At 43.6% G+C, this 144,179-nt stretch overlaps 4 protein-coding genes and 1 pseudogene across 6 annotated transcripts; 3 read left to right on the top strand and 2 right to left on the bottom strand.

Annotated features, from left to right (window-relative positions):
- Positions 1–4,507: 4,507 nt before the first annotated feature.
- ostm1 (osteoclastogenesis associated transmembrane protein 1) lies at positions 4,508–8,238 on the bottom strand. 3 transcript variants are annotated; one of them, XM_082976061.1, is made up of 6 exons: positions 8,136–8,238; positions 7,181–7,295; positions 6,820–6,917; positions 6,561–6,671; positions 5,156–5,321; positions 4,508–4,707 (listed from the first exon to the last, which is right to left on the bottom strand). In XM_082976061.1, the coding sequence occupies exons 1-6, from the start codon at positions 8,148–8,150 to the stop codon at positions 4,652–4,654; spliced, it is 561 nt and encodes a 186-aa protein (XP_082832187.1). In that variant the 5' UTR covers positions 8,151–8,238; the 3' UTR covers positions 4,508–4,651. The 3 variants fall into 3 exon arrangements, with proteins under 3 accessions (XP_082832187.1, XP_082832186.1, NP_001239288.1); XM_082976060.1 differs by having other exon boundaries at positions 6,561–6,674; positions 7,767–8,227; NM_001252359.1 differs by having other exon boundaries at positions 4,517–4,707; positions 7,767–8,209.
- A 26,912-nt stretch (positions 8,239–35,150) lies between these two features.
- LOC106607971 (nuclear receptor subfamily 2 group E member 1) lies at positions 35,151–45,970 on the top strand. The gene is made up of 9 exons (XM_014205507.3): positions 35,151–35,904; positions 38,374–38,519; positions 40,594–40,681; positions 40,949–41,184; positions 41,585–41,731; positions 41,963–42,059; positions 42,230–42,379; positions 42,845–42,953; positions 45,298–45,970. Exons 1-9 carry the CDS (start codon positions 35,847–35,849, stop codon positions 45,458–45,460), a joined length of 1,194 nt encoding a protein of 397 aa, XP_014060982.1. The 5' UTR covers positions 35,151–35,846; the 3' UTR covers positions 45,461–45,970.
- Positions 45,971–48,541: 2,571 nt separating this feature from the next.
- On the bottom strand, positions 48,542–69,011 carry LOC106607970 (sorting nexin-3). Its single transcript, XM_014205506.3, has 4 exons — positions 68,775–69,011; positions 51,721–51,816; positions 51,456–51,580; positions 48,542–49,720 (listed from the first exon to the last, which is right to left on the bottom strand). Exons 1-4 carry the CDS (start codon positions 68,934–68,936, stop codon positions 49,615–49,617), a joined length of 489 nt encoding a protein of 162 aa, XP_014060981.1. The 5' UTR covers positions 68,937–69,011; the 3' UTR covers positions 48,542–49,614.
- Positions 69,012–69,939: 928 nt separating this feature from the next.
- afg1lb (AFG1 like ATPase b) lies at positions 69,940–102,208 on the top strand. The gene is made up of 13 exons (XM_014205505.3): positions 69,940–70,236; positions 70,584–70,912; positions 74,056–74,113; positions 74,730–74,831; positions 75,099–75,226; positions 78,269–78,368; positions 83,657–83,715; positions 89,162–89,244; positions 90,987–91,057; positions 91,352–91,452; positions 98,928–99,068; positions 99,500–99,607; positions 100,765–102,208. Exons 1-13 carry the CDS (start codon positions 70,134–70,136, stop codon positions 100,915–100,917), a joined length of 1,536 nt encoding a protein of 511 aa, XP_014060980.1. The 5' UTR covers positions 69,940–70,133; the 3' UTR covers positions 100,918–102,208.
- An 18,571-nt stretch (positions 102,209–120,779) lies between these two features.
- LOC145879881 (forkhead box protein O3 pseudogene) lies at positions 120,780–122,576 on the top strand (annotated as a pseudogene).
- Positions 122,577–144,179: the final 21,603 nt, after the last annotated feature.

Genomic DNA, 144,179 nt, shown 5'->3' with positions numbered 1-144,179 from the left:
TACAGTCAATAATACAGTAGAAAAATAAGTCTATATACATTGTGAGCAAATGAGGTGAGATAAGGGAGGTAAAGGCAAAAAAGGCCATGGTGGCAAAGTAAATACAATATAGCAAGTAAAACACTGGAATGGTACTATGTATGTATTTATCAGTCGTATTGCTTGAGGATAGAAGCTGTTCAAGAGCCTGCAGAAGAGAAAATAGTCTATGGCTTGTGTGGTTGGAGCCTTTAACGATTTTCCAGGCCTTCTTTTCTCACCACCTGATATAGAGGTCCTGGATGGCAGGGAGCTCGGCCCAGTGAGGTACAGGGCTGTCCGCACATCCCTCTGTGGCGCCATGCGATCGAGGGTAGTGCTACTGCCATACCAAACAGTGATGCAGTCAGTCAATATGCTCTCAATGATGTAGAACCTTTTGAGGATTTGGGCTTTATTACAGAGAGAAATACACCTCAGTTTCATCAGCTGTCCAGGTTGCTGGTCTCAGACAATCCCGCAGGTGAAGAAGCCGGATGTGGAGGTCCTGGGCTGGCATGGTTACACGTGGTCTGAGGTTGTGAGGCTGGTTGGACATACTGCCAAATTCTCTAAAATGGCGATGGAGGCAGTTTACGGTAAAGAAATTAGCATTACATTGTCTGGCAACAGCTCTGGAGGTCATTCCTGTAGTCAGCATGCCAATTTCACACTCCCTCAAAACTTGAGATATCTGTGGCATTGTGTGACAAAACTGCACATTTTAGGGCCTTTTATTGTCCCCAGCACAAGGTGCACCTGTGTAAAAAATCCTGCTGTTTAATCAGTTTACTGATATACCACACCTGTCAGGTGGATGGATTATCTTGGCAAAGGAGAAATGCTCACTAACAGGGATGTGAACAAATTTCTTCACGAAATTTGAGATAAATAAGCTTTTTGTGTGTGTGGAAAATTTCTGGGATCTTTTATTTCAGCTCATGAAACATGGGACCAACACTTTACATGTTGGGTTTATATATTTGTTCACGCATCTACACCCGATACCCAATGAGAAAGTGAAAATGTTTTTAGCAATTTTTGCTAAAGTATTAAATTAAATACAGAAATGTCTACTTCACATAAGTATTCACACTCATGAGTCAATACTTGTTAGAATCACATTTAGCAGCGATTACAGCAGTGAGTCTTTCTGAGTCTAAGAGCTTTGCACACCTGATTTTAAATTTGCCCATTATTATTTTCAAAATTCTTCAAGCTCTGTCAAATTGTTTTGTGATCATTGCTAGACAACCATTTAAGACTTGCCATATATTTTAAACAGATTTAAGTCAAAAGTCTTCTCGGTAAGCAACTCCAGTATAGATTTGGCCTTGTGTTTTAGGTTATTGTTATTTCAGCTTTTCCATCGTTTTCTCCATCACGTGGCGGCCTCCGGTTCACTTGCTTTCTCCATAACGACTCAGGAGTTCCATGACTTTCAGCCCCGCTTAATGAAGAACCCGGTGTGCCTAAGAAAAGCCACGGGGCTTAACGGAATCAAAGCTGACATTCTCGAGCTCCGGGCCCCGCCAGAGCCGCTCACCGCGTTGTCCAGTTCCGAGAGCGCGAGTGAAAGGCCACGTTTCAGCTGTTCTGCAGGCGCAATGCGATCATATGATTCAGCATATTCAGGGGCTGAACAGTAATGCTATTAGAACCAGTGTGATAGGCAGTGGTGGCTGCACTCCATAAGACCAAAAAGCCAAGGGAGTTTAAACGGATGTGTTGCTGCGATTATTCGGCCAAATAGGCCTATCTTTATCCCACATCTAGATAAGCTGCTAATGACGGAGGTAAAGCGATCTCGTTGCAATCCAACGAAAAGGCCACGCAACCCTAAAAACAAGGGGCCTGCCTTGTGAGAAGAAATAGCTTTTTATCCAGAACAAGAAATAGGCATAGTGAAACAGCAGATCAAAAATCAACAGAGCACCGTGCCAGGAATGCCCATAGTTGAAAAACAGTGACTAGTCTACAAATCGCAAATTTAGGCTATTCAGTGAGGAAAACGTTTTGTTACAAAAACGAACATAATTTAAGACATGGTGTTTGAGTCTAAGGGGCTGAGCTTCTAAGCTAACATATGGAATTGACAATATGGTCATACCAAAAATCATTAAGCTATTGGATTTTGAATTTTAGGCCCCCTTTAAGTATAACAAATAAAAATATTTGATGCAAGATTGAATTAGGCTTTACTGCCATTAGTCCATAGAAACACATTGAATAACAGATTAATGCATGGCAAAACAGATAGTAAAAAATAATCAAAAGGAAGTATGTTTTGAAGTGTCTGTTCTATATCTGAGACAAGAAAGCTCAGGATGACCCATATACCTTTGACGTGGAAATGCCCCATACACTTCCATACATTTTTCGGCCCGGTAATGGGTTGGTTACCTCCAGACAAGTCCCCAGACACGTGTGGGTCGTAGAGCAAAACGGAAAACACCATCTTGTTTGTGAGAGTCTCATTTTTCCAGAGGGGTCATATTAATTTGTAGCCCAAACCGTTCCGACAAACACCGCTCTAGCTCTCCCATCGCAAATGCCGAAGTCAGACATCCGCCGATGCTGCCTTGTAAAAAAATATATATCTAATTTAACAAGCCAAATAGAAAAGTAACATATCTAGGGTTTTGCGTGACGTATTAATTGTATCTGGCAGCGGTTCTGCAAAGCAGGCCTAAAGCATGCTGTACAATTTTTGACAAGTGCTACAAGAGAGGGATTTTACACCTGTAGTTATTATTAACACATAAAAAAAAAACTAGCAAAAGTAGTTGGCACAGTTTTTGGTCAGTAAAACCCCTATTACAGCTGAAATAGGCCTAGTTTGTTAAATGTATCTTTAAGCAAAAGAGAAGCCACTTCTATGAGGCAAATATACAGATACATAATTACAACAAATTGCAAAAACACAAATATAACACAAAAAACAAGTCCAGCATGTGATAACCAGTGGAAAAGGACAAAGACATTAACAGCTCTGTGCAACAAAAAAATAAATAATTGGATTGAAAGAGCTGGCTCACTTTCGCTTCTGTGATATCATGGAGTGCTTTCACCTTGCTGTTTAAAAAAAACATTACTTTAAAAATGTCTCTCCATCTCAGCTGTCATCCACTTTTACACGGCAGGCATGTCACAACTAATAGACATCAAGTGCTTTCTGCCTATCTAGTCACACAAACAAAATAATAATGCACACAAAAATATACTTCAACTACCCATTACTGATAAATCAGTACTCATCATGGTGCATCTCCAGACTGTCTTTCATTGTAGAAGCAATGGGTGAGGTGGAGCTAGGTGGTTCAAATTTCATGTCAGTAAAAATAAAATAAATATATTTTAAAAAAGGATTGGTATCCTCTCCCACAGGGGGTGCTCATTACGTGAATTCTGTTGCAAAACGTTTTGTCTGTTGCAAAATGTTTTGCAAAAGAAACCGTTTACGCCAAACGGAAAACATTTTGCAATGAAAACAAAGACTTTATATTGGACAAATTCAGGTAGGTCCCTCCCAGTTCCATTCAATTTGCTCCTGTTTGGTTCTTAAATGGTTTCTGTTGAAAGACGTAATGAATACACCCCTGGCTGAAACCACAGCCAAAGATGAAATGACATGTTACCTTTGCAGCCAGGTGCGGTTTTGGACAAACCAAAGGAACAGGGGTAAGGACGACAAAGATTCCTCCTCTTTGTCTGGTATGGAAAATGTAATTTTCCGCTCCTGAGTGGCGGAGCGGTCTAAGGCACTGCATCTCAGTGCAAGAGGCATCACTACAGTCCCTGGTTCGAATCCAGTCTGTATCACATCCGGTCGTGATTAGGTGTCCCATAGGGCAGCTCACAATTGGCCCAGCGTCGTCCGGGTTTGACCGGGGTAGGCAGTCATTGTAAATAAGAATTTGTCCTTAACTGACTTGCCTAGTTAAATAAAAGTTCAATTTAAATGAAATTGTAAAAAATGATGTCTAACAGAGAAATTGTAAGCTCTGCTAGTAAGGCGCAATAGTTGAAGCAGACAGGTCTGGAGGTCATTTATGATATAAGAGCCCTCAAAACCCCACAAGGTACTGATGGACTCCAGACATCCTCTTTATCAGGAATTTTAGCTACTCTGCTCGAGAAGACGTTACAGGAAACCAAAGGAATAGAGCCAAATTATCCTTTGTCCAAGCGGTAGTAAGACTCCTGAATGTTTAAACCACATGTAGTAGCAGCGGGCTGGCCTATCAGTGGAGGCTGCTGAGGGGAGGACGGCTCATAATAGTGGCTGGAACGGAGTCAATGGAATGGCATCAAACACATGGAAACCATGTTTGATACCATTCCACCTATTCCGCTCCAGCCATTAACACGAGCCTGTCCTCCCCAATTAAGGTGCCACCAACCTCCTGTGTGGCCTATATCTAACATTGTAGTTGACAGTGTGTTCTGTTGTCTATAGTGTATGGATGATCATTGATCACTCATGAACTGTACTTTTCTACCTGTATTTATTGTCTGTATACTGTACGTCCTTTGTCTATTGTTGATTATATGTTTATGTATGCACAGAGCGACAACCAACATTTCCCCACAGGGATAATAAAGTCATTATCTGATCTATTTCTCCCTCTCCTCAGCTGAACTTGTCCTGGATGTTAATGAAGCTGGGGTTGGACTTGGCTCGTTTGGCTGGAGAGGAAAAAGAGTAACTGTTAGCCACCACACAACATTTAGTCTACAACCGTTGCTTCACCATTATGCCACGCGTCAAATAAACAACATAATGTATTGCGTTTCGACTCCCCGGCCTAGATCATTAGTAGGCCTAAACCCACTATTTACAAGGGCACCATTAAACCTCCCTCCTCCCCCACTCCTAACCCTTAAGAAGAACAACCTCACCCCTCCTTTACAAGTCCACATTATTTGGGACACTCCTACCTCCCCTATGATACAATCTCTATAAACCAGGAGCCTATAATTCAGGAGACACCCTGGCTTCCATACATACTTCACTTGAAAAATCTGTGACCACCCCTCCCCAGCATACATCCTCCCACCCCCACACACCCCCCTCCAACCAACCCGTCAAAGAATCTCTCCGCGCAACAATGGGTGAATTAAGCTGGTTACTCACGGTGTATGAGCTTGCGTTTCTTTTGTTCCGAGTGAAGGAAGCTGCTCAAGTAGAAGATGATGGGCAGAAAGAGCATGAAGCTGGACACGGCGATGACAGGAACAGTCTCCGCCCGGGGGAAAGAACAATTGAAATTCTTGCTCCACAGTATGCGGGTCATATTCATCTGAAACAAGACAAGATCCCCCCCACAATCAACACAACAACACAGGAGCTTAAATAAATACAAAAGGAGACAGTCTCTCTCGTCTATTTGAGTCCCTCTCTCTTTTCTATCCATCTGACTCCCTTCTGTCCCTAGTGCCCTTCTAGTTTCTACGTCACCTCCTTTGAAACTCACTGGCACTACCAGAACTGGGGTACGTCCCAATAATCTCGCCTTGTGCACCCATTCACTACTCCCCACAAGTTTAAAAGCATTGGATTGATGTTGGCATGGGCAAGATGGGAGTTTCCATACCAGTCATTTCCTTTCAAATCCATGTAGGGAAGTGAACAAGTGCACACTTCGGGAGAAAGAGAGAATTGGGATGCAACCCTGGTGACATCTCTCTCCAGTTCTTTCTCAATGGCTGCGTTTACACAGGCAGCCCAATTCTGATCTTTTGCTCAATTATTGGCAAAAGATCTGATTAGTCAAAAGACTAACTAGTGGCAGAAAAAATCTGAATTGGGCTGCCTGGGTAAATGCAGCATAAGAGTCCCCTAGGGGGTGCTGTTTCACATCTTCCACATTTCTATTAGTAGTGCTCTCACTGAGGTGGGGAGCATTGCTAAACTCTACATTCTCAAATGTATTCTGCACTAGTGCGCAAACAGATTTCTACCAGTGGTCCTCTGTAGCTCAGTTGGTAGAGCATGGCACTTGCAACACCAGGATAGTGGGTTCACTTCCCAGGACCACGCATACGTAAAATGTATGCACGCGTGCCTTTTAAATCGCTTTTTTTTTTTTACTCTGCAAAATGGCATTTATTATAATATTACCACAAATTGCATGAAAAGCTTTGTGTGACACAGGTTCATATTAATCTGAAAACAAGACAAGGTCCCCCCCAACCATCAACACAAGCGAGGCATTTCCTTGTTTTGTCCCTGTCTCTTTTCCTACCATGTCTGACAAAGTTTGAGTACCATATGCGTCAAAAGTTCTGCATCTTATGCATATGGCCTTGTTGCAAGTCCGACATATTTTTTTTGTGACAAACTCTGTTTGGCACTCCACCCATGCAAAAGTTGAATGGCAACATGTCAGTAGTTTCCATCTAGACTATCATACCCCACCCCTTTTCATCGTCTTTCTGAGGAGAACTTTACCAGGCACATGGGAAGCCTGGGCTTCCAAGGCTAACATGAATGAAAAAGCGGAAGTTGTAACGACAACCTGTGGCTGAGAAATACATACCGAGTCCTCGATGTCGATGCAGAGGGTGTGATTCTTCTCCATGCGGCTGTACAGCTCATTCAGTTCTCTGTATGTGGCCTTACATTCCGTACAAAGCTCTGAGTGGTTACCCTGCTAAATCACACAAAGTGGAAACAGTTCAGTTATAAACTGAATATCAGAACTTAGCTTTATACTCCCCTCTCCCTCCCTATTGGCTTTAGATGGGTTTTAGTACCGACTAGATTCAAAATCTCTTTGACCTACAATAGGGACCCACCTTCTGGTACTTCTCAAAGCAGCTGAGGGACTGGTTCAGAGTTTCCATGAAGTAAAGGGTGTCATTGGTCAGGCTGTGGTGTCTCTGGCTTACACAACCTTAGAGACAGGGAGTCATATATCATTCAGAAATTATCAACCATGGAAGGGTTAAAGATCAAACTTGTATATTCTGCCTCCTGGCTTTCACATAGCAATTATTTTCATAGCATCGATCACAAAGGAAAGGAGTCAAGGAGAGGAAGTAAAAAACGTATTGAGCCATAGCAAATAGCAAAGCTAATGATATATACAGGAGTACATGGAGCATCAGCATATAACAAATAGCTTAATGTGTTGATAATACTAAGCAGTCCACCTACGGTTACATTCTGAAGCGGTCCAGATGTCCTCCAGGTTACTGTAGAGCAGGAACACCAGCATCAGCCTATCAGAACGCAGTAGGCTGTCTCTGCAGCTCACATTCCCTGGGCCCGTCTGGAAACAGACACAAGCAGTCTCACTGATGGTGTTCAAGATCCCACGTGTTTAGGCCTACTGGTTAGAATATATCTTACACTGAGGATTCCGTGGAAACAGCTTGAAGTGCTGAGAAACTGAAATAGGTGGCAAAACAGTGCCATTTGGCCAAAGCACACAGAGATTATTTGATCTCAATTATGGCAGCAGTAAGGCATGGCTTGTGTCCTCCTAGTCACTGAGCATGTTTATTTGTCATTAGTTTCCGATTCATTGTTTCCTGAATAACTAGTCTTGTGATTTTCAATTTCCCCTACTATCCACTGGCGTAGGCTACTAGCAACAGTCACAAGACATGAAGCATATGACCATGGCACACCAATTAGCCCGCAGCACAGGGCAAAAACATGGCGATGCATACTCTAAATAAAAACTGAATGACAAACTCAGAGAGAAAACCACGGAAAAACACAAATGTTTTCACGCTACCTGGTCTGATATGTTTCTGTAGATTTCCATAAGGTTGCCGTAGGTGCCATAACAGTTTTGGCACACTTTGACAGGACGCGCCGCGGACACCAAACAATTCACATACGTTGAATATCGCTGCCCAAAGATAGCCAGCAGCGCGACGCAGTAATCGCTGACCTCCAGATCTTCTGGAAACGCCGACAACAGGTTGAGAGAGAACTGTGAACGGAGACTGGGGTGAAACACGGGCGACTGAGGCACAACTGCCGCGGCGAGTTGCCTCAAGCCGCTTGCGCTCAGCTCTGAACCCGGGATGGTGGTGTTTACAGCGACAACAGACGTTTGAGCATTGGCGTAATATATCAACGCTATTAATAACGCACCCACCTGAACAATAAACATGTTTGGGAAGTTTTAAGAAGCACCTTCCAAAGCTCACACTTCATGATAGTCCATCACTTCCTGTTCCTGTCTGCTTACTACTGTGGTCATGTGATAATGAGGATCTCGAGAGAACTGGGTGGGAGCAAGCGCTTTACTGTGCTGATTCAGAATGTTATTCCGAAACCAGTTATTTTTACAACATACTCGATTAAGCAATGCCAACTGATTGTAGAACTGTAATTGTATCATTTTGCAGTGAACACATGCATGTGTTATACTGTAGCGAACTTTGTAACCCTCTCTCTGACTCTCAGATTAGTTTCTCTGCTGTGCTAAATAAGGTCAATGTCAAGGTGGCTATTTAGAGATCAGAGAAGATATGATCACCTTTAGTGGCCCCTTACTGGATTGGAGAAGGATTCTGCTCCTCTCAAAACACCAACACAACACACACTTACACACAAAATGCACCTGCATCCAGCAAGTCCTCATATTGGGACATTTGGCCAATTGGGTCTTTGATTGCTTATTTTATGCTTCAAATTAGTGAAATATTATAATGTTCATTTAGACAAAATAAATAACTAATATATATAGTATATAGTATATGCAGAAAAAGTGTGTGTGTGTGTGTGTGTGTGTGTGGGAGAGAGAGAGAGAGAGAGAGAGAGAGAGAGAGAGAGAGAGAGAGAGAGAGAGAGGAAGCCAGTTAATGACGGAGTGTGTGAAGATGAGTGTGACCCTGCGTGTTGAAGAGGAGAGCGGCAATATGGAGATATGTGCACCTCCTGATCCCGTATCGCTCGCCTCCTCATTATTTAGGCCTACAGCCGCCGCGCGTTTTGACACCATGCAATTTTCAAATGTGCGCATGGCACGACGCAAATAATCACGGAGTCAAGGTAAATTATCTGGGCTCAAATTCTGATTGTGATAATTGTCAAAAAACACTCGAATCAAGCCACTGCAGTCAATGGTCTTTAATGTGAAATTAGTGGCTCTTGATAACTTGCAGTCCGCAGCAATTTCGCAGTCATCAGAGCCTAATGGAAATAAGGGGGAGAGAATGCGTGGCATTAGGGCCTATTCTAATGCCTGCTGAGAAGTCTGGCGATAATATGCCGATTTTAAATGGATTCTGGCCTCCGGAGCACCTTCTGCTCATCATAAACCGTGTTGATTTAATTGTTCAGATGTTCATCCCTTTAGTGATTTTGAAAAGAAAGTGACTTGAATAGTTTATCATGTGTAGGCTAGTAGATAGTAATCTCACCCCACAAAATCCTGAACAATATTTGCAATGGCTCTGCAACGCCTGGATGCTACACTGCAACGATAATAATAATATACATGTATTTGCCATTCACTATAAACCCATTGTGCATCAAAAGTAGCCAACGCTTTCCAGTCTTTTTCTGAGCATTTATTTTTTCATTGTCATATTCAGGAAAGGACCTCAACTAAAATCGGAATACCATTAGCCTAAGAGTTGAGTAGTCTAATGTCTAAATCTCCCCGAATCCCCCTCCCCTAATTAGCCTACTATAGTAGGTATGTAATATCTTCATGCAATATACAGCCAAAATATTAGGCCTAACTGGCAGTAGTAGGCTACATGATCTGTGTCAGTGTGCGTGAGTGTGTCTTTCTGTTTCCTTCTTACCTTGACTGCACCACAGCAAATGATCTGTCAGGTTCATGGGCCGTTGGCAGTATACATAATTGCTATATACTGTATATGTAATTATCACTTTTTGTTGTACATTTCCAACAGCCCATCCTAATTAAAGATGTTCTGGCTCTTCTGGCATTTGCCAGAATTGCCAGAAGGCCAATCCGTCCATGGCAGCAGCTCTGTGGAGATGAGATGACTCAAGTGATGATAAAGTGAAGTCATGTGAATAAATGATGGTTAATAAGCAGTAATGGACAGTCAATACCACCATGGGACTTGTATTAATTGTTTTATTCTGTGTTGTTACAGCATTCAACCCACATAATGCACAGTGCATTTCATGTTTTTAAAAAATAAACGAAAACCGTGATTCTTTTTTTTAATAATAAACCGACATGATCCGACCTAAAAAGCACTAATCGCTCAGCACTTTACACACAGACAAAAATCGCTTGGACCTTGCAGGGGCCTGCGAAACTATGCTATGCCACTGGTCTGTGCGTGTGTGCGCGCATGCGTGTGTCTGTTTGTGTGCCTGCATTTCACTGCTGAAGGAAATGCATTATTTAGTGTTGGCAGGTATTATAAAGCTGGTTAGGCTTCAGACACACCTTCTGTCTCATATTGTTTGTGAACTTGACCACAAAATCTATATTAATGAATGGAAATGAGTCAATGATCACAGTTCTGTTGTGTTGTTATTGGCCTTAAACCGTTAGGATAGGCCTAACTGAAGAATGTTATTGATATGTTTTTGTGACGGAAAATGATATACTTAAGCTAAGCATAACGATAACTGCTATCATGATTAAGCTATATCTGCTTTAGGATCATAGCCTGTTCAACAATTACACATTTCTCATAACTGTGCTTATTGTGCACTAAACGACCCCCCTCCCCTCTCATGCTAATGATTATCGTTTATACTTAGGACTTTATTTGTGGTCTTTAAGATCATAGCCGTGTCAACAATTCCATATTTTTCAATATTGTGCTTATTGTGCACCAAATGGCCCCCCTCCTGTCCCTTCCCTATACTAGGGACATGGCACCTTATTCCCTATATAGTGCACTACTTTCGACCAAAACCCTATGGGTCCTGGTCAAAAGTATTGCACTAAATAGAGAATAGGGTCCCATGTTGGACGCATATTGGACTGACGGCCCGGAGGCACTAACCACATGAAGAACCTGTTCAGGGAAACCAAATGATTCTATCACTCCAATGTTTAATTGCTATATTGTAATTATTTCGCCACTATGGCCTTTTTATTTCCTTACCTCCCTTATCCTACCTCATTTGCACACACTGTATATATACTTTTTCTATTGTATTTGCGTATTATTGACTGTATGTTTGTTTTACTCCATGTGTAACTCTGTGTTGTTGTTTGTGTCGCACCTCTTTGCTTTATCTTGGCCAGGTCGCAGTTGTAAATGAGAACTTGTTCTCAACTAGCCTACCTGGTTAAATAAAGGTGAAATAAATAAAATAAAATAAATAAACTCACTCGCTGGGCTAAAGAGGCTGAGATTCAGAAGCGAATAAACATAGATGAAACAACTAAAATACACAGTCCTCGAATGTACATTTATTGTAATACATGATGACTTGTGTTTAGTAAAAAAGCACTGTATAAAGATCTAGGAGATGACTATTGCCTTATGTGTTATTAAAGCCAATCTAGGAACTTGTTAGGCTGTCTTGCATGACTCTCCGTTAATTCCGTAGTGAATTGAAAGGATGGAACCACTGAAGGGGTTCATTAGCATGTGATAGATACCGAATCCGGCTCCACGAGCACAAAAATCCCTAATTAGGCTCGCAGTGTCTCCCATCGCCTCAAGGGCTCATCAGTAAGGTGATGAGGCAGGAGGAGAACCGCCTCGTGATTCCACGTTCGATAAGAAAACATTAGTAAGCCTATAAGACCACGACAGTATCATCTTATTCTTAAACGGATAAAAATGTATATAGCGTAGGCCAGTTAATTGATTAACCTTAATATCCTTAATATAAATGACAGAAAATACACACAAGCTAAGAGGACTGCATGCATAAATGTAATTTATATTTTTGAAATGTATTACGCTACATAGCCTTTAGCGCTATTTTTTCCCTTCTAAACTTCAGGAACATTTTCTAAACTCAATTTTTTTTCAAATCTTTCAAGGAATTTTGGGGATTATAATTGTTGGCTGGTGATGGGGAGTAGTGAATTACATGTAGCCCTGTTCAACTAGTAATATAATTACATGTTGCTGTAGCTTGGTGGTAGATGAACTTAATTCAAATCTTGGTCGTGTTTTTAGCAGTTAATTACGTTTTTGCATATAATGGCGTACAGCAAATAATGGGTAAAGTAGACAATATTTGCTATCTTTTTCGGCATCAGACCTGCCTAATTTTTACTTGAAACATATTTGTAGTGTTTAATAGGTTAAATTACACATTATGTTAACATCTGACACCAGAGTGATATGTTGTTGCAATGTGTGGTCTATGACATTTTAGATTTAGGTATGATAATTTTTCACGAAGTAGTTTGCATGTAGTGAGCTACTTTTTCAAAGTAACTTTAGTTATATAAATGACATGTTTCTTACGGGTAGCTTTATTGTATCTTACCTATCTTAACTGTATCTTAATTGGTAGCTTGGTAAACAATATTTTCAGAGTAGCTTCCCCAACACCGTTTGTAACTGATAACAATAGGCCTATCAAATATCCTACACGGTATGCGGTTGGTATGAATTTAACAGTATTTTACAGACAGGTCGGTGGCTAGTAAAATTCTGTATTTCATTTTACAATACATGTACTGTAATATAAATACGGTATCAAAGCAAGTACTGTGTAATGACACACAGTACAATACCACAAATTGTACTGTATTATACTGTAAAAAAATAATTAAAAAAATAAAGAAAAGTAAATACTACCATAATCAGAATGAATTAATGAAATTCTTTGGGGGGAGGGGTTTGTATTTTACTATAATTACAAGGGATTGGTGCAAGCAGCTTAATACAGTATATTAATGAAAATAAATGTTTTTATATCACTTGCACTTCTAGAGGCCTTCACAAAGGCTTCCAAACTGGCAGCAACCAAAGCAGATCCAAAGGACATGGCAAAATGCTCAACCATTTAAGGTTTAAGACTTGTTGCCACTCCAATCTGTCACCATATAAATTGATGGGACACTATAACCACATAGGAGTTAAATTGATACAGCATTCTTCCTCACTGGGGCAACAAATATAGCCTTTTACAAGGCACGCCTCAAAATATGTTAATGACCCAGAAACAACAATAACATGCACCCACTAGTGGTCAAAAGGTTTGTGGCACAGTATGGTATTGTATTCTGTGGGGTGAAAGGTACCATTTGAAATACAGCAATTTTCCCTCAACGCACCATAATTTACAGTATGCTGCAGTAACACATTTTTTTTACTGTTGATAATACCTCAAATTATCGTATACAGTTTTCCGTTACAGTTTAGGCCTACTTATAGGCATGTGATATTAGTCATAATAACTACTTATTCATGTCGAGTTATAAATAGAAAGCTAGGCCAATATGATATAAGACAGATATTTTGAAAGCACTTAGGCTAGATCTGATGAAGAAGTTTATGAAAAATGATCGCGTAAAAAATGTAAGATTTTTGGATAAACCAACATGAATTTGTTGCAAGGAAATCTGGGAGAGTGGATGCAATAAGGGGTTAAACTTAAACCGGTTTAGCAGTAAACTTGGCTCTTGCAAGCAAGGGGAGAAAATAGCTGTAAAGTTATGCAGAAGTTATTCTTCATCCTTCGGGCCGTCCCTAATCCTCCAAAACCCCATTCTTTCATTGGAGAACTGTGCCTCTTTTCTTGTTTGTCGCTCTCTATACAACATAAAGTCAGTCTGCATTTAATGGTTATGTCGGGATGTGAGAGGGATTTTGCAAATGCGAGGCCCCCTTTCACCGAAATATTGCCCTCTTCATCGTGTGAGTCTACCAACCCAGCGCGACCCCATATTCTTCCCTGGGCGTCTGACTCGACTCACAAACTAGCCTGATTTTCACTAGATCGCTGGGAAATGCAGGGAGTTGATAATAGAGATTTCGCTTTCATTTTTTACGCTTGACTTGGTTATTGTTGCTTTTCTCTTTCCCCGTGATTCCCTTTCCAGGGATTAGCCCTGACTTCGCCCACTGGCGGCCAAAGTGTCCCGAAACCCGCGATGACAATTGATGCTGATCAAGGCGAGGCTATTCGGCGCTATTCTGCGCTCTAAAGAAGTGATCTGAGCGGGAGAGAGAACCATCAAGTTGGGGCTCAATGAAGGCGTTCAGAGGACTGACGTGCACTTTCACTTTCTGGAGAAAAAGACGGATGCTCCCAAACTGCTTCCCAAGACCGCAGGGACTGAACTGCCAACAGATTAATTGCCATTCACTGACTATTTCCAAAGTTAGAATAGACTGTGCCAAACCGATTAAGAGTTTTGGGTATGGTTATCTGAGTGGGTGCAGAATAAGCCTAGTTTCCTTTTAGCCCCAAAACTGCTGGCCAAGATCAATTTGATAAGGAGTGAAGTACAGCCAGTAGGCAGCCCTTATACCTCTACAGAGGCTGCTGCTGATATTAATATTATCCTCCTCATCATAATTGCAAAGCATCTCGATTGGTTTGGTCACTAATGATCAACAGGTGTAGACCTATATGCCTATACCCCAAACTGCCTTTCGGTAGGCCTAAATGTCACACTGCCTGTCAAAAATCCACTCCATGGTGATGGAAAAACTTCCTTCACCATGGAGTGGAGTTTAGTCCGCTAACTGCCTGTGTGTAAATAGGCAACATAAACAGGAAAATGTAGTTTGAATATTTTAGTCTATTGGTAGCAGTTCACACAAGATAGCTCTTTGTTTTGCGGTGTCTTCCCATTCAGACACCTCGGTGCATGGCTCTGAGAGATGTTAATCTTTGTTGACGTTGTGTTGTGCGCTCTTCCGTCGACTGGGTTGGTTGGCTCTCTCGGGGAGCCCAAGTTGTCTGAGCACATAGACGGGATAATTAACAAACATGCAGCCAGCAGAAGCGACACAAAAGCTGCTTTGACTTCCTCACTGCTGGTCGCCTCTAGGGATGGGCCTGGCGCGGAGAGCGCTCTGCTCCCACAGCTCGCCGCGACCACTTCTCATCGCTCCCGCGAACTGGGAGGCAGAGACGTCTTGTTTCATAACAAGACACGAAGCTGACTTCTTTCAGCTTCAGTGAACTGAACATAAACCCCGGCTGACAACCTCCAGTGCCCAAACAGAAGGAAGGGCGAGCGGGCGAGGGAGAGAGAGAGAGAGAGAGAGAGGGAGAGAGGTTGGTGGGTATGGAGGCGCACCAGTAATAAAGTTGTTATGCCCTGAAGTATAGGCCTATTGGCCCCAGTCTGTAATTTTACAGGTGGTCATTTCGTCATATTATAAAGAGAAAAATAATGCCTTAACTAATCCCTAAAACCATTGAGATACATTTAAAGAGTAAATTCCCCCATCTGTTTTTTGCCCGTAACTTATTTTCTCACCAGTTGTTTACGCACGGCCTGTTCAACTAAAACATTTAGGGCCAAACACTGCGGTTAATGGTTTTCTAGCTTTTGGCCGGAACAGTGTAACTTGGTATCACTTAAAAAGAGAGCCCCTCTATACCACCTTGTTAGTGACTAACTCTGAACTTTTTTCACTGTGAAGAGGAGTTTTGTGCGAGTCTCTTCTCATTCACTGCGCGCTGTTCTTTGTGGGCCGCCTCCCCCGCCTCTCAGCGCTCACTCGGTTACACCAATTAAAGTACGACGTGCTGTAAATGTAATGGCCCAAGGAGTGATTGTTTTTGACAAGCAACAAAACACATAGGCCTAGATCCTCCCCTCCGATTAGTCCATGGGTGGGGGTGGGGTGAGGGGTTCACGTCACTCCGACCCCTGCGAGACGGCGGGAGAGGGTGGAGGAACTATCCTCATCATGGTTAAACGGGATGTGTGGAGTTCAGTGATAGAGAGGAGTTGTTGACTTTGCTGACTTGGTGTTCAGCTCAGGTTCATGACCTGATAAAACCATACACATATCATCATCCTCATCACCATCTTCATTGCATGGCTCAAACTAAGTCTGTCTGTCCTGAATGTGTGTATGATTTCACATGTTGCTCCTGACAAGATGCAAAGCAGGCAATGTAACCCAACTGGTTGAAATATCATGTGTTATGGAATAGGCAGCCTGCAATCTGAACTGTTAAATGGTCAAATTGTGTGGAAATGTTCCACATTCAGGTTGCTCTGAAAAATACAAAATCACAAATATTTTGATAGTGTAGAGAAGGATGTGAACTAGCTAGTGTGGAGGATGTGAACTAGCTAGTGTGGAGGATGTGAACTAGATAGTGTGGAAGATGTGAACTAGCTGGTGTGGAGAATGGGAACTAGCTAGTGTGGAGGATGTGGAGGATGTGAACTAGCTAGATAGTGTGAAGGATGTGAACTAGATGGTGTGGAGGATGTGAACTAGATAGTCTGGAGGATGTGAACTAGATAGTGGGGAGAATGTGAACTAGCAAGTGTAGAGGATGTGAACTAGATGGTGTGGAGGATGTGAACTAGCTAGTGTAGAGGATGTGAACTAGTTAGTGGGGAGAATGTGAACTAGCAAGTGTAGAGGATGTGAACTAGCTAGTGTGGAGGATGTGAACTAGCTAGTGTAGAGGATGTGAACTAGCTAGTGTGGAGGATGTGAACTAGCTAGTGTAGAGGATGTGAACTAGATAGTGTGGAGGATGTGAACTAGCTAGTGTGGAGGATGTGGAGGATGTGAACTAGCTAGTGTGGAGGATGTGAACTAGCTAGTGTAGAGGATGTGGAAAATGTGAACTAGCTAAATATTGTGAAGGATGTGAACTAGATGGTGTGGAGGATGTGAACTAGATAGTGTGGAGGATGTGAACTAGATAGTGTGGAGGATGTGAACTAGCTTGTGTGGAGGATGTGCACTAGCTAGTGTAGAGGATGTGAACTAGATAGTGTGGAAGATGTGAACTAGATAGTGTGGAAGATGTGAACTAGCTGGTGTGGAGGATGGGAACTAGCTAGTGTGGAGGATGTGAACTAGATAGTGTGGAATATGTGAACTAGCTGGTGTAGAGGATGGGAACTAGCTAGTGTGGATGTGAAGGATGTGAACTAGCTAGTGTGGAGGATGTGAACTAGCTAGTGTGGAGGATGTGAACTAGCTAGTGTGGAGGATGTGAACTAGATAGTGTGGAAGATGTGACCTAGCTGGTGTGGAGGATGGGAACTAGCTAGTGTGGAAGATGTGAACTAGCTGGTGTGGAGAATGGGAACTAGCTAGTGTGGAGGATGTGGAGGATGTGAACTAGCTAGATAGTGTGAAGGATGTGAACTAGATGGTGTGGAGGATGTGAACTAGATAGTCTGGAGGATGTGAACTAGTTAGTGGGGAGAATGTGAACTAGCAAGTGTAGAGGATGTGAACTAGATGGTGTGGAGGATGTGAACTAGCTAGTGTAGAGGATGTGAACTAGTTAGTGGGGAGAATGTGAACTAGCAAGTGTAGAGGATGTGAACTAGCTAGTGTGGAGGATGTGAACTAGCTAGTGTAGAGGATGTGAACTAGCTAGTGTGGAGGATGTGAACTAGCTAGTGTAGAGGATGTGAACTAGATAGTGTGGAGGATGTGAACTAGCTAGTGTGGAGGATGTGGAGGATGTGAACTAGCTAGTGTGGAGGATGTGAACTAGCTAGTGTAGAGGATGTGGAAAATGTGAACTAGCTAAATATTGTGAAGGATGTGAACTAGATGGTGTGGAGGATGTGAACTAGATAGTGTGGAGGATGTGAACTAGATAGTGTGGAGGATGTGAACTAGCTTGTGTGGAGGATGTGAACTAGCTAGTGTAGAGGATGTGAACTAGATAGTGTGGAAGATGTGAACTAGATAGTGTGGAAGATGTGAACTAGCTGGTGTGGAGGATGGGAACTAGCTAGTGTGGAGGATGTGAACTAGATAGTGTGGAATATGTGAACTAGCTGGTGTGGAGGATGGGAACTAGCTAGTGTGGATGTGAAGGATGTGAACTAGCTAGTGTGGAGAAGGATGTGAACTAGCTAGTGTGGAGGATGTGAACTAGCTAGTGTGGAGGATGTGAACTAGATAGTGTGGAAGATGTGAACTAGCTGGTGTGGAGGATGGGAACTAGCTAGTGTGGAGGATGTGGAGGATGGGAACTAGCTAGATAGTGTGAAGGATGTGAACTAGTTAGTGGGGAGGATGTGAACTAGCTAGTGTAGAGGATGTGGAGGATGTGAACTAGCTAGTGTGGAGGATGTGAACTACCTAGTGTGGAGGATGTGGAAGATGTGAACTAGATGGTTTGGAGGATGTGAACTAGCTACTGTGGAGGATGTGAACTAGCTTGTGTGGAGGATGTGAACTAGCTAGTGTAGAGGATGTGAACTAGTTAGTGTGGAGGATGTGAACTAGCAAGTGTAGAGGATGTGAACTAGCTAGTGTGGAGGATGTGAACTAGCTAGTGTGGAGGATGTGAACTAGTTAGTGTGGAGGATGTGAACTAGCAAGTGAAGAGGATGTGAACTAGCTTGTGTGGAGGATGTGAACTAGCTAGTGTGGAGGATGTTAACTAGCTAGTGTGGAGGATGTGAACTAGATGGTGTGGAGGATGTGAACTAGCTAGTGTGGAGGATGTGGAGGATGTGAACTAGCTAGTGTAGAAGATGTGAACTAGCTAGTGTAGAGGATGTGAACTAGCTAGTGTGGAGGATGTGAACTAGCTAGTGTGGAGGATGTGAACTAGCTAGAGTGGAGGAAATGAACTAGCTAGTGTGGAGGATGTGAACTAGTTAGTGGGGAGGATGTGAACTAGCAAGTGTGGAGGTTGTGAACTCGCTAGTGTGGAGGATGTGAACTAGTTAGTGGGGAGGATGTGAACTAGCTAGTGTGGAGGTTGTGAACTCGCTAGTGTGGAGGATGTGAACTAGCTAGTGTGGAGGATGTGAACTAGATGGTGTGGAGGATGTGAACTAGCTAGTGTGGAGGATGTGGAGGATGTGAACTAGCTAGTGTAGAAGATGTGAACTAGCTAGTGTAGAGGATGTGAACTAGCTATTGTGGAGGATGTGAACTAGCTAGTGTGGAGGATGAGAACTAGCTAGAGTGGAGGAAATGAACTAGCTAGTGTGGAGGATGTGAACTAGTTAGTGGGGAGGATGTGAACTAGCAAGTGTAGAGGATGTGAACTAGCTAGTGTGGAGGATGTGAACTAGCTAGTGTAGAGGATGTGGAGGATGTGAACTAGCTAGTGTGGAGGATGTGAACTAGCTAGTGTAGAGGATGTGAACTAGATAGTGTGGAGGATGTGAACTAGCTAGTGTGGAGGATGTGGAGGATGTGAACTTGCTAGTGTGGAGGATGTGAACTACCTAGTGTGGAGGATGTGGAAGATGTGAACTAGCTAGATATTGTGAAGGATGTGAACTAGATGGTGTGGAGGATGTGAACTAGATAGTGTGGAGGATGTGAACTGGCTACTGTGGAGGATGTGAACTAGCTTGTGTGGAGGATGTGAACTAGCTAGTGTAGAGGATGTGAACTAGTTAGTGTGGAGGATGTGTACTAGCAAGTGTAGAGAATGTGAACTAGCTAGTGTGGAGGATGTGAACTAGCTAGTGTGGAGGATGTGAACTAGCTAGTGTGGAGGATGTGAACTAGCTAGTGTGGAGGATGTGAACTAGACAGTGTGGAGGATGTGAACTAGCTAGTGTGGAGGATGTGAACTAGCTAGTGTGGAGGATGTGAACTAGCTAGTGTGGAGGATGTGGAAGATGTGAACTAGCTAGATATTGTGAAGGATGTGAACTAGATGGTGTGGAGGATGTGAACTAGCTAGTGTAGAGGATGTGAACTAGCTAGTGTGGAGGATGTGAACTAGCTAGTGTAGAGAATGTGAACTAGCTAGTGTGGAGGATGTGAACTAGCTAGTGTGGAGGATGTGAACTAGCTAGTGTGTAGGATGTGAACTAGCTAGTGTGGAGGATGAGAACTAGCTAGAGTGGAGGAAATGAACTAGCTAGTGTGGAGGATGTGAACTAGTTAGTGGGGAGGATGTGAACTAGCAAGTGTAGAGGATGTGAACTAGCTAGTGTGGAGGATGTGAACTAGCTAGTGTAGAGGATGTGGAGGATGTGAACTAGCTAGTGTGGAGGATGTGAACTAGCTAGTGTAGAGGATGTGGAGGAGGCTGTAGGGGAGGGGGGGGGCTGAGTGTGGAGGATGTGAACTACCTAGTGTGGAGGATGTGGAAGATGTGAACTAGCTAGATATTGTGAAGGATGTGAACTAGATGGTGTGGAGGATGTGAACTAGATAGTGTGGAGGATGTGAACTGGCTACTGTGGAGGATGTGAACTAGCTTGTGTGGAGGATGTGAACTAGCTAGTGTAGAGGATGTGAACTAGTTAGTGTGGAGGATGTGTACTAGCAAGTGTAGAGAATGTGAACTAGCTAGTGTGGAGGATGTGAACTAGCTAGTGTGGAGGATGTGAACTAGCTAGTGTGGAGGATGTGAACTAGCTAGTGTGGAGGATGTGAACTAGCTAGTGTGGAGGATGTGAACTAGACAGTGTGGAGGATGTGAACTAGCTAGTGTGGAGGATGTGAACTAGCTAGTGTGGAGGATGTGAACTAGCTAGTGTGGAGGATGTGGAAGATGTGAACTAGCTAGATATTGTGAAGGATGTGAACTAGATGGTGTGGAGGATGTGAACTAGCTAGTGTAGAGGATGTGAACTAGCTAGTGTGGAGGATGTGAACTAGCTAGTGTAGAGAATGTGAACTAGCTAGTGTGGAGGATGTGAACTAGCTAGTGTGGAGGATGTGAACTAGCTAGTGTGTAGGATGTGGAGGATGTGAACTAGCTAGTGTAGAAGATGTGAACTAGATAGTGTAGAGGATGTGAACTAGCTAGTGTGGAGGATGTGAACTAGCTAGTGTGGAGGATGTGAACTAGCTAGTGTGGAGGATGTGAACAAACTAGTGTGGAGGATGCGAACTAGCTAGTGTGGAGGATGTGAACTAGCTAGAGTGGAGGAAATGAACTAGCTGATGTGGAGGATGTGAACAAGCTAGTGTGGAGGATGTGAACTAGCTAGTGTGGAGGATGTGAACTAGCTAGTGTGGAGGATGTGAAATAGCTAGTGTGGAGGATGTGGAGGATGTGAACTAGCTAGTTTAGAAGATGTGAACTAGCTAGTGTAGAGGATGTGAACTAGCTAGTGTGGAGGATGTGAACTAGCCAGTGTGGAGGATGTGAACTAGCTAGAGTGGAAATGAACTAGCTGATGTGGAGGATGTGAACTAGCTAGTGTGGAGGATGTGAACTAGCTAGTGTGGAGGATGTGAACTAGACAGTGTGGAGGATGTGAACTAGATAGTGTAGAGGATATGAACTAGCTAGTGTGGAGGGTGTGAACTAGCTAGTGTGGAGAATGTGAACTAGCTAGTGTGGAAGATGTGAACTAGCCAGTGTGGAGGATGTGAACTAGCTAGTGTGGAGGATGTGAACTAGATAGTGTAGAGGATATGAACTAGATAGTGTGGAGGGTGTGAACTAGCTAGTGTGGAGAATGTGAACTTGCTAGTGTGGAGGATGTGAACTACAGTTGAAGTCGGAAGTTTACATAAACCTTAGCCAAATACATTTAAACTCAGTTTTTCACAATTCCTGACATTTAACCCTAGTAAAACTTCCCTGTTTTAGGTCAGTTAGGATCACCACTTTATATTAAGAATGTGAAATGTCAGAATAATATTAGAGAGAATGATTTATTTCAGCTTTTATTTCTTCCATCACATTCCCGTGTGTCAGAAGTTTACATACACTCAATTAGTATTTGGTAGCATTGGCTTTAAATTGTTTAACTTGGATCAAATGTTTTGGGTAGCCTTCCACGAGCTTCCCACAATAAGATGGGCGAATTTTGGCCCATTCCTCCTGACAGAGCTGGAGTAACTGAGTCAGGTTTGTAGGCCTCCTTGCTCGCACACACTTTTTCAGTTCTGCCCACAAATTTTCTATGGGATTGAGGTCAGGGCTTTGTGATGGCCACTCCAATACCTTGACTTTGTTGTCCTTAAGCCATTTTGCCACAACTTTGGAAGTATGCTTAGGGTCATTGTCCATTTGGAAGACCCATTTCTCTGCTGCCAATAACTGGAACAAACTACATAAATCTCTGAAACTGTAAACACTTTTCTCCCTCTATAGCTTTAAGCACCAGCTGTCAGAGCAGCTCACAGATCACTGCACCTGTACATAGCCCATCTATAAATAGCCCAAATAACTACCTCTTCCCCTACTGTATTTATTTATTTATTTATTTTGCGCCTTTGCACCCGAGTATTTCTACTTTGCACACTCATCTACTGTCAAATCTACCATTCCAGTGTTTTAATTGCTATATTGTATTTACTTCACCACCATGGCCTATGTATTGCCTTTACCTCCCTTATCTCACCTCATTTGCTCACATTGTATATAGACTTATTTTTATACTGTATTATTGACTGTATGTTTGTTTTACTCCACGTGTAACTCTGTGTTGTTATATATATCCACATCATTTTCTTTCCTCGTGATGCCATCTATTTTGTGAAGTGCACCAGTCCCTCCTGCAGCAAAGCACCCCAACAACATGATGCTGCCATCCCCGTGCTTCATGGTTGGGATGGTGTTCTTCGGCTTGCAAGCCTCTGCCTTTTTCATTCAAACATAACGATGGTCAATATGGCCAAACAGTTCTATTTTTGTTTCATCAGACCAGGGGACATTTCTCCAAAAAGTACGATCTTTGTCCCCATGTGCAGTTGCAAACCGTAGTGGCTTCTTCCTTGCTGAGCGGACTTTCAGGTTATGTCGATATAGGACTAATTTTACTGTGGATATAGATACTTTTGTACATGTTTCCTCCAGCATCTTCACAAGGTCCTTTGCTGTTGTTCTGGGATTGATTTGCACTTTTCGCACCAAAGTACGTTCTTCCCTTGGAGACAGAACGTGTCTCCTTCCTGAGCGGTATGACGGCTGCGTGGTCCCATGGTGTTTATACTTGTGTACTATTGTTTGTACAGATGAACGTGGTACCTTTAGGTGTTTGGAAATTGCTCCCAAGGATGAACCAACAATTTTTTTCTGAGGTTTTCTGAGGTGTTTATACTTGCGTACTATTGTTTTTACAGATGAACGTGGTACCATCAGGCGTTTGGTTCATCATTCGGAGCAATTCCCAGACAAGGATGAACCAGACTTGTGACCGTCTACAATTTTTTTCTGAGGTCTTGGCTGATTTCTTTTGATTTTCCCATGATGTCAAGCAAACAGGCCCTGAGTTTGAAGGTAGGCCTTGAAATACATCCACAGGTATACCTCCAATTGACTCAAATGATGTCAATTAGCCTATCAGAAGCTACTAAAGCCATGACATAGTTTTCTGGAATTTTCCAAGCTGTTTAAAGGCACAGTCAACTTAGTGTATGTAAACTTCTGACCCACTGGAATTGTGATACAGTGAATTATAAGTGAAATAATCTGTCTGTAAACAATTGTTGGGAAAATTACTTGTGTCTTGGACAAAGTAGATGTCCTAACCGGCTTGCCAAAACTGTAGTTTGTTCACAAGAAATTTGTGGAGTGGTTGAAAATGACTCCAACCTAAGTGTATGTAAACTTCTGACTTCAACTGTAGCTAGTGTGGGGGATGTAAACTAGCTAGTGTGGAGGATGTGAACTAGTTAGTGTGGAGGATGTGAACTAGATAGTGTAGAGGATGTGAACTAGCTAGTGTGGAGGATGTGAACTAGCTAGTGTGGAGAATATGAACTAGATAGTGTGGAGGATGTGAACTAGATAGTGTAGAGGATGTGAACTAGCTAGTGTGGAAGATGTGAACTAGATAGTGTAGAAGATGTGAACTAGATACTGTGGAGGATGTGAACTAGCCACAAGAAAACTGTTCGGATGTTCATGCAGTCAACTAAAATGATTACTGTGCAAAATCAAAAGATACTTAACTGCATGTTAATTCAAACATGTTTTTATTGCTGCAGGATAAATGTTAATTTTGACTTAACTAAGCATAAGGGTTTATCATTTGACTGAATAAGACTATGGAGAAAGACAGAACAATGTATTGAAAGCAAGCATAACTCCTATGTGTGAATGTACGCACTAATTTGTTAACTTACATGAGTATTTGACTCCCCTGAATTATGCAGTTAATTAGTTATTGAGGAGTTATCTGTAAAACAGGTGATGCTCTGGTTTGTAAAAAGGTATTGGTGGTGGAGGGTGTGTGCGTAGGAAAGCCTCTCCCATCTCTGCAAAAGAAAAGGACTTAGCCCAGATGCAGGCAGCAATGTTAACTTTGAGTGGCCCCTGTGGCTTGAGCGTGGTATGCTTCCCTCCGCCCCTCACACACCCTTGCCGCCGCCTCCTCCCCTCAAGTCCCCAGGTTGCCTTTGCATGACATCATCTTTAAAGTATGCCCCCCATACTCATGTGAATCTGAGCTGTCACAATCAGAGGCTCCCCCATTAAACTGTACCGCACTGGAAACCCATACGTTTCTTCTTTTTCTTCTCCTTTTTTCCCCTTCTCTCTCTCTCTCCTCCAACCCCACCAATCTCCTCCCTTTTTCTTCTTCTCGCTCTTTTTTAACCCCCAGAAAAGGCATTGTTTGAGGAAGGGCTTGATCAAAAAACTGTTGCCCGCCAACTGCGGGGCTTTCTGTAAATTCAATAAGGCCACCTTAAAGATTTTCCTAATTAATGGATGACATCTTTGGCTGGAGGAGAGGCGAGGCATTCTGCTCCGGCTCGCTCTTTGTTAACCTCCTAATTAACTTTCGTAGGTCACTCAGGTCCCAGCAACCTGAGAGTGAAGAGCCCCCATTGAGGAGGGAGTTGTAAACTTACTTTTTTCCCTCTCGGCACTTAAAAGGGGGAAAGCGACTATAGGGAACAGAAAATATCCTATTTAAGTCCTTTGTGAGTGAACTGCCTGCACATGTTCCAATAAAGGAAGTCTTCTAAATAAGCTGCCGTGTTGCTCTCCTCCGCTCCCCCTCACCTCCCTCCCTCCATCTCTCCTCTCTCTCTCTTTACCGCACCTCTCTCTCAGGCCACCACAGAAAGGTTATGAATGATAGTTCTGGGTTGAGGCAGGGGGGCAAGGACTGAAGGACAGCATCTGTGTATTGTTTGATTGTTCGTATCTGAAACTTTGGTGGGGGGATTTAAGGATGGGAAAGAGACTGCACTGACTTGAACAATAAGAAGGGAACTTTAGAAAGAAAGACGGAAAGAAAAAAACGACCTCTTTGACTGCGTAATTGTTTTGGATTTTCAAAATGACACTGCATTGTAAAATTCCAATCTTAAAAAAAAAACGTTACTGTACCACTGATTAGTTTGTAGGTAACTTAAAAGAGGGAGTACTTTTTGTGCTTTTGAAATTAAATATCTTTATCCCATTTTCAGTGTCCTTGGATTTTGACCAGCAATCACTGAGCATCCATCAGTGAGAATCCAGTCAAGGTAAGGGCTGTTTGATGCTGTAATATTGAAAAATGTATAGTTCACACACCTATAGCGTTGTTCGAGGTGCATGGTTGGAAAATAAATATATTTGAAAAATAAGATACTCCAGCACACTGGTATTTCTAGAATACTCCACAAGCAAGTCAAAGGACCTTGTTTGTGAGTATTCAAGAATACCAGTGTGACAGAGTTTCTTCTCTTTCAGAACCTGTCATATCCCTAGCAATAGTAGGAATACCAAGAGTAGAAACACCAAGCGTAAGACCACCAAGAGTAGAAACACCAAGCGTAGGAACACCAAGAGTAGAAATACCAAGAGTAGGAACACCAAGAGTAGAAACACCAAGAGTAGAAACACCAAGCGTAGGAACACCAAGAGTAGAAACACCAAGCGTAGGAACACCAAGAGTAGGAACACCAAGAGTAGGAACACCAAGAGTAGAAATACCAAGAGTAGGAATACCAAGAGTAGGAACACCAAGAGTAGGAACACCAAGAGCAGAAACACCAAGAGTAGAAACACCAAGAGTAGAAACACCAAGCGTAGAAACACCAAGCGTAGAAACACCAAGAGTAGGAACACCAAGCGTAGAAACACCAAGCGTAAGACCACCAAGAGTAGAAACACCAAGAGTAGAAACACCAAGCGTAGGAATACCAAGAGTAGGAAAACCAAGAGTAGAAACACCAAGAGTAGGAACACCAAGAGTAGAAATACCAAGAGTAGAAACACCAAGCGTAGGAACACCAAGAGTAGGAACACCAAGCGTAGAAACACCAAGCGTAAGACCACCAAGAGTAGAAACACCAAGAGTAGAAACACCAAGCGTAGGAATACCAAGAGTAGGAAAACCAAGAGTAGAAACACCAAGAGTAGGAACACCAAGAGTAGAAAAACCAAGAATAGAAACACCAATAGTAGAAACACCAAGCGTAGGAACACCAAGAGTAGAAACACCAAGAGTAGAAATACCAAGAGTAGGAACACCAAGAGTAGAAACACCAAGAGTAGAAATACCAAGAGTAGGAACACCAAGAGTAGAAACACCAAGAGTAGGAACACCAAGAGTAGGAACACCAAGAGTAGAAACACCAAGAGTAGAAACACCAAGAGTAGAAACACCAAGAGTAGGAACACCAAGAGTAGAAACACCAAGAGTAGGAACACCAAGAGTAGGAACATCAAGAGTAGAAACACCAAGAGTAGGAACATCAAGAGTAGAAACACCAAGAGTAGGAACACCAAGAGCAGAAACACCAAGAGTAGAAACACCAAGAGCAGAAACACCAAGAGTAGGAACACCAAGAGCAGAAACACCAAGAGTAGAAACACCAGTCTGCTCTGTATTAAGACACACTAAGTGACTGTGAGGGTCTTGATGACAGCTCCAATGCCGTAGGGTTACATGGAGTTAATGACAGGCAGGACCGTAACGCCAAGGTATGACCATTTAACCTAGGCAGTGTCCGAATGGCACCCGATTCACTCTATAATGCACTACTTTTGTCCAGAACCCTATGGGTAATGCACTATATACAGTTGAAGTCAAAAGTTTACATACACTTAGGTTAGGGTCATTATAACTCGTTTTTCAACCACTCCACAAATTTCTTGTGAACAAACTATAGTTTTGGCAAGTCGGTTAGGACATCTACTTTGTGCATGACACAAGTACATTTTCAAACAATTGTTTACAGACAGATTATTTCACTTATAATTCACTGTATCACAATTCCAGTGGGTCAGAAGTTTACATACACTAAGTTGACTGTGCCTTTAAACAGCTTGGAAAATTCCGGAAAATTATGTCATGGCTTTAGAAGCTTCTGATAGGCTAATTGACATCATTTGAGTCAATTGGAGGTGTACCTGTGGAGGTATTTCAAGGCCTACCTTCAAATTCAGTGCCTCTTTGCTTGACATCATGGGAAAATCCAAAGAAATCAGCCAAGACCTCAGAAAAAAAATTGTAGACCTCCACAAGTCTGGTTCATCCTTGGGAGCAATTTCCAAACGCCTGAAGGTACCAGATTCATCTATACAAACAATAGTATGCAAGTATAAACACCATGGGACCACACAGCCGTCATACCGCTCAGGAAGGAGATGCGTTCTGTCTCCTAGAGAGGAACGTACTTTGGTGTGAAAAGTGCAAATCAATCCCAGAACAACAGCAAAGGACCCTGTGAAGATGCTGGAGGAAACAGGTACAAAAGTATCGATATCCACAGTAAAACGAGTCCTATATCGATATAACCTGAAAGTCCGCTCAGCAAAAAAAGAAGCCACTGCTCCAAAACTGCCATAAAAAAAGACAGATTATGGTTTACAACTGCACATGGCGACAAAGGTCATACTTTTTGGAGAAATGTCCTCTGGTCTGATGAAACAAAAATAGAACTGTTTGGCCATAAGGACCATCGTTACAGTGCCTTGTGAAAGTATTCGGCCCCCTTGAACTTTTCGACCTTTTGCCACATTTCAGGCTTCAAACATAAAGATATAAAACTGTAATTTTTTGTGAAGAATCAACAACAAGTGGGACACAATTATGAAGTGGAACGAAATTTATTGGATATTTCTAACTTTTTTAACAAATAAAAAACTGAAAAATTGGGCGTGCAAAATTATTCAGCCCCTTTACTTTCAGTGCAGCAAACTCTCTCCAGAAGTGTGTGTGTGTGTGTGTGTGTGTGTGTGTGTGTGTGTGTGTGTGTGTGTGTGTGTGTGTGTGTGTGTGTGTGTGTGTGTGTGTGTGTGTGTCATTTATTTTGCACTTATCTTTAATGCTATTTTGTCTGACATAAATGTTGAGATACTGTGAATCTACTCAATATAGTTATTGTACTTCTTTAGAATACACTCTTTCATTCTGGTTTTATAAAAGGTTTTGAACCCTGAACATTACATAAATAATATGGAATAGAATATGTACTGTATAAGCCTCTGTTTTTTGTAAATTCTACTTATCATAATCATAAACAAATGCCTCATTGTATAGTTTTGGCAGTCTCTGTGACTATGTGTTTACAGTAAACATTTATTGTGTATACAGTAGATGTGTAAAAGGATGCATAGATAGATCAATGAAGTCATGCAGCAGCTATAAGCAGCCAGCCCAACAGTGTTCCTTGCTCTTCTATATTGCAGCCTGCTCTCCTGCCTCCTGGGCTCTAACCTGTTTATCTTTTCAGCGTGAACGGCTTAAGCCTCTCTACTCAGCTGTCATAATTTGTTAACGAGCCTTTTGAGAGAAAAAAAGAAAAAGCAAAGACAGGAAAAAAGAAAGAAAAAAGGAGCTCTTCACCAGTGACTGAAAGCAGAGGTCCGTCCAGAGGGAACCCAGGGGCTCTTCACCAGTGACTGAAAGCAGAGGTCCGTCCAGAGGGAACCCAGGGGCTCTTCACCAGTGACTGAAAGCAGAGGTCCGTCCAGAGGGAACCCAGGGGCTCTTCACCAGTGACTGAAAGCAGAGGTCCGTCCAGAGGGAACCCAGGGGCTCTTCACCAGTGACTGAAAGCAGAGGTCCGTCCAGAGGGAACCCAGGGGCTCTTCACCAGTGACTGAAAGCAGAGGTCCGTCCAGAGGGAACCCAGGGGCTCTTCACCAGTGACTGAAAGCAGAGGTCCGTCCAGAGGGAACCCAGGGGCTCTTCACCAGTGACTGAAAGCAGAGGTCCGTCCAGAGGGAACCCAGGGGCTCTTCACCAGTGACTGAAAGCAGAGGTCCGTCCAGAGGGAACACAGGGGCTCTTCACCAGTGACTGAAAGCAGAGGTCCGTCCAGAGGGAACCCAGGGGCTCTTCACCAGTGACTGAAAGCAGAGGTCCATCCAGAGGGAACCCAGGGGCTCTTCACCAGTGACTGAAAGCAGAGGTCCGTCCAGAGGGAACCCAGGGGCTCTTCACCAGTGACTGAAAGCAGAGGTCCGTCCAGAGGGAACCCAGGGGCTCTTCACCAGTGACTGAAAGCAGAGGTCCGTCCAGAGGGAACCCAGGGGCGACATCATACCGATTTCAGAGCGGCCCGTGATGGCATCTCTGTATATTTTAATATTTATGGGCCGCGGGCCGCAAAGCTGCAGGCTGCAGGCCTAAGCCTCCAACAGGTGCCTTACAGCTCCACTCCAGTCTGAAAACCCCAGCTGAGTGTCCTTCAGATCAGGCAGGGGGTATAGCACCTTCCCACTACCCACCATGGACCTCAGATAGACACCCAGAAGGAAGAAGAGAGAGAACAAGAAGGGGGGAATGAGAAAAGTATAGGAAGTTAGTTAGTGGAGTTATTCATCCCTGGCAAATAACGTTTTTAGTCACTTTCCCGAGCGGAGTAGAGAGGACAACAAGGCCCAGGTCGATATTTTCCCCCCTTGAGAAAGAGATTGACTTTTGTTTGGAGTTTGTGAGAAGTGGGAATCAGAAGGTGGACAATGGGACTCCCCACGGTGAGGGCCCGAGAGGAGCCATCTCAAATCAGTCAGCCAGGGGACGGACTAATCCGCCCATTGTCCCTTCCTAGCCACCGGCCGCACATCAACACATTCAACCCCATTGTCCCCACCCTCATGCAGCGGGATTTGCTCTCCCCAACAGCCAGTTTTGTCCGAGGCAGTTCGAGCGGAAGTTTCTCACTGACAATTTGCCCCAAATAGATTTGTCAGAGCATCCTACCGCACCGACCGCACCAGACGGCATCGACTTGTGGCGGGTTTGGGTTCTGGCATGATGAGCTTTTGGGGGGTTTCTTTTAGGTACATTTCAATAACTGTAGCCTGGTGTATTGTATAGGTAGAGGGGGTGTAGGTGTGTCTGGGGTAGAGGATATGTGCCTGTAGGTGTGTGCTGTGTGCATGTGTGTTGGACCAGGGAGCTGACTGTGTGTTCTCTCCGTGTTTGTACCAATCCCAAAGACCCAGACTGAGAGAGGGATGCCCTGTGTTGACTCCCTGCAAGGCAGGGTTTGGTGTAGGGAGGTGGGGGGGGTTGTGGTGTGCCAGGGATGGTAATCTGGCCACCCATCATTCAACAAGTCAAGGGGGTGTTCCATTCCACTGGCTGTCTGGGAGGTAGTAAGGGAACTGGGACACTGGGATGGTAGTGATAGGGGAATGGAAATAGAGACCGTTGTATGTCCAGACCAATCCACTCAAGTGTAATGACAGCTACAGGTAGTCAGTATGATGGAACCATCCATTGAGGCATGTCAGTGTGGGGCCACAAACATGTGTAGGGCCAAAATGTGGGACCACAGGATGGTACATTAATGATGATGTTTTGAGATTGCTGTTAATTATTTTATTTGATTTATCATTCCAAATTTGTTTTCCGGAAAGGACCTTCAAGACCATGAACACAGAGTCCCCCACACATCACTACACTGAAATTGTGAACACAGTGCAAGGTCTGGTTGATTCCCCCCCACCCATAGCCCTCATCCCCACTCCCCAGTCCGTCCTACACGCCAGGTATCTGTTTCTCCTCTTTAGTCGACCCTTCCCCAGAGCTGTCCACGGTGCTGAAATGTAACCTGTTACTACTGTAGCCTATGCTAGCAATCTGTTATTGACTCTGATTTGTAATGCTGATTGTACAATTTGAGACATGCATATTTTAAAACTAGTAAATAAGAGCTTCAACTGTTTCAAAGGCCCATACCTTTTTCACAGACTAATGTTTCCTGTTCATAATTGATTTAATAATTTAAACACTGTAAAGGGGTTACCTTGAATTTGACAGTAATTTACTGTAATTACAAGGAATTGGTGCAAGCAGGTTGGCAGCTAGATAAAGTGTTTACACGTTACAGCATATTAATGAATATTTGATTTTTTATATCACTTGCGCTTCTAGAGGCCTAAACAAAGGCTTCAAAACTGGCAGAAACTACAGGGCTAAACAAACCATAAGGACAGGGCAAAACAAACCATAAGGACAGGGCAAAATGTGCAACCATTTAAGGTTGAAGATTTGCTGCCTCTCCAATCTGTCCCCTATACTTTTTGAATTGATGGGACCTTATAACCATATAGTAGTTAAATTGGTATAGCATTCTCACACACGGGTGCAACAAATATAGCCTCTTACAAGGCATGCTTTAAAATATGTTAATGAGACAGAAACAACAACACCATGCACCCACTAGTGGTCAAAAGGTTTTTGGCACTCCAAAGATACGGTATGGTATTGTATTTTGTTGGGTGGAGTTACCGTACCATTCGCTATACAGACATTTTCCCACAATGCACCATCATTTACAGTGTACTGCAGTAAAAAGTTTCAAAGTTTTTAACTGTTGATAACACCTAAAATTACCATATAAATTTCATTTTTCCGTTACAGTGTATGCCTGTTTAGATTGGTTGAGATACAGTGCCTTCATAAAACATTTACGCCCCTTGACTTGTGTTACTGGCTGAATTACATTTTGTTGTGTTACAATCTGAATTGAAAATGGTTTCAATTGAGATTTTTTTTCCACTGGCCTACATGTAACAACCCATAATGTCAAAGTGGAATTGCTTAAATAAGTTCAAGAGTAAAAATTTGAATGACTACCTCATCTCTGTATCCAACATATCTGTAATGTCTTTCAGTTGAGCAGTGAATTTTAAACACAGTTTCAACCACAAAGACCAGGGAGGTTTTCCAACGCCTCGTAAAGAAGGGCACCTATTGGTAGATGGGTAAAAAAGCAGACATTGAATATCCCTTTGAGCATGGTGAAGTTATTAATTACACTTTGGATGTTGTATCAATACAACCATTTCACTTCAAAGATACAGGTTTCCTTCCTAACTCAGTGGCCGGAGAGGAAGGAAACCGTTCAGGGATTTCACCATGAGGCCAATGATGTTCTTAAAAAAGTTACAGTTTAATGGCTGTGATAGGAGAAAACTGAGGATGGATCAACAACATTGTAGTTACTCCACAATACTAACCTAATTGATAGAGAGAAAATAAGGAAACCTGTACAGAATAAACATGTATATTGCAACAAGGCAGTAAAGTAATACTGAAAACAATGTGGCAAAGCAATGTACTTTTTATCCTCAATAAAAAGTGTTATGCCTGGGGAAAATTCAATACAACACTTTACTGAGTACCACTCTCCATATGTTCAAGCATGGTGGTGGCTGCATCATGTTATGGGTATGCTTGTAATCATTAAGAACTGGGGGAGTTTTCAGGATTAAAAAGAAACAGAACTGCGCTAAGCACAGGCAAAATCCTAGAGGAAAACCTGGATCAGTCTGCTTTCCACTGACAATAACCTAAAACACAAGGCCAAATCTACACTGGAGTTGCTTACCAAGAAGACAGTGAATGTTCCTAAGTGGATGAGTTACAGTTTTGCCTTAAATCTACAATCTATGGCAAGACCTGAGAATGGTTGTCTTGCAATTATCAACAACCAATGTCTACACTATATGGAATTGTTTTAAGAAGATCATACCAGGGATCATTTATCTATTTGATTTTGAATTTTAAGACCCCTTGAAGTATCAAAAAATATATTGAAAAAACATATTTGAGGAAAAATGATTTTGGGCCATACTGCTATTAGCCCATACAAATGCATTGAATAACAGATTCACTACATGGAACAACAGATGGTCCCAAGTTTGTTCTGAAGTGTCTCTCCTATATCTGACAGCTATAAGAAAGATTTGTTATTTTTACCTGTATTTAACCCTTCTTTTTTGCCACTAAACAGTCTATGCCCTGTCTAGTGTATGAAACGTAATATATCATACTAAATGTAGTGTGTTGGATTTACATACAGAATAATACGAAATGCTCTGAGTCCAGGTTGCAGCACTAGGTCTTTGGTGGACTTGGATCTATTATGTTCGCTGTCTTTTTTTTGTAATATTGTATTTGATTTTTCTTACAATACAAAAACATACATAGACAAAGACAGTAGACAACTTAACATTTATGTACATTCATTTCTACAAACATTAATGACATCACACTTGCTCAGACCCACATATTTGTTCTCTACGGCGCTTACTGACTTCTCTCCATAGGTTTACGCACATCTTGTTAGTGCTACCTTTCGATTGATTTCATATAAAAGAATGCAGCCTAGTTGATAGCCTTCATATGGTTTTCATTGCTAATAACGGTGGAAAATTTCCCGGTGGTAATATCGGCTTTCTATAGCCTATAGGGTTATTCGAATAAGTAAGTGATGTGACACAGGCCTATGCCTCTCGAATATTTAAAGACTATTTAAGTAGTTGCATACTGATGCTGTCAAGCCAAAAACCAGATACACAATTCACTGGTCCTTTGTTAACGATTTTTCATTGACTGCTGGAGAAGAAGGGAGTCACTAATACAAAAAGTGAAAGCAAGCAGCCCAGGCAACCATGATGTTGGTTATATTTGTGTAAAGGCTATCAGTGATTGACGAGGATTAGAAAGAGTTAAGGAGATTATCTCGCACATTCAACTGCCACCCCCCCAGCCCCCCACTCACACCCTCACATATGCATTTCAAAATCAAGCCACACCAAAAGTAGCAAACATAGAAAGAAGTGTGTGCAATAAAGCTCATTATACTAAATGTGGAATATCAATATTGTGAAGCAATTATTTCCATTTTAAGACACGTTTACTAAATAGTCAAAGTTTTAGTTTTGATAGGCCTGATGATATCCACCTGCGTAGTTTGCTATTTAACACATTCATTATATTTATATATAATAAACTTAGAGAAGTTGATACTTGGACCAGCTCGAGCATGTTCAAAACTGACTAAACCAAGCGAGCCATGCTGAAGGCAGGTTTAAGTGTGAAAGACTTGACAACGACTAATTGCAATTAATTACGAAATTGTACCCCGCCCTTGTCCGTTTAAATCGACACTTTCAACGTCCATATGTCCTCTAGGGTACCGTGGGAATGTTCATAATTAAAAAACAGAATTATGGATTTCTGGAGTTAGCGGGCGAAAGCGCAGCAAGCTGTCAAGGTCAGGGTGTCACTGTCAATGATGCGGTCTACGGGTGCGATCGTCCCCTCGCCCCGGCACACCCTGCTCCTCAGACAGAGAGGAGAGGCTGCATCTTTCCGCCCCGGCGAGCGGGCACAGGGGGGCCAAGGGAGGAGACCACCACACTGTTCTAGTCTACATTAGCGTGTGCATCCCCGACCCAGAACCCCTGCTTCGTTCCCGACTACTAAAGGGCGATGGGAACCGCTGTCTCTGTCTGTCACACAGCCCTGGTAGATGAGGGGGATGCCCAAACCGTCTACCATTGACACTCACTCAATGATAATCGATCGACATTCGTTTTAGGCAATAGTAGTAACAACACACTTGCATATTCTTAAACTCAACAGGTGCACATTCAATTGTGCTCAAACTCTACCCAAAGAACCATTGGATAAGGCTATGTGGAGTTGACAAAAGCAGCTTAATTTAACCAAACCTATCAAACACTTTATAAATATGTTAAGTATCCTATAAAGAGAAAGTTGCACCTATTGATACATGTCTATTAAAACACCAGAGACGCAGCAATCAGATAGAGTGTAGAGAGATGAAGAGAGAATCGTTCAATAGCCATGCACAACACCCCTTATTAATTCACATAAATCTAAAGCGCGGTGTTTTCTTTCCACTCCCAGTTACAACCTCTGCGCGAGCCTTCGGAACTCTTACTTCACTTGCCTCAGAGCGAGCCGCCTGAGTCGGGTGACGTCATCCTGGCACACAAGAGTTGGGAGTAGAAAGCAGGGACAAGCTAAGTGGGTGAAGGAAGTGGAGTTCTCCACCCTCCGCCTTCTCTGACACTTCTCATAAATATTACTAAGCTTTCATCTAACGACTCACAGCAGAAAGTCACCTCTGCTTCGGGTTTGAACAAGCATTATTTTACCAGTCGTTGTTTATCAGTTAAGAAGAGCATTGTTTTTTGTTGGTTTAGACTATTTGTGTTCCGTGGCTTCTGGACTCTCTTGGTAGACAGTCCGTCTGTTTTGGTGCGCCGCTACGGCAGTTTTTTACCCAACTTTGTGCGCCTTGTTGCGCTCTGCGCAACCAAGGAGCCTTTGCCTCTCGCCCGGTGTAGACGGCTCTCTACACGGCTATCGCGCTGCTGTCCGCACAGCCAGGACTTTGTGAAACTCAACGTCCAGTACTTGCAGATACTCCAAAATCCATCTTGATAGCTGGAATTTTATAATCCTTGGAAAATATACAGTTGGGCGACTCAGGAGTCAGGACTTTACATACATCTATTCGTTTCAGCGAAAACTGTACATTTCATGTTTTGATATCGTTCAGCTGATGCTTTTGCACAGACAGAGGATTTTGATTCTGAAAATAGAAAATAAACGACAGTGTCCACGATGAGCAAACCCGCCGGGTCAACAAGTGGGTGTTTGGATATTCTGAATGTTAAATCAAGTAAGCATACTAAAGTTTATCTTTCTTCTTAAATTATAATTGGTTAGTAAGGTATTTATCATTGTTATAATGCAAACATGTATGAATTGGAAAGTAATAGGATATTATGTGAAAGGCGTTGAAACATTCCGAAATGAAGTCATCGACAGTTTGCGTTTACCTTGGAGTTGCGGTAGGATACATCTGGTAACCCATTTTATAACTTCAACTATGAAGTCGGTTTTGTACAATAATTGTGCATGCTCTTAGGCCTACTTAAAAAAGTATATTTTTATTTTACAACGTAATTTCATAGGAATGGTACTAGGCCTAGCCTATCCATTAATAAAACTAAATTGAGCGCTGTAGGCCTATGCTTCTTCGTTTTCGAGTTTAATTCCAGTTATTTGTTGTTGATAAGTACGGCATTATTCTCTCATAAAAATAACACTGCATATTTCTGCTTGTTTTGCGATGTTTATTTCTAAAAAGATGAGTAAAAGTAAAACATGTAGGACTAAATGTTCCTGAAATTTTGTGCGAAACACCCAAACTATCAAACTATGATTATGTCTATTTGTCAATATGTCTATTTGTCAATGTGTGTGTTTGAGTGTGTGTGTGTGTGTGTGTGTGTGTGTGTGGTGTGTGTGTGTGTGTGTGTGTGTGTGTGTGTGTGTGTGTGTGTGTGTGTGTGTGTGTGGGGGGGGGGGGGGGACATACACAAATCATTTCCCTTGCATTTTTTTATTTATTAATTATGTTCTATGGTTGAAAAAGATGCAGGACTTTATGGGACTTTGTACATCATAAATTAAAGAAAACATGTGTGTGCAAATAACTGGAATAATGAGACAACAACAATTAGCCTGTATTGTATATTCTGTAGCTTAATGCATGTATTTTTGTTTGTTATTTTGTTAAGTGTTGCTAAACTGCATTAAGCACGTACAAACGAAATATGACTATAACGCATATAGTTATTATTTGTTTCACCAACGGCAAATCTCAGAAAGCAATCTACAATTATTCACTTTCATACTGCTTTTAAATTAGAATAATTCACAATTGTTGTAGCATAATATTGCATGCTTTCCTCCAAGTTCATTGCACACATTGTGGGTGGTCACAAAAACATTTCCCTCAGTTAGTAAAACTCAGTCTAACTTCTTTCAGCAGGTTTTGGGGTTGATGGTAATTACGGTAATGGAATATGCCATATATCTTTAAGCAATTACGGCACACAATGGCGACGACTGGAACCCCTATTGAGAGAAGTTAAAGACGTGTTCCCCCCACACACCAAAATCAAACTTCATTTTTATTTCATAAAATGTTCCTCCAACAGCTTTATGGGAAATGTGCCCGTTATTAGTGCATAATTATAATTGTCTAACGAGGACATTGCGATATTGGATTCATTCCTTATATGATGCCTATACGCCTACTTCTTGGCGTATAAACTTTTCAGTGGCGCAGTTAGGCTATCGCCCAACGTTAATTGATTGTTTCGACGGTTTATAAAGTTTTTTTTTTTTAAACGAATAGTTTTGAGCAACTTAGGCCTATTTATTCGTTTTTGTTTTCAATCCTTTATAAAACCACGTGATATAGAAATGTAATTGCCAACGACTTCTTTGGTACTCTTTGCATAATTGGTGTGTTGAAGTCCCAAATCCTCGCCGAAGTCGATTGTTTTTGATGCTCTGTCGTTATGGGGTCGTATCCGAATTCCCATGCTACCCTTTTTGACGGGTCACTGCATGGTGAATCAATGAGCAGGTGGCAAAACGTCAGTGTAATTACATAGCCTTCTTTTCCCTCCATAAAAAAGACTCCCTCATATACATACAAATATACTTCTTTTAAATAGATTTGAATAAAAAATCTTTACAGAAATCACTTTTTTTCATTTTCTCCGGGGTCGATTTACATACACTTCATTTGAGTTGGTGAAACGAGTTGGTGCGCATTATTCTCTGTGCCGTGTCACTCCCTAATCCGCAGGCCTACAGACCTGCGGGATAAAGCAGCTGTCGAGTCCCATTATGAGGGGGAGTTGGCAGCTTGTAGAGATCGGGGCAGTCAGACGAGGTTCAATGGGGAAAATCATTAAGTTAACACTTTCCCTAATGTCTCCATTGTGTGCCCCCTGGAATTGTCTTTAGAGACCTCAGATATGACGCTTCCCACAACCGAACTCACAAGAAACTTGCGGGTGCATTCCCATGGCCGGACGGCATATGAAGACACTGTACACTGTCTGTTGTCACGTAACTGTGTATTTTGTTTTGTCCTCCTTCATTGAAAGGGAGGGAGGGGTGATGAGGAGGAGGGGTACAAGGCATGAGTTTGGATGCAACATTTATTCAGATAGGTGCTCTTTCCAAGCGCAAAACACCTTTCTGAATCTTGATCTTAAGGAACAACGTACATTAACTTTCAAAATTAACAAATATCAATGAATGAATTTGTATTTATTCTTTCCAGGTCGTATCTTGGATATCCCGTGTAAAGTGTGTGGGGACCGGAGCTCTGGGAAACATTATGGCGTGTACGCGTGTGACGGCTGCTCTGGCTTCTTCAAGAGGAGCATCCGCAGAAACAGGACATACGTCTGTAAATCAGGTTCTCAGGTAATATGCCTAACTACAGTGTTTTTCCAATTTAATGTTAAACCTATTTCAAATGCAGGTGGGGACGTTATCCTAAATGTATCCAAACATGACGCACACATTGGGCATTTTACGCATGGTCATGTTGCGTCTTTATCGGCCAGTCTTGAGTCTGCAGGGTTAAATCTCTCCTAAGACTTGTCTCTGTGAGCGGCCAGCCACCCAGGGCACGACAGGGCCTAATTGCATCGCCACCCAAGGCCATTGACTGGCGCTAAACACAGTCCTGCTTTAATGTATCAGGTGTAATCCAATCTAATGTAATGACACTAACCCGAGGATTTAGCCAACAGTGGGCGGAATAGCCCTACTTATCCTCGGAGATGAGACTGCTGCTGAGCCGCGGGGGATCGAGTCAATAGCTGTGATAATAACACATCCTTCACCTGTAGAATTGCGTCCCAGGAAAATAACTGTTTAAAGGTCCAATGCAGCCGTTTTTTATCTCAAAATCAAATCATTTCTGGGTAACAATTAAGTACCTTACTGCGACAATTACAATTGTCAAAAAGAAACCAAAACAGCTTGTGAGGAAATAGCAAATCCTCAAGCAAGAATTTGCTAGGACTGTCTGTGAGTGGTCTGAGTGGGGAGGGGAAACTGAAAACTATCTGTTATTGGAAGAGAGGTTTGGAACTCTCTTAGTCTATGAACTAATTTACTGGCTGGTAATATCACCAGGCAGGCCAAACTCCATCCCACCAAGACAATACTATTTTCAAGCTCTTATAGTAAAAGGGCATTATCATAGTTTTCACAATTTCACAGTATTATCCAACCGCATGGCGTGGAAATATATATAAAACACGTGAACATCACGTTTTTGACTGCACTGGGCCTTTAACAGCCATTCGCTTCTCCCTCAAACACAGCATGTCATTCACTCACTGTGCCAGAGCCTTCATAGTGTTAAGATCATCGTTGGGGCGGCAGGTATCCTAGTTGTTAAAGTGTTGGACTCGAAACCGTAAGGTTGCAAGATCGTATCCCCGAGCTGACAAGGTAAAAATCTATAGTTCTGCCCCTGAACAAGGCAGTTAACCCACTATTCCAAGGCCCGTTGTTGAAAATAAGAATTTGTTCTTAACTGACTTGCCTAGTTAAATAAAGGTTAAAAAAACATCTCACTATGTATCTTTAGCAGCCGATCTGTTTTCCAGAGTCTTCGTTAGTAACGTTGCTCTTAAAAACATTCCCAAATCTACGAGTGATCCAGACCACTCATTGAGCAACCAAAGAGCAGCATTAGATGTTTTTTGCCCTTCCGCATCACTTTATCTACAGAGGATCTCCGCTAAACATAGAATCAAGATGTTTAGGCTTTAGGTATATCTGTCTGACTGACCGCCGATAAGTTCAGAACAAAGTTAACTCTAAATACAAAGTTGCCAAAGTACTTGCAATTTTTGCAAACAAGTGAAAGATAAAACGATGCTTTAAATGAAATCAGAGATCACTGCATTAAAAGATAAATAGGCAACATGGGCCTATATATTTAAATCATACTCCGTTATTTTTTGCGACTAGGCTACTGTCTGTAATTTTGCCTGAATATGTTGCCTGATGTGTGACAATATGCATTATTATTGGGTAAGGATAATAACCGCTTCAATATTTGCAGACATAGGTGGTAATATCTCTCTAGTCTAGGAGCCGATCCGTCGTCGGTATTGTGGAATAATTATAATATGTTAAAGAGAGCAGCGTTGCTTTTCTTTAGATCCTATCAGTTTCGACACATGGTTGAACGACGCAATTAGCGAACGTTTTTTCTACTTGCTTAAAAAGTTGCCTCGTAAATAACGATACAACTGGTAGGCTACGATCATCGTAATGGTTAATTTACATCCCTACAGGGAAACGAGGCCCAGAGCAATAACATTTAACTGTGATTCTCTCTCTCTCTCGCTCGCCCCCCTCTCTCTCTCTCTCTCTCTCTCGCTCTCGCTCTCCCCCCCACCCCTCTCTCTCTCTCTCTCACACTCTCTCTCCCCCCTCTCTCTCTTTCTCTCTCTTTCTCTCGTTTCCATTATAGGGAGGATGCCCCGTGGACAAAACGCACAGAAACCAATGCAGAGCCTGCCGTTTGAAAAAATGTCTTGACGTGAACATGAATAAAGACGGTAATAGGCTTAATTTAATTATTATTTTGGCTACACGCCGGCAGTGACATTTCGGTTTGAGGCGATCAAATCGGATGGAAAAGTGTATTTAACGTAATCAGCTGAGAGCGGGGTAAACAGAGGACGTATTCATAACATTCTCATAAGAGGCAAAGCCTTTTACCTCACCGAGCTTTGAACAAAATAAGAACTTTGATAAATAAGGCATTCACAGACGAGTAGGTCTAGTTTACTAAAGAGTATTGTCCCTGCTCTCCAATTTGACAGCCGTTCAGCACGAGAGGGGTCCCAGGACGTCCACCATACGCAAGCAGGTCGCCCTATATTTCCGGGGGCACAAAGAGGTGAACGGTTCATCGACCCACTTCCCGGGCTCGAGCCTACCGGGGCCACCGTTTTTCACTACAGTCACGCAATTGGAGCCACATAACTTGGAAATGAGTGCCGTAGCCAGCACGCCGGAGAGGCAGGCCATCGTTGGACTGGCCCAGCCCACCCCGAAGGTAAGCCCCTGTCCTCGGCTCACCCTTCACTCACGGAGCTGCGCTATGTGCCCAATGAGTCAAGGAGTACAACCAAGCAAGTTGGAAAAACACAACGTGCTTCTTTCTCAACTTTTAAGAGGTTTAGAAGTTGACATTCCGGTCCCGATTCAGCAGCTTCGAGTCACACAATATCTAATTCATATTTTCACCTCCATCCAACGCAGGCAACATGAGTTTATAATTAGACCCACAGCTTAATCTAGTGTTGGTGCTTTGAATTTTATGAGATACACACATATTAGTCACAAATGTGACACCAATGTATTTGATCACGATATTTATTAGTCCTATAGCACATTATTTTATTCAAATGGAACCCCGAGGCCCTATTTGTTTATATTGACCTCCTGCGTTGCAGTACCCTCACGAGGTCAGTGGCACGCCCATGTACCTCTACGAGGTCGCTACGGAGTCCGTGTGTGAGTCAGCTGCGCGTCTGCTCTTCATGAGCATCAAGTGGGCCAAGAGCGTGCCCGCCTTCTCCACGCTCCCCTTACCTGACCAGGTAAGCCACTATATTCAGTATGGATATTATAGGATATATATTAGCCAATAAGTTACATTATTAGGCTATCCATTTCCAAAAATAAAATGTGCAATTGCATAGGCCTAAATACAGTAATCAAATAATATAACTAATGTGTTCAAACCTTAATTCTCTATCAATATTTTCTTGGAAGTATTTTAGGCATGCTCATTGTGCGGCGCTGACTGAGGTTTGTAATCTGTTTTACAGCTGATCCTGTTGGAGGACGCCTGGAGGGAACTGTTTGTTCTGGGCATAGCGCAGTGGGCCATTCCGGTGGACTCCAACACCCTGCTCGCTGTTTCCGGTATGTAACCCATATGACCAATCAACAGGTTAACTCTATTTAACCGATTAGATTTAGGCTACTTACTATCATACGTTTAGATTATTTTCGTTTCGATTCCATGGGATTTAAATGTGGCGTTGGAAGGAAAGCGAAAATAGAGACAGATTCTCCATTCCATTTATTTGAAGGTATGAACACAGACAACACAGAGTCCCAGCGGTTGAATAACATAATCTCAGAAATACAAGCCCTGCAGGAGGTCGTTACTCGCTTCAGACAGCTGCGTCTGGACGCAACCGAGTTCGCCTGTTTGAAGTGCATCGTCACGTTCAAAGCTGGTGAGTTGAAGGGGGGGGGGGGGGGGGGGGGGGGTCATAAAAAATGATATTAAAATAAATGATCCTCACTAAAATCACAAGAAGGCAGGGTTGGGGTTAATTTAATTTGAATTGCAGTCAATTCAGCAATTCATTGAAATTCCAATTCCCAATTCCAACTATCTTCCATGCTTTTTAATAAGAAAAATGTGGAATTGGAATTTGGTTTACTCTGAATTTACTGGAATTTAAACGGAATTGTCCCCAGCCCTGCAAGGTCAACAATAGTTTAGAAAAAAAAAAATTATAGCCAAGGATGTTAATGCCAAAAACAAAATAGATATGTTTTTTTTTACATTTCAATGCAGATGTCTGAAGTACTTTGACCATCAATATGAAATGTATATTGACAGTTATGCATTTGTCAGGTACATGTGAATATAATGGCAGTCAGTAACCATATTGTCTGTGCCTTTTCCCTTCAAGCTGTGCCAACGCATGGCGGGTCAGAGTTGAGGAGTTTCCGCAACGCCAGTGCCATCGCTGCGCTACAGGATGAGGCACAGCTCACCCTAAACAGTTACATACACACCAGGTGAGACATTTGATAAAAACTAACAGTTTAGAAATGATTTATTTCTTAACAGATATGCAGACACTTGTTTATTTAAGCTATTTGTTCACTATACCAAAATACTTGGCACACAAGTGTCCAGCCAATATGGGCATATTTCTGTACAGTAGGCTATTATGCACAGCAAGATAGGCTACACTGCAAACAAAATGTAGCTGTTAGAACATCACGAAATGGTCGCCTAATGCCATCAAATGTTGTGCCATGATCCTGTGGAGGTTTTGTCTAGTTTCTGGTTTGTTGCGTCATTGCCCTGTGGATGTTTGCTGATTCCTACAGATTTTTGGGTTCTAATACCATTATATGGTTAACAGTAATGTGCATTATCTTGAAAACTGCAATGAAAGTATATGCGCTGTCCCTGTTTTGCTCCCTTTGTGCTCACGAAGTAGAGGAAGAGGTGCATTAACTGAAATGTTTCTTTTTTTAAGTATGCAAGTCAGTTAAGAACACATTCTTATTTTCGATGACGGCCTAGGAACAGTGGGTTAACTGCCTTGTTCAGGGGCAGAACGACAGATTTTTACCTTGTCAGCTCAGGGATTCGATCTTGCAACCTTTTGGTTACTAGTCCAACACTCTGACCTTTCCATTACTTGAACGACGAAGGATTGATTTATTCCCAGTTTTTGAGTCTTAACTTTTTAAAAGATACTTGATGAGAAGAGTATTGTCCAACCCATCGGGTATCTCACTGCACCCTCATATGTCATGTCTTGAAATATACAGACAGACGAATGAAAGGTACATTTACACTGCAATTCTTCTGACATCCATCTTTCCAACTCCGCCCATAACTTTTGAATTTTGTAACATTCCCAGAAGGCATAAATTCAGCTTTGTGTCAGTATAACATTTATTTGATCAACTCTCAATCTTGAGCAAATGGCACCACTTTACAACCGAGTGTGTAGGCTAATAAGGTTTAGAGATGATGCACCAGCGGAGCGTATAGCGCCCCATTCACCATGAACACATCAAGTAGCCTAGACCTATAGACGGAACATATTTGTAGGACATTACATTTACTGATAGATTAATCACCAATCAACGCTAACTAGCAACAAAATCACATTTACAGTTAGCAATCTAGCTAGTGTAGCATAGGCCTATAGCTTAGGCCAATATGCACAAAAAAGATATCTGTTGAGCAAAAATATAATATTTAGAGTTAGCAATCTAGTTAATGTGTTTTCAGTTCCCACTTCCTCAGGTGGTGCATTTTGTAGCATATAGGCTAGCCGAGGTCAATATGAACAAAAAAGATGTAGGCAAATGAATCACTTTAGTGCCCTAAAGAAATCGGATCATTCTGAATCCCAATTTGACAGATGGCACATGAAAATATCAATCATACATTCCTTGGAAATGTTAGATGAACTAGCTAACTTATTTCTTGAATCATACAATCTCAGTTGAATAGAATGTATTCTAGAGATCTGCCGCTAATGGAAAGTAATTGTGATATAACTTTTTGTCCATATCGCCCAGCTCTATGAGCGCATCCTAAAAACATACTTGATTACATCTCGATCCCCACAACTAACAGGGTAGGAACTAGACAGACTCTTATTGGGGACCATGACACAATGTCTTGCCTGAGCAAACTAGGACCTGTGTGAAACATTCCTGTGTGGTCATTGAATGTCATGAGGACCTCCTGTCAGAGCCAAACGGGGACGTTCTCGAATGGTCATTAATCATTTATTGTAACCTTCTGTCGGTAGCAGACCAGGACCTTTACTGCATGTCCCCTTGAGTTTACTGAATGTCCTGAATATAACGCCCCATTGGAACAACCCGGGGACCTTTTTGTAACGTACCCTAACGATCATGCTGCGTCCTTATTGTAACGTTTTGTCTGTAATAATCCAGGACCTGTCTGAAACATTCCCTTGCAGTTATTGAATGTCCAGAGGATGATGTTCTGTCAAAACCAAATAGGAACCTATTTCTAACGCTTCCTGGTCATCAAAATACTTTATTATAACGTTATAGTGCGACCAAACTAGGACCTGTACTGAACGTCATCTTATGGTCCCGAGGTTAACGTAATGTTTTGATGTTCCTATAATGTTCAAAGAACGTCAGTGCGAAAGCATCTCACCAAAACCCTAAAATGGACCTAATGGGAACGTTGCCTAATGTCCTTAGGATGTTCCGTTTGCTGGGTACTTGGTCAATTCATATAAACTGTTACATACAAGCAAAATGTTCAGGGAGTCACTGTGCAATTAGAAAACAGTCACAAATGAAATTTAAAGGAAATGAAATAATTGCATCTTTCTTGTTTTTGTTATTGTAGATATCCAACTCAGCCCTGCCGCTTTGGGAAGCTGCTCCTGCTTCTACCAGCTCTGCGGTCAGTCAGCCCGTCCACCATAGAGGAAGTATTTTTCAAGAAGACCATCGGGAATGTGCCCATCACAAGGCTCCTGTCTGATATGTACAAATCAAGCGATATATGAGTTTATTTCCCCTGCTTTCGAGTGTCTGCAAATGCTCAGACACAAATGTTCTAATGAGCGCATGGCAAGTTGAACTTTAAGAACTGAGTAATTTGTAAATTACATGCATATTGAAGACAGTAAAAAAGCTTGATTTTACCAAGTAGAACAATCATCTTTGGGTTAGGCTTAAGTTTTGAGGATGTAATTTCCCTAATAGAATTGCCTAGCCAATTTAAGTAGGTTACAATTTCACAAAATACTGCAATCTCTGGTTTTTACAAAATAAGGATAATCTTCAATTGTAAAGACTTTTACAGTGGAATGAGCCATCTGTCCATAATTGATGAACCTATAAAAACATGGAGATGTTTTTGAGTGTCTCTAAGACCAATGAGCTTCACAACAAATGCCCTTTCAATCTTTTATTGCATTGTTCAATCTGAGTGAATGGAAGAAACCAAAAAAGATTACTCGCAACTCGAGCCACGGTCAAATGTGATATGGGTTGCACTTGACCCAGTGCTGAAACCAAAGGCCGTGGAGCGTCACAACTGCCGAAGAGGAGGCACCACCTCCTCAAGATGGGACAACACCGACTGTTCTCTACAAGCTTGTGTGATGATCCCATACACTCAGAGGATTGAGAGGAAAGAGCCGATCAGGGCCCAATATTTTTTATTTTTGAATCTATCTGGATTTCGCCTATCAGATAGGATTAAATGTATAGAAATATAATCAATAGAATGGGAGTCCCCATTCAAGTATATGATTAGTCTGTTCTATTAATTATATTTCTATGCATTTAATCCTCCCCGATAGGGGAAAACTATATACAGTACCAGTCAAAAGTTTGGACACACCTACTTATTCAAAGGTTTTTCTTGATTTTTACTATTTTCTACATTGTAGAATAATAGTGAAGACTACATGATGAATCATGTAATAACCCAAAAAGTGGTATACAAATCAAAATATATTTTATTTGAGATTCTTCAAAGTAGCCACCCTTTGCCTTGACAGCTTTGCACGCTCTTGGCATTCTCTCAACCAGCTTCATGAGGTAGTCACCTGGAATGCATTTCAATTAAAAGGTGTGCCTTGTTAAAAGTTAATTTGTGGAATTTATTTCCTTATTAATGCGTTTCAGCCAATCAGTTGTGTTGTGACAAGGTGGGGATGGTATATAGAAGATTGCCCTATATGGTAAAAGATCAACTCCATATTACGGCAAGAACAGCTCAAATAAGCAAAGAGAAACGACAGTCCATTACTTTAAGACACAAGTCAATTCGGAAAATGTCAAGAATTTTGAAAGTCACAAAAAACATCAAGCGCCATGATGAAACTGGCTCTCATGAGGACCGCCACAGGAAAGGAAGACCCAGAGTTACCTCTGGTGCAGAGGATAAGTTCATTAGCCTCATAAATTGCAGCCCAAATAAATGCTTCACAGAGTTCAAGTAACAGACACATCAAAACATTAACTGTTTAGAGGAGACCGTGAATCAAGCCTTCATGGTCGAATTGCTGCAAAGAAACCACTACTAATGGACACCAATAAGAAGAGACTTGCTTGGGCCAAGAAACACAAGCAATGGACCTTAGAATGGTGGAAATCTGTACAAATTTTAGATTTTTGTGAGACACAGAGTAGGGGAACGGATGTTCTCTGCATGTGTGGTTCCCACCGTGAAGCATGAAGGAGGAGGTGTGATGGTGCTTTGCAAGTGACACTGTCTATGAATGATTTAGATTGCAATGCTCACTTAACCATCATGGCTACCACAGCATTCTGCAGCAATACACCACCCAAATTGGTTTGCACTTAGTGGGACTATAATTTGTTTTTCAACAGGACAATGACCCAACACACCTCCAGGCTGTATATGGGATATTTTACCAAAAAGGAGAGTGATGGAGTGCTGCATCAGATGACCTGGCCTCCACAACTACTCAACCCAATTGAGATGGTTTGGGATGAGTTGGACCGCAGAGTGAAGGAAAAGCAGCCAACAAGCGCTCAGCATATGTGGGAACTCCGTCAAGACTGTTGAAAAAGCATTCCTCATGATGCTGGTTGAGAGAATGCCAAGAGTGTGCAAAGCTGTCAATTTGTGGCTACTTTGAAGGATCTAAAATCTATTTAGATTTTTTTTTTTAATTGGTTACTACATGATTCCATGTCTTCACGATTATTCTACAATGTAAAAAATAGTAAATATAAAGAAAAACCCTTGGATGAGGTGTGTTAACTTTTGACTGGTATTGTGTGTATATAACTGGCCCTGAGGACTTGACAAAAGCTGTTTTAAGCTCTCAAATTTAGAAATAAAACAAGTAATTGTAATGAGCAGGGTTCTATGTTTAAGGCTGAGTGAAATGTCGCCTGTTGGTGTGTCAGTGTGTGGGGAAGCATTAAAAAGGATTACTTTGTGAAGTTAGACACTAACACTGGAAAAAAATATTCAGCACTTGGATTTTTGAATTTTGCTGTTGGCTGTAAATATTTTTTCTCTGTTGTACAAAGTGCGAGTAATAATTTTGTGAGAGTTGTCCTGAAATATATTAGAAGAATAAATGATTTTGAATTATAGGTGTCCCAAATACTCATTGAGTTACCCCTATGCCACACTGATTGCTGTATATATTTTCTTTTCACTAAATATGCTATCCAGCTTCTTCAGGTATAAGGGAGTTTTGGAATCCAAACCACGTGAATGTGAACCAGAAAGAAGGGTACAATTCCCTGAAACCCCAATGAGCACAAATGCCATGGGTTTTAAAGTTAGACTGCAGTAGAGTGCATATTGAGTAATGGCAAATACAATGCCCCAGATGAGACCTTGGGAGAAGCTGTAACAATAACACATTGGCTCAGGGGTTTCAAGTGCTGTCCGATGAATCAAGGGCTTTATCGTTATATTGGCTTTCATAACGATAAAAAAAAAGTACCAATGACAACATCATTAGTGGCGATCAATGTCGTTCAATCCAATTAAAGTGGAGAAAAACAGGGTTCATAGGGAGTTTGGTGTACAGCAGGTTGCCATGGCAGGGGGACCTAACATCTGTAGATCAGAAGCAGCATGGACCAAAATGTGTGTGTATTCACTGAAATCTTTATTCAGGAAAACATGACAACGCATCACCACCTCATGCGTATGAGTGCGCTTGACCTGTTTTATTGAAAAACTTTCAAAATAAACAAAATGGCACAGCAGTATACAAATGTCATAAACGCACATGCACGGTCAGTCAGTAGAAAAATTCTGTGGGGTTCTCCTCTGTCGTGCATTTTTTCTCATTAGAAAATAATTTACAGGCCAACTAACAGGGGAAGTGCTGGCTGGTAGTACACACTGACGGTGTGTACAAGACAACTCGGAAAGTTCCGATTTAAGTGCATTCATGACAACTGGGAATGCAAGCGCCAAATGGGATTTTTAAAAATTGATTTTAATAGTCATCCAACACAGAAATACCGCTCGGAATCTCTGGCATTATCCTAGAGCTCCGACCAGAAGATCACTGACGTCATTATATTTCCCCCAGTCTGAGCTCGTTTTTTCAGGGACTGTCCAGTGTTATTTTCAGAGTCAGGGGACCATCTACAAAGTGTGATTTTCAGAGTCAGGGGACCATCCAGAAAAGTGTGATTTTCAGAGTCAGGCATCATCTACAAAGTGTGATTTTCAGAGTCAGGGACCCTCCACAAAGTGTGTGAAGTCGCAGTTATGGTGGTGAGGACAATCATTCCAATTGGACATTGAGTGGAAACAGTGCGTAATGTATGGGGTTTAAACATGAGGTTTGCATACATGGAAAGGTATTTTTTATATTTCTTTAAAATTAAAATATCCAAGACATACCTAACTGATAAATACAGATAAATGTAAAATACCAAAGTTAGTGGTATTTTGAGACAAAAAACGAAAACAATTATTTCCAACCACAATTACATTGGAACCATTTCTTAGTTTCATCCAATCGAGAGTTGAAAACGAGAATTACATGAGATCACTAATCAAACGGAAATAAAAGACAGAAAGAAAGTGATTACAAATGAAAGAGTGAAGATCATAGAAGTGTTTTTGGTCAGAGCAGAGTAGGACCGTTAGCAGTAGAGAGCTTTGGGTTGTGGGCGGGGGCTGGGCCGAGTGGTGGTCCTGCTCTTAGGCTTGTCGTATTTTGGAGGGGGTATAGGTCTTGTCCACAGACTCATCCTGTAGAAACATGTGCAGGCAGCGCTCGTTCTGAGCCAAAGGGTGACCAGCCACTCTGAAACACAAGACCGGGAGAGTCGGAGATTATGAATACATGTTGTTTCAGTCTTTCTGACATCGTTACAAAGTACATGGTAACAAAGAACACATTTTGTTCATACATTTTATTTCTGGAAAAAATTTCAATACAATCCTTGACCATAATGACTTCCTTACTTATTCTTCTTCGTTCTCATAAGGAACATAAGGCTTCCATGAGAGCGCACCACGAGAGAAATTGACCATAATTGGACAGTAAAGTACTACTCCAGTCTCCTTTTCACCTGATTTACAAAACTGTGAAAAGTTTTCAGAAGGGTAGCAAAACGTGCCCACATTTTCAGCAGGTATGTTTTCAATGCCCAAACGGTCAGGTCAGGTGCATTTTGGAAGACCATTGACCTATGTCTGATGGTCATTGAGAGGGAATAGGGAGCACCTTTACTAAATGTTATTTTAAATTGGCAATTCATGAAGTCTCCATGTTACATCTGGAGCTAGAGAATTTGATTAAGAGCAAGAATTACCATTGAGGTCAGGTAGAGGGTGAGGGATGGAAGCAAAGTAAAGGGAGAGAATAAAAAAATAAGGCGGAAAGAAAGAATGTAAAGATAGACCCATTTTCCATGACTGACGTACTCATCATCCTACGCACTCTCAGCTACAGTCTAAAATGAGAAATATTTCTGAAGGCAATGACCAAGGGTTCAGATACTGGTCAAACAGAAAACTTAGAGGATTTGAGGAGGCTTCCGTTTGTCATTAAATGAGCAAGTTGAGCCCCACCCCTACCAACACTCCCCAACTAATTTCTTTATTTTTTATTGATTGACAGGGTTCAATTAAACTATCTCACCTGGCCTCTAATTGCACCCGACCCTGTCCCCACTCCTCCATCCCAAGTCTGATTACAAATCTCACCTTCCGTTTTTGAACAACATGGCCGACTAACTTCCCTCTAAACTTCACTGTGCTGTTCTCTCCTCCTCTGCTGGGTTGTTTACAAGTGATATGGTGTTTTCCTCTCCACAATACACTCAATCACAGATTATAACAGCAGAGCGAACCAGCTCCATTCCACTGTGCAGCTATTAAGTCCAAACAATGCTATGATCAACAGTAGCATTTAATTGAAAAAAATCTTAATTACCAACATATTCCCAGCTCCCTTGAAAAACCAATGTATGGTTTTACATACTTAATATTCTAACAGGTAGCATTCGCCACATTTGCACATGAAACAAAGATAATAGCCAAGTCTGCAATCAAAGCAAATAATTACAGTCCCACTCTAACTTTTATTGTTCTCTACATGGGGTTGAGAACACCCTGGGGTAAAAAAATAAGCAGGGGTGCACACACCATGCCTCAGGAAACCACTTGCTGTAATTTGAGACACAATTATCATAAATTACACATCTAAAATAAAACAAATGTAGGAAGGTAGGAAGTACTAAGGGACACACTTCTTGTTCGTTTACCAGGTAATTATGAAGGAGAATTAAGGAGGGGGGGAGACGACATATCTGTGTGTGTGTTCAGGTTGTTAACGACACCGAGAGAGGGAATCTAATTGATCAACTGATTTATGTTAAGTGTTTCATAGGCTCCTAAGGTTAAGATTGAGCTGCATTGATATGTTTAACAAACACACATGCCTACATGCACGCTCTCACACGCCTGACATCAATCACAAAACAACACCCTGATTCTAGGAAGCAGAGGATCTAGGGATGTCTGTGTAAACTCACTTGTTGAGGAACTGCTCCAGCCCAGCTCTCCGCTCCTCGATGAAGGAATCGTCAAATATCCCCTCGTCCCCTCGGAACGGAAGCTGTCTGAACAGAGCCTTCCCGGGGAGAGGGGGGACCACCACCTGAGAGTGACACACACACACGTGGCAGAAACCAAGTGAAAAGCTTTTAGTAATTTTACTGTTGCGTTTCTCTTTTTTGATTTCCTTTTTCCTGTGTAAAGCGTACCGAGACTGCTTTAAACCCCCCATAGATGGCTCACCTTGCTATCTCTCTCCAGCTCCCCTCTGAGCCACTCAAAGTCGCTGTACCTTCTCCGCACACGAGACTCTTTCAGCTTGAAGATGGGCAGATTGGTCTAAGGGAGAAAATGGGGATAAAATTTAAAAAAAAAAATACTTAAGCCCCGTGCAAACCAACTGCGTTAAACTGTATGCATTCCGACAGAAGTCCTTTTATTTTAAATGGGAGGCAATCCGCACCATTGCGACTAAACTGCCGGACTAGGCTGCGGTACGTGCAGTGTGTCTCTTGCATTGGATTTTTCAAACTTGTTTGTTGCTTTGCCATTCGGTCTCAGAAACAGAAGATTAACAACTAAAGATTTGGGTGATTCTGATTGGGGGCGGCAGGATGCCTAGCAGTTAAGAACGTTGGACCAGCAACCAAAAATGTTGTTGGTTCGAATGCCTGAGATGATTAGGTGAAAAAAATAAAAAATAAAAATAAAATAAAAAAATCACAAAAAAAATCTGCCGATGTGCCCTTGAACAAGTCACTTAACCCTAATTGCTCATGTAAGTCGCTCTAGATAAGAGTGTCTGCTATATGACTAAAATGTAAGAATGTGATGTGGCGCACGGATTGTAAAAGATTGCATAAGAATTACTGTACCACAATGTGATGGAGTCTGTTTGCACGCAGGGTTAGGGGAACCAGAGCACTGTAGGGTAGACAGACTAAGGTCAGAGAGTTAAAGAGTATAAATAACTAGGGACCAGTCCAGGGGTGTATTCATTACACCGATTCTGTTGCAAAACGATATACAACAGAAACTGTTTTTTTGCAAATGGAAAACAGGAGTTTCTATTGAACAAATTCAGGTAGGTCCCTCTCTGTTCCGTTTGGTTCTTAAACGGTTTCCATAACAAATACACCCCAGGAGAGTTTGAACTAAAGCATTGTAGATCGCGTGAAGTACGAGATTTTTTGCATTTATTTAACACCCGTAACTGCCATTTCCTGCAATCTTAAGGGGAAAAAAATGCCTTACTGTGCCTTCAGAAAGTATTCATACCCCTTAGACTGAATTCAAAATGGATTTAAAAAAAAAAAAAAAAGTCACCCATCTACACCATAATTCTAAAGTGAAAACATTTGTATACATTTTTGCAAATCGATTGAAAATTAAGTACCGCAATCTCATTTACATAAGTTCACACACCTGAGTCAATACATGTTAGAATCACCTTGGCAATGATTACAGCTGTGAGTCTTTCTGGGTAAGCCTAAGAGCTTTGCACACGTGTATAGTACAATATTTACACATTTTGTGAAGTTTTACATTAGTGCCTTACTGATAACATGACATGTTTTTTAACATGTTTATTCTGTACAGGCTTCATTTTAACTCTGTCAATTAGGTAAGTATTGTGGAGCAACTACAATGTTGATCCATTCTCAGAGTTTAATGGCTTTGATAGGAGAAAACAAACTGTTTTAAAGTCACCACTGGCCTCATGGTGAAATCCCTGAGCGGTTCCCTTCCTCTCCGGCAACTGAGATAGGAAGGACGCCTGTATCGTTGTAGGGACGGAGTGTAATTAAAACTTCACCTTGCTCAAAGGGATAGTCAATGTCTGCTTTAAAAAAAAAAAAAAAAAAAACAGTCAAAAGTTGACACACCTACTCATTCAAGGGTTTCTTTATTTGTACTATTCTCTACACTAGAATTGTGAAGACATCAAAACAACACATGGAATCATGTAGTAACCAAAAAATTGTTAAATCAAAACATCTTATATTTGAGGTTCATCAAAGTAACCATCCTTTGCCTTGACAGCTTGGCACACTCTTTGCATTCTCTCAACCAGCTTCATGAGGTAGTCACCTGGAATGCATTTCAATTAATAGGTGTGCCTTGTGGAATTTCTTTCCTTCTTAATGCGTTTCAGCCAAATCAGTTGTGTTGTCACAAGGTAGGGGTGGTATACAGAAGATAGCCCTATTTGGTAAAAGACCAAGTCCATATTATGGCAAGCAAAGAGAAACGACAGCCCATCATTACTTTAAGACATTAAGGTCAGTCAATGCGGAAAACTTCACGAACTTTGAAAGTTTCCTCAAGTGCAGTCGCAAAAACCATCAAGCGCTATGATGAAACTGGCTCTCATGAGGACCACCATAGGAAAGGAAGACCCAGAGTTACCTCTGCTGCACAGGATAAGTTCATCAGAGTTACCAGCCTCAGAAATGACAGCCCAAAAAAATGCATCAACTGTTCAGAGGAGACTACGTTTATCAGGCCTTGCTGCAAAGAAACCACTACTAAAGGAAGGGACTTGCATGGGCCAAGAAACATGAGCAATGGACATTCGACCATGGAAATCTGTCAATTTTTTACTTTTGGTTCCAACCGCCATGTCTTTGTGAGACGCAGAGTTGGTGAACAGATGATGTCTGCATGTGTGGTTCTCACCGTGAAGCATGGAGGTGGTGTGACGGCGCTTTTACTTGATATGGATAGGGGGCAGTATTTTCACGGCCGGATAAAAAAACGTACCCGATTTAATCTGGTTATTACTCCTGCCCAGAAACTAGAATATGCATATAATTAGTAGCTTTGGATAGAAAACACTCCAACGTTTCTAAAACTGTTTGAATGGTGTCTGTGAGTATAACAGAACTCAAATGGCAGGCCAAAACCTGAGAAGATTCTGTACTGGAAGTACCCTGTCTGACCATTTCTTGGCCTTCTTTGTCATCTCTATCCAAAACAAAGGATCTCTGCTGTAACGTGATATTTTCTAAGGCTCCCATAGGCTCTCAGAAGGCGCCAGAACGTTGAATGATGACTTTGCAGCCCATGGCTGAAAAACAGTAGCGCATTTGGTAAGTGGTCGATCTGAGAACAATGAGACGGGCGTGCGCGTGCACGTGAAGAGTCCATTTTAGATTATCAGTCTTTGAACGAAAACAACGACTCCCGGTCGGAATATTATCGCTATTTTCCGAGAAAATCGCATAAAAATAGATTTTAAACAGCGTTTGACATGCTTCGAAGTAAGATAATGGAATATTTTGAATTTTTTTTTGTCACGCGTCCGCGCGTCACCCTTCGTTACCCTTCGGATAGTGTCTTGAACGCACGAACAAAACGCCGCTATTTTGATATAACTATGGATTATTTGGAACCAAACCAACATTTGTTGTTTAACCTCTTACATCTAGACGTTCCACTAGCGAAACACCTGCTCCAATATCCAATGATGGGCGTGGCGCGAAAATACATAGTCCTCGAAAATCCGAAAACTTCCATTTTTCAAACATATGACTATTTTACACCATTTTAAAGACAAGACTCCTTTATCTAACCACACTGTCCGATTTCAAAAAGGCTTTACAGCGAAAGCAAAACATTAGATTATGTCAGCAGAGTACCCAGCCAGAAATAATCACACACCCATTTTTCAAGCTAGCATATGTCACAAAAAACAAAACCACAGCTAAATGCAGCACTAACCTTTGATGATGTTCATTAGATGACACTCCTAGGACATTATGTTATACAATACATGCATGTTTTGTTCAATCAAGTTCATATTTATATCAAAAAACAGATTTTTACATTAGCATGTGACGTTCAGAACTAGCATTCCCACCTAACACTTCCGGTGAATTTACTAAATTACTCACGATAAACGTTCACAAAAAAACACAACAATTATTTTAAGAATTATAGATACAGAACTCCTTTATGCAATCGCGGTGTCCGATTTTAAAATAGCTTTTCGGTGAAAGCACATTTTGCAATATTCTGAGTAGATAGCCCGGCCATCACAGGTTAGCTATTTTGACACCCACCAAGTGTGGTACTCACCAAACTCAGATTTACTATAAGAAAAATTGGATTACCTTTGCTGTTCTTCGTCAGAATGCACTCCCAGGACTTCTACTTCAATAAAAAATGTTGGTTTGGTTCCAAATAATCCATAGTTATATCCAAATAGCGGCGTTTTGTTGTGCGTTCAAGACACTATCCGAAGGGTAACGCGCCCGGCGCGTTTCGTGACAAAAAATGTAAAAATATTCCATTACCGAATGTCAAACGCTGTTTAAAATAAATTTTTATGCGATTTTTCTCGGAAAAAAGCGATAATATTCCGACCGGGAGTCGTTGTTTTCGTTCAAAGACTGAAAATGAATACATGGAGTCTTCTCGTGCACGCGCCCCCAGTCACATTGTTCTCAGATCGACCACTATCCAAATGCGCTACTGTTTTTCAGCCATGGCCTGCAAAGTCATCATTCAGCCTTCTGAGAGCCTATGGGAGCGTTAGAAAATGTCACGTTATGCCAGAGATACCCTGTTTTGGATAGAGATGATCAAGAAGGCAATAAATGGTCAGAGAGGGCGCTTCCTGTTTGGAATCTTCTCAGGTTTTGGCCTGCCAAATGAGTTCTGTTATACTCACAGACACCATTCAAACAGTTATAAACTTTGGAGTGTTTTCTATCCAAAGCTAATAATTATATGCATATTCTAGTTTCTGGGCAGGAGTAATAATCAGATTAAATCGGGTACGTTTTTTATCCGGCCGTGAAAATACTGCCCCCTATCCATAACAAGTTAACCAGCATGGCTACCACAGCACTCTGCAGCGATACACCATCCCATTTGGTTTGCGTTTTGCGGGTTTATCATATGTTTTTCAACAGGACAATGACCCAACACACCTCCAGGCTGTGTAAGGGCTATTTGACCAAGAAGGAGAGTGATGGAATGCTGTATCAGATGACCTGGCCTCCACAAATCACCCGACCTCAATCCAATTGCGATGGTTTGGGATGAGTTGGACCGCAGAGTGAAGGAAAAGCAGCCAACAAATGCTCAGCATATGTGGGAACTCCTTCAAGACCGTTGGAAAAGCATTCCAGGTGAAGCTGGTTGAGAGAATGCCAAGAGTGTGCAAAACTTAAGGCAAAGGGTGGCCACGTTGAGGAATATAAATAATTGATTTGTTAAACACTTTTTTCGTTACTACATGATTCCATATGGTGTTATTTCAGTTTTGATGTCTTCACTATGATTCTACAATGTAGACAATAGTAAAAATAAAGAAAAACCCTTGAATGACTTGTGTCCAAACTTGTAGGCCTCCTTGCTCGCACACACCTTTTCAGTTCTGCCCACAAATTTTCTGTGTGATTGAGTTCAGGGCTTTCTGATGGCCACTCCAAAACCTTGACTTTGCTGTCCTTAAGCCATTTTGCTACAACTTCGGAAGTATGCTTGGGGTCATTGTCCATTTCGAAGACCCATTTGTGACCAAGCTTTAACTTCCTGACTGATGTCTTTAGATGTTGCTTCAATATATCCACTTAATTTTCCTACCTCATGATGCCATCTATTTTGTGAAGTGCACCAGTCCCTCCTGCAGCAAAGCACCCCCACAACATGATGCTGCCACCCCCATGCTTCACGGTTGGGATGGTGTTCTTTGGCTTGCAAGCCTCCCTCTTTTTCCTCCAAACATAACGATGGTCATTATGGCCAAACAGTTCTATTTTTGTTTCATCAGACCAGAGGACATTTCTCCAAAAAGTACAATCTTCGTCCCCATGTGCAGTTGCAAACCGTAGTCTGGCTTTTTTATGACGGTTTTGGAGCAGTGGCTTCTTCCTTGCTGAGCGGCCTTTCAGGTTGTCGATATAGGACTCGTTTTACTGTGGATATAGATACTTTTGTACCTGTTTCCTCCAGCATCTTCACAAGGTCCTTTGCTGTTGTTCTGGGATTGATTTGCACTTTTCTCACCAAAGTACATTCATCTCTAGGAGACAGAACGCATCTCCTTCCTGAGCGGTATGAGAGCTGCGTGGTCCCATGGTGCTTATACTTGTGTACTATTAATTTTACAGATGAACGTGGTACCTTCAGGTGTTTGGTTCATCATTGGGAAAAATTCCCAGACTTGAGGTCTACACATTTTTTTCTGAGGTCTTGGCTGATTTCTTTTAATTTTCCCATGATGTCAAGCAGAGGCACTGAGTTTGCAGGTAGGCCTTGAAATACATCCACAGGTACACCTCCAATTGACTCAAATGATGTCAATTAGCCTATCAGAAGCTTCTAAATCCATGACATCATTTTCTGGAATTTTCCAAGCTGTTTAAAGGCACAGTCAACTTACTGTATGTAAACTTCTGACCCACTGGAATTGTGATAGATTATTTCACTTATAATTCACTGTAAACAATTGTTGGAAAAATTACTTGTGTCATGCACAAAGTAGATGTCCTAACCGACTTGCCAAAACTATAGCTTGTTAACAAGGAATTTGTGGAGTGGTTGAAAAATGAGTTTTAAATGACTCCAACCTAAGTGTATGTAAACTTCTGACTTCAACTGTATATACATAGAGTGCATTCAGAGTATTCAGACCCCTTCCCCTTATCCACATTTTGTTACATTACAGCCTTATTCTACTTTTTTTTCTTCCATTCCCTTAAGCTACACACAACACTGCTCAGTTTGGCCAGATCTAGGAAGAGTCTTGGTGGTTCCCAACTTCTTCCATTGAAGAATGATGGAGACCAATGTGTTCTTGGGGACCTTCAATGCTGCAGATTTTTTGGCACCCTTCCCAAGATCTGTGCCGCAACACAATCCTGTCTCGGGTGCTCCACGGGCAATTCCTTCGACCTCATGGCTTGGTTTTTGCTCTGACATGCACTGTCAACTGTGGGACCTCAGACAGATGTGTGCTTTCCAAATCATGTTCAATCAATTGAATTTACCACAGGTAGACTCCAATCAAGTTGTAGAAACATCTCAAGGATGATCAATGGAAACAGGATGCACCCAAGCTCAATATCGAGTCTCATAGCAAAGGTTCTGAAGACTTTTTATTATTTAGAAACAATTTCTTAAAACCTGTTTTTTCTTTGTCATTATGGAGTAGTGCTGAGGATTTTTATTTATTTAATCAATTTTAGAATAAGGCTGTAACGTAACAAAATGTGGAAGAAGTCAAGGGGTCTGACACAGCACCTTCTTACATTCTTTGGGGTAAACCTGGTGATGATATTGATACTAGACTGGGGTTTACAAAATCTATTTTCAATAGGTCTCACAACACACTGTATGGTACCATCAACCCTTCCACCACTAACGTGTAGTAAACCAAGTGATACACAGCAGCCATTTTGTCCCAGAGACACGCACCACACACTGGCTATGAGGAGTAGATGCAGCGTGAATGACACAGGCTTGCCATTGTGCCGTTTGGGCCTAGCCTTGTGTTAGGTACTCTGTGGCAAATGACTTTGTTAAAAGAGCCATACAAATAGAAAATTCAATTGGAAATTGAAATCCTGTATTGAGGACTGAAGAATAAAAGTTTGCTCTTACAGGGCTCACCAAGGTCTGATGTACTTTGGATGAGCTGAGAGAGAAAGACAGAAAGAGAGAGAGAGAGACAGAGATGTGCTAGTTAATGAGCACTGGAGATTACATTTCATGAAATGTTTCGGCATTGACATACACCACTGAAGCGTACAGCAGCACATTAGAACACAATGCCAAAGCTCTTCACCTGTCATGACAGCAGGATCCTGCGGCCATCCCAGCCACAATACACAACCTGGAGAGAAAAAGAACATTTCCCCATAGACAGACAGCAACCGCAGAAGGTCAGAATTCATGGAGAGCCACAAGAGCAGAAACCATTGAGCTGTTGGATGGATGAATGCAGGGCGATGTGTGTGAGCACTGGCAGACTGATCGATGAGCAGGAGAACGAAGGAGTGTGTGAGTGTGATAAAGAGATGGATAGGTAGCTGGCACGCTGAGTAAATAGATGAATAAATGGGTGGGATGAGGGGAGGGGGGCTGTATGGACTATGGGGGACTAATTAAGAAAGGAGAGCAGAAGTGGCCTTTTCGTTCTCATGGTCTCCCTCGCTCTCACTCCCCCCGTCCCCTCCTCTTCATATTTTCCCTCTCCTATAATAAGTCACTGTTTTGCCCTTGAGACCCCTCTTGAGTCTTTTCACTGGGAAAAACACAAACCGTACTCTCCTCTTGTCTTCTGTCCTCTCTTCTCCGCTCGCTCCTCTCTTTTTGCCCTACCGCTCTTTAAAATGATGGATGTTTCTACTCTACATTAATGAGGTAGAAGAGAGAATTCTTTTGGAAGGATTTGAAAATAATAAATTCAAGTTATTTGATAACAATTGCTCTTTTTTTTATTACCACAAAAAACTACAATGAAGTCAAATGGTAATATCAGAACAAGTATTAAAAGTAACTGGAAAAATAAGATTTTGCCTCATGTTGGGGTTCTTCTGACAGTTGATAATGGAGGACAAAGAACAAGGTTAGGGAAAAAGGTATAGAACACTACAAGGAGAACAGAAGGAATGTTTCTCTCTCGTTCCACCTTTCTTTCCCATCCTTCACCTCTCCTTACCCCCTTTCTTTCTGTAGTCGTATGCCCTCTCGTTTGTCTACCCAGCCATTCTCTCTCCTCTTATTTCCTTCCCTTCTGTCTCCAGGTGAGGTTGTCAACCACCCCCTCCTTCCTCTCAGGTCACAGGAGAAGGGGATTAGCCTAGCTTTAGAGCCCCTCAGCTGTAGCCACGGTCTTCCCTCTCAACGGGCTGTCCCCCAGTGTTCTGGTACCTCACAGCACGGAACGCTTCACGGAACACTGCGAAGTTAATCCCCACGACAACAGATCATGGTTACAGGTAATCTGCCACCGCCGAGACGCTAATCCCATCAGGCCCAGTCCCAACGCTCCCACACAAAACACACACGAGCAGAACTCTGTGTGGAGAAAGAGGTGCTAGAGTTAGACAACACACCAACAAGCTGCACAACACATACACACACACACTTGACTTTTGGACAATTCTGGTTGACTCAAACTACGCTTTCCAAATGTTCATTCTTGGGCTTGCTGATCCATACCCCTGCCTGGACCTCAATGCTCAGGACAAAAGAGAGAAAATGAAAGTCACCTGCGCTTTCAATCACCACCCCATCGCAACCTATGATTAAGAGATTGGCGTTAAAACAGTGAGAGGAGAGGAAGAGAGGACAAGTCAGGTGAAAGGTGAGTAGTCAGCTCGCCCACACTTTTCGGTCTCAAACACTAATTTCACACATACAAACACTAAGAACACCACTCCCCATGTAAAGAGGCAGTGCGTGGGAGCTCTACAAGTCAAAGATCAGGTTTCTGTCCTCTTCACACCTGGCTGTAGGTTGGGGCTGGGGGGTGTGGTTCAGGTGGGGGCTGAGGGCGTGGTGTGTGACTCAGGTTACGGAATAAGGCATTGATTGGGACACCCTGGACCACCCAATCAAGTAAATGTATTGAACTTATTCTAAAATTCATTTTGGGGCGACAGGTAGCCTAGTGGTTAGAGCGTTGGACTAGTAAGCGAAAGGTTGCAAGACTGAATCCCCGAGCAGACAAGGTAAAAATCTGTCGTTCTGCCCCTGAACAAAGCAGTTAACCCACTATTCCTAGGCCGTCATTGTAAATAAGAATTTGTTCTTAACTGACTTGACCTAGTTAAATAAAAAACATTTATGTGCCCAAGTTAACAAAAGATGAACAAAATGCATCTGCGACTCGTATTTTCCTGCAACTTTCTGAAACGGTACAGGAATGCCCCCGTCTGTGGTGTGCATGTCTGGTCTCGTCTTCACGTTGTGTCACCGTTAGCAATAATGCTAACCGTCTGCTGGTTGATGGAAAGGCTTTCCCAAAAATCTTGTCAATTAAATGCTATCTACAAAGTAGCCTATGCCTACCTGGCAGAAGGATATCACGTTTATTTGCAACAATCCTGTGGCCAATTGTTTTGCAAACTCTGAAATCACATGAGTGGTACAGAAACAGCGCTACAGAAACACCACTAACCAAACAATGTCTCTGGCTGGTGCTGTGCGCTCACTTGCATTAAAAAGCGACTGCCTTTAAAAAACCAACATATCCCGTTGAGAACGGCTTATGTGGCCACGATGCGAGTCAGAATCAGTTATTATTGAGTCAAAATGTATTACAATGTGTAGAATTTTGGTAATAAAGTCAGTCTCGTCTAAGACGGAGCTTGGAACATCCATAAATTAAGGTTTGGTTTTGATTTGACAATGTCCATTTGCCCACTAACAAGAGGTGAACATTTTTTAAATGTATTTAACCTTTAACTAGGCAAGTCAGTTAAGAACAAATTCTTATTTACAATGACGGCCTACACCGGCCAAACCAAGAGAACCCTGGGCCAATTGTGTGCCGCCCTATGGGTCTCCCAATCACAGCAGGTTGTGATACAGCCAGGATTCGAACCAGGGTGTCTGTAGTGAAGAGATTGGCGAGATTGAAGCCTCTGGCACTGAGGCGCAGTGCCTTAGACCACAGCGCCACTCAGGAGCCCATCTGCGGTGATTGCTCTCAATCCAATAGCATAGCCAGTGAGACACCTGTCCAGCAGCTCCGACTTTGTTAACATAAGACAACAAGTCACACATTTATGTGAAATACTGCACCAAAGACCTTTGAAGTAAAATTATGCAACTGACACATTCTCAGCAAATTCATGACATATTTTGAGGAAGTAAAATAGGCTTCTGCATCTAGTGTTGAGGACAAACATCATTCACCAAATGCGGAATCATTGAGGAAACAAGACCGAAGTCAAATTTTTAGAAAGAGCAACAGAAAAACACTTGCCAATAAGCATGCCCAGTGGCTCTTTAAAATGGTAACTAACCAAAATTCTAAATGTCTCAGATTTGTACCTCAAAACGTGGTCTCCTGATGTGGTTTAAACAGTTGTGGACTGAGAACACCCAATTTTGTTATTTTTCTATAATTTTTTTTATTTTTTATAATAATAATAATAATAATATTTTTTTTAAAAGTGTTTCAGAGCGAAAACCAGGAAAAACAAAACCAGGAGTTGTGTTAACACAGAATTCTGTTCTTCAGAGAAAATAAAAAAATGCCTAACAAATATGTTTCTGCATTTTGTAAGCGCAGATCTTAAATGCTTCTAATTTTACATTTCTGCTCGGCATCAGAAATGTTGTGCTTCAGCAGCACTTCACTCGGATGAGAATTCACGAATGGGCATTTTATCAGCAGGCATGGCGCTCTGACTGATGTGGCGCTACATTTTCCGGTATTTTTCTCAGCGTAGCCTACCTTTCTCCAGTTAAATGCAAGATTAACTTCAAGCAAAACATTAGGAAATGTACCTGACTACATTTATGATAAACTTTAGAAATATGATGACCATGCATAGTTTGCCAGAAATACCTTGCTTTTTCATTGTAAACAAATGTATATTTGTGTGTATGCTAGCCAAATAGCATTGCACTTGTGTTGGCATCTGATAAAAAATGTAAGCTATTTTCTGCCGAATGTGTTGCACTAATGTATTTTCTGTGAAGGAAAACTATAGCTACCTGACGACTCTATGAAGCAAAAAAACCTATTGACTTTCAATGTAAAACACAGGTGAAATGGTATAAAATGCAGATTTGATGGTATGAGTTTTGAAAATGCAGATTTCTGAACTGTAACGAAACCCCTGAACACTGAGAAAACGGAATATGGGAAGACACAACGTAAACCATATGACATGGCCTTCTCAGTCATCAGATATCAACCCAATTGAACACTTGTGGGAGATTCTGGAGCGGTACCACCAACAACAAAACGCCAAATGATGGAATTTCACATAGAAGAACGGTGTTGCATCCTTCCAATAGAGTTAGATACTTGTAGGATCTATGCCAAGGTGCATTGAAGCTGTTCTGACTCGTGGTGGCCCAACGCCATTTTAAGTTGGCGGTTCCTTTATTTTGGCAGTTACCTGTACCATACTCATTTTGAATAATCACAATGCATTTTGAAATACAATACCTAGCTGGACCTGAGCAGTTAGACAAGATAAGAATGAATTACAACAGAAAGGATAATGTAACAAAGTGATTAAAGTTTGAGTTACTGCTATAACATCGTATAAGTTGTGTTTCCATGAACAGCCTAGACTATGGTGATTAGGTTATGCTTCATACAGACAGAGCGAGAAAGCGAGAGAGGGAAAGCGCGACAGACAAAGCGCGACAGACAAAGCAAGGCAGAGTGAGAGAAACGTAAGCCTAAGCAAGTGAGTGCACAGGGTCCATTTCATAAACAACACAAAAATACCCAACTTCCAACTACACTTCACTGAGCCAGTGGCCTACTAAAAGCTTTCACATCGCAGGAATAGAAACCCTTGAGTAACCCACCGCTGCATTAGAAATGCATGTGAAACATCATGTGTAGGAAGAGACAATACCATAGCTCATTAAAGACTTGGGGGAGAAAAGAGCCCAAACCCCTCAAGAGAAAGGTCACCCCTCTCCTGTGAAAATGGTTCAAGGCCGCCTATGCATTAGCTTTTAGCAGGATGGATTAAGTCAAGTTCGAGAGTGCCGCATCCCTAACCCCCCCTGCCCCCTTCTTACCCTCCCCTAGCTCTCCCTTTCAAAAATAAAAAGTATGAAAAATGGCAGCACAATACCATCTCATCGCATCATATTCTAAAAGGGAAAGAGGAGAGAACAATGGCGTTGGGTCTCCCCCTCACTGTCGTTTCCCCTGTGCACTTTCCCTCTCTCGCCCCTACAGCCTTCCCTCTCCTCTCTCCAACTCGCCTAGCTGGCAGAAAGCTGCTTTGTTGCCATAGTATCAACTCCCACTTTTGATACTGTCATTTCAAGTAGGATATGGTAGCCTTGATACAATATGTTCCCCATTTCCATTAAAATAGTTGTCAGAGAGGATGGTGTAGAGTTTGGATTATACTTGACTGTGCCTGACAAGGCCCCTCCACCCCCACCCCTCCCTATTTTATTAATGACCAAAATGTTTTTTCCACCCAAATGTAAGAGAGAAAGAAAGTGGGAGAGGCTATGGGAGTGGAGAGGTGGAGGAGTGGAAGAGAGAGAGAGAGCTGCAAGAAGCCTTTTTATATGCTCCTGTCTGTCCATAAACAAAGTGAGATCCCAAAGTACACGCTCTCCTGTGTGCTCTCTGAAGGGGGAGATGGAGGCTACCAAAGCCAAGGTCTAATGTTGGTGATGAAGCTTTCCCCCCGTTTGTCGAGTTCAAAAACATACACTACTCTGTTGAGAGAGTGAGAGAAAAGTCCTCTCACCCTCACATCAAACTGAATCATTGAGAGACATTAGGACTGTGTAGAGAGCATCTCCTCAACATTCAAGACACGTAAAAAAAATACCCTGAACTAAAGCCCATGAAAGTGAACTACCAATTAGGCTATTCAATCTGTTAGCAATAGCCTTCTATTATCAGGGGGCTTATTTGAACAGTATATTATTAGCAGAAGACATTTTAAATATAACAAATGACAAACGGAAAGACCAAAGACAACATTCTATTGTTTTACACAAGACCACATTTTCAGGTTTACAAGTCTGCACACGTGAATTCTAGGTTAACTTGAGGACATGATGCTGGTTTTAGCAGAGAAACTGTCACCATCTGCAATGCACAACGCAGTTTCTGATATTTAATCAATTAGGCCTAAACAATAATTGACTGGTCACACTTTCTCTCACAGGGACCCTAATGTCACCTTTCACCATGAAATGTCACACGAGTGACCATAAAATGACCTCGGCACTGACCATGAAAATGTTTAATACGACCATATCAGCCAACATCGTAATATCACAGAAATTAACATACTACCAAACCATTGCATGATTAAGTTATAATACTACTTGTCTGAAAGAGTTGTGCAACAGTTACCATAGCTACTGAAGTGGAGACAGAAGGAGTAGTAGGAACCAAAGAAACAGGAACTCAAAGGGTGCGTTCGCAAATTCACTCAGGCCATCTACTCTGATTTCAGAGCACTGTTGTCTGAGTGTGCCAGAGCGCAGAATAACTGATGAATTTATGAACGTTCAACACCTGTTCAATATGGCAGGTGTCAGTAACCGCCGGTAAAAAAGCGTAAATTTATTTGCTGCCAGCAGCACAGTTATAGTCACCAAAGCTCTGGATAACATGAAAACTGCCTAACTAGCTCTGCAGGGGTTAGTAAAATGTTCAGAGTGAAGTGTTCTCTCATTTGTGTCTGGAAGTAGCTAGCAAGATAGCCAACGTTAGCCAGTTAGCTTGGGTGCCGTTGTGAGGTCAGGACGCTCGGATCAACTCTACTCCTTGGTCAGAGCGTCCAGTGTGCGCTCTGAACCTATCAGAGAGCGAAACGTTCTGAATTTACTTACGGACAATCTGACAACGCTCTGAATTTACAAATGCCCAGAGCGCACTTTGGCACTCCAGATTGAATTTACGAACACACCCAAAGTATAGAAGGGAGCCTATAGGAGGCATAGCAGTGAAGAGGTGACCTGACAGATACGGACACTGCTGGTGCAGGCAAAGCACACATTTCACCTGTTAAAGGTCAGGTGTCATATGACTAGATTTTATAGAGTCCTCGTGGACTAAGGTGACTATTCTCTCGACTAGGCTGGGCGAGGGATGTTGGAGATGCAGGGCTATGGTGGATGAAGAGTGAGGGGGTGCTTTTGTGGCCTCCCCAGGGGGGTGAGAGTAGGTGGGGGAGCCCATACGAGGACGGGGATGAAGCCTTCCCCTCTCCACACACCAGCCCGATTCATTCTTCTCCCCTATCAATGAGGGGATTAAGAAAACTCAGTACGGCCGTACGGGCTCTCACTGCCATGGGATGATGAGAGGGACGGGGACGGGGGGACGGGGGGGACGTTGATCTACTAACATTTCATTGCATAAATACAGGAGAAAAATATTATAGCTAAGTGGTGAGAGAACCCGAAACACAAGCAACACTGCAAAGCATTCCAGGCTGGCCAAGGTACCAGGCAGACCTTTTGGTATAGTCTAAGAGAAGAAAGGAAAAAGGAGAGAAGCGAAGCAAAGTTGACACCACGTTTGTTGAGAAGTGAGGGATGCTACTCTTATCCCTGGCTCTTATGCAAAGCAGGGTCACAGAGGGCCATGAGGCGCACAATAAATGCTGATTACACGCATATGCTAATTATTACACGCTAATCAAGTACAGTAGCCTTATATTCAGCTCTAATGCCCGCAGACGGGCTTCTCTAGGTAGGGGGAAGCTATAAATACTATAGGGCCGCGTAGCGCTAAACCACCACGCTACTGAAAACAACGAGAGAGACAGCCCAGACAATCAGGCAGGGTTGACAGTGGTACGGTGATAACATGCTTAGCTCTTGATGTACTGCTTCAAATGCAATAATTCTGGTAATTTGTTTTCTATTATGCACTCTGTGTTGGAAATAGTGGTGTGAAACAAATGGCATAAAAGTAGAGGATGAAAAATAGAGCCTTTTCAGCAGTCTTAAAAAGTGTTGTGTTGGTAACTGTATTCAGTTGGGATGTTTTTGCTTTCATATAAAATTAGAACAAGCTCAAGACAGGTTTTAAAATTGTGTTATACCCCATGCATTAAGTCTGTCATAATCTTTATTGTCATGATGATACTTTGAATAACTTTGTTTTCTTTACAAGCAATCAATAGCGACTGATTTGAGGGTTAAACAGTTGTTGATGACTGACTTCCACTCTCCATAGTACAGTTTATAAATATGGATGAGACCAGAGGTGATTCTCAAAAGTACTTCCTCGATTCCTCCCGTCCAATCTTCTCCCCACCAGAGGGAAGCAAGGAGGTCTAGCTTTGTGAGGACATGCATCTGTACTGTTTAACCCCCCCAGCCCCCACCTCTCCACCCCAGCAGAGCAGAAAGGAAATGCATGGGGAGAGTAAGTGGACTGTGGGGCTCGCTGATGCTGAGCCTGGCTCAACATCCTGTCTTCCTTCCAGAGAAGCTGACCAGTAGTTTCAGTACAACAACATGTCATAGAACTACATTTTACAGAGTCCCTTTACTGGAATAGTATTGCTATGACTAATAAGAGAGGGGAGAGAAAAACACTGGACTCATCTGTGTTGCTCAATATCTGAGTAGAGGCATAGAGAGGCGACATTTCTTAATTGAGTGAGGGAGCTCTGCTTTTGGGTAGAGACTTAGCATGAAAGACTGTTTTATTGTTTTAAAATACACCCTTGTTGAGCTCTCTGTTTCTGTTGGTGTGTGACAAATCGAGAGCTTGGTACTATAACGTTCTATCTGCAAAAAGATGATTCTAGGACAATTGGCTTTAAAGTTCAGGACCCTTATTGGTTTGAATGGTGTCAGCAATTTCTATATTATATTATTTTGAACTTAACATGAATTGGGGTATTTCAAGTACTATATAGGTAAAGAACATTGAACAGAACAAAGCCATGTCAATTACTCAATTTAGACAAAAATGCAGATTGAACCTTGTAGTCCAAAACTCCTTAACTATCTACCAGTTACACTATGACAGGGGTGTGGCTGGAACATAACAAGGATCTGATAACGGTTTGTAAAACAATTAATTCGTTAAAGACAATACAAACTAGCTAGTTAGTTAGTTAGATGGCTCCATGGCCTTTGGCCATGAGGCTCTTGCAAACAAGACACAAAACAAGACCCACTGTCAACATATTTGTAACTTTCCATTGACTTCACATTCCTGAAGTCAGAGAAGCTAACAGTTACCTAGCTACCTGGCTAGGCTATCGACCAAAACTGGAGGCCCATTAAATAATATTGTATCAACAATTCTTTGATAACCTCGCCAGAAATAGTTTAATAATTTTAATACACAGCTGAATTGGTCAAATGCCAAGTATGTTAGTTTTTTTTAAACTAAATCCACCGTTTAGCTAACTGTTATAGCTACTAACAACTACCTAGCTACTCCGTGGCTAAAAGCTAGTTAACCGATTTGACCGTTCGAATATTGTCTACATCTGACTGGTAGACATCTCTTTCTTAGTGTAACCCTAACTAAACTCAATCCCCTTTATCAAGATGACCAGGTCCATTGCCCTAAAGAGCAAGCTAATGGTTTGCCTATTTATTTTGTTAGCTCGCTAGCTATCTTGTATGCTCACCTTCAGTCTTATTTCATACGTGGTAAACCTGGTCCTTCCGACACCGACCGTTTCAGGGTTGCTCACATCAATCTCTAGAAAGTTGCTTGGGGGTCCATACGCGTCGTTCAAGTTCTGAGGCTTGGAGAATAGCCTCCTTGTATCAGCTATGGTATCAGCCATTTCTCCCCCACTAGCTTGGTTAGCCGCAATCGCCCTGCCGTTTGGGTTCGTGTTATTCTGGATCCTTGGGACGTCCCCTATAATAATTATAATTATATTAATAAATGGGTGGGTGCTTATATTTTTCCTATTTCAAACATGTACAAGTGTGTATTAATACGCATGTATGAATGGTATTTAAAACATTTTTTTTGCATATATCCTAACTCTTCCTGAGACACCCTCGGAGAGTGGGGTCACGGCAAGTGTCTACACATTGACATTAAAACCAGGGTCTACCACGTCCCTACACCATTGAAGTTGATATAATTTAAAATGGTAAGCGTAGGTCTTAGTGTAGGAACGTCCCAAAGATGCCGGATAGCACTAACCCTTTCGTTTGGGGTTGCTCGCTCCACTTCCGATCAGCTGAGGAGCAGCTGACGCTTGGCAGCTTCCGTGTGTTTTTGGCGCGTAAAAAAACTAAAAACTCGGAAATCTCCGATTTCAAACTTCACCCAACTCGGATTTCCATGTCGAGAACTCGAGCATCTTTCTGGAGCTCCGACCTGATCAGATTATGATTTGACCTCGATTTTTCTTAGTTCCCAGTTGTCTTGAAAGCACCATACATTTACAATAGAGGTGCGTTCAGTTCGCTTGAACTTTTGCTACGTTGCGGAACATATTGTACTGAACGACATGTTGCCACAAAACGTTATAGAAGAAACGTTTGCTCTCGTTTGGTGGGTGCGCGAGGTGTGACTTGAAGCAATAAGTAACGCATTTAAAGGGAAATGGCCATGCTGAGAGCGTTCCTCAACCCACAACCCAACCACTCTCCGTTTTTCAACTGGTTGTTCAGTACAGCACCCTTTTCGCTCAACTGAACGCTCCAGAATGCAAAAACGTACTGAATGCAGTCCTGATGTCTCAGCGCATTCAAATTTCATTGGCTGATAATTGTACTATACTACCAGAAATATTAACAAATCAGTTAAATTAGCCGTGTAAAGTGTTGCATTTCCTTCCTCACAAATTCAACAAAATAGCTACGTATACAAAAATATACTTTACAAGACATATAAAATGTAAAACATCTTGATTGGCTTTATAACTCGCCCATAACGTAGTTTATTACAAAGAAAATGACTTGTGTCATAACTGTTCTGGTGATTATAGATGATTATAAATAAAGTTTCACTCCATTGAATCAAGATGGCGGCCTACGCATCGTCTTTGGCGACAAGATGTTTAGTTAGATATTTAATAAAACACACTCAAAACAACATTTGGTTTTCCACGAGCAGCATTGCAAAAGGTGAGAGATTCTACATGTTGTCCAGATGTTTCATTTGGGTATCATTCAGAGGATTGACACTGTTGTCCAAGCGTACAGTTAGATAACTTGCATAACATTAGCTAACGTAAATTGCTAGCTGTAGCCTGTTAGCACGTTGATTTGGTGTGCATTACAGTACATAAAGGGCTAACTAGCTACCCTCTTAGTCTTTGATACACTCCCATTTACAAAATCAGTGTGATGAGACTTATTGGCATGATGATCAACTAGTAATTCCTAACATGAACATACAGTATTATAGTTGTGAGTTGATAATAATCTGCTGTTGTATGTCGACTGTATGTGTTCATCCTCGTCTTTGCCAGGCTACACAACAAGCACGTGTAATCCATCCACATCAACTTTGACCCCCTTGAACCAAGCCAGGTCAGACACCTCGGTGTCCACCAGAACTATTGAGCAGCACTATGACAGTCTCATCCGCTGTGGCTCGCTAGTGGAGGACACTCAACAAATAGATGCTCTACATCAGCTGGGGCAACTGCAGAAAACTCTGCGAGGGTATTCCAACAGCATCTACCTGACCCCACCCAAGCCTAAGGTGAAGGAGGCAAAAGACGGCAACGCAAAGCGACAGAAAGTAAAAGACTCCAAACTGAGAAAAACTGAAGGGGATGATGCTCCCACAGAAGAGGTATAGATCACAAGACTGATGCACTAGCTAATGCAACAAATTTATGCAATACATAATTTCATGCTGAATGGTTGTCCTTTTTGTATTGCGTGGTTAGTTGATCTTATATATCCCTGTATTGGATATGAATATTGCATCATGGTTATTACACCTTTCATAGAAGCTTTCTCCTTCCTATACTTTTAAGGTTGATGGAGAATGCTGGATTGTCATTGGATGACTCATCTGTCACTCACAGCATGCTCACAGCATGCCTCTCACTAACTGGATCAGTATTCTCCAGTGTTTTCCCCCTACTGTGTCCCAGTTAGCAAACAGAAGCAATTAGTCACTTGATTATAATGTTCCTGACATTTGGCTTGCCCTCACCTAACATTATGGCCCTGTGTGCTTTCGAGAGAATGTTGATGAAACACTATCAAGACCCGATTCAGTGAGAAGGGATAGATTGCAGTACAATAAAACAACTACCAGTATGTACAGAGTTATGCAAACCAAGCAATGCTACTAAGCAAAATTCCCTTTGCCAGTTTTAGAGTGTTTGTGGAAAGCCACATTGTTCCTCAGTTCAATAGTAGTCTAGCTGTTCCATAAGGACTACATGTGACACAACATCATTATGTATGAAATATTTTAATTAACAATGATTGTCACGTCCTGACCATAGAAAGCATTTATTTTCTATGGTACATTTACATTTTAGTCATTTAGCAGACGCTCTTATCCAGAGCGACTTACAGTAGTGAATGCATACATTTCATTTCCTGTGCTGGCCCCCCGTGGGAATCGAACCCACAACCCTGGCGTTGCAAACACCATGCTCTACCAACTGAGCTACAGGACTAGTCATACACAGTTAGATTGCCATTGCCCAATCATTAAATAGCTTGCTTCTGCTAGATGAGCTTTATAAATTGAATGGTCTCTGGACTCTTAGCCTTGCATGAAGCTCCATTGACATCAAACATTTTGGAGCAGGGCACCATGGGACATTACAGAGGATCTGCCTGTCACACTGACTGTCTCTGTACCCCTAATGTTTTTGGAGCCCTGGTCAGAGGGAGGGTAAGGGGTCTGTGTGTATTTGTGGGTGTGGCAGTTTTAGGTCTGTATGGGGGGGGGCTGTTGTTTTTTTTAGGTCAGGGAACGGTGGAGATGTCTATGCTATGGGGTGGGGGTGTAGGGGTCTGGCAGGCACACTGACAGAGCGGGGTAGGATGAGATGTTTTGGATCGCAGGAAAGAGACCTCCTGCTGGGGTGGCCCTGGTTCTCCTCTCATCATCCCGGTGCAGTAATGAGGGCATCCCCATTGTCTAGTACATTCCGGACTGAAAATACTGATGTGTAAGGTCCCCACTACCCCCTCTCCTCTTGTTTGTCAGTCTGCCACACACACACACCACATGAATAGAGTTCTTATGCAATTACACTGTTTTGAATCAGGTCATGTTGCTGCTGTCTGCTCTCTCTGTTGGCATTCATTCACCATTGTACTCTGACTGACTATGAGCAGACTACACTTGACTTAATATTGACCCAATGTCGCTTGTTTTTGTAGTGGCTTACAATGGTACAGTGTTTATGAAGGATCCACCCCAATTCAAGTCAGATTGGTCATCCTGTCTACTAGGCCTTGGTCAGTTTGACCAGTTGTTAAGATACCCAACCATCGTAACAGTCCTCATTGACCTTTCACCTTTTTTAGAAGTGGACTGATTGCTATGGTTACAGGATATAAAAATGGGGTCTATAACAAAGATCTCAACCTCTGACACTAACCTGTTGACATGTGAACTTTTTGCCCGTGAGCTATTCTACACTCCAGAGCCGGTGCAGGATGAGCGTGAGAGTGAAAATTGGCGGCTGAGCTGAGTGGAGGGCCGACTGACTGAGGAGAGGCATTCCTTGTCCTTCTCCACTCTGCCGTAACATTAAAACATGGCTGCCGGCCACCACCGACAATTACTGCCCGCGTTTCCAGAGAGCAGCTTGGAAAGTCAGTGAGAAGTCACACACTGTCTTCCAGCATTTCACCTCAGTGGAGGACAGGGTGGGAGAGAGGCGGAGAAGACAGGACAAGGAGAGGGAGAGGACCTGACAGGGAGACGGGAGGGTGGGAAGAAGGGGATGAATGTTTGTTTTTTTCGCCAATGAATCAGCCATTGTCGTGAGATATGAGAGTCTGGTGCTTCATGAAGGGCAGTGGACACTGACTAATGTTGCTGCAGAATTGTAGGCAAAATTAAATCCGCTCTAAAAAAACGTTATCTGTGAGGTAGTTTACAGAGGACAACAACTTTATCTTTTTCCATAACAACCTGGTCAAGAAGTTGCAAACAGTCGGCCTATGATTATGTGATTGTTGGATAAAATCAGGACGATTCAGGAATGACTTAACACTGCCACCACCACACCACTTCAACACAGTATCTCAATCAGCCAGTCCAACCCAGTGGGTTTATAGACATCCACTAGACCAGTGTTTCCTATCTCCAGTCCTCCCAACATAACACATTTTTGTTGTAGCCCTGGACAAACTCCCCTGATTCAATTGAGGGCCTGTTGATTAGCTGACAAGTTGAATCAGGTGTGCTTCTACGGAACTACAACAAAAATGTGTACTGTTGGGGGTACTGGAGGACTGGAGTTGGGAAACACTGCACTAGACCTCGGATGAACCTCTACAGTCCTCCCTATTTTGTCTGACAAATCCCCCCCATTGTTCTGCTGATTATGCTTTCTTCGTGGGAACCCTGTGTTGTTGATTAGATGTCCTTTGTCTTGCTCCACTGCAGTAGGCTAGTTGTCTAGAGAACTGGATTCATACTGTAGTACTCTGAGGCTTGATGCCCTGACTGTAATTCTGGATTTTAACAATGATATGGAAATGAATAGTCTATGTTCCATAGGCCTTTACTTTCTAGTGTAACTTGATTCAATGATAATTCATTAATATAGCTAGCTACTCAGTGATCCCCTTTCTCGATATGACCCTTCTCATTCCAATTCTCATAATAGCTGGATTGACATGCTTATTGTCAAAGACGACAAGCATCTGTGAAAGGTGTTGTGGAAAAACAAACATCGTTACATTTTCCATTTTGGTGACAGTCATGACTGTTTATTTATGTTTAATCTACAGGAGGAGCCCCTGCCTCCCCCTCCACCACCCAGAGGGTTCTATATCCATGGTGATGTTGGTAAGACACATTATCTGCAGGTTGTAACACATTATCTTTCACCTCTGGACTTCTCCACCCAAGGACTACCACTTCTCGACTCCTTTAGTGTGTGTCACTTCCTAAAATACCATGCATCTTCACACTTCTATCACATATATCACAATCACTCCTTTCTCCTGTAATGCTAGTGTGTGTTGCAGCTGGCAATAAACCTGAGTTTTTCACCCGTCTCCTACTAAGCCGTCTCCCTCTAACCGGGGGCAGTTGTTCCATCCACCTTTTACAAGCAACTCTATAGGTCCACCTCTTACCGGGTTGTGCTCGCTTTCAACACATTACCCACAAGTTATAACACATAATCTGCCAGTTAAAACATTATCTACAAGGTATAACCCATTATCTGCAAAATATAATTACGGTAATACATTATCTGCCAGTTAAAACATTATCTATAGGTTATAACACATATGATAGTTCTAACACTTACTTAGATTCAGTTTGTTACTGACCCTGTTACTACTGAATATGCATGGTATTGTCATGTTTCATGCTTTTCTGAGGGGGATATTGTTAGCTATATTCTATGATGAATATGTGTTTCGTTCTTGTCTGTCTTTTTGGGGGGAAACTCCAGGCACAGGGAAGACCATGCTTATGGATATGTTTTACTCTCATGTGGATAACGGACGTAAGAAAAGGGTCCATTTTAACAGCTTCATGTTGGACATCCACAAACGTTAGTACTCCCCTCCTAGTATGTCTCTTAATATACATCTGTCAGAGGTTTGTTTGCTTGACTTTGAGCAAGTCCGACACCTCCATACATTCTGTATCGTATATTTACCTCACTCTCTGTTGATCCTGATGCCATAATTGTGTACCATTATGCATATAAGTGAAATTACTGCTGTTACTACTGCTATGCATTGTTAGGGGGTTTGAATTTCAGATGCAGGTGTGCTTTAAGATGTTTGTGTCTGACGATTGTGTAACCTTGTTAAAGGGATCCACCGGAGGAGACAAAGCACTCCTCAACGGAGGCTGGGGAAAATGTTCACCTATGACCCCATCTCGCAGGTTGCCATGGAGATCAGCAATGAAACCTGTGTCTTGTGTTTTGACGAGTTTCAGGTGAGTGAGTGTGTGTGTGTGTGTGTGTGTGTGTGTGTGTGTGTGTGTGTGTGTGTGTGTGTGTGTGTGTGTGTGTGTGTGTGTGTGTGTGTGTGTGTGTGTGTGTGTGTGTGTGTGTGTGTGTGTGTGTGTGTGTGTGTGTGTGTGTGTGGAACAAGGGGGACATGAGGTGACTCAAGCAGGTGTTTTTGGACACAGAACAAACTATAGTTAAAAAACAGCATAACAAAAGGCACAAAACAACAAGCACTATAATTCCCATTAACTCTCGACTGCACAAACTAATAAGACAGAACGCTGATTTAGTCAGTCGAGTTTTATGTGCCAGCTAATGGGGATGATGACATGGACAGAATGATCAGATCCTTCAAAACATGAACATCTCATTTATACTGACGAACAGTAGGCTATGTCATAGGCAGGCTTATGACTCTAAAGTATTTCCCCATGTCCTCCTCTTGCTTAGAGCCATCTGAGGGCAAGGTGCTAAGTCTCCTCACACTCACATAAACAGGGCTGAAGCCACCTAGTGGTTGGTGTGAGTGTAGCAGCACTCTGAGACCCTACTCAGGCACTGAAACAGATGTTTTACATGGAGGAAGCTGCATCCCCACACATTTGCTCTGGATCATAGGTACCTCTTATTAGCAGTCCAACAGCATTTAAAATAACTGTTGTTGCCTTTCCGACAATCCTAACAGTAGTGATGTATCCACTGGGACAAATAAGACCAGTACTCTGCTCTTTAGCTATTTTGTCATGCTGGCTAGTTGATATCTGCATTGAGAGGCATATAGCCTTGCTTCTCAGTGAGCGACAATAAGACGCATAGGTATTATCATTCATCCTTATGGGGGGGTCAAAGATCACCATAGGCAATGTCTCTCTCTTTCCCTCTCTAATCACTCCCAGGGTGCATCGGTGTGGAACAAGAGCCTCTCCTTTCATTCTCCCTTTTCACATTTTAAACTGCTGCACACTCTCCTCTCGCATCCTCATTGGTTTGTTTTGTTTATGGTTGCCTTGCTGCTTTGCTTTCTTTGCTTCTCGACTGTTGCTACCAGCGAATATGGACAACACACGTGTGTCGTATGTGATGCATAAACAAGAGGACGAAGGGGAGGGAGGGAAGGAAGGAGTGGGGAACAGAGTGTGTGTGTGGGGGGGGGGGGGGGGGGGGGGGTTGAGGGTCCATACCAATCAGCATCCTCCTCCACTCAGCCATGCAAATTAGGCTATGTGGGTATCAGTCGCACTCGCCTGCTTCCTTAAGTGAGTGGCGCTGGAAAGCGACTGGCGGCAGCAGCGGGTCAGATGGATCTTATCCTCTTAAATGCTAATGACATTTCTCCTTTCTCTTCATTAGCACTGTGCCATTATCAGTAATTTGTAGCCCCCCCCCCCACCCCCCTCCAAGTCTCTCTAATGAATACTGGGCATTGAGAAGGATGCCTGAGACGGAGAGAGGGATGGAGAGACTGAGAGAGACTGAGGACAGAGACAGAGTGGGAAGAAAGCGCTTCAGGCTTTCATTGTCTCAGAACCCCAGTCAGTGGGGCCTATCTGTGAAATTACTCAGGTTGTGTTGTTGTGTACGTAAAGGGGTGTAAGATCAAAAGAGGCTTAATTTGGCACCCAAGTGCGACGCCGCGGTAAACTGACTCCCCGCTAGAGTAATTGGATGCTCATTTGAATATCGACAGTGGTGGCGGCGGCGGCACCGTTGTTTTTGTGTTACACAAGTGCAGTATATTAGCCCCCCTTCTCTTTCTCTGGGAAACCTTTCGTATCTCTATCTCTCTCCCCTCTCTTCGTATTCAGCAATCAATATCGGCCCTTGGAGTGTGTGGTGTGTTTAGGGCCCATGAATAAACAAATATGGGTTGGATAAAGGTCATAATTAAATGATTCTTTTGAAATTAAAATGAAAAATAACGGCTGGAGGAAATGGGGCCTATTCAGTGAGTGTATATAGGGCCCAGGCACCTTGGCTTTATGTGGATGTGGCACACACACACACACACACACACACCACACCTTAATTTGCTGAAGGAGAGTGCCTCTTGCTGCCTTGTTGCAAAATCAAGGCTTTAGCTCCGATGCTAATGTAGTATTGGCAGAGGGCATAGGGGTTAGCATGTGAAAGTAGAAGACACTCCAGGCTAAGAAAGGCAGCATATGCTGTGGAGATGGCAGTCATAAGTGTCTGTAAGGCAAGGAAAAGAGAGGGATGTTAAGGAGGGGGAGGGACCATTAGATGACAGGAACACCATTCCTCTTATCCACAAGTTGGACAACCCTACATGGACTACAATCTGCTTGATTCCTAATGAAATACATTAGAGTGGATTTGACCAAGGAGATTGATTAGTGATCATAGAGATTTGGGGGTTCAGAAGTACAGTTTTACTATTTGGCAAGATGGTCAGTCAATCAGTTGCTCATTATGTTTGCCAATGTCCTCTTGACATGTGTGGATTGATTCAACATAGTGCCGTGTAGTTGTCTATTGGTGGAAAAGCCAGCGGTTCCATAGTGCTAATAGATAATGATCGTAGAGGCCAGCAGCAGCTCAGGGACAGTAACGCCGTCAGGGCCCTCTTCACAAAATGTCCTCCATCTCACACGCACACACAATCACACACACTTCACACCTTTTGTGCGGCCATCTGGGAGTCGCTTTGTTTGCCATTGTGGCCCCTGTTTGAATTCATATTGCTTTCATTTTTTTGTTATTCTTTTCTTTCTCTCGCTTTGTCTGTTTAGTTGATTAGCTCAGCCTCGCCGCGTTGGCTTGGCTACTTGTCCATGACAGAAAGCTGCTTCGTGACCATTTGCAATGGGATGGCGGGTGTGACCATGACCAGGGTGAAAGAATAGAAATGACGTACACCTAAATGACTTTAATCAGCTCAGGAGATTACGTGGTCATTCTCAGCTCCCATGTGTTGACCTATATGCACACACAACCATATGCTTGTCTGCCACAAGAGATGTCACATTGTAGTCTGGCTGCCTTTTAAATTCTCTCTTTCCCCCCAGGTGACTGACATAGCTGATGCGATGACTCTGAAACAGCTGTTTCAGACGTTGTTCAGGACCGGGGTAGTGGTGGTGGCCACCTCCAACAGGCCTCCTGACGGTGAGGTCAAAGTCAATTCGCTCTCTGTACTGAGTCTCTTAAGACGCATGAATGTACATGCGTCATTCATGCTTAACTGTGGTATCGTTGCACTGTTATCTGATTTTTGTAGCACAAACGCACAGTCACAGTCCTACACCATTGTCAGCTTGTATAGCAATTCAGCTCTCTCCTTTCTCCTATTGTGCTGTTGAACATCCAGTCCAACCTGTTCACTTCACATCGTGTCAAGCTCACCTTTCTCTTCTATATAGCTCACTCCATTGTTTTTCAATTATACTCACAATTTGGGCAAAACAAAATGGGAAAGGGGATACCTAGTCAGTTGTCCAACTGAATGTATTCAACTGAAATATGTCTTCTGCATTTAACCCAACCCATCTGAATCAGAGAGGTGCGGGGGGCTGCCTTAATCCACATCCACGTCTTTGGCGCCCGGGGAACAGGGCGGGGGCAGGACAACAGAACGACAGATTTTTACCTCGTCAGCTCGAGGATTCGATCCAGCAACCTTCTGGTTACTGGCCCAATGCTCTAACCACAAGGCTACTTGCCGCCCCAAATGCTGTGTTCTTATGGGAGAAGTTCCTTCCTGTTTCACACCGTTCCAAAACATTTCTCCCTACTGAACACAGCCCTGATGATGATGCTGAAGGAAAGAGCGAGGGGTAATCACAGACATGAATTTAAATATATGGCTCTGGGGTGAACTAGGCTTCTTTCTGTTTGTTGAACTGATGTTGAACATCTCCCTCCTTGCCTTTTTCTCCATACCACTGTATTATCTGAATCACCTGAAGTCCAGTGGTGTGTGTTGCCTGTCTGGATCAAAGACTGTTCAAAGCGTTATTTTTAATCATGAAAGAAGGAGAACATTATTTGATACACGTTCCATGAATCGAGCCATTTAAACTCTTTAATCTCTCCCTCTCGCTCGCTCCCTCCCTCTCTTTCTCTGTCTCATTCTCTCTTTGTTGATTCCACCGCTGTCGTTTTGTCGAGGCTGTGATGTTACATTTAATGCTAAGTGAGGGAGAGTGAGAGAGGGAGTAAGAATGGATGGAGAGCGAGAGATAAAGACATGACGTTGGCTCTCTTCTCATGGCTAACGTCATCAATGTCTCGTCGCTCAATGGGTTTCCAGTTGATGGCAACCGAGATCGCTCTCTCTTTCATATATAAAGACAAGCTTGTCTGACATTTACCAGCCATTATGAACAAAGCGACAGACCACGCAAACTTGATGGAGATGCTTGTTTGTTTTTTAATTAGAAGGCAAATGGAACACTAAGCCCTCAGAGACAGCCTGACATGAAAGTAAAGGAGGATTCCTCCTTTATTGATCTCCACATGAGATTGTGCTAGCTAGGCTATCAAAAACAGCTAAAGTGGGTTATGTGGTATATAGATGGCGCTAGGCTATCAAAAGCAGCTAAAGTGGGTTATGTGGTATATAGATGGCGCTAGACTATCAAAAGCAGCTGAAGTGGATTATATGGTATGTAGATGACGCTAGGTTATCAAAAGCAGCTAAAGTGGGTTATGTGATTGAAGGGGAACTTACTTAGAGACGATGTGTCACGCTCCCCAGCACACTCTTGTTTTTGTCTGTTGTTGTGTAGCTAGAGCAGAGCAGTTGTCGCCTTGTCGTCCTTTAGATGCTCTTGTGTTAATGGATGTTTAGTAGAGAAGTACAGGCTGAATGCTTCATTTCAAGGTTTACAAACTAGAGATTGTGGTGTATCTAGCTGCTTGTCTCTCAGGCCCATTGTAGGTCAGGCCACCTTACATTTCAATGGGATCTAATGTTGCATCTCACACACAACCTGAAAGGATGGATGTGGGCTGTATGATTAGGCTTACCTTCTCCACCCACAGTAAAAAAATGGACTTTTTCAATGTGTTGTATTTGCTTCCTCCTTACTTTTTTTATTAAAGTTGCAGTAAACATGCTTATTTCAAACCATTACCACATTGATAGGAGCCTTCTCACAACACACATTGATATTTGTAGTATACAGTGCATTCGGAAAGTATTCAGACCCCTTCCCTTTTTCCACATTTTGTTACTTTACAGCCTTATTCTAAAATCTATTAAATAAAAACAATTCCTCATCAATCTACACACAGTACCCTTATAATGACAAAGCGAAAACTGTTTTTTAGAATTTTCTTTGCAAATGTATTAAAAATAAAGTATTCAGACCCTTTGTTATGAGACTCGAAATTGAGATCAGGTGTATCCTGTTTCCATTGATCATCCTTGATGTTTCTACAACTTGATTGGAGTCCAACTGTGGTAAATTCAATTGATTGGACATGATTTGGAAAGGCACACACCTGTCTATATTAGGTCCCACAGTTGACAGTGTATGTCAGAGCAAAAACCAAGCCATGAGGTAGAAGGAATTGTCCGTAGACCTCAGAGACAGGATTGTCGAGGCACAGATCTGGGGAAGGGTACCAAAACATTTCTGCAGCATTGAAGGTCTCCAAGTACACAGTGGCCTCCATCATTCATAAATGGAAAAAGTTTGGAACCACCAAGACTCTTCCTAGAGCTGGCCGCCTGGCCAAACTGCGCAATCAGGGGAGAAGGGCCTTGGTCAGGGAGGTGACCAAGATGGTTCCTCTGTGGAGATGGTTGTCCTTCTGGAAGGTTCTCCCATCTCTGCAGCACTCCACCAATCAGGCCTTTATGGTAGAATGGCAGGACGGAAGCCACTCCTCCAGTAAAAGGCACATGACAGCCCACTTGGAGTTTGCCAAAAGGCACTTAAAGGACTCTCAGACCATGAGAAACAAGATTCCCTGGTCTGATGAAACAAGATGGAACACTTTGGCCTGAATGCCAAGCGTCACATCTGGAGGAAACCTGCCACCATCCCTACGGTGAAGCATGGCGGTGGCAGCATCATGCTGTGGGGATGTTTTTCAGCGGCAGGGACTTGAGACTAGTTGGGATCGAGGGGGAAAGATGAACGGAGCAAAGTACAGAGAGATCCTTAATGAAAACCTGCTGCAGAGCATTCAGGACCTCAGATTGGGGCGAAGGTTCACATTCCAACAGGACAACAACCCTAAGCACACAGCCAAGACAACGCAGGAGTGGCTTCGGGACAAGTCTCAATGTCCTTGAGTGGCTCTGGACTTGCACCCCCGAACGAACATCTCTGGAGAGACCTGAAAAAAGCTGTGCAGCGACACTCCACATCTAACCTGACAGAGCTTGAAAGGATCTGCAGAGAAGAATGCGAAAAACTCCCCAAATACAGGTATGCCAAGCATGTAGCGTCATACCCAAGAAGACTCGAGGCTGTAATCGCTGCCAAAGGTGCTTCAACAAAGTCCTGAGTAAAAGGTCTGAATACTTATGTAAATGAGATATTCAAGTTTTTGATTTGTTATAAATTTGTTAAAATGTCAACTTTTTTTTGCTTTGTCATTATGGGGTATTGTGTGTAGATTGAGGTAAAAAAAACTATTGAATCAATTTTAGAATAAGGCTGTAACGTAACAAAATGTTGAAAGAGTCAATACTTTCCAAATGCGCTGTAGCTCCAACTGTTGTTCTCTCCACTAAGAAGGTACACTATATATACGAAAGTATGTGGACAAATTTGTGGTTTCTGCTATTTCAGCCACACCCATTGCTGACAGGTGGATAAAATCGAGCACACAGCCATGCAATCTACATAGACTAACATTGGCAGTAGAATGGCCTTACTGAAGAGCTCAGTGACTTTCAACGTGGCACCGTCATAGGATGCCACCTTCCCAACAAGTCAGTTTGTCAAATTTCTGCCCTGCTAGAGCTGCCCCGGTCAACTGTAAGTGCTGTTATTGTGAAGTGGAAATATCTAGGAGCAACAACGGCTCAGCCGTGAAGTGGTAAGCCACATTAGCTCACAGAACGGGACCGCCGGGTGCTGTAGCACGTAAAAATCGACACTCACTACTACTAAGTTCTAAACTGCCTTTGGAAGCAACATCGACACAAGAACTGTTCGTCGGGAGTTTCATGAAATGGGTTTCCATGGCCGAGCAGCCGCATACAAGCCTAAGAACCATGCACAATGCCAAGCGTCGGCTGGAGGAGTGTAAAGCTCGCCGCATTGGACTCTGGAGCAGTGGAAACGCATTCTCTGGAGTGATGAATCACACGTCACCATCTGGCAGTCCAACAGACAAATCTGGATTTGGAAGATACCAGGAGAACGCTACCTGCCGGAATGCATAGTGCCAACTGTAAAGTTTGGTGGTGGAGGAGGAATAATGGTCTGTGGCTGTTTCTTATGGTTCGGGCTAGGCCCTTTTGTTCCAGTGAATGGAAATCTTAATGCTACCGCATATAATGACATTCTAGACGTTTCTGTGCTTCCAACTTTGTGGCAACAGTTTGGGGAAGGCAATTCCTGTTTCAGCATGACAATGCCCCCGTGCACAAAGTGAGGTCCATACCAAAATGGTTTGTTGAGATCGGTGTGGAAGAACTTGACTGGCCTGCACAGAGCCCTGACCTCAACACCATGGAACACCTTTGAGATTAATTGGAACTCCGACTGCGAGCCAGGTCTAACCGCCCAACGTCAGTGCCAGACCTCACTAATGCTCTTGTGGCTGAATGGAAGCAAGTCCCTGCAGTAATGTTCCGACATCTTGTGGAAAGCCTTCCCAGAAGAGTGGAGGCTGTTATGGCAGCAAAGGAGGACCAACTCAATATTAATGCCCATGATTTTGGAATGAGATGGTGGACGAGCAGGTGTCCACATACTTTTGGTCATTTAGTGTACCGTAACAACGTTTAAACAGGTCTAACTTCATTGTCAGCTGCAACTCCTGTAAGCTTAAACCCAAACATCAACAACACCTACTCATTTCCATCTTTCCAAGTAGTTTAAGGGTGTGTGTGTGTGTGTGTGTGTGTGTGTGTGTGTGTGTTTTATCTGTCTATCAGGGATGCTACTTCAGATGTAATTTGTTCCAGCAGAGCTAATTGGAAAGTCTATTCACGGGACTCTGTGGACAATGTCCAAGCTGAAAAAGCGAAAGTCCTTTCTCCCGCCACCATTGTTTGGGAATGTAATGAATTGTATGTTGCTGCTGCTAGCTGCTGCTGCGGGTAGAGAAATCCATTTTTCTCCCTCTGCCCCCATCCCTTTTGTGCTGCCTCCCAACCCATCCTTTAGTTCATGAATAGCCACTTTATGTGCCAATCTGTGCTGGGAGAATTACATTATTAGGAGGCTAAACAGCAGCGCTAACATGGCGCCTCCCTCTCCTTTCAGATCTGTACAAAAATGGACTTCAGAGAGACGCCTTCCTGCCTTTCATCAACGTGTTGAAGGTAAAGACAGTCATCCCCTCTTCTCTCCTATTTTTAATTTATTCATTCATTTCTCTCATCCACCTGACACCACACACACACACACCCTCTGTTACTGTGTCTGTCTCTTTCCAATTTGCTATTGTGTGTTTTTGTGTGTGTGTGTGTGTTTTCTACCTGAGAAGCACGGTGTCACACACGATGTCACAAAACTGACTTTGATCATACCTGGAGATGGTGAAAGACTCAAAACGGACACAGAGAGCGAGGGGGATAGAAAGAGAGTGAACGCTCGCTGTGTGAATGGGAAATGGACAAGCGAGCGGAGGGAATGAACCAGCCTGCTTGCATTTCAAAGTGAGGAGAGAAAGGGGTGAGGGAGGGGGGAGGGAGGCGGGTGAGGAGGGGGGTGGGCTGTGAGGTAGCACCATGGATAGAAACTAGCAATGCTCTGAGACTACTTTGCAATTTAATAGCATTATTATAAGCAGGTAGAACCATTATCCATTAACCATTATCCTGGCAGCACCAGAGATGATTACGAGGTGTTTATACTGACTATGATCATAAATAATTGCAGAATAATTTAACATGCATTTTGCAGGAGAGGAGGAAAACATTCTTCCACTTTTCACAACTAAATAGTAGAGATAAACGTTAGGAAATGGATCCCTCTTCTGAAACGGAGGGTTGTGTGGGTGCTCTAACACACACACGGACACACACACACACACACACACACACACACACACACACACACACACACACACACACACACACACACAACAGGGGTACTGCTGAGTAATCATCAGAAGACGTACCAGAACACGCAAAACAGACAACCCAGGCATTTCCCTAAAGAGAGCATCTGCTAATCCAAGAAGGACCTTTCTCATTGGCTAGATGATACCTTTTACCACTGGTGTATGTAGTTAACACAACCACTAACCTTTTTTAAAGATACTTAACGTACCGATTCTGCATGTTACTCATTAAGAACAACCAGATTTCTGTCTTAGGGGTGTGGTTTGATATGGAAGCTACTAATGTTTGTCCCCCATGAGACACCATAGGAACAAAGTCAGTATCTCTTCCTCAAAATAGTCAGAATGACTCTCTAAGAACTCAAGAAATTTGTAATTAATTCTGATGTTTTTGCAGAGGTTTTAGTCACTCAATTTTATATTTTGATAAGGTATTTGGTGCAGTATTTCTCAAGTTATAATTTTTTTGCCACATGTTGTCTTATGTAAACAAAGTCCAATCAGCTACAGTGCTGGGCAGGTTTGTCTCACTGTCTGTGTCTACTGCAGTAGAATTGGATAGAGCGCAATCACCACAGATGTGTATCCCTTGTTAGTTGGCAAATGAGCCTTTGTGGAAAATCAAAACCCTAACCATCAAATAAGTCATGACAAACTCACTTACAAAAGTCTGTTTTGGACAAGACTGACTTTGGCCAAAATTATCCTATTTTCACTTAGTAATCAATTTTGACACTAGAATAAATGTTTCTGACTAATATTGATGCCACAGGCCGTTTTTTGTATCAGAGAAATTGTTTATTGGCTTCAGTTGCGCTTTTAAAGTCATAAAGCACTTTCACCCAAACTTCTATCTACCCATTGGTTGTGGAATGCACAGGTTCTCAGGGGATTAAGGTTTGGTTTGGGGGAGGGTTTAATGAAGAGCTTCAGGGTCACTGGAGCTTAACTGTGTATCCCCCTCCATTTTGGTCTTTCACCAGGGCCTTAAAGTCACCCTACCCAAAAACCGCTCCCCTCTCCACCTCTTGCCCTCGTCCTAATCCCAGCCTCATAAGGAACTGTGAATGCCCCTGGTCCAATTCGGCCTCCTCTCTGTCCCCTGTCTTTCAGACTCCCATGTTCCCCTTTGTGAGGCCATCTGGTTTTGGGGTAGAGTGGAGAGTTTGGGGATGCTCCCCTCCCAACAGTGGACGTTCTGCCAAATTAGGATGGGGTGGTGGGGTTGAGATCGGGGTGGTTCCTTGCCCCCACTGGGTGGCCCTTAATAGTTAGAATTAAAGCTGGAAGGGACCAATGATTCCATCCCTCTGACTCTTTGGATGTAGAGTCAGTGTGTTTTGGGGTGAAGCCCTGGTGTGAACTGGGAGGATGTGGGAGTAGTGAATGAGTGAGGGTGTGAAAATTGCCTCTTACCTCTCCTCCCTGTCACCTGAGCTGGAGTGTTTGGGGTTAATTCCTTCCTCTCCAGATTGGATGTCTTATATCTCTATTGACTTCTGATTAGAGGAGACCCCAGGGACCCTCGAACCACCCTGCCAAGCCCCACAAACCACCCTCCCAAGCCCCCCAAACCACCATGCCTCTGCCCCCCACTAGCTACCTTGCCGAGTCTTCCGCTACCCTCCTGCCTAGCCCCCCTCCTACTGTTCCCAGCGCTCACAGGGGTAGTTACATATGTGATGAAAGAGAGAGCGAGAGAGGGAGATCACACTCGCTTCGATCTGTCCTCTATCCCACCCTTTCATTCTCTTCAGCATTTCTTTCTGCATTCTCTTTCTCTGTCCCTCCTCCAACTTTTGCTTCTTCACTCTTCTTTCCCTCGACCCCTCTTTCTCCTTCTTCTCTCACTCTGTTCTCTCTCTCTGCAGGCCCAAGGACAGGACTCTGTGTGTACTGAATATTTTTCCCTGCCCTCTTTTGATGCCGGAGAAATATGATAAATTGATTGTCTGTATTTTCTTTCTCTCCTCATCTAGCCTTCCATTGTGGTGGCTAATTGCTTTGTATGGCAGCCATTTCTTTTTTGAAAATATATATTTTTATAAATAAGTCGACCAGTGCAGATTGCTCTGCTGCAAGGAAAAAATTGACTGAAATGGTTGTGTTCCTCTCTAGTAAAGGCCTTTCTGTCTGTTGAGGACCTACGTAGAGGGGTTTGAAGAGTTCCCAGTAAATGAAAATTGATGGCTGCTATTGTCCCCCTGGCATTTAGTTACATAACAATAATGCTCCCTGTGCCTTGGGTTTTACTTTTTTCACAGCAGAGGGTTCAAGTCATGTATTTTCCAATGGAATATAAATAGCCTTGCATTTGTTGTTTCCATGGACATTCTATCGGTGAAATGTAATGGTGTTCTTATTTTTAATGCCTTTTCCTTTCAGGACTGTCATTCTGTCTTGCCCCTAGAATATTTGTTCTAAGTTTTTTATTTGTATTTCTCTCCGTGCATTCCCTGTGTTTCTTCATTCCAGTCTCCTGCTCTCGCTCGCTCTCTTGCTCTCTGACTGCCTCCCTCCTATAGGAGTACTGTTGTGATTGTCTGCTTCTCTCTGGTGCGCTAGTGGCCAGGTGCAGATGGGACACCCTCCTACCCATGCCGCTGCATGCCGTGGGGGGGTACGGGAGGGAGGCTGGGGGTGGGTGGGTCTGGAGGAGTGGAGCTGGGGGGGTTCAGTGGGGTCCTGGATCACCTAAAGGCGGGCCCTGTGCTCAAAAGATGTTTCCTCAAGAGGAGCAGCCGAGGCAGGGGGAGGTTGTGAGAACGACCCCGTGGAACAAACCATCCAGGACCCAAGGCAGTCACACTTTAAGGGAATAGCTCATTAGGTGTAATTAGGGTGGTCACATTGTTATGTCCCCCCTGTAGCGTCACTTGGAGTGAATAAATTCACCACACACCCGCTTCCCTCCCCAGTTAGTGAAAACACTTTGATGTCAGAAGAGTCGTCCAGGACGGGCCAGCATAAAGGCACTGTTTTAGGCTTTCTCTTTCTCCCAACCCCTCTATCCCTCCCTCCCCTTTCTTCTCCCCCTTCACACAGGCTGTAAGACACACACGGATGAATGGATGACAACCTTTCCCCTCCAACTCCCGCCCCCACACACACACACACTCTCTCTCCCTGCCCTCCCCCCCAACTCTTTTTCAGCCTTCCCACCCCATGTTCTTTGAGGCCTGGTCAATTCTCTGGGCCAAACAAAAAAAAAAAGCATCAAATGTTTTCTGCAGTTGGTAATGAGGGAGTGGACCTCATCAGGCCGCAGTAGTCAGCTATCCTTGGCTTTTGTTGCCGCTCAATGGCACCACGCTCTTTGAAAAACTCAAAAGCAACTTTTTGAGGAGTGAGGGACAGAGAAAAGGGGGGGGGGGACCACTGTTTTTATGCTAAACGGCTGTCAAAGAGAGAGTGGTGGACAGCTTGGACAATGACATGATTGGAGCTACATGTTTTAGGATGACTTTTTCTAAAGAGACTGTCATGGCTGTGTGAGAAAACAAGATAAAGCAAGCAAGGGTGCTCTTTGACTGGTGGCGAGATGGAGAGAAGAGTAGAGTCATAGGTGAGTGAAATCTGCAAGGAAAGAGTGAGAACTTTCCAAACCCCTCAATATAGTAATCATGTAATAACCCACAAGGCCTCCTGCTCATCTGATTAGAAATAACCAATGATGCCATCATCACTGATTGTGTTGCCTTCACGTCTCTGTCTATCTTGCTATCTCTCTCTTTCTCGCTCTCTCTCTTATTTTCCTTCAAGAGATGCTGTGAGTGACCCATCAGGCTTCTATAGGTAGACAAATCGAAGAGGGGAAAAAAAGACGGGAGAAGACAAGATTAGCGTTAGTTTTGTAATGCGACGTGGTGGTTGATGGCGTCGCCGAGGTGTTATTGCGGAGGGACTATTTATCTGTCGGCCGCGGCGCTGCTTAGCGAGGTCGCGGCTGGGTTGATGAAATGACATATCCCTTTTGTGCGTGGGGGATGGAGAGTTTGTCAGGTTGTTATTAAGCCTGATTCAACCAATTGGCTCGGAGTGGGAACCCCGTTCGTGTGAGCGGGCGCAGAGATAAGAAGTTGACAGCGGAGGTAGAAGAATGGAGTATTTCCGTCTCCTTGCTTTGTGGTGATTGCTAATTATCCCACTGCTCAAGGAGGCCGGTGGCACAAATTCACTGATTTCATAATTTGCTCCGAGCTGTCACTGAATACTGATTTGTCTGGCACGGCGATCGTTTGATGATATACGTTTTTTTTCTTCTCTTTTCTTTTTTCTGAGAATAGAGGAGATAATGATTATAGTGTGCCCCGCTCGCTGACATGTATCGCGTTGCCGTTTTATACTTACTGGGAAAGTTTGAACTCTGCAGCAGAAGTTTGAACTCTGCTGTTCCACTTGACTTAAGAAAGGACTGCAGATCAGCTAGATAAATACAACAATGAAAACATGACAAAAACATGAGGAAGTTAGTCAAGCCTTAAAACATTACAGTACATTTACTGCCATACTTCTATCCATTGTCCCGCTCCTGTGGAAATGCTATTATGCACCTTTCACTAACTCTCACTTACACAAAACCTTAACCCTCTTACACACAAACCCACATTAGTTTTGGTGCCGAGGTTGTTTTGGCCACATTGCACATTGTTTTTCTCTGTGTGTGTGTGTGTGTGTGTGTGTGTGTGTGTGTGTGTGTGTAGGAATACTGCCAGCCCATGGGCATAGACTCTGGAGTTGACTACAGAAGACTGGACCTACCTTCAGCAGGGAAACTCTACTACCTGTAAGTGTGTGTATGCATGCATGTGTGTTTTCTCTCACAATGTGAAAGAGGATTTATAGCCACACTCCTAAATAAGAGTCAGTCTCTTGAGCTTAGCTCATCTTTGTGTTTGTTCTGTCTGTCTTTGTCCCTGTGTCTCTCCCCCCCCCCCCCCCCCCACTCTGCAAATCCATCTCTCTGTGTGGGGCAGTATGGAGGACACACACACATACCTGTTTACACAATCCCTGAGATATAACACAGTGATGGCAACTATAACACTATTACATCAACCCACATAAAAAATGCTACAGTTTACTATAGAATTCTACAGTACTTACTATGTAATCATGTAGTGAAGTGTAGAATACTATACTAAACACTGTCGTATCTCTCGATCATGTGTAGTACTTACTATAGCATTTTGTAGTACATTGTAGAACACTATAGTAGTAAATACTAGTGTTATCCACAGAAAAGTAGTTTAACTTTAGTAATACTAAAGTATTTCCTTTTCATATACCCTGCCCATTCCCCTCCCCCATATCCCAATTTGCGCCCGCCATAAGTGAGAAACCTACATGCCAAGTATAGATTATATATTGTGTATATTCTATAGGTTATAGAAAAGAGCAGAAGGTTTTTTATTACTTCTCCAGTAGGTTTCCTCAAGGAGAAAGCCCCCATTTCTATGTAAAAAATAATACAACAAAAACACTTTAGTAAATACAACAGTAATATCTCAAAAAACAATGCAATCCACAAAAACACTGCGGTAAATACTACAGTATTCACCAGTTTCCAAAAACACTACAGTAATTACTATAGTATGTATACTACACTTTTTTGTTACTACAGTATTTATACTATAGTTGACTGTAAATACTACAGTATACTACAGTAAATACAGTTTTTGCTAACTTTAGTCTGCAAAAACACTACAATGAATACTACAGTGAAGTCTGCAAAAACACTACAGTGAATACTGTAGGACTTACGCCATAGTATACTATAGTATTTATTTTCATGTGGGAACCTAACAAAGCACACACACTAACTGTTCTGCCAGTTTGCATTACTGTCACTGTAGGTCAGTGTCCTTAATGTCACTGCAGGTTAGTATCAGGGAGAGAGCAAGAGATGGACAGACCGAAAAAGGCAGAGGGAGTTAGGAGTAGGTAAGGACACTAACCTACATTGACAGTAAGGACACTAACCTACATTGACAGTAAGGACACTAACCTACAGTGACAGTGAGATCCCTAACCTACAGTGACAGTGAGATCCCTAACCTACAGTAAGATCCCTAACCTAGAGTGAGAGATAAAGAGACAGATAGAGGAGTAGAGAAATACAAAATGATTGAGTTTGAAAAGGCAGAGTACTATTCTTCCGATTACCTGTACACACACACACACAGAGTATGAATAACGTTGTCGTTGCTCATTGCGTAGCCAGAGATTTCAAGTGCTTTTCTCTTTCAGTGTATGCAAATAAAACACATTGCACTCCTCTTTACCTGAACGAGAGTTAAAACACATGCACAGACAGACCGATTCAATCTGCCACGCATTCACAGGCTAATGTTTGTGTTTACAGTCTAACATCTCGTTTTTTGGAGATGGAGTGAAAAGCTAAGTACCCCCCTCCTTCCCTCTCCCCGCACCCGCTGTTTGATGTGGCCACTTCAGCCTTATTAATTTCATATTCTATTTTTCCCCCTCTTTCTCTCTTCCCCATTGTTTGTGTGTATTTGTGTGCAGCACCAGAGAGCCTAATGCGGAGGCCTTCATGGATACGCTGTTTCACGAGCTGGCTGTGAGACAAAACAATGGTAGGAAGTTAATGTACCTCTTGTAGTAAGAGAAAGGGGGGAGAGAGAAAATAAAAGGGTGAGAGAGTGGACTGGGGAGATTGAGAGACAAGGATAGGAGAAAAAGAGAGAAGGGGAAAAATGGAGGCAAACAGAATATGTTCACTTACACTATTGGAACTTACATTACTATCGTTAACTGTTAGGGCCAGTGATATTGAGGCTAAAGTAGTGGCCATAGTTTCAGTATTGAGTTGATGTCTGTGTATGATCAGCTCTATGTTTGGTCAATTAATCGTGTGTGCGTTTCCGTAGTAACGGGTCCCAGGGTCCTGACGGTGCAGGGCAGAGAGTTGAGACTGGAGAAGACCTGTGGAACCATCGCTGACTGTACCTTTAAAGAACTGTGTGATAGAGTGAGTTACTTCCACAACCATCTTCTCTATCACTCTCTCTTTATTTGTATTTATCTCCCTCTCTCTTTCTCCCAACTCCGTCTCTCTCCTGCTTGTTATTGTATCTCTCTCTCTCTTCTCTGTGTTGACTACGCTCTGCTACTTTTTCTCTTCCAACCAGATCCCTCTATTCTTCCTTATTCTTTCTCTCTTTTTGCCCTCACTCCCCCCTTCGCTCTCTTTCCTGTTTTCTTAATTCATCCACTCATTGTACTTTTTCCTGCTGTTTTTTTCTACCTCCTTCATTGTGTCCTTCCCTTTTGTTTCTACCTGTTCTTCTTTTACATTTTTTCTTGCTCATTCTCATTCCTTCTGCTCTCGTCCTTGCTCCCTCCTGTCCCCTCCAATTCTATATTCATTCATCTGTGCGCTGTTCAAGGTCAAAGACTACAGGCTATTTTTAACTGTTTTTGTTCAGCAGGGAATAGCATTGGCCTTTTTACTGTTTCTAAACTGAACAAAAATATAAACGCAACATGTAAAGTGTTTCATGAGCTGAAATTAAAGATCCCAGAAATGATCCATACGCCAAAAGGTGTATTTATCTCAAATGTTGTGCACACATTTACATAAGTATTCAAACCCTTTACGCAGTACTTTGTTGAAGCACCTTTGGCAGCGATTACAGCCTCGAGTCTTCTTGGGTATGGTGCTACAAGCTTAGCAAACCTGTATTTGGGGAGTTTCTTCCATTCTTCTCTGCAAATCCTCTCAAGCTCTGTCAGGTTGGATGGGGAGCGTCGCTGCACAGCTATTTTCAGGTCTTTTCAGAGATGTTCGATCGGGTTCAAGTCCGGGCTCTGGCTGGGCCACTCAAGGACATTGAGATTTGTCCCGAAGCCGTCACGAAGCCACTTCTGCGTTGTCTTGGCTGTGTGCTTAGGGTCGTTGTCCTGTTTGAAGGTGAACCTTGCCCCAGTCTGAGGTCCTGAGCACTCTGGAGCTGGTTTTCATCAAGGATCTCTCTGTACTTTGCTCTGTTCATCTTTCCCTCGATCCTGACTAGTCGTCCTGCAGCTGAAAAACATCCCCACAGCATGATGCTGCCACCACTGTGCTTCACCGTTGGGATGGTGCCAGGTTTGCTCCACACGTGATGCTTGGCATTCAGACCAAAGAGTTCAATCTTGGTTTCATCAGACCACATAATCTTGTTTCTCATTGTCTGAGAGTCCTTTAGGTGCCTTTTGGCAAACTCCAAACTTGTTGTCAGGTTGCCTTTTACTGAGGAGTGGCTTCCATCTGACCACTCTACCATAAAGGCCTGATTGGTGGAGTGCTGCAGAGATGGTTGTCCTTCTGGAAGGTTCTCCCATCTCCACAGAGGAACCATCGGGATCTTGATCACCTCCCTGACCAAGGCCCTTCTCCCCTGATTGCTCAGTTTGCCCGGGTGGCCAGCTCTAGGAAGAGTCTTGGTGGTTCCAAACTTCTTCCATTTAAGAATTATGGAGGCCACTGTGTTCTTGGGGACCTTCAATGCTGCAGAAATGTTTTGGTACCCTTCCCCAGATCTATGCCGCAACACAATCCTGTCTCGAAGCTCTACGGACAATTCCTTTTACCTCACAGCTTTGTTTTTGCTCTGACATGCACTGTCAACTGTGGCTCTTTATATAGACAGGTTTGTGCCTTTCCAAATTATATTCAATCAATTGAAATTACCACAGGTGGACTCCAATCAAGTTGTAGAAACATCTCAAGGATGATCAATGAAAACAGGATGTACAGTTGAAGTCGGAAGTTTACATACACTTAGGTTGGAGTCATTAAAACTTGTTTTTCAACCACTCAGCAAGAAATTTGTGAACAAACTATAGTTTTGGCAAGTCGGTTAGGACATTTACTTTGTGCATGACACAAGTAATTTCTCCAACAATTGTTTACAGACAGATTATTTCACTTATAGTTCACTGTATCACAATTGCAGTGGGTCAGAAGTTTACATACACTAAGTTGACTGTGCCTTTAAACAGCTTTGAAAATTCCAGAAAATGATGTCATGGCTTCAGAATCTTCTGATAGGCAATTGACATCATTTGAGTCAATTGGGGGTGTACCTGTGGATGTATTTCAAGGCCTACCTTCAAACTCAGTGCCTCTGCTTGACATCATGGGAAAATCAAAAGAAATCAGCCAAGACCTCAGAAAAAAAATTGTAGACCTCCACAAGTCTGGTTCATCCTTGGGAGCAATATCCAAACGCCTGAAGGTACCACATTCATCTGTACAAACAATAGTACGCAAGTATAAACACCATGGAACCACGCAGCCAGTATTCAGTATCAGTATTTCCGTGTGGCTCAGTTGGTAGAGCATGGTGTTTGCAAAGCCAGGGTTGTGGGTTCGATTCCCATGGGGGACCAGTACGGAAGAAAGAAATGTATGAAATGTATGCATTCACTAGTGTAAGTCACTCTGGATAAGAGCGTCTGCTAAATGACAATTAAAAAAAAAAAAAAAAAAAAATACCGCTCAGGAAGAAGATGCGTTCTGTCTCCTAGAGATGAATGTACTTTGGTGCGAAAAGTGCAACTCAATCCCAGAACAACAGCAAAGGACCTTGTGAAGATGCTGGAGGAAACAGGTACAAAAGTATCTATATCCACAGTAAAATGAGTCCTATATCGACATAACCTGAAAGGCCGCTCAACAAGGAAGAAGCCACTGCTCCAAAACCGCCATAAAAAAAGCCAGACTACGGTTTGCAACTGCACATGGGGACGAAGATTGTACTTTTTGGAGAAATGTCCTCTGGTCTGATGAAACAAAAGTAGAACTGTTTGGCCATAATGACCATCGTTATGTTTGGAGGAAAAAGGGGGAGGCTTGCAAGCCAAAGAACACCATCCCAAAGGTGAAGCACGGGGGTGGCAGCATCATGTTGTGGGGGTGCTTTGCTGGAGCAGGGACTGGTGCACTTCACAAAATAGATGGCATCATGAGGCAGGAAAATTATGTGGATATATTTAAGCAACATCTCAAGACATCAGTCAGGAAGTTTAAGCTTGGTCGCAAATGTCTTCACTTTCTAATAGTGAAGACATCAAAACTATGAAATAACACATATGGAATCATGTAGTAACCAAAAAAGTGTTAAACAAGTAGCCACCCTTTGCCTTGATGACAGCTTTGCACACGTTTGGCATTCCCTCAACCAGCTTCATGTGGTAGTCACCTGGAATGCATTTCAATTAACAGGTGTGCCTTGTTAAAATTACATTTGTGGAATTCCTTTCCTTCTTAATGCGTTTGAGCCAATCAGTTGTGTTGTGACAAGGTAGGGTTGGTATACAGAAGATAGTCCTACTTGGTAAAAGACCAAGTCCATATTCTGGCAAGAACAGCTCAAATAAGCAAAGAGAAACGACAGTTCATCATTAGTTTAAGACATGAAGGTCAGTCAATGCGGAAAACTTCAAGAACTTTGAACGTTTTTTCAAGTGCAGTCGCAAAAACCATCAAGCGCTATGATGAAACTGGCTCTCATGAGGATCTCCACAGTAAAGTGAGACCCAGAGTTGCCTCTGCTGCAAAGGATAAGTTCATTAGATTTGCCAGCCTCAGAAATTGCAGCCCAAGTAATGCTTCACAGTTCAAGTGACAGACACCATCTCAACATCATCTGTTCAAAGAAGACGTGAATCAGGCCTTCATGGTCAAATTTCTGCAAAGAAACCACTACTAAAGGACACCAATAATAAAAAGAGACTGGCTTGGGCCAAGAAAACACGAGCAATGGACATTAGACCGGTGGAAATCTGTCCTTTGGTCTCTTAGATTTTTGGTTCCAACCGTCGTGCCTTTGTGAGATGCAGAGCAGGTGAACGGATGATGTCTGCATGTGTAGTTCCAACCGTGAAGCATGTAGGAGGAGGTGTGATGGTGTGGGAGTGCTTTGCTGGTGACATTGTCAGTGATTTATTTAGAATTCAAGGCACACTTAACCAGCATGGCTACCACAGCATTCTGCAGCGATAGGCCATCCCATCTTGTTTGCGCTTAGTGGGATTATAATTTGTTTTTCAACAGGACAATGACCCAACCCACCTTCAGTCTGGGTAATGGCTATTTTACCAAGAAGGAGAGTGATGGAGTGCTACATCAGATGACCTGGCCTCCACAATCACCCAACCTCAACCCAATTGAGATGGTTTGGGATGAGTTGGACTGCGGAGTGAAGGAAAAGCAGCCAACAAGTGCTCAGCATATGTGAGAACTCCTTCAAGAATGTTGTTAAAGCATTCCAGGTGAAGCTGGTTGAGAGAATGCCAAGAGTGTGCAAAGCTGTCATCAAGGCAAAGGGTGGCTACTTTGAAGGATCTCAAATATAAAATGGTTACTACATGATTCCATATGTGTTATATCATTGTTTTCATGTCTTCACTATTATTCTACAATGTAGAAAATAGTAAAAATAAAGAAAAACCCTTGAATCGGTAGATGTGTCTAAACTTTTGACTGGTACTGTCTGTGCTATTATTTCCTTGTGGCTAGGAATTTATATCCATCCATCTCCACGATTTTGTCTGTTGGGAAATGTTAATATTGGTGATCAATATTAGAGACAGTGTTCTAATCTAGGTCTAATTGCTGCAAAAATGTGTATAGCCATCAATTGGAAACGCCTCATATTCATACTCAATAACAAACTGGAGGACTGAACTATCTAGTTACATCCCACTAGGTTTCTATATACTACGAAGTAAAAAAAAAAACAGACTTATATGACAGAGTTTGGAGGCCATATGTGGACCATCTCGGGGAGTGTGGTGCTTAAGTGGAAGTGACGGCTACTTGTGCCGCGCTTGCGTGCCGGTCGGGGCTTGGGGGTTTCCAACTTTCTGACTGGTTGTGGTTGTGTGCATGTCACGTTTTTGTGTGTGATTGTGGGCAAGTGCGGGCATGTTTTTGTGTGTTTTTGTTTGGAAGTTAAAGCTTGGTCGCAAATGGATCTTCCAAATGGACAATGACCCAAAGCATACTTCCAAAGTTGTGGGAAAATGGCTTAAAGATAACAAAGTCAAGGTATTGGAGTGGCCATCACAAGGTCCTGACCTCAATCCCACAGAAGGCCTCCAAAACCTGACTCAGTTACACCAGCTCTGTCAGGAGGAATAGGCCAAAATTCACCCAACTTATTGTGGGAAGCTTGTGGAAGGCTATCCAAAACGTTTGACCCAAGTTAAACAATTTAAAGGCAATGCTACCAAATACTAATTGAGTGTATGTAAACTTCTGACTCACTGGGAATGTGATGAAAGAAATAAAAGCTTAAATAAATCATTCGCTCTACTATTATTCTGACATTTCACATTCTTAAAATAAAGCGGTGATCCTAACTGACCTAAAACAGGGACTTTTTACTAGGATTAAATGTCAGGAATTGTGAAAAACTGAGTTTAAATTAATTTGCCTAAGGTGTATGTAAACTTCCGACCTGAGCTCAATTTCGAGTCTCAAAGCAAAGGGTTTGAATACTTTATTTTTAATAAATTTGCAAAAAAATTAAAAAAACTGTTTTCGCTTTGTCATTATGGGGTATTGTTTGTGTAGATTGAGCAACATTTTTTATTTAATCTATTTTTAAATAAGACTGTAATATAACAATGTGGAAAAAGGGAAGGGGTCTGAATACTTTAAGAATGCACTGTATGGTCACTATGCCAGGGTTCTCACAAATAAGTGGGGCTCAGCCCCATCTTGTCAGCTTGGCTGCGCCACTATGTAAAGATTTCAGACCAAATGAAACTGATATTTAGTAATGATAGAGTCACTTTGTGAAACAGGCCGTTCATAAATTCAGAGCGTTATCATTTTCCTCAATTAATTCAGTGCATTTCAGCAGTAGGCTATCTGCACCCGAGTATAGTGTTGTCAAATCATACAAACTTTGTAACGGGAGTCAAACAAGTCAAATGACCATAGTTGCTGAACTTGCTCCCTCAACTAATGACAGAATCTCATATGTTTGGCAAAATCAAGTTGATGATTATAGAGAAGATAGCAGATCAGCTCATGAATAACGGGATCAAGTTGATGATTATAGAGAAGATAGCAGATCAGCTCATGAATAACGGGATCAAGTTGATGATTATAGAGAAGATAGCAGATCAGCTCATGAATAACGGGATCAAGTTGATGATTATAGAGAAGATAGCAGATCAGCTCATGAATAACGGGATCAAGTTGATGATTATGGAGAAGATAGCAGATCAGCTCATGAATAACGGGATCAAGTTTATGATTATGGAGAAGATAGCAGATCAGCTCATGAATAACGGGATCAAGTTGATGATTATAGAGGAGATAGCAGATCATCTCATGAATAACCGGGAGATGACAAGTGGAAATAGTTGTTAAATAATGCATTGCAGCCTATGGAATACAGAATGAAGTTAGGAATTATAATGCGAGACAGGAGTCAGGATTTTGGGTTGAGAGTGGGATTCACACTGGATAGGAAAATAGCCTAGGCTCTAGGACAGGAGAAGATAGGATTTTTCCTCGTGCATCTCTGAATTGTTAACAGATTTCATCTCTGTGACAGAGATGCCTATGTAGTGAATTGTGCATAGGCCTATCAAATTCATGACTGTCTGAAGAGTCTCAATGACTGCTCAAAGAGGCACATGTTATTTTATAGGCTATACTGTAGGGGTTTCCTGTAGGGTTTATTAAATGCGTTCAGTTCGCATGTGCAGTCTGTCGGTTTCAATTATACGTGTGCTTTGAATTTATGGTGACTTTGTGTGAAGTAAATACACTAGGCTAAAGGCTTACATGTGAAAACCTGTTTGGATAATGTGCTATTGAATTTGTAGCTTTCTTTGGCTGCGCGTGTTGTGTATTTTGTGGAATAGCATTAGTGTGTGTTTGGGGGAAAATGTTTTAATTTCCTGGGTTTTGTCATTAAAAAAATCTGAAAATGCGAAGTGTTCCAGGGACAGTCCCAGGATTCTGGTTTGCCATATTAATCCCTACATTGTACTATGCAGATATAGGATCTCAATTTGATCAATCTTTTGTTGCTGAGAATTTTCCTGCACCGCAGGAAAGGGGATACCTAGTCAGTTGTACAACTGAAATGTGTCTTCCGCATTTAACCCAACCCCTCTGAATCAGAGGTGCGGGGGGATGCCATAATCGACATCCACGTCTTCGGCAGTTGAACGTTGTGATTTACATAAGTTCACTGAAAGCCCACTGTTAAATTAACAGTATTGCACTTTTCAAGTAGCCTACTTTTGGCCAGCTAATAGCCTAACCACCGATCAAGCAACATTGTGGACTAAACATTCAAGTCCTTTTGCTGCAGGATTATTTTGCCTGGACAATATAGGTCAAATTAAGATCCTATATCTGTACTTGTGTGATTGCATTTAAACTCCTCCGTGTGTGTGTTTGCTTATTATCCCTGTCTCTGTATGTTCCAGCCAGTGGGTGCTAGTGACTACCTGGAGATGGCCCAGGCGTTTGACACAGTGTTTATCCGTCATGTCCCCATGCTTACCCTCACTCTGAAGGATCAGGCACGGCGCTTCATCACACTGATAGACAATTTCTATGACAACAAGGTTAGTGTCAGTCACACTGCATGGGGAAAACGTGATGTTTTACATTAACATTTTTAGTCATTTAGCAGACTCTTATGAGGAGCGACTTACAGGAGCAATTAGGTTTAAGTGCCTTACTCAAGGATTTTTCACCCAGTGGGCTCGGGGATTCAAACCAGCGACCTTTTGGTTACTGGCCCAACGCTCTAAACTACCAGGTGTTAGGTACTGCTGCCTAGGTGCTTCCCAATCTGTACCTGTTTGTAACTCAAGTATTTGACATACTGCCATGGTCCGTAGCTGCAGGGTCTATACTGTAGTTTGTTGTAGGTGTTATTATGTGCAATAGCATCCCCTGTAACCATCTATCCACACTCTATCTTACAGCAGGTGTCACTGTTTCACTTTAGTTGTTACAGAGTTGTTACCATTCCATTGTCCATCTGTCACAGGTGAGGGTGGTGCTGTTAGCTGATGCCCCTCTGGACAGGCTGTTTGTCCACTCTGGAGGGGAGGACGACCGCGACCGCATGTTACTGGACGACCTGGGCCTGAGCGGGGTGAGACCACACGGTCCAACCACAACAAGACCAGAACATAACCAAAAACACATTCCTTGATGTCGGGTTGTAACCAAAAATTATTTTCCAATTGTTCCGTTCTGAACAGAACCATCATTTATTTTGTATTCCACTGTTCCGACCAGCAAAATAAAGTTAGGAACCGGTTCGAACCCCAAAAAAGTAACGGTTTATATTGTTCCTTTTTTATTTTACCACTTTTTTTCTCCTCAATTTCGTGATATCCAATTGTCCCATCACTGCAACTCCTGTACGGAGGCCCACCTGTTCCTTTTTAAACCTCTGAAATCTTAATTTTTATTTTTGTTGTGTAGCTTAACATTAAATGACTTCATCAATCAGTGGGGATAGAGCAGTTTACTATGGAACGGGCAAGATATAGGCCTAGTTGTTTCCATACAGTGGACAGACAAGAGTAGGGCGTGAGATGCTAACAGAATTTTGCAGCTGAGGAGAGCATGAGAAAGGGTGGAGGAGGAGGCTTGAAGCGCTGGGCATCTTGTTATGACATGCATTATCTGAATTAGGTCCACAGAATTATACCTAGGAGGAGCGGCTTCTATGAAGGAATAAATCCAATGTGAAACATACTATAGTATCCTTAACTAGCATTGAAAAAGTGAATCCATTATTCTCTAATTATAAATCTCTCTCTCTAATTTCTGAATCACGCTTGTAACGTCACTAGGCTACAATAGCCTATGCTTCAGTGGGTGAGGTACCCTACACACACACACTGGCAAAGAATTTCACCAGTCAGGCCAGGCAGACGCTGGAATACATTTTTGAGTGATAGTGAGGGCTTTGCATAGGCACTTTGTTGCATTTTTTTTGTGTGACTGTAAAAAAAATTCCCGGAACGTAAAATAACATTAACCTGTTTCCATGATTTTAAAAGAATGGTTCTGTTTCGGATGAGTATAGATCACTTTCATTCCTTGTTCTGATTCTGTTCTTTGTAAAACATTTTTTTAACGTTTTTTCCAACCACGGCTTGATATAAACATTTGTGTTTGTGGTTTGTTAACTGCTGTGTTCGTGTTAAATTCTCTTTGTGGTCATGTTTGTGTCGACCCCATTGTTTTTGGTCATGGTTGTAGTTGAGTTAAACCCACTGTCTGCCGTCCTATTTGTAGGATGTGGGGGACCGTCTGTCTCTGTTCACAGCGGAGGAGGAGATCTTTGCGTTCCAGAGGACCGTCTCCAGACTGACCGAGATGCAGACGGAGATGTACTGGACTCAGGGGGACCGCAGTAACACTACACACACACAGAGAGGATCACAGTAAAGTACCCCCAAAGACCTCACAACAAATAAAGGGGACGGGTAACCAACAGCAACTTCTCTTTTAGACTGAAGTATAATATAACCAGCAAAAATACATCATAAAACACAGACAATTGGTACAGTAGGGCTCAATCATTTATATCCCTTTAGACTGGAGTATAACGTGACAAGCTAAAACACCTCGCAACAGTCAGGGAGATAGAGGACTTTATTTTGTGTCCAAAAGCCCATTTTAGCAAGTAGTCAACTGGGTGGGACTTCCAATGGGTTAGGGAAGGATCACATAATTCCATCCAGGTCACCAGGAGGGATCAGCCAATTAATTATACCTGTGAGGAAACATTTCATAACTGCAGGTGGCAGTAAATCGCCAACCTTGTATTTATACCTGTTCAAACAACACACTATCTAGGTGGCAGTGTGCACCCTTTCAGTTTTTTTTTGCCAAATCATAAAAGTAATAGAAGAGAATTGACTACTTAAAAATGGAGATGCCCTCAATGGCACTGCCCATGCTGTCACAGATGCCATAATGGGACATACAATGATGCGAAGTCTATGGAGCTAACCGATAAACACTCCAAATGTACTATCTCCCTCACGTACTTTAAAGGGAACTGACGGGAACAAGAGAAACTCATTCATGTCCCATATTAGTCTTCCTAAAATGTACATGGAGAACAGAGGGAGGTATAGCTACTTATAAACTGGGTGGTTCGAGCCCTGAATGCTGATTGGCTGACAGCCGTGGTATATCAGACCGTATACCATGGGTATGACAAAACATGTATTTTTACTGCTCTAATTACGTTGGTAACCAGTTTATAATAGCAATGAAGCACCTCAGGGGTTTGTGCTATATTGCTAATATACCACAGCTAAGGGCGGTGTTCAGGCACTCCGTGTTGCATCGTGCGTAAGAACAGTCCTTAGCCGTGGTATATTGGCCATATACCACACCCCCTCTGGCCTTATTGCTTAATTAGCTAATTATGCAATAAGGGACGACACATCATCAGTATGCGCTGAAGGGATGGAAATATGAACTGATCAAATGTCCTTCTTGGTGGATAACTACCGCCCCCCTATGGTTGGGTTTGAACTGTGCCACTTCAAAATAATAAAATGAAGTGCTGTACATGTAATTACAAAATGTATAGATCAAGGAAGAAATAGCAGTGAGTATACTTGAGGTATGTAGCCAGCCATCTGCCCTGTAAAAATGCTAAATGTAATGTATTTGTGCCTACTGTTTAATAAACCATGCAGTAGAATCTAAAGGTGAAAAGAAAGGTGTCTTGAGCCTTTTTAAGGATGAAACTGCAAAGGCAAAACATACATTATTACTTAACTATTTGTCTTAGGAAATGTTAGATGTGTTGGATGATTTCAGAAAGTAAAAGCTGCACACTAGTAGCTCTAACAGTGTTGTGTTTGAGACCACCTAAAGCCCGATTCAAGACCGGGAGGGGGGCAGGACCGGGAGGGGGGCAAGACCAGGAGGGGGGCAAGACCGGGAGGGGGGCAAGGGGTCTGAGACCAGAAAAGTCCAATTCAAGACTATGATTGTAATTTAGTCAAATCACCACCATAATTAGAGTTCTAAATGTCCAGTATTTCTGGGTTCATATTTCAGAACAACAAATTAATTCTTTAGACATTCAGAATAGTGAAAAAATGCATGCTAAAGGAGAAAATAAAGTCACTCTACAAATTGTTACTATCCCAAACACATTGGGGAACAATGGGCTTTCTACGCCTTCAGAGAAGGGCTAAGGATTTATAAAATAATGATTATAATAGTATAACAATAATAATTATATTATCGTTTTCTGATTTAATCTCATCAATTTTTGTTGGAAAGGGTTGGAGTGACAGTGGAATCAACCAATTGCATTTTGACTTAATGAGTGGAACTGTATTTACAAAAACATATGGAAACCTCTGCCTTCATGGATGGCCAAAAGGTAACTGCGCAATAGCAAGCAGTAGTTTTTGTTGTTGGCTAGTTTGCAGCAGGTGTTGTCGAAGAGGATGTTGTTGCTAATTTGTTAACTTCTTGTTGCAAGTTATTCTTGAAAAGGGAGAAGCTAAGTTCCAAATGATTATCTAGTAAGTGGAACTGTGTTTTTTTATTGCAGTGTGCTTGCTGTTAGCCATCTCTTTGATGTGTGTGAAACATTGTTGCATTTAAAGTGGAACTGACAGCATTTTAGCAACATAAAATCTTTTAAAAATCTGTTCATATACACCCCCAGGAAGAATGTCACTTTTTTAAACATTTTCTGACAAGAAACCACTTAGATGTGGTCATTTTCACGTTTTCATAAATTCTTAGAATGTTTGGGAATTACATATACTAATTTTATAGCAATCTAGATTGGGAAAGTGGCGGTGCGTTTGGACAATTTAATAGACACTGCAGTGAATAAAACATCTGTCTCGTCCAGGACCAGTCTACACCGACCAGTGCGCTATAGCAAATCAGAGCTACAGTAGGCCTTTATACAAACAAGTCATTTGCCACACGGGCCTGCCATCATTCACTTTGAACCTTACTGTGTGTTTACAGGCAGTAGCAACAGCACGACTTTAGACCATTGGAAACCATTCACCAAAAGACACAAAATTCACCTGAATGATTTCTGCAAATATCTGAAGACCACGGGAGTCCTCTTACATTTGGGAACTGTACAGTCCTATTGATCAAACAACCATGGTAAGGGAGGCTCTCTCTACCTCAGCTATGCACATCAACAAGAACAACAACTAATGCTAGCCAGAGCAAGATTCACTAAAATCTAACGAAGGACATTAGATTAAACCCCCTCAAACTTTTTCAGCTAGTTAGCCATCAAAATTGCACTGATAAACGATAGGGAGTTGTAGCCTCCTCGTCCTTCTGCAGCTTGCCTGCCAATGCATGCTTGTCCCAACCAAGCACCCAAGCTAACTGGGTAAAGTTGGCTAGCTTCCTAGCTAGCTACATCCAGGCACAAATGAGAGAACACCTCACTCTAACCATTTTACTAGCTGTAGCAGAGCTGGTTAGGTTGTTCACATGTTATCTAAAGCGTTTTTGACTAACTATTACTTTTTTTGTCTACGTTTACTGACACCGGTTATATTCTGCGGTTGTTTGCGTGTTCGTAAATTTATCAGTTGTTCTGGCGCTCTGGTACACTCAGATGAGAGTGCTCTGAAATTGGAGTAGAGAGCCAGAGTGAATTTGCAAACGCAAGAGATATGCTAATTGGATAACAGTAGTTCAGGATCTTGCTAACTAACCAAATGACACCTGCAACTCCAGATGTGTATAGCCACCGAAAAACAATATGAGGGGAAAAAGTCAGTCATTCACCCACTCCTCCAATGGCATGACATCTATCGAGCTAACGTTAGGCTCCTGTGTTTTTAGCTTGCTACATAAATAGATACGCTAGCCTATTAGGCACGTTATGACTGACTTGTGATAATTTCCCTTGCTAGTTTGATTGTATTGACGTTTCCAGCGTTAGTTACATTTGTCCGTTTTTGGAACAGTGCAACCCGAATGGCGGCAGCAAACAATGTAGCAGACCAGCTGTAGTTGACAACCTGATAGGAATAGTTTTTGGACTCCAAAGAAATGTATTGGTGAATTATATGAATCATGCATTGAACTGCATCCATCTATTCAGACAACAATGCCTTAGTGTACATCATGGAACGTTGAGTGAAATAGAACCTATTTTTAAAACCTCTTATAAAGTTGGTTTTGTAGCATATACTGGGAATTTAATATTTTTGGCTGATATTATGATTGTCTGTTAGTTTCATATCTGCAAAGTAGTTAACGCTGTCAGTACCACGTTAAACTTTAGGTCACTGTGCTAAATGTGAAATGCTTTTTGCAATGGAAAGTAATAGTTGTACATTTCGATTGGGAAATACTGTTTTTGTATTCTTATGAATGGGACCTACTGGCTCATTATGTCAGAGTTTATAGACTGCTGATCCTTTAACATCATGCTGTGTGTGACTGCTGTCTTTCCATCGGCCCTATGCAGTGGTGTAGTGGTGCCTAGAGAAGTGGGTATACTGTAATTTTGCCAAAAGGTTCCCAAACGGCCCACTCAGCGAAGGCAAGGCACCCTGTGTGAAAAATCCTATGTTTTCCTATGGTTTTGTATGAGTTTTCCTATAGATTTTTCAAATGTTCACTCTCAAAATCCCACTACAGAAATGTGATGGTCTAAGTCCACAACAATGCTTAAACCACATCTGATTGGGTGGGCCTGTCAGGACCTGGCTCCCCAGTGGGTGGGCCTCTGTCCACCCAGGCCCATCCATGTCTACGCCCCTGATGCAAACGGCACATGATGCAAATGCACATCACAAATAGCCTACTAAGCAACACTTCGGACTAAAGGGAAGGGATTAAGAAGCGAGTATAGGCAATGCCCACTGAATAATGCCCACTGAATAATGCTCACTGACAACAAAGTGGGTATATGGCGTATACCTGCGTATAGCCTCCACTACACCACTGGCCCTTTGTGTCCTACATGAGTGCGCTGGTATTATGGTTGCTGTCCTTTCAGCATCACCAACCTGTCACACACTGAAGGCCTAGGTCCAATAGTTTCACCACTGTACTAACCTGTCACACACTGAAGACCTAGGCCCAATAGGTTCACCACTGTACTAACCTGTCACACACTGAAGACCTAGGCCCAATAGGTTCACCACTGTACTAACCTGTCACACACTGAAGGCCTAGGCCCAATAGGTTCACCACTGTACTAACCTGTCACACACTGAAGACCTAGGCCCAATAGGTTCACCACTGTACTAACCTGTCACACACTGAAGGCCTAGGTCCAATAGGTTCACCACTGTACTAACCTGTCACACTGAATGCCTATAGGTTGAATGCCCAGTCATATCTCAGACATAAATTACTGCAATTTAAGACCATCCATAGAACGTATTATATGCCAGTGAAACGGAATATCATGCACTCAGAAATGTAATTCCTCTGCTGGAGGTGTAAAACAAAAAAGGGGACATATTAGCATACGGTATGGTCTTGTGAAGGATGGCTGAATTCTGGCAAAGTGTATGTTCTTTTATCTCAGCATGCCTACAGATTCTCCCTTCTCCCTGTTTTTGTCTGCTTGGAAATGTTGATACTGGAAACTGAAAAAACTGACCAAGCATTTATAGCAGCAAAGATATGCATTGCCATTAATTGGAAGGTTGATTATCCTCCCACAATGTCAAGTTATGTATCACTAGATTTGATTTATTACAAGGTTAAGGGTATACTCTGCAACTTTCATAAGGTCTGGATGTGTCATATGGAATACGGTACGACGAAAGGAGTCTATTGAAAACATGCTCACGTCAGGGGAGATACCTATTTAGGCAATCCCTAGCTGCTGGGCTGCTCAGTCCTTGCTCTGGGGTTCTGCGTCCTGTGGGTTGTCACTCTGGCCTTGGCCTAACACACCTGAAAACGATAATTAACATTTCACTAAGATCCTAAAGCTGAGTGGGGTGTGATTTTTAATTTAACCCTTATTTTACCAAGTAAGTTGACTGAGAACACATTTTCATTTACAGCAACAACCTGGGGAATAGTTACGGGGGAGAGTAGGGGGATAATGAGTCAATTGTAAACTGGGGATGAGTAGGTAATTGTGATGGCACAAGGGACAGATTGGGAATTTAGCCGGAACACCAGGATTAACACACCTACTCTTACAATAAATTCCATGGGATCTTTTAGTGACCACAGAGAGTCAGGACACCCATTTAATGTCCCATCCGAAAGACAGCACCCAACACAGGGCAATCTCCCCAATCACTGACCTGGGGCATTGGGATATTTTTTTAGACCAGAGGATGGAGTGCCTCCTACTGGCCCTCCAACACCACTTCCAGCAGCACCTGGTCTCCCATCTAGGGATTGACCAGGACCAACCTTGCTTAGCTTCAGAAGTAAGCCAGCAGTGGGATATGCTGCTGGCCAAAGTGGCACCGCTGACTACAACACTGAGCTCGGATGCCATAATTTATTCACCATTGTGTGTTGGATATATATTGGATGTGTTAGATGCCACAGTCTATTCAAATGGTCAAGCAGGTTACTGCCGGTATGGCTTGAACACAGAGCTGAAGCAAAAAAAAACACTGAAACACTGAGCTGATGTTTAACGTTTTACCACAAGATGGCAACAGAGGGTAAGTGATGACCAAGAGGTTTGTTATTATTGCTTCTAATGACGACATCCTGTTTTTTTTATTTTATTTAACTAGGCAAGTCAGTTAAGAACAAATTCTTATTTACAATGAAGGATTAACCCAGCCAAACCCTAATCCAGATGACACTGGGCCAATTCTGCACAGCCCTATGGGACTCCCAATCATGGCCAGTTGTAATACAGCCTGGAATCAAACCAGGGTCTGTAGTGACACCTGCACCATTCGGGAGCCCAAAATAAATAATACAATGATGTTATCTCTATCATTCATTCAGAATTACCAAGATGGCGTAGCAGTCAGACGTCTTTGTCCATAGTTGCCTTTGTATCATGATAAGGTGTAGTACTGAAACTATCGAGGTTACCTAGCCAGCTACACTTTCAAACAAAGTCAACAACGCAGCCACTGCTAGCTAGCCTACTTCACCAGCCAGCAGTACTGTATTATTTTAGTCAATAAGATTTTGACAACGTAAGCTTAACTTTCTGAACATTCGAGACGTGTAGTCCACTTGTCATTCCAATCTCCTTTGCATTAGCGTAGCCTCTTCTGTAGCCTGTCAACTATGTGTCTGTCTATCCCTGTTCTCTCCCCTCTGCACAGGCCATACAAACGCTTCACACCGCGTGGCCGCTGCCACTCTAACCTGGTGGTCCCAGCGCGCACGACCCACGTGGAGTTCCAGGTCTCCGTCAGCCTCTGGAACTGCCGGTCTGCGGCCAACAAGGCAGAGTTCATCTCAGCCTATGCTACCCTCCAGTCCCTCGACTTCTTGGCGCTGACGGAAACATGGATTACCACAGATAACACTGCTACTCCTACTGCTCTCTCCTCGTCTGCCCACGTGTTCTCACACACCCCGAGAGCTTCTGGTCAGCGGGGTGGTGGCACTGGGATCCTCATCTCTCCCAAGTGGACATTCTCTCTTTCTCCCCTGACCTATCTGTCTATCGCCTCCTTTGAATTCCATGCTGTCACAGTTACCAGCCCTTTCAAGCTTAACATCCTTATCATTTATCGCCCTCCAGGTTCCCTTGGAGAGTTCATCAATGAGCTTGACGCCTTGATAAGTTCCTTTCCTGAGGATGGCTCACCTCTCACAGTTCTGGGTGACTTTAACCTCCCCACGGCTACGTTTGACTCATTCCTCTCTGCCTCCTTCTTTCCACTCCTCTCCTCTTTTGACCTCACCCTCTCACCTTCCCCCCCTACTCACAAGGGAGGCAATACGCTTGACCTCATCTTTACTAGATGCTGTTCTTCCACTAATCTCATTGCAACTCCCCTCCAAGTCTCCGACCACTACCTTCTATCATTTTCCCTCTCGCTCTCATCTAACACTTCTCACTCTGCCCCTACTCGGATGGTATTGCGCCGTCCCAACCTTCGCTCTCTCTCCCCCGCTACTCTCTCCTCTTCCATCCTATCATCTCTTCCCTCTGCTCAAACCTTCTCCAACCTATCTCCTGACTCTGCCTCCTCAACCCTCCTCTCCTCCCTTTCTGCATCCTTTGACTCTCTATGTCCCCTATCCTCCAGGCCGGCTCGGTCCTCCCCTCCTGCTCCGTGGCTCGACGACTCATTGCGAGCTCACAGAACAGGGCTCTGGGCAGCCGAGCGGAAATGGAGGAAAACTCGCCTCCCTACGGACCTGGCATCCTTTCACTCCCTCCTCTCTACATTTTCCTCTTCTGTCTCTGCTGCTAAAGCCACTTTCTACCACTCTAAATTCCAAGCATCTGCCTCTAACCCTAGGAAGCTCTTTGCCACCTTCTCCTCCCTCCTGAATCCTCCTCTCCCCCCCCCCTCCTCCCTCTCTGTGGATGACTTCGTCAACCATTTTGAAAAGAAGGTCGACGACATCCGATCCTCGTTTGCTAAGTCAAACGACACCGCTGGTCCTGCTCACACTGCCCTACCCTGTGCTTTGACCTCTTTCTCCCCTCTCTCTCCAGATGAAATCTCGCGTCTTGTGACGGCCGGCCCTATCCCCTCCTCTCTTCTCCAGACCATTTCCGGAGACCTTGTCCCTTACCTCACCTCGCTCATCAACTCATCCTTGACCGCTGGCTATGTCCCTTCCGTCTTCAAGTGAGCGAGAGTTGCACCCCTTCTGAAAAAACCTACACTCGATCCCTCCGATGTCAACAACTACAGACCAGTATCCGTTCTTTCTTTTCTCTCCAAAACTCTTGAACGTGCCGTCCTTGGCCAGCTCTCCTGCTATCTCTCTCAGAATTACCTTCTTGATCCAAATCAGTCAGGTTTCAAGACTGGTCATTCAACTGAGACTGCTCTTCTCTGTGTCACGGAGGCGCTCCGCACTGCTAAAGCTAACTCTCTCTCCTCTGCTCTCATCCTTCTAGACCTATCGGCTGCCTTTGATACCGTGAACCATCAGATCCTCCTCTCCACCCTCTCCGAGTTGGGCATCTCCGGCGCGGCCCACGCTTGGATTGCGTCCTACCTGACAGGTCGCTCCTACCAGGTGGCGTGGCGAGAATCTGTCTCTGCACCACGTGCTCTCACCACTGGTGTCCCCCAGGGCTCTGTTCTAGGCCCTCTCCTATTCTCGCTATACACCAAGTCACTTGGCTCTGTCATATCCTCACATGGTCTCTCCTATCATTGCTATGCAGACGACACAATTAATCTTCTCCTTTCCCCCTTCTGATAACCAGGTGGCGAATCGCATCTCTGCATGTCTGGCAGACATATCAGTGTGGATGATGGATCACCACCTCAAGCTGAACCTCGGCAAGACGGAGCTGCTCTTCCTCCCGGGGAAGGACTGCCCGTTCCATGATCTCGCCATCACGGTTGACAACTCCATTGTGTCCTCCTCCCAGAGTGCTAAGAACCTTGGCGTGACCCTGGACAACACCCTGTCGTTCTCCACTAACATCAAGGCGGTGACCCGATCCTGTAGGTTCATGCTCTACAACATTCGCAGAGTACGACCCTGCCTCACACAGGAAGCGGCGCAGGTCCTAATCCAGGCGCTTGTCATCTCCCGTCTGGATTACTGCAACTCGTTGTTGGCTGGGCTCCCTGCCTGTGCCATTAAACCCCTACAACTCATCCAGAACGCCGCAGCCCGTCTGGTGTTCAACCTTCCCAAGTTCTCTCACGTCACCCCGCTCCTCCGCTCTCTCCACTGGCTTCCAGTTGAAGCTCGCATCCGCTACAAGACCATGGTGCTTGCCTACGGAGCTGTGAGGGGAACGGCACCTCCGTACCTTCAGGCTCTGATCAGGCCCTACACCCAAACAAGGGCACTGCGTTCATCCACCTCTGGTCTGCTCGCCTCCCTACCTCTGAGGAAGCACAGTTCCCGCTCAGCCCAGTCAAAACTGTTCGCTGCTCTGGCACCCCAATGGTGGAACAAGCTCCCTCACGACGCCAGGACAGCGGAGTCAATCACCACCTTCCGGAGACACCTGAAACCCCACCTCTTTAAGGAAAACCTAGGATAGGATAAAGTAATCCTTCTAACCCCCCCCCCCCCCCCCTTAAAAGATTCAGATGCACTATTGTAAAGTGGTTGTTCCACTGGATATCATAAGGTGAATGCACCAATTTGTAAGTCGCTCTGGATAAGAGCGTCTGCTAAATGACTTAAATGTAATGTAAATGTCCTTTCGTCTTGTCGTGTCCCATGTATATATATATATATATTTACATCTTTTCTTCGCATATCTTTTTATATATTTTTCTAAAAACTCAACCTCAAAACACTCTCCTGCCTCACCAAAAAAAAAAAAAAAGAAAGTGTTATTTACCTCAAATCTGAAATCCACAACAGAAGCTAGCCAGCGGTTAGCCAGAGGTTGGCCAGTTCACTGGCTAACGTTGGAGTTCAGTTAGCCACGGTTGGCGGTCATCAGCTATCCCTTAGCTCGAAAAGCTATCGCAAGTTTTGTACAGCGCGACTCAGACCAGAGCATACCGGACCTATTTTCTCTCCATATCCCCAGATTAATACCGCAGGCTCTGGACATTTTATACCTGGATCTTGCAGCTAGCTAGCTGCTACCCGAGTGACTATTGGCTAACGTCGGTCCCGGAGCTAACATCAATTATTCCGGAGCTAGCCAGCTGAAGAGTTCCATCAGCCACTCCTGGGCTACAGTCACCTATCCGGACCCGTTTTACTGCCGATGCGGAGCCCCATCGGGCCTTCACGACTGGACTACCGACGTTATCTGCCCGAGGGAGTTATCCAACTGGCCCCTCCGTCGTGACGTAACCTAGTCGTTAGCTGTCTTATCAGCTGCCATCTGAATAGGTATATCGGACAATTTTCTTGGGCCACTATAACTATTTTGGCAATTGGACTGGTCCCCCCTACCACACGGAACCCCACTGATCTACCGACGGAAACGCACGAGGTGGCTAAAAACAGACCTCCCTCCATCTTCCGCCAGCTAGCTGCTACCTATGGCCCGGCTAGCTGTCTGAATCTCACGGGACCCTTATGATCACTCGGCTAAACATGCCTCTCCTTAATGTCAATATGCCTTGTCCATTGCTGTTCTGGTTAGTGTTTATTGGCTTATTTCACTGTAGAGCCTCTAGCCCTGCTCATTATATCTTATCCAACCATTCAGTTTCACCACCCACACATGCTATGACATCTTCTGGTTTCAATGATGTTTCTAGAGACAATATCTCTCTCATCATCACTAAATGCCTAGGTTTACCTCCACTGTATTCACATCCTACCATACCTTTGTCTGTACATTATACCTTGAGGCTATTTTATCGCCCCCAGAAACCTGGTCCTTTTACTCTCTATTCTGGACGTCATAGACGACCAATTCTCATAGCTTTTAGCCATACCCTTATCCTACTCCTCCTTTGTTCTTCTGGTGATGTAGAGGTGAATCCAGGCCCTGCAGTGCCTAGCTCCACTCCTATTCCCCAGGCGCTCTCTTTTGATGACTTCTGTAACCGTAATAGCCTTGGTTGCATGCATGTTAACATTAGAAGCCTTCTCCCTAACTTAGTTTTATTCACTGCTTTAGCACACTCTGGCAACCCAGATGTCCTAGCCGTGTCTGAATCCTGGCTTAGGAAGTCTACCAAAAACTCTGAAATCTTCATCCCTAACTACAACATTTTCAGACAAGATAGAACGTCCAGAGGGGGCGGTGTTGCAATCTACTACAGAGTTCTGTCCTACTATCCAGGTCTGTACCCAAACAATTTGAACTTCTACTTTTAAAAATCCATCTCTCTAAAAACAAGTCTCTCACCATTGCCACCTGCTATAGACCACCCTCTGCTCCCAGCTGTGCTCTGGACACCATATGTGAACTGATTGCCCCCCATCTATCTTCAGAGCTCGTGCTGCTAGGTGACCTAAACTGGGACATGCTTAACACCCCAGCCATCCTACAATCTAAGCTTGATGCTCTCAATCTCACACAAATTATCAATGAACCTACCAGGTACCACCCCAAAGCCGTAAACACGGGCACCCTCATAGATATCATCCTAATCAACTTGCCCTCTAAATACACCTCTGTATGCTGTTTTCAACCAAGATCTCAGCGATCACTGCCTCATTGCCTGCATCCGTAATGGGTCAGCGGTCAAACGACCTCCACTCATCACTGTCAAACGCTCCCTGAAACATTTCAGCGAGCAAGCCTTTCTAATCGACCTGGCCCGGGTATCCTGGAAGGATATTGACCTCATCCCGTTAGTAGAGGATGCCTGGTTATTTTTTTTTAAATGCCTTCCTCACCATCTTAAATAAGCATGCCCCATTCAAGAAATGTAGAACCGGGAACAGATATAGCCCTTGGTTCTCTCCAGACCTGACTGCCCTTAACCAACACAAAAACATCCCGTGGCGTTCTGCATTAGCATCGAACAGCCCCATGATATGCAACTTTTCAGGGAAGTCTAGCTTTTTCAAGCATAAATTTGCTTCCTGCAACACAAACTCAAAAAAATTATGGGACACTGTAAAGTCCATGGAGAATAAGAACACCTCCTCCCAGCTGCCCACTGCACTGAGGATAGGAAACTCTGTCACCTCCGATAAATCCACTATAATTGAGAATTTCAATAAGCATTTTCTACGGCTGGCCATGCTTTCCACCTGGCTACCCCTAACGTGGTCAACAGCACTGCACCCCCCACAGCTACTCGCCCAAGCCTTCCCCATTTCTCCTTCTGCCAAATCCAGTCAGCTGATGTTCTAAAAGAACTGCAAAATCTGGACCCCTACAAATCAGCCGGGCTAGACAATCTGGACCCTTTCTTTCTAAAATTATCTGCCGAAATTATTGCAACCCCTATTACTAGCCTGTTCAACCTCTCTTTCGTGTCATCTGAGATTCCAAAAGATTGGAAAGCAGCTGCTGTCATCCCCCTCTTCAAAGGAGGGGACACTCTTGACCCAAACTGCTACAGACCTATATCTATCCTACCCTGCTTTTCTAAGGTCTTTGAAAGCCAAGTCAACAAACAGATTACCGACTATTTCGAATCCCACCGCACCTTCTCCGCTATGCAATCTGGTTTCAGAGCTGGTCATGGGTGCACCTCAGCCACGCTCAAGGTCCTAAACGATATCGTAACCGCCATCGACAAGAAACAATACTGTGCTGCCGTATTCATTGACCTGGCCAAGGCTTTCGACTCTGTCAATCACCACATCCTCATCGGCAGACTCAATAGCCTTGGTTTCTCAAATGATTGCCTCGCCTGGTTCACCAACTACTTCTCTGATAGAGTTCAACGTGTCAAATCGGATGGCCTGTTGTCCGGGCCTCTGGTAGTCTCTATATGGGGGTGCCACAGGGTTCAATTCTTGGGCCAACTCTTTTCTCTGTATACATCAATGATGTCGCTCTTGCTGCTGGTGAGTCTCTGATCCACCTCTACGCAGACGACACCATTCTGTATATTTCTGGCCCTTCTTTGGACACTGTGTTAACTAACCTCCAGACGAGCTTCAATGCCATACAACTCTCCGTCCGTGGCCTCCAACTGCTCTTAAATACAAGTAAAACTAAATGCATGCTCTTCAACCGATCGTTGCCCACCCCCGCCCGCCCGTCCAGCATCACTACTCTGGACGGTTCTGACTTAGAATATGTGGACAACTACAAATACCTAGGTGTCTGGTTAGACTGTAAGCTCTCCTTCCAGACTCACATCAAACATCTCCAATCCAAAGTTAAATCTAGAATTGGCTTCCTATTTTGCAACAAAGCATCCCTCACTCATGCTGCCAAATATACCCTCGTAAAACTGACCATCCTACCGATCCTCGACTTCGGCGATGTCATTTTACAAAATATCCTCCAATACCCTACTCAATAAACAGGATGCAGTCTATCACAGTGCCCTCCGTTTTGTCACCAAAGCCCCATATACTACCCACCACTGCAACCTGTACGCTCTCGTTGGCTGGCCCTCGCTTCATACTCGTCGCCAAACCCACTGGTTCCAGGTCATCTACAAGACCCCGCTAGGTAAAGACCCCCCTTATCTCAGCTCACTGGTCACCATAGCAGCACCCACCTGTTGCACGCGCTCCAGCAGGTATATCTCTCTGGTCACCCCCAAAGCCAATTCCTCCTTTGGCCGTCTCTCCTTCCAGTTCTCTGCTGCCAATGACTGAAACGAACTACAAAAATCTCTGAAACTCGAAACACTTATCTCCCCCACTAGCTTTAAGCACCAGCTGTCAGAGCAGCTCACAGATCACTGCACCTGTACATAGCACATCTATAATTTAGCCCAAACAACTACCTCTTCCCCTACTGTATGTATTTATTTATTTATTTATTTATTATGCTCCTTTGCGTTCCATTATTTATATTTCTACTTTGCACTTTCTTCATCTACAAATCTACCATTCCAGTGTTTTACTTGCTATATTGTATTTACTTTGCCACCATGGCCTTTTTTGCCTTTACCTCCCTTATCTCACCTCATTTGCTCACATTGTGTATATAGACTTATTTTTCTACTGTATTATTGACTGTAAGTTTGTTTTACTCCATGTGTAACTCTGTGTTGTTGTATGTGTCGAACTGCTTTCCTTTATCTTGGCCAGGTCGCAATTGTAAATGAGAACTTGTTCTCAACTTGCTTACCTGGTTAAATAAAGGTGAAATAAATAAATAAATAAAACATTCTCTATGGTAGGCCTCTCTGTTGTAGACCTGTGACCCCTATAACACACTGCACCGAGAGCCAGGGGCGAAAATCTGATATCAACTTTGGGGGGGACAATTACATGAAATTTTCTTAAGAGCAATTCCTGAGGGGGACACCAAAAGTAGTGCTGTAACACATAGCCTACATTGTAATATGGTAAATGTATATTGAGGAACCAAAGAAATAAGGTGTTTGCCGTACTCCTAACTACCGGTACCCAAAACTACACAACTACTCACAACAGCAATACCATTGCCTTTAACAAATCTTAGTTCAGTCACCAGTTTAAGTTGAGAGTGGGGGTATCCATGGCATTTTCCAATTATGTTCCTATTTTACAAGTAAAAAAAAATGGAGAACCTTTCATAATGTTGCCAAACAAAGACTCAACAAACTTACCTGAGACTCCCTGTCTCTGCCAGTCTGTCCCTGCATATCTGTCCCCAACTCTGCTGTCTGTGTGCCATCTGTTGCCTGCTCTGCCTAATGACATCATTGTGAAACATTTCCATTAGAATTTCATTTCTTTCTTATGAACATTTTATCAACTACTCTTTGAGATATTAGGCTACTAGGGTTTTTACTTTGCGTTTTGGTGTACTGAAAAATACTCTGATGTCCGTCTTTTATTTTTCTGCCATTTTTCTACCTGGCTGGCTGGCTACACACACACACAGTGTGTAGGTTATTTACAGTAGGAGATGGGCTTCTATCATCTTATCTTTTATCATTCTATTTGGGCTTCGATCTAAAAGGTAGCTAGCAAATGTGAAACGGATTAAAATGACAAGAGTTGACAGCTGTATGAGTTCACCATTTACACAACATATGCTGCAACCTTTTGTAATTTTAATAGTTTCTTTCATATTGGCTGGCTTCCAACAATAGCTGAATTTGCAAAGCTAGCGAGCACCAATTCAGTTTCAGTGGTGTTTGCTATAATCTTTGCTACCCGGGTTAAATAAAATAAATAAAAGTTCCCTTGCGACAATTTAGCTTTTGCAACGAGACCATTAAATATATTTAAGACAATGGTAGAAGAGAGTGTAGTTCTGTTCAGTTTGGACTTCAGTTTATCACTAACCTTATCACAGGGACTTTGAAGCACTAACTTACATCATCTGCATGCTGATCTCGGAATAAATTGACGATAGCAAAGATTCCATCTTTGACGAGGCCACATAAATGGAATAGGTACTAGCTAGCTTAATAGTTAATATTTGCGCGCTAGCTCTGCATATTCAGCTAGTGTGTGTGCGCGATTGACTGGATTAACCTCACGTCAGTTACATTCATTGAGTGCCTTTCAGACAGTGGCTACGACCCCTCTGTTACCTTGCCAGTGGATCAAACCATTGTGAGGAAAAGGGTGGGGGGGTCGCAATCTTTTGAAACTTAAAAATGCGCTATTAAGTGTCTATAATCAGCACAATTGCTTTCATTGCGTATTATTAATATTATTTAAATTACATAGTTATGTTTCAGTGATATATTGGGGGGGACAAATCATATTTTTCCCAGGATGGGGGGGGTCGTGTCCCCCCCCGTCCCCCCCGGGATTTCCGCCCCTGCCGAGAGCAAGCGAACGAACGGCTCCCTACTGTGCAGACAACTATCCCGTTGATGTGTTCGCTCTTTTAGGGACACTGAATGGAAGTCTTTGCTGAGCTGAAGTTACAGGACACATCACATAGATTAGATATACTATCTCTTATCAGCTCCCTGGTAAGTATCAAAACACCACTGGACGTGTGTGTGTGTCAGTTTGTTAGCTGTAAGTTCCAGTCTATTCCACCCATAGAGATAGATATAGAGCTGTAGTGTCCAAAAGCCTGTTTTAGCATGGACAGCGCCATTGAACACTTTCACCATTTTGAAGTAGTCAACAGGGTGGGACTTCCTATGGGTTAGGGAAGGATCACATGATTCCATCCAGGTCACCAGGAGGGATCAGCCAATTAATTATACTTGTGAGGAAACATTCCATAACTGCAGGGGGCAGTAAAATGCCAACCTTGGATTTAAACCTGTTCAAACAACACACTCCAGGTGGCAGTGTGCACCCTTTCAGTTTGTTTACGACTCAGAAGTAGTAGAAGAAGAGCATTTGACTACTTCAAAATGGAGATGGCGTCAATGGCGCTGTCCATGCTGTCACAGATGCCATAATGGGGCAGACACAATGACGCGATGTCTATCGAAGTCTATGATTCCACCATAACTCTCAATTAAGGGAAAATCAATCACAGTCTATTCCAAGGGCTCTAATCGAATCAGAGCATTACGCTGTTTGGGAAAACATCAGACACAAACAGAGATGGCCACCCTCCTTTGTGTACATCTTAATTGGATGATTCACGCTGGCACAGAGGGGTGGCTACAGTCCTGTGAGCAGGGATCCTGGCCATTACACAACATTACACTAGCCACTGACTGGTTGTAGTAGGGGACATGATAAAGAGGTGGATGGCACATAGGGGTGGAGGTAAGGTTTGAGAGAGGGGTTTGGGGGGTGGGGGGTTGGAGAGTGAAGTGATCAAGATGTGAGGAAGGGGACAGTTTGGAAGCTTTGAGGGTCAGATTATGGGTAGTTACAACTGGATGGTTTTGTGGCCCGGCCCCTCTCTAATGGGAGCCTACTGGTTCAATAATAGAATTAGGGTCACAAGGAAGGTAATGACACAAACATGACACAAACAATATTTCATGTCATCATCGGCCTTTGAGGGGTAATGAAGTGTTAGGAACAGTGTGTTCTGGGTGGGGGTGGAGGAGAGAGAGCCACTAATATAGTTGATTGAAGTACGTAGGACCCATAGAGTTAGAGGATTCTAGATGGATAAAACCTGTTTTGGCATGGACATGGCCATTGAGGGCTTCCACCATTTTAAAGTAGTCAACTGGGTGGGACATCCTATGGGTTAAGGAAGGATCACATGATTCCATCCAGGTTATAAGGAGGGATCAGCCAATGAATTATACCTGTGAGCAAACACTAGGTGGCAGTATGCACCCTTTCAGTTTGTTTGCCAACTCATAGAAGTAGTAAAAGGAAATTGACTACTTCAGAATGGAGATTACACACACAGATGCCATTTTATTTTTATCTTTATTTAACGAGGCAAGTCAGTTAAGAACAAATTCTTACAATGACGGCCTACACCAACCAAACCCGGACGACACTGGGCCAATTGTGCGCCGCCCTATGGGACTCCCGATCACGACTAGTTGTCATACAGCCTGAATTTGAACCAGAGTGTCTGTAGTGACGCCTCAAGCACTGAAATACAGTACCTTAGACCGCTGCACCACTTGGGAGGCCAAAATAATGCGACGATACAATGATGTTATCTCTATCATTCTCCATGGTAGGCCTCTGCTGTAGACCTGTGACCCCTATAACACACTGCACCGAGAGCAAGCGAACGAACGGCTCCCTACTGTGCAGACAACTATCCTGTTGATGTGTTCGCTCTTTTAGGGACACTGAATGGAAGTCTTTGTTGAGCTGGTTCCTGTGATGTGGTGAGTGACATCAGAGGTCACAGCAGGTGGGGACAGGTAAAAGTGACAGGAGCAATGACAGTACGCACTTCAAACAGCTATACATGTTCTTGGCCTGAAATGACACATCTGACAATGCTGTGATGTGATCATTATAAATACACCCCTGGAGGATGACACTGTTTTCAATTCAACCAGCAAGACTACCTGTCACACCTTTTCTCTCTCTCACTGCTCTCTCTCTCTTTTACACTGTCCTCTTACAACAGCTTACAGAAGCATTCATTCATCCACCTCCTGTGGCCCTTTCCTCTCTCTGATGCCTAAAAACATTGTGCCAACTTAGGTCGGGCCGTTTCAGACTGTTAGGAGCTCCAGGTGACTGGTACAGCCTTAGGACCTAGGTGACATCACCCCGCAGTTAACCCTCCACTGCAGCAGCTATTCACAGGCACCAAACTGCTGTATCAGCCATTCCTCTTTATATAGCTGGGACAGGAGGAACAAAGAGGAACTGTGTGTGTGTGTGTGTTGTGTGTGTGTGTGTGTGTGGTGTGTGTGTGTGTGTGGTTCTTGTGTTCGTTTTGTATGCATGTGTATCTATTTCCTTTGTTATCATAATAAACGAAATAGTGTGGATGTTTTCCATGTGAAATTCAAAGCCATAACTACACAAGTAATGCCTTGCAGGATGTGTGCATGTTTTCTCTGAAATATTATATCGGATTGTTATTATCCAGTCATAATCAATACCAACCGTTCCAAGAATTCATTGATGAATACAGCGCAGTTCGCACTGGTGGAACACGATCATTTCTGTACGGATTACAGAAATCGAGATCGCGTGTCCCTGCAAGGTGGGCCGGCAATTTACACATCTTCTCTGGAACAAAGACGTATGTAGGCTGGCTACTGCTGATATTTTCGTACAGACAAGGACGTATGTAGGCTGGCTACTGCTGATATTTTCGTACAGACAAGGAGGTGGTGGGGGGGGGAGGGAGGGAGGGAGATCACTCCGAAGCATCACTTTACAGAACGGAGAACCGTATAGGATTTCTTCCCTTATCGCTTGATTATAAATGGAATGACGTCATATGTTTGAAGCGGTCGATCTGTCTTGAAGGGGGCGTGTTCTGCGCGCGCTGTCGAGATTGATTGACACCCATGCTCACGGATTAAAGGGACAAGTGATAGACATTTTTAAAGAGACTGTCATTAAAATAAAATTACTCAATTTGACTGAAAGACTTTCATTGACATATTTGATAGAATGCATGACATGTGCATGTCATGAACGAAGTGTAATACCCAACACGAGGAAAATAAACACACCTTGCTGGTATTTGCCTATGTTGTTTCACATGTGCATGTCAGTTGTTACATTGTAATAGTGTGCTACAGAGGAAGTGGCAACAATAATATGTGTCAACAATATGTATAAATTATTGTCCTAATGTCATTAGCTTATGAATTGTAAACATTTCCAGAAGGAGCAATACAATTATTTGGAATTAAATATGAATGTCCTCTGTCCAACTTTGAATATTCTTTGTGTTCTTATCGGTGTAAAATAATATTTTGACGATCTGTCTTTCTATTTCTGTATCCCTCAACATGCCGGGACATGTGTCCCTTCCACACACTGCTTGCCTTGACAACTGGAGGTTGGTGGCGTCTTGATTGGGGAGAATGGGCTCGTGTTAATGGCTGGAGCGGATTTGGTGGAATGGTATCAAATATCAAACATGGTTTCCATGTGTTTGATGCCATTCCATTTGCTCTGTTCCAGCCGTTTTTATGAACCGTCCTCCCCTCAGCAGCCTCCACTGCTTTAGTGCGCACATGCTGTAGACTGCTTAGGAGCGGTGTCTCTTTAAAGGGCGATCTCGTATACTGAATCCAGGGGGCTTGCCTTTTCAGTGGGGGTGGCAACGCTACTAGCCTATTGCTGCTGTTGCTGTATAACTTCGAGCTTGATGAGGGCTGTCTTAAGACGGAATATGCTAAGCAGATAGGTTAGTGTTTATGTGTGCTGCTGGAGAGATAGGCTACTGTAACTGAGAGTGAGGTGGCGTTTCGTTTTCCATACCAACTGTGCTGCGTGGTCAGTAAAGGCGACGTTGAATAGACTGAGATATCATTTTCGGTTATTCCTTTCCTTTTCGTTTTTCTGTCGACACTGACAACAAACGCAGGTTTCCTGTGTGCAGTCTGGTAGTAAAAAGGACTTGGAAGCGAAAGGGAGTTTGTTCAAATGGCAGCAATGACAATTGGAATAGAACTATGCGGGGATTAATCGCTGGTGTTGCAGCCATCGAATTCACCATAGCGCGTTTATCCGTGGCAGCCCTGAACGTAGAGGGGGGCTGCACTGTGTCCTGGCCACAGCTTCACTTTCACGGTGCCAATAGGTGTATTCAGTTATTTTGAAACAGTGCGGGATTTGATCTTGAACGTGCAAGGAAGGAACGCGTAATCCGCTCATTGATGAACGAATCCGTGGTACACCGTTTATAATTTACTCGTGAACCGAACTGTACACACTATACTGTTATTATTACCATTGCCCCAGTCTAGGAGAAATACCATGACCATGCAGCAACCCGTTTTGAACTGTTGTGATTGTCAAACGTGAAGTAGCTGTGGCTTGCTTTTCAAGGAGAATAGCCATAGTTTACCAGTTATGGTGTTAATACACTTATAATAGTCCACGACATTCTACGTTTTAAATCCACCCCGAACAGCATATTGGTGCTCTTTTTGTAATACAGAGGATTTAATTGATCAATTCGCGCGGAGTTTGCAGTGACCCTTGGGGACTGCTGGTCTGGAATAGCAACAAAGGACGGGGGCGTGCATTCATGGAATGCAACTTTGACAGGTCTCCACTACATATCTACTGACTTTATCAGCGGGCAACGGGGACGAGCTAGTAATTGAAGGAGAGATGGCCGAGATCCCAACTCCCAGCCCTCTCCATGAGTTGGACGTGGCCATAGACCCAGACTTCGAGCCACAAAAACGGCCAAGATCATGCACCTGGCCGTTGCCCCGACCCGAGTCCAATGCGGGGAAACCAGAAAGCAACGACACTGACATTATACCCGAGGAAGAGGATGACGAAGAGGAACAACATGCCACTTCCATGGCCATCAACGTCAATGGCACCAGCTCCAGCCTGGGAGCAGACCACCAGAACAGCAACAGCCCTACGGCCGAAGGACTGCTGTCCGGACAGGAGAACGGAGGCTCCCCGCTCTCCTCCCACTCCCCTACGACCACTTCAGGCGCACTCGGCACCAGCGGCCCAGGTCCGCAGACTCCACGGAAGTCTTCGTCGCGCAGGAACGCATGGGGGAATCTATCATATGCTGACCTGATAACTAAAGCCATAGAGAGCACGCCGGACAAGAGATTGACTCTGTCTCAGATTTATGACTGGATGGTGAGATGTGTGCCGTACTTCAAAGACAAAGGCGACAGTAACAGTTCGGCTGGGTGGAAGGTAAGCGACAAACGCTCTCCTTCTCTCCTCTCCTCTCCTCCACACTCATTCATTCTCCTCCCAACCACTGTCATCAAAACAACAACAATAACAAGAAACACACGGGTCTTGAGAATTTGTACTTTTGGATGTTCCCTTTGTTTATAAACACACACTAACACACACAAACATTCTCTCCCTCTTTTGGAATTAGGCGTGACTCAACTTCAAGTGTAGCCTATCTATACTGTCACATGGGGGGGGGGGGGGGGGATTGTCAACTTTGTAGCAGCCAGTCAGTCTGTAGGCCTACTCTGTAACCTATTTAGAATGACTATGCCAAAATATTGATACAATTACATAAATCATAGAATGTACAGTCCTACAATTAATCCCAACTTCAAAGTAAAGAACAAACATTGATGGTCACCAAAAGTGGTTCAACTGTCAGATCAGAATTAACTATTTATGCGCTCTATTGCCTCAACAAGTGAATGTAGGCCTATCAGGGCAGTCCCTGTGTTAAGTTCTATATTTGTTATGTAGGCCTAAACCTCAGGAATTAGCATATCTCTTGGGTCAGGTAGGATACTGTACTGCCAGTGATGTTCATAATGCAGTTGGGGAATTACATAACGACTTGGGATGCCGCCAGGTCGGGTGAACAGCCTGGAGTAAGACTACCTTCAAAGGGAATGTAACCCTAACCCTGACCCTGACCCTAACCCTAACCCTCGCCAGGAACGAGGCATAGGACATATGGGCCCCAGGCCTGGGGAGAGAGTGAGGGGTTGTGTGGGGCTAAAGAGCATAGGTCACGGATCGGATCTCACTGCGTCAGGGCCCCGGCCCCGCGGACTTGTCTCGTTGGCCGAAAAGGCCATCAGTTATCAGGCAGGGATGAGTAATCTGTGCTCCTGTGGCGGTTGGGTGGGCTGCTGGAACATGCGCTGTCTGGGAGGGACCAGACAGGCTGTGTTCATTTGCCACCCTGCGGGGCTGATGCCCAAGGAATTTGGGGCATGGACGGTCAGGCGGATGGTGTGCTCATGTTTCAGTGCCTGATAAAAAAACATGGAACAGTCAGGACGCCGGAACATAGATGTTGTTACCACATCCCCATGGCTATGCCTTTTATAGTTCTGTCATTACACGTTTTGATCACAGATTCCAGCTGTTGCTGCTTTTGAAATGTTTTGATGTGTCGATTAGCCTTTAAGGGGGATCTGTGTTAATCTGACCTGTTCATTTTAGAATAGCCTATAGTAGCCCACAGAAAGCACAGCCAATGACAGCCACAGTTTATGACAGAGAGCTCTTGGCCTGCTGTAACCAGCGCTCACTAAGCGCCACAAAGTCCCACAGGCGCGTTCCCGAGTTCTTGGGAGCAGGCAAGCTATATCAAGCCAATGCAATAAGACAACCAACGCCACCAGCTTTAAGGTATCAACATGGCATGGCTACTGACAACCAATGAAACTAGAGAAGAGCTTTAGTGGCAGGTGTTCACAAGGCCCTATAGCAACCATGGTGTTCTCACAGACCTGCTTTCAGTTTGTGATTTCACTCTCAGAAACTCTTGGGTTTCAGGACAGGGTGGTTAGTTTGTCAGCTTAGGTTTCATACATGTGCGGTGGGAAAGCTGGCTTTGTTGAGTAGATTTGCTCAGTAAATCCTAGTAATCCCTGTGGGTTCCTCTCCTCTCACTGACTGACCTCACCCAGGACGCTCTGGGTCGCGTCTTATGACCTGCATGACACATGCCTAGGCCTAGCACCACAAAACATAGCTGCATTATATAGATAACCAATCAATCACAATCATAATACATCTTCAGTTTAGTGCAATCAAGAGTGAGTGAAATGTGTGCAATCAAGAGTGCTGTTGAAATGTGTGCTAAGAGTAGCTGTGGTATGAGAGAGAAAGAGACCAAAATAGGACCTGTAGTGCAGTTAAGTTTGTGTGTGTGTGTACGCCTTTCTCTGTGTGTGCGTATTCCTTTGTGTGTGTGGTCAAGTTGTCTGTGTGTACCTCTGTGCGTGTTAGCACCTCAGTGTGTGGTTCCTGGCGCTGCTCCAGTGAACTTTGGGCCTCTGTGTTACTTAAGCCTGAGAGTCCAGCCCCCCTTAACAGCTGCAGAGCGGAGCCCAAGTCTCAGGCTCAGTTATGTCACTGACGATGCAGAGATATAAATACACACACACACACACACACACACACACACACACACACACACACACACACACACACACACACACACACACACACACACACACACACACACACACACACACACACACACTGTTGTTTAATAAACACACGCATGAAGACTCACATATACACATAAATGTACATAAGGAAATCCTCCCAATCTTCCTGGGTACTGTGTAATACATTCCAGAACACACAGACAGGCACAGACACATCTGCTCATTATCTTTAACACACCTCACGCACACTCACCCAGTCTCCCCTTTCAAGGATAAGTTTATGTGTGTAGAGAATCATTATTTTATGGGAAATGAAACTATAATTAATTATTTCATTTGTTCAAAGTAATTTATGACTATGTTATTACATTATATTAGACTGTTATTACAGTATATTAGACTGTTATTACAGTACATTAGACTTCCCCAGGCCCCAGTTAGCAATTGTCAGCCTTTTGTCTCTGTTTAGCAATGTTTTAGATTTGTCCCGGTCTACCACCAGCACCTCCAACACTCCCCTCCCTTGTCTGTCCTTGACCGCAGCCCAGCCCACCTCCAACCCCCATTTGGTCCATATATGAAACTGTCACCTTATAAACCAGCAGAGATAGATGGTGATGATCATTTTAAAGGGCTTCCCCTCCCTCTGCATGCTGAATGTGTTGATTCACCAGTCCGACAATGATTAGTGGTCTTATCAAGATGGAGGAGGAGGAGGACACTGGAGGGATAGAGGGAGGGAGAGCGGGATAGAGGGAGGGAGAGAAAGAAAGAAGTGGGCGAACAAATCCATTAAATCAAATCAAATGTTATTTGTTACATGCTCCGTAAACAATGGGTGTAGAATAACAGTGAAACGTTTACTTATGGGACCTTCCCAACAATGCAGAGAGAAAAATAAGATAAATAGTAGAAAAATAATAATGCTAAGAATAAATACACAATGAGTAACGATAACTTGGCTATATACACGGGGTAACAGTACTGAGTCGATGTGCAGGGTAGATATCCACACTGGACTTTAAAAACTGGAAACCACATATCCTGAGGCCGCATTTATTGTAGCTGGGGATTTTAACAGGGTAGATATCCACACTGGACTTTAAAAACTAGAAACCACATATCCTGAGGCTGCATTTATTGTAACTGGGGATTTTAACAAAGTACATTTGAGGAAAACGCTACTGAAGTTCTATCAACACATTGACTGTAGTACTCACACTGGGAAAACACTTGACCACTGCTACTCCATCTTCCGGGATGCCATCAAGGCCCTCCCCCGCCATCCCTTCGGCAAATCAGATCACAACTCCATTTTGCTCCTCCCTTCCTATAGGCAGAAACTCAAACAGGAAGTACCCATGCTAAGGTCTATTCAACGCTGGTCTGACCAATCGGAATCCATGCTTCAAGATTGTTTTGATCACACGGACTGGGATATGTTCCGGTTTGCCTCGGATAATAACATTGATGTATACACGGACACGGTGACTGAGTTCATCAGGAAGTGTATAGGGGATGTTGTTCCCACCGTGACTATTAAAACCTACCCAAACAAGAAACAGTGGATAGTGGATAGATGGCAGTATTCACACAAAACTGAAAGCATTTAACCATGGCAAGGTGACTGGATATATGGTTGAATGCAAACAATGTAGTTATTCCCTCCATAAGGCGATCAAATAGGCAAAATGTCAGTATAGAGACAAAGTGGAGTTGCAATTCAACGGCTCAGACACAAGACGTATGTGGCAGGGTCTACAGAAAATCACGAATTACGAAGGAAAACCAGCCACTGGACTACATTACATTTACATTTACGTCATTTAGCAGACGCTCTTATCCAGAGCGACTTACAAATTGGTGCATTCACCTTATGATATCCAGTGGAACAACCACTTTACAATAGTACATCTATATCATTTTTGAGGGAGAGGGTGGGGGGGGGGGGGGTTAGAAGGATTACTTAATCCTATCCCAGATATTCCTTAAAGAGGTGGGGTTTTAGGTGTCTCCGGAAGGTGGTGATTGACTCCGCTGTCCTGGCGTCGTGAGGGAGCTTGTTCCACCATTGGGGTGCCAGAGCAGCGAACAGTTTTGACTGGGCTGAGCGGGAACTGTGCTTCCGCAGAGGTAGGGAGGCGAGCAGGCCAGAGGTGGATGAACGCAGTGCCCTTGTTTGGGTGTAGGGCCTGATCAGAGCCTGAAGGTACGGAGGTGCCGTTCCCCTCACAGCTCTGTAGGCGAGCACCATGGTCTTGTAGCAGATGCGAGATTCAACTGGAAGCCAGTGGAGTGTGCGGAGGAGCGGGGTGACGTGAGAGAACTTGGGAAGGTTGAACACCAGATGGGCTGCAGCGTTCTGGATGAGTTGTAGGGGTTTAATGGCACAGGCAGGGAGCCCCGCCAACAGGGAGTTGCAGTAATCCAGACGGGAGATGACAAGTGCCTGGATTAGGACCTGCGCCGCTTCCTGTGTGAGGCAGGGTCGTACTCTGCGAATGTTGTAGAGCATGAACCTACAGGATCGGGTCACCGCCCTGATGTTAGCGGAGAACGACAGGGTGTTGTCCAGGGTCACGCCAAGGCTCTTAGCACTCCGGGAGGAGGACACAATGGAGTTGTCAACCGTGATGGCGAGATCATGGAACGGGCAGTCCTTCCCCGGGAGGAAGAGCAGCTCCGTCTTGCCGAGGTTCAGCTTGAGGTGGTGATCCGTCATCCACACTGATATGTCTGCCAGACATGCAGAGATGCGATTCGCCACCTGGTTATCAGAAGGGAGAAAGGAGAAGATTAATTGTGTGTCGTCTGCGTAGCAATGATAGGAGAGACCATGTGAGGATATGACAGAGCCAAGTGACTAGCGAGAATAGGAGAGGGCCTAGAACTGAGCCCTGGGGGACACCAGTGGTGAGAGCACGTGGTGCGGAGACGGATTCTCGCCACGCCACCTGGTAGGAGCGACCTGTCAGGTAGGACGCAATCCAAGAGTGAGCCGCGCCGGAGATGCCCAACTCGGAGAGGGTGCAGAGGAGGATCTGATGGTTCACAGTATCAAAGGCAGCAGATAGGTCTAGAAGGATGAGAGCAGAGGAGAGAGAGTTAGCTTTAGCAGTGCGGAGAGCCTCCGTGACACAGAGAAGTGCAGTCTCAGTTGAATGACCAGTCTTGAAACCTGACTGATTTGGATCAAGAAGGTCATTCTGAGAGAGATAGCAAGAGAGCTGGCCAAGGACGGCACGCTCAAGAGTTTTGGAGAGAAAAGAAAGAAGGGATACTGGTCTGTAGTTGTTGACATCGGAGGGATCGAGTGTTGGTTTTTTGAGAAGGGGTGCAACTCTCGCTCTCTTGAAGACGGAAGGGACGTAGCCAGCGGTCAAGGATGAGTTGATGAGCGAGGTGAGGTAAGGGAGAAGGTCTCCGGAGATGGTCTGGAGAAGAGAGGAGGGGATAGGGTCAAGCAGGGAAGGTTGTTGGGCGGCCGGCTGTCACAAGTCGCAAGATTTCATCTGGAGAGAGAGGGGAGAAGGAGGTCAAAGCATAGGGTAGGGAAATGTGAGCAGGACCAGCGGTGTCGTTTGACTTAACAAACGAGGATCGGATGTCGTCAACCTTCTTTTCAAAATGGTTGACAAAGTCATCCGCAGAGAGGGAGGAGGGGGGGAAGGAGGATTCAGGAGGGAGGAGAAGGTGGCAAAGAGCTTCCTAGGGTTAGAGGCAGATGCTTCGAATTTAGAGTGGTAGAAAGTGGCTTTAGCAGCAGAAACAGAGGAAGAAAATGTGGAGAGAAGGGAGTGAAAAGATGCCAGGTCCACAGGGAGGCTAGTTTTCCTCCATTTCCGCTCGGCTGCCCGGAGCCCTGTTCTGTGAGCTTGCAATGAGTCGTCAAGCCACGGAGCAGGAGGGGAGGGCCGAGCCGGGACATAGAGAGTCAAAGGATGCAGAAAGGGAGGAGAGGAGGGTTGAGGAGGCAGAATCAGGAGATTGGTTGGAGAAGGAATGAGCAGAGGGAAGAGATGATAGGATGGAAGAGGAGAGAGAGAGCGAAGGTTGCGACGGCGCAATACCATCTGAGTAGGGGCAGAGTGAGTAGTGTTGGAGGAGCGTGAGAGGGAAAAGGATACAAGGTAGTGGTCGGAGACTTGGAGGGGAGTTGCAGTGAGATTAGTAGAAGAACAGCATCTAGTAAAGATGAGGTCAAGCGTATTGCCTGCCTTGTGAGTAGGGGGGGACGGTGAGAGGGTGAGGTCAACAGAGGAGAGGAGTGGAAAGAAGGAGGCAGAGAGAAATGAGTCAAAGGTAGACGTAGGGAGGTTAAAGTCACCCAGAACTGTGAGAGGTGAGCCATCCTCAGGAAAGGAACTTATCAAGGCGTCAAGCTCATTGATGAACTCTCCAAGGGAACCTGGAGGGCGATAAATGATAAGGATTTTAAGCTTGAATGGGCTAGTGACTGTGACAGCATGGAATTCAAAGGAGGAGATAGACAGATGGGTCAGGGGAGAAAGAGAGAATGTCCACTTGGGAGAGATGAGGATTCCAGTGCTACCACCCCGCTGACCAGATGCTCTCGGGGTATGCGAGAACACGTGGTCAGACGAGGAGAGAGCAGTAGGAGTAGCAGTGTTTTCTGTGGTAATCCATGTTTCCGTCAGCGCCAAGAAGTTGAGGGACTGGAGGGTAGCATAGGCTGAGATGACCTCTGCCTTGTTGGCCGCAGACCGGCAGTTCCAGAGGCTGCCGGAGACCTGGAATTCCATATGGGTCGTGCGCGCTGGGACCACCAGGTTAGAGTGGCAGCGGCCATGCGGTGTGAAGTGTTTGTGTGGGCTGTGCAGAGAGGAAAGAACAGGGATAGACAGACACATAGTTGACAGGCTACAGGAGAGGCTATGCTAATGCAAAGGAGATTGGAATGAAAATTAACTAAACAACTGGGGAAGCGAGAGAGCAGGGCCTCCCTCACTAACCATCCACAGTCATAGAGCTCTGGTAAAGACGACTTGCTGCTTACTCCATGATTCCCATCTTTACTGGAGCCTATTCATATAGGTGGTAGTCCTCGAAGGAGTCTGACTATTGCCCCGTAGCACTCACTTCTGTCATGATGAAGTATTTTTAGAGGCTAGTTAAGGGTCATATTACCTCTACCTTACCTGGCACCCTAGAACCACTTCAATTTGTTTACCGCCCCAATAGATCCACAGACGATGTAATCGCCATTGCACTGCACACTGCCCTGTCCCATTTGGACAAGAGGAATACCTATGTCAGAATGCTATTCATTGACTATAGCTCAGCCTTCAACACCATAGTACCCTCCAAGCTCATCATCAAACTCAGTAGTAGTCTTGATTCCCAACAATGATGAGACAGCCTACAGGGAGGAGGTGACGTCCCTGGCGGAGTGGTGTTCGGAAAATAACCTCTCCCTCAACATCAACAAAACGAAAGAGATGATCTTGGACTTCAGGAAAAGGCAGAGGGAGCACGCCCCTATCCACATTGACGGACACCAGTGGAGAAGGCGGAAAGCTTCCTCAGCATACACATCACTGACGATCTGAAATGGTCCACCCACACAGACAGTGGGGTGAAGAAGGTGCAGCAGCGGCTCTTCAACATCAGGAGGCTGAAAAAATTTGGCTTGGCCCCTAAGACCCACACAAACCTTTACAGATGCACAATTGACAGCATCCTGTTGGGCTGTATCACCGCCTGGTACGGCAACTGCACAGCCCGCAACCGCAGGGCTCTCCAGAGGGTGGTGCGGTCTGCCCAACGCATCACTGGGGGAAAACTACCTGCCCTCCATGACACCTACAGCACCCGATGTCACAGGAAGGCCAAAAAGATCATCAAGGACATCAACCACCCGAGCTACCGCCTGTTCACCCCACTATCATCCAGAAGGCGATGCATGTACATTTCCATCAAAGCCGGGACCGAGAGACTGAAAAACAGTTTTTATCTCAAGGTCATCAAACTGTTAAATAGCCATCACTAGCCGGCAACCGCCCGGTTACTCATCCCTGCACCTTAGAGGCTGCTGCCCTGTATACATAGACATGGAATCACTGGCCAGTAACACTAGTCACTTTAATAATGTTTACATACTGCTTTACTCATCTCATATGTATATACTGTATTCTATTCTACTGTATTTTAGTCAATGCCACTCCGACATTGCTCGTCCTAATATTTATATATTTCTTAATTCCATTATTTTACTTTTAGATTTGTGTATATTGTTGTGAATTGGTAGTTATTACTGCACTGTTGGAGCTAGGAACACAAGCATTTCACTACACCTGCATTGACATCTGCTAAATATGTGTGTGACCAATAAAATTTGATTTGATTTGACTGTATAGGTAGGGTTAAAGTAACTAGGCAACAGGATAGATATAAACAGTAGCAGCGGCGTATGTGATGAGTCAAAAGAGTTAGTGCAAAAAGGGTCAATGCAGATTGTCCGGGACAGGTAGCTAGCTATTGGTTAACTATTTAACTAAATATTATGAAGTCTTTGGCTTGGGGGTCGAAGCTGTTCAGGGACCTGTTGGTTTCCAGACTGGATTAGGCCTTTATTGGATATCTCTCCGTGAAGACAGGTTTGGAAGTTTGTTATTGTGCTGAGGACACCGCTCTGCTGTCAGTGTGTGTGTACACACGACAGACTGATCTCTTTCAGTCTGGAGTCATAGAGACAGCCATTGACAATACATATATATTCTATAGAAAGGCATTGAAATGCAATGACACTGTGGTGATTTAGCAGTGTGACAGGTTGATATCACATTGCCATGGCTTCTGTAAGACCAGCAGCATAGAACCACCAACGAAATGGAGTCTAGTATAAGTAAAAAGAGATTGTAAGTGTAACCAACCACTAGTTCGAAACACTGAGAGTTTGATTGCTAGTGAGAAACCTAGATGTGGTGTCTGTCTGTGTGTTTGTCTTTGTGTGTGTGTGGTGTGTCTGTGTGAGTGGGAGCATGCATTACTACCCTGACTGTGGGAGCACAATCCAGGAGACTCCTTAAAGACTTGGCACTGTGCCAATCTGGAGGAATTGACGTGACTGCAAGGGGAGGGGGGGGGGGAGGAGGAGTCAATGAACAAGCTTTGCTCCAAATTGGTGTATTACAGCTGCCTTTTGGCAATGACTCCCAATAGAGGGGACTGTGGGTGTTTTGGGGGTGAGGGGGGGTTGGGGCACTAGGTTATGGGAACCCATTGCTCCAGGGCTTCTTTCTCCTTCTCCTCCTCTGAATAGTGCCACACTCTCTGAACAGTGAACCTGCAGCTATATCACAGTCCCACTGGGTTCACTTTCTATTTCACATTCCAATCAATGGAGCCCTCTAATTGGCTTCCCCAAGGACAAGCTGCATGTTGTCCATTTGACAGTTTACATCCATGTTAATGACTGTTGTTTCTGAAGCAGAGTAGGCCCACACCTTCACTGTGTTGTTGTGATGGTGTATGGCTGAAGAGTGGCTGGGACAATGACGTCACTGATGATGAGGTCATATTGACAGGTAAAGTAGGGGGAGGGCTTGACAATTACAGAGCTGACCGTTTGATGCCCCTCTCTCTTCTCTCTCCCTCCCTCTCCCTCCCTCCCTCTCTTCTCTCTCTCCCTCCTCTCTCTCTCCCTCATCTCTCTCTCCTCTCTCTGCTCTCTCTCTCTCTCCTCTCTCTCTCCCTCCTCTCTCTCTCCCTCCTCTCTCTTTCTTTCTCTTTCCTCTCTCTCTCTTCTCTCTCTTTCTCTCCTCTCTCTCTCGCTCGCTTTCTCTCTCTCCTAGTTATAGCTGGTTATAAAGCCCACTCCTTTTTATATTAAACGGAATGGGCAGTGCTGAAAATGAAGTGTTACTGGGCAGGAGCATGGAAGAGACCATGGCCAACTGTGAGGACAACCACAGGCTCTTCTAATGACCCTCAAATTACTACCTTCCCCTCTGAGCCTGCTACTGTTTGTGTGTGTGTGTGTGTGTGTGTGTGTGTGTGTGTGTGTGTGTGTGTGTGTGTGTGTGTGTGTGTGTACACTACTGGTCAAAAGTTTTAGAACACCTAATTCAAGCTTTTTTTTCTTTTTTTTAAACTATTTTCTACATTGTAGAATAATAGTGAAGACATTAAAACTATGAAATAACACATATGGAATCATGGAGTAACCAAAAAAGTGTTAAACAAATCAAAATAAACTCAGCAAAAAAAGAAATGTCATCTCACTGTCAACTGCGTTTATTTTCAGCAAACTTAATGTGTAAATATTTGTATGAACTCAAGATTCAACAACTGAGACATAAACTGAACAAGTTCCACAGGCAGACTAACAGAAATGGAATAATGTGTCCCTGAACCAAGGGGGGGGGTCAAAATCAAAAGTAACAGTCAGTATCTGGTGTGGCCATCAGCTGCATTAAGTACTGCAGTGCATCTCCTCCTCATGGACTGCACCAGATTTGCCAGTTCTTGCTGTGAGATGTTACCCCACTCTTCCACCAAGGCACCTGCAAGTTCCCGGACATTTATGGGGGAATGACCCTAGCCCTCACCGTCCGATCCAACAGGTCCCAGAGCCCAATGGGATTGAGATCCGGGCTCTTCGCTGGCCATGGCAGAACACTGACATTCCTGTCTTGCAGGAAATCACGCACAGAATGAGCAGTATGGCTGGTGGCATTGTCATGCTGGAGGGTCATGTCAGGATGAGCCTGCAGGAGGGGTACCACATGAGGGAGGAGGATGTCTTCCCTGTAACGCGCAGCGTTGAGATTGCCTTTTTTTGCTGAGTTTATATTTTATATTTGAGATTCTTTAAAGTAGCCACCCTTTGCCTTGATGACAGCTTTGCACACTCTTGGTATTCTCTCAACCAGCTTCATGAGGTTTCAATTAACAGGTGTGCCTTCTTCAAAGTCAATTTGTGGAATTTCTTCCCTTCTTAATGCGTTTGAGCCAATCAGTTGTGTTGTGACAAGGTAGGGTTGGTATACAGAAGATAGTCCTATTTGGTAAAAGACCAAGTCCATATTATGGCAAGAACAGCTCAAATAAGCAAAGAGAAACGACAGTCCATCATTACTTTAAGACATGAAGGTCAGTCAATACGGAACATTTCAAGAACTTTGAAAGTTTCTTGAAGTGCAGTCGCAAAATCCATCAAGCGCTATGATGAAACGGGCTCTCGTGAGGACCGCCACAGGAAAGGAAGACCCAGAGTTACATCTGCTGCAGAGGAAAAGTTCATTAGAGTTACCAGCCTCAGAAATTGCAGCCCAAATAAATGCTTCACAGACACATCTCAACATCAACTGTTCAGAGGAGACTGTGTAAATCAAGCCTTCATACTTGAATTGCTGCAAAGAAACCACTACTAAAGGACACCAATAATAAGAAGAGACTTGCTTGGGCCAAGAAACAAGAGCAATGGACGTTAGACCGGTGGAAATTTGTCCTTTGGTCTGGAGTCCAAATTGGAGATTTTTGGTTCGAACCGCGTGGGTGAATGGATGATCTCTGCATGTGTATTTCCCACCGTAAAGCATGGAGGAGGAGGTGTTTTGGTGTGGGGGTGCTTTGCTGGTGACACTGTCTGTGATGCTGTGCTGTACAATGTTGAAAATAGTAAAAATAAAGAAAAAACGTTGAATGAGTAGGTGTTCTAAAACTTTTTATTGGTAGTGTATGTGTGTGTGTTTGCATGCATGCTCTCTCCTCAGTCCTCTATCTAGCATCTGCGCACTGTGAGTCAGTATCTGTGGCGCCATGGTGATGGTCTGAATAATGTGTCATTTACTAAGCCCCCTCCCCTTCCCCCTGGTCTGGGGTGATGGAACACTCCGCAGTGTGATGTTCACGAGTCACGCGATGCTGAGGTCGCCTCTGCTCCACTCCTCTCCTTGCCTGGTACACACGTGTGTGTGTGTGTGTGTGTGTGTGTGTGTGTGTGTGTGTGTGTGTGTGTGTGTGTGTGTGTGTGTGTGTGTGACCATGGCAACAGGAGGGTTGCAGAGCGGGTGATTGCGGGGGATGACTCCTAGCGTAGGTGATGACTGATTACAGAGTGACCCTCTGAACGTAGCAGCTACCATCCCTCTATTATACACACATACACTGATATACATACACACACACTTACCTACCTAACTGCAGCCTTCTCAGTTTCTCCGATAACCATATTGCTCCCTCCTCCTCCTCCTCCTCTGTAACACTCTGTAATACTCCACGGTCCTCCTCCTCTGTAATCTACTCCATGGTCCTCCCCCTTTGTAATCTACTCCACGGTCCTCCTCCTCTGTAATCTACTCCATGGTCCTCCCCCTTTGTAATCTACTCCATGGTCCTCCCCCTTTGTAATCTACTCCATGGTCCTCCCCCTTTGTAATCTACTCCATGCTCCTCCCCCTTTGTAATCTACTCCATGGTCCTCCCCCTTTGTAATCTACTCCACGGTCCTCCTCCTCTGTAATCTATTCCATGGTCCTCCCCCTTTGTAATCTACTCCATGCTCCTCCCCCTTTGTAATCTACTCCACGGTCCTCCTCCTCTGTAATCTACTCCATGGTCCTCCCCCTTTGTAACCTACTCCACGTTTCTCCTCCTCTGTAATCTACTCCATGGTCCTCCCCCTTTGTAATCTACTCCACGTTTCTCCTCCTCTGTAATCTACTCCATGGTCCTCCCCCTTTGTAATCTACTTCATGGTCCTCCCCCTCTGTAATCTACTCCACAGTCCTCCCCCTCTGTAATCTACTCCACGTTTCTCCCCCTCTGTAATCTACTCCACGTTTCTCCCCCTCTGTAATCTACTCCACAGTCCTCCCCCTCTGTAATCTACTCCACGTTTCTCCCCCTCTGTAATCTACTCCACGTTTCTCCCCCTCTGTAATCTACTCCACAGTCCTCCCACTCTGTAACGGTCCTCCCCCTCTGTAATCTACTCCATGGTCCTCCCCCTTTGTAATCTACTCCATGGTCCTCCCCCTTTGTAATCTACTTCATGGTCCTCCCCCTCTGTAATCTACTCCACAGTCCTCCCCTTCTGTAATCTACTCCACGTTTCTCCCCCTCTGTAATCTACTCCACGTTTCTCCCCCTCTGTAATCTACTCCACAGTCCTCCCACTCTGTAACGGTCCTCCTCTGTAATCTACTCCATGGTCCTCCCCCTTTGTAATCTACTTCATGGTTCTCCCCCTCTGTACTCTACTCCACATTCCTCCCCCCTCTGTAATCTACTCCACAGTTTTCCCCCTCTGTAATATACTCCACAGTCCTCCCACTCTGTAATCTACTCCATGGTCCCCCCCTCTGTAACACTCCATGGTCCTCCTCCTCTGTAATCTACTCCACGGTCCCCCCCCCCCCCCCCCCCCCCAGTGCCCGTCTTCCTTTAGACAGGCGTATTTTCATATTTGATTAATTACACACAGACTGGTGGGATGCTGTGGTTAAAAGGGGGGTTGGGGGAGGGGGGTATTTACAGGCTCCTAACCAACTGTGCTATTTTCTTAGTTTTTTCACGTTTTGTAACTCATTTTGTACATCATGTTGCTGTTACCCTTGCTTCTACCGTCTCTTATGACCAAAGAAATGACTGTTTTGCTAGTACAGACTGGAATATGTTTTGGGATTCATCCAATGGAATTGAGGAGTATACCACATCAGTCACTGGCTTCATCAATAAGTGCATCAACAACATCATCCCCACAGTGACCGTACTTACATTTCCCAACCAGAAGCCATGGATTACAGGCAACATCTGCACCGAGCAAAAGGCTAGAGTTTACGCTTTCAAGGAGCGGGACACTAATCTGGACGCTTATACGAAATCCCGCTATGCCCTCAGACGAACCATCAAACAGGAAAAGCGTCAATACAGGACTAAGGTTGAATCCTACTACACTGGCTCTGTCGCTCGTCGGATGTGGCAGGGCTTGTAAACTTTTACGGACTACAAAGGGAAACCCAGTCGCGAGCTGCCTAGTGATGCGAGCCTACCAGATGAGCTAAATGCCTTTCATGCTTGCTTTGAGGCAAGCAACACTTAACCTGTTAGGGCTAGGGGGCAGTATTGACACGGCCGGATACAAAACGTACCCGATTTAATCTGGTTACTACTCCTGCCCAGTAACTAGAATATGCATATAATTATTGCCTTTGGATAGAAAACACCCTAAAGTTTCTAAAACTGTTTGAATGGTGTCTGTGAGTATAACAGAACTCATATGGCAGGTAAAAACCTGAGAAGATTCCAAACAGGAAGCGCCCTCTCTGACAAGTTGTTGTTCATCTTGGCTCTTTTTATTGAAGACTGAGGATCTTTGCCGTAACGTGACACTTCCTACGGCTCCCATAGGCTCTCAGAACCCGGGAAAAAGCTGAATGATATCGAGGCAGCCTCTGGCTGAAACACATTATCGCGTTTGGATAGTGGCTGGTCAGAGTACTCTGAGACTCACGCTCGTGCACGAGGGCACGAGATGTATTTATTTTCTATCTCTTTGTACGTATACAGGCTTGCCCGGTCGGAATATTATCGCTTTTTTACGAGAAAAATGGCATAAAAATTGATTTTAAACAGCGGTTGACATGCTTCGAAGTACGGTAATGGAATATTTAGAATTTTTTGGTCACGAAATGCGCCATGCTCGTCACCCTTATTTACCCTTTCGGATAGTGTCTTGAAAGCACGAACAAAACGCCGCTATTTGGATATAACAATGGATTATTTGGGACCAAACCAACATTTGTTATTGAAGCGTCCCACCTAGCCCATAGAGGTTAAGCATGCATGAGAGCACCAGCTGTTCCGGACGACTATGTGATCACGCTCTCCGCAGCAAATGGGAGCAAGACCTTTAAACAGGTCAACATTCACAAGGCCGCAGTGCCAGACGGATTACCAGGAAATGTACTTAAATCATGCGTGGACCAACTGGCAAGTGTCTTCACTGACATTTTCAACCTTGCCCTGGCCGAGTCTGTAATACCTACATGTTTCAAACAGACTACCATAGTCCCTGTGTTCAAGATTAACCTGCCTAAATGATTACCGTCTCATAGCACTCACGTCGGTAGCCATGAAGTGCTTTGAAAAGCTGGTCATGGCTCACATCAACACCATCATGCCAGAAACCCTAGACCCACTCTAATTCGCATACCGCACCAACAGAACACAGATGACGCAATCTCAATCGCACTCCCCACTGCCCTTTCCCACCTGGATAAAAAGAACACCTATGTGAGAATGCTGTTCATTGACTACAGCTTAGCGTTCAAAATAATAGTGCCCCCAAAGCTCATCACTAAGCTAAGGACCCTGGGACTAAACACCTCCCTCTGCAACTGGATCTTGGACTTCCTGACGGGCCGCCCCCAGGTGGTAAGGATAGGCAACAACACATCTACCACGCGTGATCCTCAACACTGGGGCCGCTCAGGTTTGCGTGCTTTGTCCCCTCCTGTACTCCCTGTTCACCCACGACTGTGTGGCCAAGCACAACTCCAACACCGTCATTAAGTTTGCTGACGACACAACAGTGATAGACCTGAACACCGACAACAATGAGACAGCCTATAGGGAGGAGGTCAGAGACCTGGCCGTGTGGTGCCAGAACAACAACCTCTCTCTCAATGTGAGCAAGACAAAGGAGCTGATCGTGGACTATAGGAAAAGGAGGGCCGTACAGGCCCCCATTAACATTGACGGGACTGAAGTGGAGCGGGTCGAGAGTTTCAAGTTCCTTGGTGTCCACATCACCAACAAACTATCATGGTCCAAACACACCAAGACAGATGTGAAGAAGGCACGACAACACCTTTCACCTGTCAGGAGACTGAAAAGAATTGTCATGGGTCTCCAGATCCTCAAAAAGTTCTACAGCTGCACCATCGAGACCGTCCTGAACGGTTGCATTACCACCTGGTATGGCAACTGCTCGGCATCTGACCAGGAGGCGCTACAGAGGGTAGTGCGTACGGCCTAGTACATCACTGGGGCCAAGCTTCCTGACATCCAGGACCTACGGTGAGGGAAAAAAGTATTTGATCCCCTGCTGATTTTGTACATTTGCCCACTGACAAAGAAATGATCAGTCTATAATTTTAATGGTAGGTTTATTTGAAATGTGAGAGACAGAATAACAACAAAAAAAATCCAGAAAAACGCATGTCAAAAATGTTATAAAATGATTTGCATTTTAATGGGGGAAATAAGTATTTGACCCCTCTGCAAAACATGACTTAGTACTTGGTGGCAAAACCCTTGTTGGCAATCACAGAGGTCAGACGTTTCTTGTAGTTGGCCACCAGATTTGCACACATCTCAGGAGGGATTTTGTCCCACTCCTCTTTGCAGATCTTCTCCAAGTCATTAACCTCTATGGGCTAGGTGGGCTGCGTCCCACCTACTCAACAGCCAGTGTAATCCCGTGGTGCGATATTCAAATACCTCAAAAATGCAAAAACTTCAATTTTTCAAACATATGACTATTTTACACCATTTTAAAGACAAGACTCACTTTAATCTAACCACACTGTCCGATTTCATAAAGGCTTTACAACGAAAGCAAAACATTAGATTATGTCAGCAGAGTACCCAGCCAGAAATAATCAGACACCCATTTTTCAAGCTAGCATATAGGGTTCTTGGGGTCATAGGCAGCATTCCTCCTCCTCCGCACACAGCGAATTGAGTTGATGCCAAAGAGCTGCATTTTGGTCTCATCTGACCACAACACTTTCACCCAGTTGTCCTCTGAATCATTCAGATGTTCATTGGCAAACTTCAGACGGGCATGTAAATGTGCTTTCTTGAGCAGGGGGACCTTGCGGGTGCTGCAGGATTTCAGTCCTTCACGGCGTAGTGTGTTACCAATTGTTTTCTTGGTGACTATGGTCCCAGCTGCCTTGAGATCATTGACAAGATCCTCCCGTGTAGTTCTGGGCTGATTCCTCACCATTCTCATGATCATTGCCACTCCACGAGGTGAGATCATGCATGGAGCCCCAGGCCGAGGGAGATTGACAGTTCTTTTGTGTTTCTTCCATTTGCGAATAATTGCACCAACTGTTGTCACCTTCTCACCAAGCTGCTTGGCGATGGTCTTGTAGCCCATTCCAGCCTTGTGTAGGTCTACAATCTTGTCCCTGCCATCCTTGGAGAGCTCTTTGGTCTTGGCCATGGTGGAGAGTTTGGAATCTGATTGATTGATTGCTTCTGTGGACATGTGTCTTTTATACAGGTAACAAACTAAGATTAGGAGCACTCCCTTTAAGAGTGTGCTCCTAATCTCAGCTTGTTACCTGTATAAAAGACACCTGGGAGCCAGAAATCTTTCTGATTGAGAGGGGGTCAAATACTTATTTCCCTCATTAAAATGCAAATCAATTTATAACATTTTTGACATGCGTTTTTCTGGATTTTTTTGTTGTTATTCTGTCTCTCACAGTTGAAATAAACCTACCATTAAAATGATAGACTGATCATTTCTTTGTCAGTGGGCAAACGTACAAAATCAGCAGGGGATCAAATACTTTTTTCCCTCACTGTATATACTAGGCGCTGTCAGAGGAAGGCCCAAAAAATTGTCAAAGACTTCAGTCACCCAAGTCATAGACTGTTCTCTCTGCTACCGCACGGCAAGCGGTACCGGAGCGCCAAGTCTAGGACCAAAAGGCTCCTTAACAGCTTCTACCCCCAAGCCATAAGACTGCTGAACAACTAAACTAATCAAACGGCCACCCAGACTATTTACATTGAACCCCAGGGGGTATTGGTACTGGTACCCCTGTATATAACCTCGTTATTGTTATGTACATTTCTTGTGTTCCCTATTGCTACCTATTGCTACTCTATTTCTTGAACTGCATTGTTGGTTAAGGGCTTGTAAGTAAGCATTTCACGGTAAGGTTGTATTCGGCGCATGTTGTATTCGGCGCATGTGACAAATAGAATTTGATTTGATTTGGGGTAGAATAAATAGTATGGGTATAGAGTGGGCTTAAAATCTAGGTGGAGGGTAACCCAATAGTGGCACTTACAGTTGGGCCCCAAATACCCCTGTGGCACACACACACACACACACACACACACACACACACACACACACACACACACACACACACACACACACACACACACACACACACACACACACACACACACACACACACACACACACACACACACACACACGATATACACACATATACACACATATACACACACACACACTCCCACGCTCCAGCAATCACTTGCCCTTGAGTAAATTAAAGTTATCATTTTAGAATCTGTCTTGCCATTTTGACCCTGGGTTTTTAAACTTTAATTTGTTTTTTTCGGAGCCTGTCTCTTCCAATTACGCCACTCCACCTAGCCGCCATCACCCAACCAAGGCAGGGAAAGAGGAGGGAGGGGGAGCTAAATTGTTTTTGATTAACATTTAATTGACTACAATAAAGCTAGCTTTCTGTGTCAGAGTGTGTGAAAGAGAGACAGAGAGAGAGAAAGAAAAAGGGGAAATTTGAATTTAATGAATGAGACATGACTTTGTGCTGCCATCATATCACAGAGAGAAAAAAAATATTTTTGTTGTCGAAAAAATGGGTTTCTCTCTCTCTTCCTCACTTTCTCCCCTCCCACCGTTTTTTCTCTCTCTGACAGCAGCGTGTGTGTTATCTGATGGGGGGTATCTGTTCCCAAGTGCTGCCGTGACTCATGTGGGACACCCTCCTGCATCCCTCCACCATTCGCTCATCCATCCCAAGTGCAGGTTTTTCCAGATTGATTAAACCAGATTAAAATGAGATTATGCTAGATTAACAGTTTGGGCCCTCCATGCGGGAAGCCATGGTCTGAGCTAAATTTGTGTGTGTGTGTGTGTGTGTGTGTGTGTGTGTGTGTGTGTGTGTGTGTGTGTGTGTGTGTGTGTGTGTGTGTGTGTGTGTGTGTGTGTGTGTGTGTGTGTGTGTGTGTGTGTGTGTGTGTGTGTGTGTGTGTCAGACCTGGGTTGAAATACATGCTTATTTGAGTATCAGATATTTAACATTTATTTTTTCTGTGCATTTGAGTATTTTCAAATGTATTGGAATGGTTATTTGTAAAAAAAAATATATAAAAATAGTCTACCTTCAAATTCTATTTCAGTAACCTGGGTTAAATACATGGGAGTGTATATTCAACTACTTGTCTTTTCAAATAAAGTATGTATGAATACTTACTTTGAATGTATGTGAAAGTAATTGAGATATTTGAAATGGTATTTGAACCCAGGTCTTGTGTGTGTCTGTGTGTGTGTGTCCGTCTGTGTCTGTGTGTGTGTGTCCGTGTCCGTCTGTGTCTGTGTCTGTGTCTGTGCCTGTGTGTGTCCGTGTCCGTCTGTGTCTGTGTGTGTGTGTCCGTGTCCGTCTGTGTCTGTGCCTGTGTGTGTCCGTGTCCGTCTGTGTCTGTGCCTGTGTGTGTCCGTCTGTGTCTGTGTGTGTGTGTCCGTGTCCGTCTGTGTCTGTGTGTGTGTGTCCGTGTCCGTCTGTGTCTGTGCCTGTGTGTGTCCGTGTCCGTCTGTGTCTGTGTGTGTGTGTCCGTGTCCGTCTGTGTCTGTGTGTGTGTGTCCGTGTCCGTCTGTGTCTGTGTGTGTGTGTCCGTGTCCGTCTGTGTCTGTGCCTGTGTGTGTCCGTGTCCGTCTGTGTCTGTGTGTGTGTGTCCGTGTCCGTCTGTGTCTGTGCCTGTGTGTGTCAGTGTCCGTCTGTGTCTGTGTGTACTCTAGGGGGTTTAGAGTTAAGGTTAGAATTAGTGTTAGTGTTCGGGTTAGAATTAGGGTTAGGAGCTAGGGTTAGGGTTAGGGTTAGGGTTAGGAATTAGGGTTAGGGTTAGGAGCTAGGGTTAGGTTTAGAGTTAGGAGCTAGGGTTATGGTTAGGGTTAGGAGCTAGGGTTAGGTTTAGAGTTAGGAGCTAGGGTTAGGGTTAGGAGCTAGGGTTAGATTTAGAATTAGGATCTAGGGTTATGGTTAGGGTTAGGAGCTAGGGTTAGGTTTAGAGTTAGGAGCTAGGGTTAGGGTTAGGAGCTAGGGTTAGGTTTAGAATTAGGAGCTAGGGTTATGGTTAGGAGCTAGGGTTAGGTTTAGAGTTAGGAGCTATGGTTAGGGTTAGGAGCTAGGGTTAGGTTTAGGGTTAGGAGCTAGGGTTAGGTTTAGGGTTAGGGTTAAGGTTATGATTTGGGGTTAAGATTAGGGTTAAGGTAATGTTACGGGTTAGGGGTTAGGGAAAACTGGATTTTGAATGGGACTGAATTTTGTGTCCCCACAAGGTTAGTTATACAAGACTGTGTTTGTGTGTGTGTGTGGGTGGGTGTGTGCGTGGGTGTGTGTGGGTGTGCGTGTGCGTGTGTGTGTGGGTGGGTGTGTGCGTGGGTGTGTGTGGGTGTGTGCAGGTGCGCGGTTGTGTGGGTGGGTGTGTGCGTGGGTGTGTGTGGGTGTGTGCAGGTGCGCGGGTGTGGGTGTGTGTGTGCGTGGGTGTGTGTGGGTGTGTGCAGGTGCGCGGGTGTGGGTGTGTGTGTGCGTGGGTGGGTGGGTGTGTGCGTGCGTGGGTGTGTGTGGGTGTGTGCAGGTGCGCGGGTGTGTGGGTGGGTGTGTGCGTGGGTGTGTGGGTGGGTGTGTGCGTGGGTGTGTGTGGGTGTGTGCGTGGGTGTGTGTGGGTGTGTGCAGGTGCGCGGGTGTGGGTGTGTGTGTGCTCGCCAAAGTCTGTCTCTATATGGTTTTGTCTCTGACCATATAGATTCATGATTGAGAGTTAACCAGAGTGGCCACGCTCCCAGATTTGTTATGCAAAAATAGGACATGGTCCAAGGTTAGAATAGTTCATATCTGTTCTTAAAACGATAGAATGTTGATGTCTGTAATTATCTGCCTGTTAGAGATCTCCAGGTTTACAGGAATGAGTCTGTTTCCCTCAGACCCACAGAGTGTTTCTCTGGTTTGGTGGTTGGGTGGGAGTCAGGGGGTCAGGGCCAGGGTTAGGGTCAGGGTTAGCTACAGACTGACTGGGCCTGCTCTGTAGCCATTGTGTTACGGCTGGCCCAGGGTCTGCTATACACCAGGCTCTCACCACTAATCCCCTCTCTTTATGAAGTCACCACTGTGTCCCAGGACATTGGGCTGGGCTGAGGGGCAGAGGTGGGGAGGCTCAGGGGATGAAGGAGGGCCATTGTGAAACCGTGCTCAGCCACTGAACACTAAAACAGAAAGAGGAGGCGTATGGCAATGGATTTAGTTCTATCAAAGATGTGTGTGTGTGTGTGTGTGTGTGTGTGTGTGTGTGTGTGTGTGTGTGTGTGTGTGTGTGTGTGTGTGTGTGTGTGTGTGTGTGTGTGTGTGTGTGTGTGTGTGTGTGTGTGTGTGTGTGACCGACCATGTGTGTGTGTAGAGTACGAAAGTAATGCAGTGGAAAGGTAAAGCAAAGTCTTTATTCTGGTCTTCATGGGTAATTTGCAAGTGTTTAACATGTACTCCACATGGGAAAATGCTTGGGGTTAGCTTTAGTGTATTCCATGTATTGCGCTATGGTTCAATGTAAACACAAAGAAAATGAGATCCAGACAAAAGCTGAAAGAATACC

The sequence above is a fragment of the Salmo salar genome, chromosome 06, assembly GCF_965601325.2.
Source record: "Salmo salar chromosome 06, fSalSal1, whole genome shotgun sequence".
In the NCBI taxonomy this organism is placed as follows: domain Eukaryota; kingdom Metazoa; phylum Chordata; class Actinopteri; order Salmoniformes; family Salmonidae; genus Salmo; species Salmo salar.
The sequence above is the reverse complement of the archived record's forward strand: the minus strand, read 5'-3'. Positions and strand labels throughout refer to the sequence as shown.

Coding starts and splice junctions, on each gene's coding strand:
- ostm1 (XM_082976060.1), bottom strand. CDS start 8,150: ATGTTTATTGTTCAGGTGGGTGCGTTATTAATAGCGTTGATATATTAC. Junction 7,296..7,766: donor ACAGAAACATATCAGACCAG/GTAGCGTGAAAA, acceptor GTCTGTTTCCAG/ACGGGCCCAGGGAATGTGAG. Junction 4,708..5,155: donor GAAACGCAAGCTCATACACC/GTGAGTAACCAG, acceptor TTTCCTCTCCAG/CCAAACGAGCCAAGTCCAAC.
- LOC106607971 (XM_014205507.3), top strand. CDS start 35,847: ATGAGCAAACCCGCCGGGTCAACAAGTGGGTGTTTGGATATTCTGAAT. Junction 40,682..40,948: donor CGTGAACATGAATAAAGACG/GTAATAGGCTTA, acceptor CCAATTTGACAG/CCGTTCAGCACGAGAGGGGT. Junction 41,732..41,962: donor CGCTCCCCTTACCTGACCAG/GTAAGCCACTAT, acceptor TCTGTTTTACAG/CTGATCCTGTTGGAGGACGC.
- LOC106607970 (XM_014205506.3), bottom strand. CDS start 68,936: ATGGCTGATACCATAGCTGATACAAGGAGGCTATTCTCCAAGCCTCAG. Junction 51,817..68,774: donor CGTATGAAATAAGACTGAAG/GTGAGCATACAA, acceptor TTTCTCCCTTAG/ACCAATCTGCCCATCTTCAA. Junction 51,581..51,720: donor AGCTGGAGAGAGATAGCAAG/GTGAGCCATCTA, acceptor TGTCACTCTCAG/GTGGTGGTCCCCCCTCTCCC.
- afg1lb (XM_014205505.3), top strand. CDS start 70,134: ATGGCGGCCTACGCATCGTCTTTGGCGACAAGATGTTTAGTTAGATAT. Junction 75,227..78,268: donor TGTGTTTTGACGAGTTTCAG/GTGAGTGAGTGT, acceptor CTTTCCCCCCAG/GTGACTGACATAGCTGATGC. Junction 91,453..98,927: donor TTAAAGAACTGTGTGATAGA/GTGAGTTACTTC, acceptor TGTATGTTCCAG/CCAGTGGGTGCTAGTGACTA.